This window comes from Aulonocara sp. 'chitande type north' Nkhata Bay, linkage group LG19 (genome assembly GCF_057382095.1).
Source record: "Aulonocara sp. 'chitande type north' Nkhata Bay isolate Kocher_YH1m ecotype deep benthic linkage group LG19, A_spYH_male_GT1.1, whole genome shotgun sequence".
Lineage (NCBI taxonomy): Eukaryota > Metazoa > Chordata > Actinopteri > Cichliformes > Cichlidae > Aulonocara > Aulonocara sp. 'chitande type north' Nkhata Bay.
In genome coordinates this window covers 31,398,256-31,538,497 of record NC_141362.1, presented here as the reverse complement: position 1 = coordinate 31,538,497, position 140,242 = coordinate 31,398,256, and the positions used below count along the sequence as shown (strand labels likewise).

Here is a 140,242-nt window from a genome sequence, read left to right as displayed (position 1 = left end):
TTATCACTATAACTATTTCGTACTTAAGTATATTCGATGTATGTTCATTTATCATGTTACTTTTTGTGTTCATGGTATCAATGCATATAGTCAGATGGCAAAAACAACTGTTCATCAAAACCAAGAACCTGAATAATAAAAACTCCTCTTAGATGCATTTTTCAATCTGGGTGAAATTACTGTATAAACTGCCTGGGGTATGTCATAGCAGATCCTGGGTCTGCTGGAGGATCTTCCTGTTAAAAGGGAGTTTTTCTTTCCCACTGTCGCCAAGTGCTTACGCAGAGGGAGTCTTATGATTGTTGTGGGTTCGTTCTGATATTGTAGTGTCCTTACCATAAAACATAAAGTGCCTTGAGGTAACTGTTGTTGTACTGAAGATGATTTTAGATTTTATTTTTGTGTCCCCTGTCCACGTTTGCTATTTAAGTGTGGGGTGAGCATATTCTTTGCCTTGATTTATCAGAAAACCTGCATCTAATCAAGTTTCTACTTGATCAGCTTGATCTCTTTCTACAGAAAGGCCCAGTCTGTTTCGATTAGTCAGCTGGTTGCACGCTGTGAGTCAGAGAATTTACTTGTTGTCTTCTAATGAAATCTTACACATTTGAACCAGAACCAGGCCCAGAAAAAACAGACTGCAGAAGTTGTTAAATTACACAAGAAATAATGGCTGCCATCACGTTGCTATTTCAGGAAATACTTGCATCGTGATCATTTGTTCCTTAACCAAAGGTTTAAGCTTCAGCTATTTCAGCTATTTTTACAGTTCCGTTTGTAAGTCTGTTGGAAAGAATACACAAACCCAAATTCCACGAAACTTGGTGGAGGTGTGGGAGATGTGGCAAAAGTAGAATACAATACATTGTGGTATAGATCCGAATCACTTAATTTAAAACGGTGGAAGAGGTGAAGTGTCCCATCCTTATTTTGTCGTGTCTGACATCAAAGAATGCTAACAAAAAAGCCAAAGTTGAGTCAAGACACGAATAACAGTAACCCATACTCCGAGCCTGTTTACTGAATTTGTGGACATGCAGTTAAAGTGAAAGGCCACATTAGCCACATTAGCTGCACGTCATCCTAACACTGAAAATCCACTGTTCCTAAAATGATTTTAGTGCATGGTGACTTCTATCCTCTCTTGCACCCAGTGGTTGTAACAGTGTGTCAGATCTGTCTGCATTTGCTTCTGGCAGGACGCTAAAAGAGGTCCTCTAAGAATTTGTTACACAGTGCTTTGGATAAAGGTAAAAACCATGCAATTTTTTGCACCTTTGTCAATTAATTGTGGTTTGTCGCCCATTTACTGTGCACAGTGCGCGCCAAAAGATAAAACTAAGTGACATTTTTGCATCTTCCCTCCCTAGCTGGCTGTCTGCATTCATGAATTGCATGTTTGAGTCTGTCTTATCTGATCTCGACTTGCTGTCAAACAAATATTTCCTCCCTTCATGAACCCAAAATAGCCTTTTGCCATCAACTCAAGTTGATAGAGTGGCCTTGCTGATGAGACCCTGGTTCTCATCTGAACTTCAGAACCGTGTCAAGCTGCCCTGCAGGCAGCGGGCCGGGCTGGAAAGACCCTTTTCCTGGACTGCTGCAGAGGGACTTCAGCCAGTTGTACTTTTGCTGTTTATTTGTCTTTCATGAAGCATTTGTTGATGCTTTTCTTGATTTTTTTTTACAAGTTTGTTGCTTTTGATTGTTAAAGATAAGATTAATTGTTGCATGGTTGTGCATATTGTGACCACATATCTTGTGGTCAAACTAAATAACAGAAGTGAATCCAGAGCCCTGATTTACAGCAAGTCTTTATCTGCTCCCAGGCTGCCAAAATGTTAAACTGTTTCACAGATGAAGAGCACAATGCTTGTTTCTCTGCAAATACGTGTGCCTGCAGGAGCAGCACAGGTAATTTTAAAATGACAGTTCACAGGTCAAGTTCTCACGGACAAGACATTGTCCTCACTGAGCCTTAAGGCCAAAAACAACCAGCTTCCACTGGTTGCTGGAGATGGTCAGGAATCACCCAGTGTTACTATCACTCAAGTAGCTTAACCTGTCGCACATATAGTTTAGTATTAACCAGTTAATCAAATCATTTAAACTTGGGTACCACACAGCTCTAAATGCATTTTAAACTTTCGTTCTGAACTTTAAAAAATGAGGATAGGCAATAGATGTAAACGGATTCTGAGAGACAAATAGAAGAACTATAAAGCAGCTGCTGTGTCAGCAGTTTGCAATTTGAATTCCAGCTAGAGTCCTCCCATAAGGGAGGGAATTTCCAGCTTGGAAACTGCTTGTTTTTGGCCCATTAAAGGGCTTGTAAATGTAGAAAGATGCACAGCAACAGTTTCCTCGCTCCTTATAGGGTCTATCTGCAGCACCCAAATAAAAATTTCTCTCATCAAAGTTTACCAACCACCATGGCCTTTAAACCAACACAGGCTCCGTTGCATAGTTCTTCAAGATATTTTGCATTCTCTTATTTCAAACATCACAGAAAGCTTTCCAAAGTTCTTCTGTGGATTTTTGTCCATTCATGTAATCAAAGAATGACTCTGTTATATTAAGACCGCAGCCAAACCAGTCTCTTGCAGGACTCTATGTTCTTCTTGTCACTGAAAATTGTTTGTTATGACTGAAATAGCACTCTTTTTTGCTGTCATGGACTGCGAGGAACTGCACGTCAATGGAACAATGGAAAAAGACAAGCAAAAGAAGAGAAGCGAGTTACGTTTTTCAAAAAATCAACGACTTATGGCAACTTATGACACACATCAAGAGCCTGGATAGCAGATTGGGGACATGAACTGAAACCGTATATGAAAGTAAATGTTTTGGTTGTGGGTAATGGAAGAGTGGATCAAACTTAGTCACTTCCTATTGTTATTGCCAAGCAATATCATTTATAAACCTGCTAAAAAAATGACAGTGTCAAATGGAAGCAAAGACAGAGTTTAGTGATCATTAGAAACCTAGAAACCAGATCTAAAAATGCTAGGATACTGCTAGGATACTTATCAGTTACTGTGTGTAACTGATAAGTATGTACCATTTAAAAAAAATAAATGTTTCATGTGGTGAATTTTAATTTTTTTGGCGCCAACATGTCTCAAAAAAATTGGGGCAGAGGTGAAGTTAGAGACGCAGGCTTCGAGAAGGTGGCAACATTTTTGATCACGTCCACTTGTGGCTTTAACTTTGTGGTTGGCACGGTGAACTGAGTTGACAGCAGTCACTTGAAAATAGTAATTACTGATTACTGATTACTTCTCCAAGAAAGCAATCCCATTACTTTACTGTTTACTTATTTTCAAAAGTAATTAGTTACTTTATTACTTTGTTACTTTTTAAAAACATGATACACAATCTGAATACGTAATAAAGCAACAGACCTTTAAGCCCAATTCTAATTTTTCTGTGTAATTCATCATATAGAATCAATAGAATCAATCAATGTAATCAAATGAAAAAGTCTCTTTTAAAAACTTGTTTTATTAGTTTTAAATCTTTTAACTTTATACACATTGCATCAAGCAAAAATTTAATTGTATGCAACAGTTTCTGACTGGAAGACATTTGTTTAACATTTAAACCTATTTTCTACATATAAAATAACATAATTTTTGTGTTTACACTCACTCTTTCAAATAAATTCAAGTAAAACACAGCAAAAACCTGTATAGCAGGAGTTGGGTGGGTCGAGGTTTGCCGCAGCGGTCATGGGGATCCGGGGGTTTCTCTGTGAATTTTATATTCCCGTGGCAGCGTGCGAGGTGCTTGCTCAGATTTGAGGTATACATTTTTGCTGTAGAAAGACGTTTTCTTCCCACAGAGAGTGGACAGCGCTAATTTTTTTTGTCACTTTTTAAAGAATCAAACTCAAAGTAATGTCAGTACTTCCATGCTTTAACACTGCATGGTCGTTCTGTCTCCCGCTCTCTATATTATCCAGTGTTGAGCTACACATGTCTGTTGCTACTGGCGACGTTGCACGCTTGTACGTCATTGTCATGAGACACACTCACAAACAAAATCACGGTTTAGTAGTGCAGTAACCCAGCGTGCTTACGGGAAAGTAACAGTAATCGAATTACTTTTTTTGCAATCGTAATCCCTTACTTTACTCATTACTTGAAAAAAGTAATCAGATTACAGTTACTGCCCATCTCTGATTGAGAGACGATGATTTCAGGAAGTTGAAGAACATTATTATTTGCACTATTTTTGTTCCACAATAAGATTTCGGGTTTGAGAACATCTCCTTGCTTAAAGGAGGTTTTTGACAATAAGCAGAAAAGGTTGCCAAACATTCCCAATCACATCCTTCCAGCAAAGACGCACTTTCATGTTGATGTTACAGTCTGCCCATTTTTTCTGTCAGCACATTCATTCATTCATTTATTTATTCATTTTCAGGCACAACAAATACCTATATTGAACATAAAATACACAAAACAAAAAACAAAACTTGCCTGAAAAAGGAGTGGGACGAAGAAAACTTATTAAATCCCACCCCTATACTCACTCATCAACAAAAAAAAACAATAAACTTCCCGCAGCTACGCCCATCATTGCATACAGACCCATCAACAGCCCCGGGCAGATACAAGCATCTAAGCGGCAGCTCGCAACCAACAATTAGAGCCTTCATAACTGAATACAGAATATATAAATTATAAATTGCATTACCACAGGTAACTACAAGTAACAGACACACATACATATACATACATATATATCTACACACACAAGTGTACATACATACGCACACTTTATTTATTTATTTTTTTTATTTTGGAATCCATACCAGCAATGGTAAGAGGACAGACATTACAGAGCACACTAAAACCCATCATTGAGTATACTGTGACCAGACCAACTGTTTGTAGAGAAATTTAAATCTATGAATATTTTTGCATTGTTTCAATTGTAAACTCAGACTGTTCCAGATTTTCACACCACATACAGACACACAAAAGCCTTTACGGGTTGTTCGAGTTCTGGGTAATTTGAATTCTCCAAAGCCTCTCACATTATAAACCTTTTCTCGAATTTCAAATCTAGTTTGTAAATTTGCCGGTAAAAGTTTAGTAAAAGCTTTATACAAAATTATGGATGTATTGTAATTAACCAGATCCTGGAATTTAAGTAACTTTGCCTGAAGAAAGAATTTGTGAGTATGATCTAGATAACCAGCCTTGTGAATAATACGCAGTGCTCGTTTCTGTACTGTGACTAATGGATTAGTTGTATTTTTATTTCCCCACACTTCCACACAATATGTAAGCTATGGAAGAACCAGGGTACAGTACAGAGTACGAAGTGCATCTTTATCAAGGAATTGTTTCACTTTGTTCAAAACTGCGAGGCTTCTGGAAATTTTGGTTTTTATGTGTCTGACGTGGGGTTTCCATGAAATTTTGTTATCAATTATAACTCCCAAAAATTTGTTTTCACTCACATTATCAATTGGTACACCTTCAATGATAATTGGTAATTCTATATTATATTTTAAATTACCAAAAAACATTGCTTTAGTTTTATTTATATTTAATGATAATTTATTTATGTCCATCCATTTTTTTATTAATTTTAGCTCCCTGTTTACGGTCATTACAAGATCAGTATAATCATCGCTACTGAAAAATATGTTGGTGTCATCTGCGAACAGTATGAGTTTAAGTACTTGAGAAACATCAAAAATATCATTTATGTATACATTGAAAAGTTTTGGTCCCAACACTGACCCTTGGGGAACACCACATGTAATACCAAGTTTCTCTGAATGGTAATGCCCTATGCTAACATATTGTTCCCGACCTGTTAGGTAACTTTTTAACCAGTTACCAGCTTTCCCTCGAATACCATATCTTTCCAATTTATCCAGTAAAATTGAGTGATTGATTGTGTCGAAGGCCTTTTTGAGGTCAACAAAAATACCAACTGCATATTTATTTTTATCCAGTGTATCAGTAATTTCTTCTACTGCCTCAATTATCGCCATTGAAGTGGTTCTTTGCGTTCTGAAACCATACTGACCAACATTTATTATTTGATGTTTTTCAAGGAATTTTTCTAATCTTGAATTAAAAAGTTTTTCTAGAATTTTTGAGAATTGAGGCAGTAGAGAAATAGGCCTATGATTGGTAAAACTGTGTTTGTCATTACTTTTATATAGTGGTATTACTTTCGCAATTTTCATTTTTTTTGGAAAACAACCGGACTGAAATGATAAATTACAGATATATGTTAAGGGACTAGCAATATTCAGAATAACCTGTTTAACTACAGACATATTTATGTCATGATAATCCATTGAAGACTTACTTTTACATTCTAATGTGATATTTATTACTTCTTGCTCATTTGTAGCTGAGAGGAACAGTGAAAAGGGATTTGATTTTATATTACTGATATTTTCATTTTTATGACACGGGATGTCCGCTGCTAGTTCAGGGCCAACATTTATGAAGAATTTATTGAACCCATCGACAATATTACTCATGTTGTGATTTTCACCATTTGCATCAGTAAAATATTCAGGATATGATGTTCCAGAAGATCCTTGTTTAATTAAGTTGTTTAACACATCCCAAGTTCCTTTTATATTGTTTTTATTTTCATATAATCTTCTTCTATAATAAAATTGTTTGCTCGTTCTTATAATATCAGTCAATTTATTTCTATATGCTTTATATCTTTGTTCCACTTCTTTTGTTTTTACTTTGATAAACTGTTTATACAGATTGTTTTTCTTTTTGCAAGCATTAATAATTCCTTTTGTGAGCCAAGGACTTTTTATCTTTTTTTTCTTTGTCATGTGTTCGTTTACAGGACAATGTTTATTGTACCACATAGTAAAAATATCTAGAAAATTATCATAAGCCTTGTCCACATCTGACTCTTCATACACCGAACTCCAATCTTGTTGTGCTAAATCGAAATTGAAGGCATGAATTGCTTCTTCATTTATTGTTCGCTTTGCTATCATGATCTTGGTATCTATTTTTTTTAAATCACAGTCACACAAAGTAAAAACTGGTAAGTGGTCAGTTATATCACAGACAAGCAGACCACTATTAATTTGGAAATCCATGACATTAGTAAAAATGTTGTCAATAATAGTGGCGCTATGTGAAGTTATTCTGCTTGGCTTTGTTATTGTTGGATATAGTGATAAGCTGTACATTGTGTCAGTAAAGTCATCAATGGCTTTTAACCTTGTTGGATTTAGCAAATCAATGTTAAAATCACCACAGATAAATAGTAATTTTTGGTTCACCGAAGCACCAAACCATTCATTAAAAGTGTCAATACTTGAACTGGGTGTCCGATATATACAACTTATTATAACATTTCTCTTTTTTTCATTCATAATCTCAATAGTCAAACATTCCAAAATTCCATCAATAGCCATAGACATAGTTGTTACAACATTATATTTTATAGAGTTATGAACATATATAGCAACCCCGCCGCCCGCCTTATTTAATCTATTCATGTATTTTAAAACAAAAATCTATTCCTTTATCGACATTGAACCAAGTTTCAGTGATGGCTATAACACTAAAGGGGCGAGAAAATTGTTGCAAATAGTCCTTAATGAAATCAAAATTAGAGTACATACTTCTGCTGTTAAAGTGAATTAATGAGAGCTTCCCGTCTAGGTTAATTTCTTTTTCATATTGTTCCTGAGTGAAATAATTACAATTTTTAACAAAAGAAGAGAGAAAGTTACTTTCAGAATCTATTTCTGGATCTATTATATTATGCTCCTTATATTCACAATCTAGATCAATTACTTTCTGTTGAAGAACTAATTTCAACGTGTCCATGTCATTTCCTGGTGTAATTGATACATTGGTGTCAGTTATACTTGTCCAGATCCTCCATGTTCCTCACTATCAGTACTTTTGCCTCTTCTGGTGTCCCGTTTAGCTTAATGAAAATCTTACAGTTTGTTACCCATGTATGTTGTATTTTACCGTTCTTCTTCAGTTGCCTTGCCTTCCTCGCGATGTCTGCGTTTTTTCGTGTCAGATGCTCATTAATGAAAACGTCCGTGCCTTTCAGTTTGCGTCCTTGTTTCAGCAGTGCGACCTTGTTCTTCCGATTGACAAATCTCATAATGATGGCCGGCAGTCTGTCACTCCTCCTGGGCAGTGAGTGACATGCTTCTATGTGCTCCAGGTCCATCTCTATCCCCTTGCTTTGGAGGAAGGACGCCACCTGTTGCTCTACCGAGCGGGTCTCCTCGTCGCTGGGCTCCCCGACGTTCCCGGCCACCGCGCGCGCGTACGAGCGCGGCTTGATTTTAATACCGCTGATGACCACGTCGTTCGTACGGGTGTACTGCTCCAGCTCATCCACCCGCCGCTCGAGATCCATGATCCGTCTGTCCTTCTCGGCATTTTGGAGGCGTAGCTGTTTTACCTCCTCCAGAAGCCCCAGAAGCAGCTCCTGCTGTGCCCTGACTGCGGCCACGTCTCCGAGGGAGGTTTTAATGTCCTCAACCTCCTCTGGTGTTGGGCCTTTCTTGGGTGGCATACTGAAGCGAGAGCACGAGGCGGCCACCACGAGGGACCCGGAAGCGGAATTTCTGATGATGGCGCCTGGCTAGGCCTGCTGGCTGATGGTGGAGCCTGGCTGTGGCCTACTGGCTGATGGTGGAGCCTGGCTGTGGCCTGCTGGCTGATGGTGGAGCCTGGCTGTGGCCTTGGCAGCTCTGTGTGTTCCCGGCAGCAACAGAAAACAACACTCTCATCACATTATAAAATTTCCTGGACTGTTTGTACTTTTTGTGATTGCTATCCTAGTGGCGCTGAAGCCGGAGCTTGTCAAACCATCATCTAAACAGGAATGTCCAAAACTCCAGTAATTTCCACTTTGGAAAACTAAACAACTACAGCCACATAAAATCCCATCCCTGTATTTCTACAGTTGCATAAAAATATCACTCAGTCCGGACCACAATCTCTGAAACAATATTATGATGGAAAGTGAACAACGCAGCTGTCTAATCGTGAGACGTCGACCCGATGAGTTTTAAGGTGATATTTTCCATTTCTACTGGCTCCGAGTCGTTTCCTTCACAAACCTACAAAGCCATCCGTTTCAAAGAGTATTCTCAAAGTGCTTGTATTGATCCTGTTTTATCTAAGTTTTCCTGCCAAAGTAGGTGATGTCAAACTCCTATATACCTTTCACTTGAGCTCATTCAAACATCACACATCTGTTAGATGTGTTGCAGGGTGGATGAAAAAAGAGCAGTGATTGTCTGTAAAGTCATAATAAGAGATGTTAAAGTGATCCAGGTACTGATAAGGGATGCGAAAGTCATTTATGCATCTGCAGTGTGATAGCTGTATCAGGCATCTGTCCTGAAAAATAGGCAACGTTCCTTTTGGCTCTCCAAGAACAGGGAACATACATACAGCTGTGTTTTGCAGAAAGACCAAAATGGAGAAAAGAACCAAAAGCAGACCACAGTCGAGTGACATTTCCGTTGCTATACAATTTTGCGCGACGCTCAGTTGTTACTAAGTTGAACAATGCGTAAGCACTTGCAGATTCCAGGTAACCTTTCTACCTGCCAGCTTCCACACATCTCTCTGTTTGTCCGACAAAACTCTTCAAACCAGCAGTTTTCTTTAAATTCAAACCTCTGTGAAATGTAGTCTTAGCAGCTGATTGCTGTGCAGTAAAGAATCTTTCCAAGCTCTGCATTTCCATTTATGCAGATGATCCTTTATTACGTGGACATGGATCTCCTCCAAGACAAGTCTGGCATAGATTATGGCAAAGCCTTTACTTTTATTGTCGGGCATTGGCCTCAAACTCTTGCTTAACAGTAAGACAAAATTTCTCAAGTGCTATAAGATTTAAACTCAAGCAGTCAGGAGTGACTGACTCGAACTTTTATATAACTACAGATTAGATCGAGAAATGAATACGCACATTGGTATTGTAAAGTGGAAAATAGGCAGCCAAATTAGCCCGCGTGGCTTAATGATCCTGGAAAACAAAGACAAAAGTGAGTCAAGGACTGGGGTCGAGAGCAGGCCTCGCACAGTGTTGTGTAAAACAGAACTTATGGGTTATTCTATTTTTTAAGACGTATCTTTTGATTCTCAGTAAATGGACTGGTTCTTATAGAGCTCTACTCTATTATACATATTTAGACTTCATTAGCAACCAAGGAGACTTTAGCATGCAGGCTGGAGCAGCCAGGGATCAAACCATCAACCTTCTGATTAATAGAGGATGTGCACTAGCTCCATGCTCTTCTTTAGAAAAGTAACATTTCCAGCCTCTGTGGTAGACCACAACAACCCAACACATCTGTCAAACAACTGCTTTGACGGACACTACCTGAGACTAAATGCATATTGCATGAGCAATTAACAAGGAAGTGAGAAAGATGAGTGTTCCTGTGCACATACTCTCTCTTACAATTGAAACTTTACTCAGAACTGACTCAGTGAGGATTTTCTCAAGAAGGTATCCAAGTCTGGGAGGATATGTACTGTGTTACTCAGACACTAACTGTGGTGATTAATCAGTGGACAAGTATGTAATAAAAATACTACGCTTATTTCTGATAACTATCACAATATGAAATTGTATAACTGATGCTTATGATATGTTGCTGTTAATAAAACCACTTATCAAAATGAAAAGCTACATGCACTGACTTTCTGATTATCAATACTGTGTATTTGATAGTCTTTTCACTCAAAATGCCACGTCACACCTTACACTCGCTGAGCTTTGTTTTTCTAAGGTGTACAGTAGCAGGACTCCTGTACTGAGGCTGTGGCGCTGGCTGGGAAACATGAGAGCCCCTCAGGAGGAAAAGGGGATTCAAATAAATCCTTCAGCTGAGGGAGAGGGAGCTCTATAAAAACTGCCCTCCATTTAAAACACTCAGCTGTCACGGCTTGTCTTTGTGCTCGGCACTATGACTGATTGCACTCTCAGCCTCTATACTGTTGGTGCCATTCTGAGAGCAGAAACGAATGAGGGGATTTTAAATGTCTGTTTGTTTGGGCACTTTGCTTTGGCATAGAGGGCTGTTATATAATTCTGTGTGATAGAGTTTTGGAAATTGGGTTTACATTCTTCTCATATATAGTAAAACCTTTTTTACATGTTGGAATTTGCAGCCACAAAGAAGTTATATAAGCATTAATATTTGCATAGAAGCCCAGCAGAAAATAACCATTCTCAAACAGACGAGCAAAGTCTAATCATGCAAGAAGTCACACAGCAACAACTCGTTATGGAACGTACAAAAGCACAAATGCTCTGTCCAGCCCAGAAATCAGTAATCAGAAAAAGAATATCAATAAATTAAATGAAATAAACAAATATCATAAATAAATAAATAATATGAGAAGAAAACACAAAAATTAGGATAGATAAAATAAAGACATTAAAGATAATTGCTGACAGTTAGTAACTGAGACAATATCCAGGATAAATAAGGATGTTTATGCATGTTTTTGTGTATTAGAGCAGCGGTCTCCAACCTTTTTTGAGCCACGGACCGGTTTATATCCGACAATATTTTCACAGCCCGGCCTTTAAGGTGTCGTGGATAAATACACCCAGGGAAACCGAGTTAATGATAAAAACAATTTAAAAAATAACGATAAAACCCCTGAAAACCATCAATTTCACACCCAAACCTCAACTCTTGTGCCCCGGTATACCAAACGACTCACAGACCAGTACCACTGTATTAGAGCCCCGACTTCAGTTAAAGCTTTATGCAAGGAGGAAAAGGATGAAAATTTATTAAAATGTAGTTTTTTCCTTTATGTTTTCGCTTCTTTGGTAAAGGGAACCCCTTTTCTGATGATAAAACATAGCCACGAGTTTCTGAGGTGCAAATTTAAATGTCCCTCCATGACAAGCGAACGCCTATAACTATTATCTTCTCCTCGCCTTTGGTGTACTACGTATGTGGCTGGTCCCTAGCCATTAGTAGAAAGAGGGTCCTTCCTGAGCACTGTAGTCAAATATGGTGGGGGGGCATTAAGTGACCCAGACGACCCCTTGATTATTCAGCAGTAAGCTTTCTTCTGCTGGGGATCTGGAAGAAGGCTCTTCCTGTTAAAAGTAAGTTTTTCCTTCCCACTGTTGCCAGCTGCTTGCTCAGTTGTGTATTGTCTTTACCTTACAGTATGTGCAGCAGACAAATATGGGATGTGTATGTGCAACTATGTGATGCTTTCATGTCAATATGACCCAAAAATCGGAGGAACATTTCCAGAACTTTGTTGAATCTATGCCAAGACGAATTAAGCAGGATCTGAAAGCTCGAGGATCCAACCAAAGGTGTACTGAATAAAGTGGTCGCTGAGTGTGTTTCACTCAAATTGTCTGTTTATTTTGCTGAAACATCATCCAAGATAGCAAAATGAAGTAAAATATTCCGAGTAGGAATATCACGAGTGACTTTTGACTTGGCTGACTAATTAATTAACTTGCAGTTATTTTCAGCAGTTGCACGGCATCCTTTTGCCTGTTTCCACTTATTACATTTACATCATTTTCATCAGGACAGAATCTCAGTCCTGTTTTGTGTCAGTTGTGTGTGTGACACTCACTGAGGGATTTAACATTTTAAAACATAATTACAGTCTTTAAAAGACAAGATTTTTCATGCTTTTTACACCTGGATACAACAGATAGTTATTTCAAAAAAAATCATGGAACACAAATAACAGCTTTTTTTCCTACAGTGAATCTTAGGCGTGCTAGCAGCTTTTCTTGGCCCTGTTTCTGCCTCCTAGTGAAGTCTGGAAAACATATATCACTGCAGGAGGCTCCAGTAGATGCTGCTGCACACTGGTTTGGCCCAGCAGGCAGCACACCACTGTATTATGTCTCCCAATGGGAGCACCACCGGAAAGTGTCAGTCACAAGTATTTGGCACGTGCAACCCGAGGGAAGCAAAACTCTAAGCTTCTGTTTCTCCACTTTTCCTGACACAGCACATTACCAAAGGCTCTTGCACAACTTCGCAAGACCTCCAATGGAGTGTCACACAAAATGCTGTAGGGAAGAGATGGGGGGGGGAGCTAGACATGAATACCGGCAAGCTTGCGTCTGGCTCCTTTGGAGAAACTGCTCTGCTGTACGTCGTTTCATATTTAAAGTCTCATCCATCAGCGGCCTCGGTTGGCTTGTGCTAAATCTCTTTTCAGCAGATGACAAAATATCCTAAAAGGGCCAACGCTCATAGGCCCCACCATCTCCAAACACACATTGCATGATTGGATTGTCAGTTTAATCGACTTGTTGTGACACACGGAGCTTGGTACTGCATATCTCTTATCCTGGAGTCGCAATTTTGATGCTGGTGTGCACATTGGAAAGATCTTAGTGTAAATATCAAAATTAAACCAAAATGTTAGAGGAAACATCCTCAATAAATGACAGGAGGTGGAATGGAGGGGGTTAGATATTTCCTGGCGCGCTTGTCATCCAATCAGCAGTGTCTGAGGAAAGTTGTCAGGGAAAACAAAAGGACTTCAGTGCAGGGGTGCTTCTTGGTGCACTCTCTCTAATTGAACTGCCAGTTCGTCTTCATGAGCATTTCAAGTTTGTTGAAAGAGATTTTGACCTTTCTGTTGCTTTGGAACATTACTCATCCCTCGGCATGTCTTAAAGCTCTAGATGGAAGTTTTTCTTCCTCTCATATATCTGGAATAGTTAGTGAAAGAAATCCCGAGTTAGCTTTCAGAATTGGATTTGGTCAGTGAAGCTGCACTAATAACCTGTGCAACAGAGTAAAACTTGCTGACACAAAAAACACATTATTCATGATTTTTTTATCTAGCAAATTAAAACCTTATACCTTATGTAAGCTGGTGTATACTGCAGCTTAAGAAACACAAATAAATGAAAGAAACCTCTTTTTAGAACCAGCTGGAAGCAATGGAGCAGATGCAGGAATGCATCTGAACATGTGTTTTTGTTTAGTAGCTTTATCTGTTACCTCTCCCCAGAGAGGATCACACCGATTCCTAATGTGTTACACATCTATGTCCACTGTCATCTTGCTTCAAGATCTAATAGCGTAAATGCAACTCTTTAGATCTGTTCACCGACTTTCAAGCAGATTCCCGTTTATACTGTCCAACTTGCCAACGCTCCCAAAGTGGAAAATGTTGCCTGCAGCTGTGTGGCGACATGGTTGCGAGTGTTCCTCGTGTGCAGAACAAATCACAAGGCGAAATAAAGTCCCTGACATTTGTTTCTGGCAGCTGATCAGACATTATCTGATTGCCTATATGAACTGCAGAAGTGCAACATGATATTGTTGCTGATAGTGTCATAAGGAACATGTGCGTATTTCAATTTCACGCTTGAAATACTTGGTTGCACACCGTAAAGAAGCTCTAACATTCAATGATCTGTATTTTACTCGTGGTGTGGTATGCAAAGTAATTATTTGCAGCTGAAACAACACTACATTCCTCCTAACTCGGTGAATAAACCTCCTTTTTTTTCATTGGGGGAAACCGTTTTGTCCAACCTGACATCCACCCTCACCTCTCTTCAGAAGTGCCGGCCAAAAAATGCAGCCTCTCCATTTGGTCCCCTGAGACATAACTTGAGCATAGTTCAGCTTTTACCGTGAATGCTCAGACATGACAGCAAGAGTTACAACTCCACCAGTGGAGGGAACCACCGATGTGGGGCATGGAAAGAAAATGTACAAAAGGAAGGGGGCGGGATGGGGTTCCCGTTACTCTCCAAGGGTGACGTCCCGATATTTTATGCCCTTTTCAGAGAAATCACCTCTTTTTGTGAGTTGGGGAGGTGGGGAAGTCCTAAAAACGTGTGGAAAATGTTGGAATCTTTGTTTGGCGATCAGCATGTTCTAATAATTTCTTCTCTTTTATAGATGTTTGAAAAAAATGAAATAAAAACCCTCACCACGCAAATAAAATCGAATCTAAAAAACAAATATTTACTGACCGATATTTTGTGAAATAAACCTCACATGTGGCACACACATTGAGCAAGAATTGCTCACCTTTAAACCTGTACACACATAAAATTACTCTTGATGTTGTTGTTGTGTTTTTTTAATCAGCCAATACTCTTAATAAATAAATGTAGTTGTGATTATGGGAGAAAGTTTTGGCAACAATGAATCTGTGCTGACAGCGTTCCAGTCGGCCTGATGTGATGTACATGAGACACATAAATTTAAGCCCCGGGTCTTCGAGTGAACATCTGCGTGTTCTGGCGTGTCCCACATTGCGAGTGACTGGAAGTGATGCACGCTCCCTCTGAGACCTGCTAAAACTTTTTGGAATTAATCTTTTTTCACAACATGCGTGTTACCCAGAATTTAGCCAGTACACAAGTCATCGGTTTGGCTCGATAAAGCACAATAACATAGTAGTAATGCGCTTTTAAGGACATTGGCTCAGTGTTAGTCAGACAATAGCAATGTACCATGAAGTTTAATTGGGATATGTAACACAAAGTCCTGGTCAAAGGTAGCACCTGCTATTCCTGTTAGTGGTGTGAAATCCCCACTAACTTCCATTAATCCCAAAAAATGGAAAATAACAAACATTAGAAATAATTTTTTGCTAGTGCGAGTCGGGAATGGAAATGACTTCAAAGAAGGAAAATACATGTATTATATTCTCCACATGTCTGAAAGTGAAGCCAGGGCAGAAAACATGAAGAGGCTCATCATTCTATGTGTTATTTTCATCTTAACAGGACTGATTACCCAGCAGCCATGTTCAGCTCTGTACTTATCGCACGGCCGTATTTCAGACGCTGTTGTGGCGGTTCACTGATGTTGAACCGTGGGGAAAACAATCAGTCACGGTTTGTTTTAGCGCCCTCCAGAGCAACCAGGGCAACACAAAAGTAAGCTCAGACCCCAGGCTGCTGCTGCTGAATACAGCTCAAGTTTAGACAAGTTATTGTATGTGACCTCTTAAACCTGGCATTACAATAAATCACCTGTTATTGACTTCATAATAATGCTATATGTTTCATTGTAATGGAGGTGTATGAGGGCCTCCGTTTGAATCATATATTTAATCGTTTGCTTGCAAAGGATTCCTTTTTCATCACTGTTGTTCAGTAAAACAAGTTAAATCACATTGGGCTTACAATACCAGAACCCCTTGTTGTAAGTCACTGTTGCACATACTTGATGCCTACTGGTGGGAACTTCCAGTTCTCAGAGACCCTTTGCAAAAGTGGCTGAAGGAATAACACCAGTGAGGAATTGCATTGATGGCTTTTCAAGATGCAGGGACTCCAAACAGTAGTCCGCTATTCTTCCTTTAAGTGCTCTCCAAGCTGTAAAGAGGCGCTCGCAGGCCTCGTGGTAACAGATTCAGTTAGTGTTGAAAACAAAAAAATAAAAAAATCCAAGACGATAGCTGTATTTGGGTACATTCTTCGGCAGCATTCCCAGACACCGACAGTGGCTTCAGTGAAGTCAGAGACACTGGTGAGTTTGCCAAGTTTAGCTAAAATACAGGAACAACTGACAGATTGTCCACGTTGGTGAATGATGGAAAGATTGGAAAGTAAATGGAATGAGATGGTAAGCACGGTAACCGAATCAAGGGAAAAAAAAGATAGCACGGATCTGTATACAGTATATTGAATACTTTTGCAAATGTTTTTTTTTGGGTGTAAAGGTGTCTCAGTGGTACTTTGCCTGTTTGGCAGACGCAGTTTCTGCTGACTGGAAGAATCATCACAAGCAGTCATAAATTTAAAAGGGCCCTTGTCTCTATCAAGCACAAAGAACATAATAAACAGAAGCTGCTGTTATTAATTAGTTTCTTCACTGTGGACCTGACAGAAACCGTTCATCCGTTTCCAGGAGAAGAGCGGTGGAATGGCCTCAGATGGCATACGTCCCAGAACACGGTGGACACTTACCTTACTTAGCCAACCGTTTTGAATCAGCAGTAAATACTCCATGGTACATTTACAGACCCTAAAAGTGGCACCAAATGGAGAAAAAGAAAACTCTCAAAGTAAACTGGGCAGAATTGTAAGAGTGCGTGCCATCAGTCTTCACATGCAAATCTCTGCATAAGGACAGCATGCAAATATGGAAGGGTAATATTTTTCCAACGTATCCCCAAAAAACCCCAAACATACATGAGGTGTCAAAGATTTGCATATAGATGTTAAGTCATGTGAGAGATAAACTTATCATGTTGAGTCTGAGCCAGAGATTCCTGAACAAATGGAGCACGAACTGATGATCTATAGCTTAAGGAGAATCTGTGCAATGAAGCGTTTTGAAAATATGAAAACTGCACCTGGTTCTTCTCAGCGAAAACATGTGTAAGAATGTAAGGAATAGGATGACTTTTGCCTGACACCCCAGGCTTTTACATCATTAAAAAACAGCAACAAAAAAATTTAATTTAAATCAGCGTACTTGCTAGCATAGCATGCTAGCAACATGCTAACATACATGGACAATGCACCCTGGAAATTTGGGAGGAGCAGCATTACACTTTCAGTTTATTTATTTTGATCAGTATCAAGAAGGTTACAGCATCTAGAACACCGTGCTGTAGTGGATTTGTTGTTGTCTTCAAAGTAGGTCGGCCAGGTGCCATGACTTGCTAAAGGATAATGAATGTCCCTGTGCACTGGTGGGTAAAGGGATTGATGCCTAGCTTCTCCCTCTTGGCTCAATCCTCTCTGATAGTCTCACCTACATAATAAAGAATGTTTATCCCACACATGACCCATGCTTTCCAAGTGTGCATACAACTTGGTTTCCACACCCTCTTATCTCAAAGCACACACGTGATTAAGTCTCCACATGGGTCTGCAACAGGTCTGTGTAAAGCAATTCCACAAACAGACACGTGATCCAGGGATGCATGCATGTGTAACTTTGTTTTCTTGAACTTTCTGCTAGTATATTGAATTTGGAAGTGATATTTTAACCCTTATAAATGAGAACTGGTGTTTTTTACCCAATAATGCATTACTTTTACAAACATATTTACTTTATTGGCGTCATATTATTTTGGTTTTACAGCCCACAATTTTTGAGTTAAGTGCTGGAAAAAAATTTAAAAATGCAAAATTCTAAATCTTTCTTGCACTGACACAATCCAAGTATACAAAAGGACAAGCAATTATACTGCATGTATTTTCAGTCTGGGTGGGTCAATAATGCTACTGCTTATCAAGTGGACAGAAAGGAAATTCTTCATTGTCAAAGCAAAGTTGAGTGCTTATCAGTTAACCCATCCGCCCATGGTTCGTTTAATTTTCAGGGTCATCGCAGTCTGGGACAGTAACAACAAGGCAGATATAAGCAGACACAACATCCCACGATATAAATGTTAAAAGGAATGAACTGCATTTAAAAACACCCTTTTTCCCTTTTTAAGACTTAAAACATTCAAAGTCAAAAAACTAACCACCGCCAATCTGGCTGCACATGCAAGTGCAGTGTAAAGGCCAGCGAGTATTTTGTCTAAACTTGGTGAAAATATATGGTGGGTGATAATTTACTTTATCTGTACAGCATGATTTAATTAGTCTGTCAAGATTGTATTGACTTAATGCCATGAGAAACTATTCATTCAATCTCTATTTTGGAGTTTAATGCTGTTTAGTTGAGAATTTGGAAGCCTATTTGGACTGACTTGCTGTTTGGGTCTTCCGAGTTGACTTTTTTCCAGATGTTGCAACTGACTGGTGTAACAGGACCAGTCAGTTAAGACATTTACAACCAAATGTCTTAAAGGTCTAAAATTAGCTGGATAAAATCATGCAAAGAGCATTCTCTTTGTTTTGCTTTAAGCTGGACTTGTTATTAGGAAGTATAACTTCTGGTCAAACCATTTCGATACACTTTCCAAAAAGTCATTATCCATTTGTGTGGCCATCAGGAACTCCAGCCTGACGGGCCTCGGGGTCTCTCACAAACCAAACACTCTCTTGTTCTTCTTCCAAAACATCTTTAACATTCCTGGGTACAGTTCTTGCAGCTAAGGGGCTGATGATCTGTCAGCTCATCAGTCAAAGGTTTGCATTCAGCACCGCAGCAGAACAGTCATGGCACAGCAGCAAACATTCACCATCATCACTCACTGAAAGGGCCGCTTGGACAACTAGCGTGCCATGAGCAGCGTGACTGAGTCAATGTCCATCTGTAAACATTAAGAGGTTGTCAGAGCGCCTGTCCAACATAATCAGACTCTGACATCACTTGCCGGAATCATGCAGAGTCACTGAAACCAATTAATTATTTTCTTCCGTGCATACATCCAAGGACAATGTAGCTCAATGCCACAAAAAAGTGGCATCTAAATCTGCCAAAGGTTCTTTGCAGTTTTGGTGTTAAGCATATTAACAAAACTAGTGATCAGTGGTGTGTTGCAATTGATGCAGAAATGCTTAAACATGTAATATTTTCTACACAACAGACAGAACAGGTTCTTATAAATTTCTGTTTCACAGAATATCATTTTTGCCAAGCTCGAAAGCCACCGGTAATATCCACATTTCCTTCTTTCATCCCTCCAAGGCCAAGCATGGATTATGATCAATGATTTACAACAGCCAGCGCATCCAAGTCATTTTTGTCTCCTGTCTTGTTCCAAAGACAAAACAGCTGAAAGAATTAAAACAAATAGTTTAGTTTGGCAACATGCATTCTGTTCTTTTCATAAAGATACTATTGATTCCCAGATTTCCTTGGAAGAGCCTTTAACCACTGTTAGATAAGATTCCTTGTTAAAGCATGTGTCACGCAAAATTCAATATACACCTGACGAGGCAAGAGTTCAGGATGAGTGTTAGTACTGTGAAGATTAATTACACTTTTTATCACGAACTACATTTTCTGACTAGTTGGCACATTTCCTTCTTACTAACACTTTATATTTTATTTATCCAGATTGGACGGGGGGTGTTGAGCGATTTTCGTAAGCTTGCACCACCCTGGGCATGTCTTGTGACAGATAAGATGATGACTGATACATCATCCTGCTAATAAATGAGTCTTTCATAAACATCTTTTTTTTCTCATTTAAATAATAGATTTTATTCTGTGTTTAAAAAAATAGCTGCAGGGAACACAGACTATGCCCAGGCTAAAGCTGGTATTTGACACTTGATGAATTAGTCATACAGAGTTTCTAGTGAAAGCCTCAACCTGTCAATACAATACCAGCGATGTGCTACGTCATACATTGCTTAATATCGGTCCCGTAAGCTGCCCGTTGTCAGATGTTAAGCACGCTGTTGCCAATGCGGTTGTAAACACACAGTGGATGGAAAAACCCCAGAGCGGCTTGGAGTTAATAAACAATGGAGGAGAGTTTGTATCCAACTACAAAATAGTTCAGATTTAACATTCAAGGCTTACAAGCATTCAAATTAGAAGTGAACGTCTCAGCGCTTATTTGTTATTTTTTTGTAGTAACTAAAATGGGATTTGCGCCTGTCTCTATTGTAGTGGCACCTCTGTAACACACTATCATGGACCTAGCAGCCAGGAACACACAGGCACAAATTTAATCTTTTATTATACCCCAAAGTCACAAAATGATTACAAAAATTCAAAAACAAACTTTTTTAAGAACCAAGTGAGCCCATAAAAGAGGTTAACTTAACAAAACTCAACTCAACAAACTGACTATATGCCAAAGGTGAAAAGTACAGAGATAACCAATAACCATCATTCAAGAAGAACCCCATTCGCCCCGACATTATCACAACAGATGGTTCAGTCCATTTTATTGGCTTCTGCATTCAAACCAGCTTCACCCTCAGCCTGCTCTTTCACCCAAACTAGGAAGGACTGGAGCGGCAGCCAGGTAACTCAAAAAGAACAGAAATCTAATTAACATAACATATACCCTTATAAAATAACAAACAAGGCAAAAAAGAGTCTATGCCAGCATTTGGACTATAGCTTAGTCATGCATTACAGGTAAACTCAAAATATTAAATTGGCTAACTTGTGATCACAGAAGCTTTAGAGCACAATGAGAGAAAACGATAAAATGAATATTACCCAAGTATTTCAATTGTGGGGTTGCATGCAGCCATCACACACCCAAAGGTTCATTTAGCAATTCCATTCAATTCAATTCAGTTTTATTTATACAGCGCCAAATCACAACAACAGTTGCTTCAAGGTGCTTTATAATGTAAGACCCTACAATAATACATATAGAGAAAAACCCAACAATCATATGACCCCCTATGAACAAGCACTTTGGCGACAGTGGGAAGGAAAAACTCCCTTTTAACAGGAAGAAACCTCCAGCAGAACCAGGCTCAGGGAGGGGCGGGGCCATCTGCTGCGACCGGTTGGGGTGAGAGAAGGAAGACAGGATAAAGACATGCTGTGGAAGAGAGACAGAGGTTAATAACAAGTATTCATTCACTTTCTAAACCATGAATCAAACCTATTGCAGCTGGGTGACAGACACAACTGCACCGCCACAATCTAGTTTTAGAATCACTCGTTAACTTAACATGCATACCTTTTGGATGTGTAAACCAGAACAGTGCTGTGGTTTTTGTATTTTTATAATAATACTTGCAGTTTTCCCCCAAGCTCCAAAGCTCAGCCAGGTAAGCTAGCTGAGAAGGCCTTTTATACAAGACAATGGACTGGAAGCAGGGGACGTCACACTGGGATATGGGGACTATCTGGAATTTGTTGACTGTAGTCCTGGTAGGGAATCAGGGTTTATGTATTATTGTTTGTGTAACACTACTATCTTGTATCTGGCAGGCTGCCCTATGTCTAGATATGCCCTTTTGTGTTAATTGCCAGGGAAGGCCAGTTATGTTCATGTAACTATAGTGTTTTTTGCTAATCTTTTAGTTGACCTCATTTTGAGTTGAGCTACTATTGGATCCTTTATATCATTTTGGATGTGAATACTGTTATTTAACTTTCTGCTTGTGCTTTCCAACTAAAACCACCTTTTGCAATAAAGCATATCTTATCTTTGTTTTATAATTTCTGTTACTTTTTCTTTAATTTTGTTACTCTTCACAAGGTGTGTTACTGTGCAGCGCGTGTGTCATCACTTGGGGCGGTCGTGGCTCAAGAGTTGGGAGTTCGCCTTGTAATCGGAAGGTTGCCGGTTCGAGACCCTGCTTGGACAGTCTCGGTCGTTGTGTCCTTGGGCAAGACACTTCACCCGTTGCCTACTGGTGGTGGTCAGAGGGCCCGGTGGCGCCAGTGTCCGGCAGCCTCGCCTCTGTCAGTGCGCCCCAGGGTGGCTGTGGCTACAATGTAGCTGCCATCACCAGTGTGTGAATGTGTGCGTGAATGGGTGGATGACTGGATATGTAAAGCGCTTTGGGGTCCTTAGGGACTAGTAAAGCGCTATATAAATACAGACCATTTACCATCACTTCTCCTTTGTATATATAAAGCGCAGCTCTCGCTGTAGTTTCACAAGATTGACTGCGTTGCCATAGTGCTCTTCCTACCTTTGTATTCTGCTTTTCTGCGTCATTAGTTTTGATTTGTTTGACTGTTGGACTGACTGTTGCCAGTGCAAGGCCTACAGTAACTACAGAGTAAGAATTTTCTGTTACATGGGTCTCTCTGCCTCATGTCTTTTTGAAACTTTGATTCATGCACGTTATGGAAACAGTGCTTGATCATTGATCATGATGAATTGATCTGATCTGAACTGATCATCGGCCTCCATGATCAACATTTGACACTTATATTTGTGGCAATCTGAGCATGACATGATCAGAGCACTAGTGCTAAGGGAAATGATTTGTCCTTCCGTGGTATATCTATGAAATTCACACATGACAGGGTAACTGCTGCTGCTCATGCTAACTTTATTATAAACAAACCTGGAGTGTGTTAAGTGGTTTTCTCAGTGTTAAATATAAACTCATATCTGTAAAATAAAATAAAAACTTCCTAGTGTTTTAAACAATAAATGCAGAAGTTATTTGGAACTCAGCTTGATTTGGTGCACAAAAACAGATATATTTATCCAGTAAGGCAGAGATAAACTCAACAAAATGAGGTAGTTTTATCCATGTGGAAAAAGAGCAGATTAAACACAAACGAACACCCACTCACGGACACTGCTTCTTAGCACCCCCAGTTTATAGAAACTGGCTTGGGAATACACTCGGAGTAAACACTTGCTATCTATGGACCGTTTCCGTTTTGGCTCAGCTTACTGGGTATTCATCGGTACTTGCCCCGCGCTATGAGCTCACAGTGAAATGTGTCCAGTCACACCTACATACGATATCTCCCAAATTCTTTTCCATGAAACCAGAGTCTCTTGTCCCACCTTAATCCCATTTCACATCCCCGAAGCCTTTTTCCACTTCAATAACAGTTTGACCTTTTAAAATCCACTGCTGCCTCATCACCTCCTGCAGACTTATGTTTCACTAAGGTGAGTAGTACACGCTGTAAATCCTGTATGTCACAGAAATGCCAGGGGGTTATAAAACTGTTGCATTCCTGCGGTATGTGTCAGGTTTCAGTTAACGGACTCAGGCGCAGACCGGGACTCCTTACAGGATTTACAGATTTTATTTACACAACGACACCAGGTGATGCTATTTACAAAGTGCTGGAGGGAGGGGAGGGGGGTCCAGGGTTCCGGGGTATGTGAGGGAAAAGACGGGAATCTGACGTCCTCCAAAGGCTCTCTCTCTTCACTCCCCACACTGGGGAAACACCATCCACTCACTCGTCCACGGGATGACAGGCAGGCAGGGAAAGGTGCGGGATAGATCTGTACACAGAGATAATAGTTAGAGGCGAACAGACGGAACGAACTCACAGATCCTTATTTGCAATCTACTGAGCGACTGACGCTGATAACTCAACGATCCAGCGACGAGTGACACAGTGCTGCTGTCTTAAATCGGCCTTGTGATTATCCCGATCGGCAGCAGGTGCGTGGGCCAGGGGCGGGAGCCCATAATGAGCATCGCCCCGGCAGGAGAGAGAGAGAGAGAGAGAGAGAAAACATGTTGCCTAATACAGAATCAGCTGGTGAGGCACAGGGACCATGACAGTATGTACACACTGGCCACAGAACAGGTATCCAGATGCGTCTCATCTCAATTAGAACTCCATAACCTATTTCTAGTCATCTGCTCTATTTTAGAATCAAAGTCTTCGCAGCATGCAAGACGCCTCAGCTCCCTCGTTTTTCCAGAAGCCTTTAATCTCTGCCATACTCTCGCTCTCTCTCCTCAACTTTCCTGTCGGCAAGAGTCTGCAAGAGTTAGCAGACAGTCATTTTTAGTGAAAAACGCCAAATGCAGCAAACTTTGAACAAGTCTCTGTGAAGAGGACTGTCTTTACTTGGTGGTGGCGTGGGAAAGACAAGGGAGACACAGAACATGAGGCCACAGGCACAGAGCTTTAACCTTTAACATGGTGGACAGAGATGTTGTCTTAACAAACACTATTTTCATGATTTCACTTTATTTTTTTCTATTAGTATTAATCACATTGTTGACCCTACAATATTAGAAAGAAACCCTAACAATCACACATGCTCTATGAGCAAGCACTTGGTGACAGTAGGAAGGAAAAACTCCCTTTAAACAGGAAGAAACCTGCTGCAGAACCAGACTCAGGGACTGGCAGACATCTATGGTGACCGGCTGGAGGTGAGGAGAGGGAGGCAGGACAGAAGACACGATGTGGAAGAGAGCCAGAGATTAAATGCAAAATGGTGTACAAACGCATACATCATATTTTATATGAATGCACTGGTAAATGCACCTAAATAATGGACAAAGGCGTTCAGCCACTTCTATAGATTAAAATCTGTCCAAACAAACATAATACTAATGACACATGTCATAAAATACAGCATTTAAAACAAAATAAAATGTGTTTTAGGGATTTTCTTCATGTAATGTTAACAGATAGTTGCACATCCCTTTAAACCACAGTAAATATTTGCTTCTATTTTCTCCTAGAGAAAATATTCTGTCCTCGGTATCCTCAGCATTTACATTTTCCACTTTTTGTGCGTAGATCACAAATTTATTGTATATTTAGTAATAAACTCTTTCCAAAAGTAAAACCAAGCTTTTTCCTGGACACCCCTTTAAATATTTTGTTTTCCACACATCACTGGTACAAAGAAATTTAGACAAGATTCTTCCAACGTATCTCTCACTCCCCCAGACCAGTACACCGTGTTCGTTACTCAATGAGTCCCCTGGTGGCCACCAGAGTAATAACAAAAGAATAAGCAGGGAGACTTTTTTTTTTTTTTTTACCAGTAATGATGCCCTGCGCGTGAGGAATAAGTATAGGCTCGCATTAATAGGTGAGTGCAGGGTATGAAATATAATTTAATGTTTTATATGGCTTTTAAATCCATTCATAGCTGGTTTTGTATTACCAGTCTAGAAAGATTATTGCCCTTTGAATCATATTCAGTCAAATTAATATATACTTTTCCCGCCCGAAATGGTATTTAAATGAAATTAAGACTATTTGATAATTACTTTTATTCGACCGGAAGCGGCCAAGTCTTGGCTTGAGCGCGTGGATGAAATACTTGTCCGATGATGGAAATTCTGCTCAGGAATGCATTTTTCCCTCCTCCGTGTGTGTGTGTGTGTGTGTGTCGGATATTCCTCTGACTGGCTGTGAGGTAACAAAATAAGTCCGTCCCTCTCTCTTCCGATTGGTCCAGAGTGGATTCAGGAATGTGCTTAAACTGGTTAAATAGCGCTTATATCCACTGGATAGGTCAGTAGAATAAGTGGAAGCATCAAAATAAACGGGAGCTCAAAGAGATTTTACTATCTGCTGAGCTTCTGTTAGAGCTGAACGAGGAGAACAGGATAAATAATAGGAATTGCAAGGACTTTTTTTCTTCCTCTTTATCCAGCTTCCAGCGGTATTTTTTCTTTTTTAAGGTTTGTAAATCATTTTTAGACGATTATTTGATATTTTATTAATGCACAGGATCTTGTCCGGATGTGTTCAGTAACTGTTTGTTATTCTTTGGTTGCGATAGGGTTCACTTGAGGTTTCGAGATGATGCTGTGTGGCATCTCTTTGCTCTTGATGCTTTGGAGTTGTGAGGGCGCACGGCTGGCAGGTGAGAATGGAAAAACTGCCTGTTGTTAAGTTTTTAAACCTTTTGTTTCATATTAAAACTGCAGGGAAATTGAAAGTGGTTTTCAGCTAATTCATTAAAGATAAAATTGATGCATTTACGTGTTTTTTGGTTGTTGTTTTTACACGTAACGTTATCGTGTTATAGCCTGTTTCTTTTGTGGTTTTCTTTGTTTTCTGTGAGCTGTTATGAGACACAACGAGGAGAAAAAAAAAGTAAATGCTGCTTTTCTTTTCTTTGACCGCAGAGAGTCGGGATGATAACAGCGTGTATGACTTATTTGATTTGGCCCGGGTAAATAAGAGACACCATGGCGTGAGTACGGTCAAAGGCCAAGACCCAAACAGCCTAGCGTACAAGGTCCTGAACGCGAGCCTGATCCCCCCCGTCCCCGACAGCTCCTTCAGGGACCTCCTCGACTCCATCCAAACAGAGCGAGGCTTCCTTCTCCTGGTCAACCTGAAGCAGTTCAAAAAAACCAGAGGCAGCCTTTTAACTGTTGAAAAAACCGACGGATCCGGGCCCATCTTCGAGATTATTTCCAACGGGAAGGCGAACACGCTGGATTTGGTGTACTCCACCGTTGACCAGCAGCAGGTCGTATCTATCGATGAGGTCGATTTGGCCACCGGGCAATGGAAGAACATCACCCTGTTCGTTCAGGATGACCAGGCGCAACTTTTCGTCGGCTGTGAAGGGTTCAAACACTCAGAGTTGGAAGTGCCAATCCAGAAAGTGCTCTCCCAGGAGGTGGCAGACACAGCCAGACTCAGGATCGGGAAGGGAGCTCTAAAGGACAAATTTTACGTAAGATGTGCTTTATTTTGGAAGAACCCAGTAACAGTAATGATAAACCAAAATACCATTTAATGCACTATATTGTGTCTTTAAATATTTATGATTTCTTATTTCAGGGAGTACTCCAGAATGTGCGCTTTGTCTTTGGTACAACTCTGGATGCTATACTGAGAAATAAAGGATGCCAAACTGGAGGTAAGTCTTAAAACTGCATAAATAAAACATCAGTATAGTGTGCATACGATTAGACTTAGACTTCTCCCCTCTTCTCTCCTGAAGCTGCTATAACTGATGTCATGACCTTGGATATCCCAGTCAATGGCTCAAGCCCTGCCATTAGGACCGATTACACTGGTCACAAAGCCAAAGGTAACACCTGTCTTCTGTAATAAATCAAATCTTGTACATTTAAAAGTGGAGATAATTCAATGAACTCCTCCTTCCGACATCCAGATCTGCAGTCCGTCTGCGGCTTCTCCTGTGAAGACATTGCCAACATGTTTAGCGAGCTCAATGGACTCAATAAGGTTGTTAGACAGCTGTCAAATAACCTCCAAAGACTGGTAAGTGCAAAAGGCAATTAGGATCTTCTCTTTGTCATAATTCACTCCCTCTTTTCCCTCTCCGCTCCCTCTCCTCCTCTGCTTCCACTTAATGCATTCCCAGTGCGTAACCACTTGTCGCTGTAATGGCTTGTCCCCAGCCAAGTCCTTAATGAGACCCATGTGAATACACAAATATGTTTGGCTGTCAGCGGCATTTGCACTGCTTTGCTAAATTCAAGCGATGTCTTAATCACGGCATCGGTCAGTGATTCATTTGTACTGGAACCTTGGCAAAGTGAAAGTTTTCCATCCTTAGTAATTAACCCCCTTTCTGTACCTCCTTCCCTCCAGGAAAGCGAATCCAGAAGAATTTATATGGATTTGCACAAAGGAGTTTGCATCCACAACGGCATCAAGTACCAGGACAGAGATGAATGGACCGTCGATAGCTGCACCGAGTGCACATGCCAGGTAGGCATCATCACACCTGCTGGAATGCAGGATTGGTCGGGGGAAAGCCATAGCCGAGCTTCCTCTGTCCCCGCTGCAGTAAAGTCATAATCCGGTTTACATTATCACCTGCCTTTATAATCACCGTGCTCCTGCCTGAAGGCTATCAACACTTTGTCTGAAAGCATCAAGAGAGCAGCATGGGGCTTTTTGTGCTCGTGTTGTGTAATGAGTTGGGTGTTCAGTGAGGATTATGTCTTGTAGCAACACAGTAGTAGTGTCATGTCGCTGATAAGTTCACTCCGTCGTGAAATATATCAATTAGGCTTGGAATAGCACCAGCAAAGCCTCGTTTTTTTCTCCCCTTCCTGCTAACTCATTATACTTGTACTAATTAATGTTTTCCTTTGTCCAGAAATCTGTGACCGTGTGTCGCAAAATCACCTGCCCTCTGATCCCATGCGCTAATGCCACCGTGCCCGACGGAGAGTGCTGCCCTCGCTGTGGAACACGTAGGTTTTTAATTTTTTCTGACTTTAATCAGATTTTCTTCCTCGATGACTTTCCAGCAAAGAAACAAGCCCCCATGCCCAATCATTTATGCCTCCTCTCCCTTTACAGCAAGCGACTACGCAGAAGACGGCTGGTCCGCCTGGTCTGAGTGGACCCAGTGTTCTGTGACTTGCGGCCGTGGCATCCAGCAGCGCGGCCGCTCCTGCGACCGCATCAACAGCAAGTGTGAGGGCACCTCTGTGCAGACCCGTGACTGCTACCCACAAGAATGTGACAAACGCTGTAAGTCGCCAAACATTCTTAACGCTGACGTTGTTACAGTACGTTTTCCCAGAACATGATGAATTAATGGCGTACACGTCCATTCACAGTCAAGCAGGATGGAGCCTGGAGCCACTGGTCACCCTGGTCTTCCTGCTCTGTGACCTGCGGTGAGGGGGTCATGACTCAAATTCGCCTTTGTAACTCCCCCACGCCCCAGATGGGCGGCAAGGACTGCGAGGGAGAGGGACGTCACACCAAAGTCTGCAGGAAGTCGCCCTGTCCTAGTAAGTCAAATGCCACCATTGAATTCTAAAGTGCATAATTATACAGGGCACAAAAAAACTCATTTCTTTTGTACGCCTTAGTCAATGGAGGCTGGGGACCTTGGTCACCTTGGGACATCTGCTCTGTTACCTGCGGAGGAGGCGTTCAGACCCGTAAACGTCTCTGTTCCGACCCTGCCCCCAAATATGGCGGAAAGGACTGTATCGGCGATGCTTCTGAATCTCAAATTTGCAACAAACAGGAGTGTCCTATTGGTGAGCATCTGAGCCTATTAGCCTAACGTAAACTTGCAGCACAATTTATAGCCTCATTCTTAAGTTAGGAAATCTTTGTCTTTGCAGATGGCTGTCTCTCCAGCCCCTGCTTCCCAGGCACAAAGTGCACCAGCTTCCGAGACGGCTCATTCAAGTGTGGCAGGTGTCCATCCGGCTACACAGGGAACGGCATCACCTGCAAAGACATCGACGAATGCAAAGAGGTCCCCGATGCTTGCCATATTCATAACGGAGTCCACCGTTGCGAAAACACGGAGCCGGGTTACAACTGTCTTCCCTGTCCCCCGCGTTTCTCTGGTCCTCAGCCGTTTGGAAGAGGTGTGGCAGAGGCAACTGCTAAAAAACAGGTTTGGATTATTACTTAAATCTGTTTTGTTTCTGTTGTTGTTGTTGCCTGGTTCACTAGCAGCTTGCATGTTTTTTAATCATCTGTAATTTTCCTTAGGTTTGCGTTCCTCGCAACCCTTGCAAGGACGGAAGCCACAACTGCCATAAAAATGCAAACTGCATCTACTTGGGTGTCTTCTCCGAGTCTATGTTCCGCTGTGAGTGCAAGCCAGGATATGCCGGGAATGGACGCATTTGCGGAGAGGACAGCGACCTGGATGGATGGCCCAACACTGACCTGCCGTGTGTGGAAAATGCCACTTATCACTGCAAGAAGGTACGCCAGACCCCACATGGACAAAAATACACAAAGGCCGTTATTATCCATGTGCGCTCTATTATTGTGATGATTGCCTCCTGAACCTCTCCTTTTGTCTCTTTACAGGATAACTGCCCCAACCTTCCCAACTCCGGCCAAGAAGATCATGACAAAGACGGCCTGGGTGATGAATGTGACCACGATGATGACAATGATGGGATCCCCGATGATAGGGTGAGTAATCACGGCAGTTTCTTTTTTAGCCACGCTTTCCTCGGAGACCAGACATAGTAATCAGCTGTAGCCATCCTTCCTCTGGGCGGTAGAAATGCAAAGTGTTTATGTGCTTTCACCATAGAATCAAAGTGGAAAGTAAGTAAGCAGAGGAGTAGCGTAATATAATTTCTGCAAAAAAAAAAACAGAATTGAGGACAACGTGGCTTGTTGCCCGTAATTCTTAGTGTGGATTCGGAAAGTTGGGCAAGAAATATGCAGTGGTAAAAAAAAAAATCACCAGTGGAATATCACATTCCAGCTTAAGCAAGAAAAAAGTCTGGAAGAGCAAAGTTTTATTCCTATAAATATGACTTCTCTGAGTCGTGACCCATTTTAGTAATTAAGCTGTGATCTCTCCATTAATTTAGGACAACTGCCCAAGAGTGTACAACCCCTCCCAGGATGATGCAGACAGGGATGAAGTTGGTGATAACTGTGACAACTGTGTATATGTAGCCAACACTGACCAAACAGACACTGACAACAACGGAGAGGGTGATGCCTGCGCTGTTGACATTGATGGTGATGGTAAGTTATTTCTCCATATTCTTGCTTTAATCTTGAAACAAAAAAAGCATTCAGAAGGCTAAAAATTAAATCAAAATTGCTCAACAGGCATCCTGAATGAGAATGACAACTGCCCATATGTCTACAACGTGGACCAGAGAGATACCGACAGGGACGGCGTTGGAGATCACTGCGATAACTGCCCTCTGGAGCACAATCCTGATCAGGTAACATCATCTTTCACTTCTACTTCACTGCTGTGGGGACTTACAAGGTTAAATCACATCTGCTTTAATCAAGAGAGGAATGTGACAGCTCTAAAGAGAACGAGCACAGTGCTCCCTCTTCTCTTTTCTCTTCCTTTGTCTGGAGGGACATTGCTTGCATACCTGAAAACAAGGGTCTCCTTTTTAAAATTGCAACCAGGGCAGCACCTCTCATACTGAGGCCGATGAAAAACAGAGGAGGGAATTATGTGAAGCGAGTGCGAGGGTCTCATTAAAAGGAATTTTGCTCTTTTGCAGATCGACTCTGACTCGGATCGCGTGGGAGACAAGTGCGACAGCAACCAGGACATTGACGAGGACGGTCACCAGAACAACTTGGATAACTGCCCCTACATTCCGAATGCGAACCAGGCAGACCACGACAAGGATGGCAAGGGTGACGCCTGCGACCACGATGATGACAATGACGGCATTCCAGATGACAAAGACAACTGCAGACTGGCCTTTAACCCTGATCAGCTGGACTCTGATGGTAAGTCCATCTCTCGGTTAACAGTCCTGTAAAACGCTGGTGCCTTGATTTTCTAAATCTTTGTTGTAGAGCATTTTTTTTGATTTCCAATGTATTTACTTTCCTCTCAGGTGATGGACGTGGTGATGTGTGCAAAGATGATTTTGATCAAGATAATGTTTTGGACATCTATGATGTATGCCCGGAAAACTTTGCCATCAGTGAAACCGACTTCCGCAGATTCCAGATGGTTCCTCTGGACCCCAAAGGTACCTCCCAGATCGACCCCAACTGGGTTGTCCGGCATCAGGGCAAGGAGCTGGTCCAGACTGTCAACTGCGACCCTGGCATTGCTGTCGGTATGTAATATACGGACAGACGTTTTTTCTGCAATGAACACAAACTGGTAGCAAATTGATACTAATCCATCTTTTTTTAAAATTCAGGTTATGATGAGTTCAGCGCGGTGGACTTCAGTGGAACATTCTTCATCAACACGGACAGAGACGACGACTACGCTGGTTTCGTGTTTGGCTACCAATCCAGCTCGCGCTTCTACACAGTGATGTGGAAACAGATCACCCAGACGTACTGGTCCAACACACCCACAAGAGCTCAGGGCTACTCCGGCTTGTCAATCAAAGTGGTCAACTCCACCACAGGGCCCGGTGAGCACCTGAGGAACGCCCTGTGGCACACCGGAGACACCCCAGGACAGGTGAGCACAGCTGAACTGACTCAGAGTTTGAGGCGTAATTGAGGAAAACGTTTGAGACTTTTCTCATTGTAACTTTTGCTAATTATAACTTTTAGGTGCGCACTTTGTGGCACGACCGCAAGAATATTGGCTGGAAAGACTTCACTGCCTACAGATGGCATCTGACCCACAGACCCAAGACTGGACTTATCAGGTGAGACCAAAACCCCAGAAGAAGAAGAAAAAAAGCTCTTTCATTCAGTTGCATAGTTTAAAACTTCTCCACTGCTCCACTGACTGTATTTTATTTTGTAGAGTGGTCATGTATGAAGGCAAGAGAATCATGGCTGACTCCGGAAACATCTACGACAAAACCTACGCCGGTGGGCGGCTAGGCTTGTATGTCTTCTCTCAGGAGATGGTTTACTTCTCAGACCTCAAATACGAATGCAGAGGTAAGTACACATTTGAAGGTTAGATGCATTTGAAACCACTTACCTGAAACTTTATTCCTAACATCTTTCTATCTGCGACTCCTTTCAGATACATAATCGGAGCACAGAGGCTTTTAGAAGAATGTATCAGTGTGAAACGAGACCTGGATCGACTTATTTAACTCCCTTCCTTTGAGAAATACGCGTTGGAAGTATGAAGAGCAAGCGAGCTAACGTGAGGTGACCTCAGGAGTCTAAGCCAAATGAAAGTAAATTCTGCACCACAGCACCAAACTCAAATTTTGAGCACGGCTCTGCTCAGAAGACGATTGGCTCTCTCACTCTGTTTGCTCTGATCTGCGTTGAAAGAGGGCCACATTTTCTTGCTTTGCACACCTGAACTGTTGTCGGTATTCCTCTGTGGATGAGGGACCAAAGGGAAGAGTGTTTCTGTTCGTTTTTGTTTTTTTAAGAAAAGATATTTTTGTGTATTAATATGCATCTGCTGTGGACTCAGATATACTTGTTTCAGTATGAAGAAAACAGTAGGAGAACTTTGTTAAGTTTGGAGGGTGAGATTACCCTTTGAAGGAACTCTTGAGGGACAATGGACAGTATGGACTGACTGTTACTATCAAAGAGAGTGAATGCTATGTGTGTTTGTGCATTTGTTCCACCTGATGAGCGCAATTATTGAGATAACCGAGTCGAAATTTGATTTTAATTCCCTGTGACAGCCCCCTTTTTAAAGGCACGTGCGTGTATCCAAGGCGCAGGGCTGGCCCGAAATATTCGTTTTCTCAGGAAAAGAGCACTAGAAGAAACAAGGAGAGCACAATATTAAGGACAGCACAGGGCCCCAAGGCAGGCACGCTGCTTTGGAACAGTAATTATGAGCAAATATAACGTGGATAACTAATATGTGAGGGGCCAGTCTGTTTCCTAAGATTATTGTAAGTGTAACTGTTTATAGCTTTAATTGTTGCTCATTTTTCCACCTTTAAATGTCAGCAGCAACCCGTGAAATCGGGATCCTCTAAAGATTAAGAGTTATTAACCTCGGACCAAAACCACAAAACAAAAAACATCAACAACACCATCTCTAAATATTCCACTTCTGCAGTGTGCGTGGCTGGTGTGCCTGAGCTTGTGTGTACAATTTCTGACAATGGAAAACAAAAAGGAAACCCTTTATGTACAAATATTACCTCATTAGTTCTTTTTGTGCTGAGACCAGCAATACACGAGAATCCCTTGTCTTATCAACAGAGTATAAATTGGTTGGCTTCTATTTTTTCTCTTTTTTTCTTTAAAGCAAGACTTTTACTATCATTTATATGCTGTATATAAGATATTTTTGTAGCAAAAGAAGCCCAAACGGGAACGTAAAGGATTAAAGAAATGTTGCCTTGACTGTGTTTTGCGATATGTATTTGTGGCGTCTTGATAAATTATTCTGTTTGTTTTATGTTGAGGGTATTTCATTTTGTGTAGATGTATGCTATTTAAATAATTTATCTAGAAGCGTAGCCTCATATGGAAGCGTTTCTGTCTGTATAAACTTATTTGCACACTGACACGAGGATGTCTTTGTCATTTTGGTTTTTGTATGTCTTTTTTTTAATATTAGTGAAGCTTTTCTATAAACATTTGTCCCATAGTTTTTACCCAAAGTGCTGTTTTTTACTCCTACTTGTTATTTTACTATGTAAAGTGAACATTAAACTCTCTAGAAAAAAGTTCCAAAGGTTCTTGGTGTCTTTTTGGGAAAACAAACAGTTAAATACTTGATAACCCAAGCGTCTGTCGCTGTGATTTTTGACATTCATATCTAATTCAACTAAGGTCTTCTTAGAAAAGCAAAGAGAGCCAAGTCACGCTGTGTCAAACAACTGGAATCCATTAGTTGGGTCTTGTGAATCCTCTGAGAAAGGGAGTATCCTTGGGAGTCAACAGCAGCAAAACTCAACATGAAATATAACCTTGTTAAGCAGCACATCGACACAGATATGGCCACACATCGCATTGCTTCACTACCACTGGACAGGTAGACATAAGGAATTTAGCCCTGCAGAGTAATAAAGGTGCTAACTTTAAGGAATATGGAGCTAAGTTATGGCTGTGTGCCACTTTTGCCATTAAGAACTTGCTATGAAATTCCATACTTTTCATAAAAACATCTAAATATAACCTGTCAAAAGTCAAGATGACTTCCTATCCACAGACCAGCTCTATAGCTTGCTAGCTGCTGTGCTGTAAGACACCGCAGCAGTATATAACTGCAAACTGAAATATGACTGCTAATTTAAATCTTTCTTGGGGTCAGAAAGAGCTGGAATGTGCGCCAGTGAGGGTCCCGCCAGAAAACCCAGACTTTCTCAGTGTGCCGCAGGTCTCTTTACATTAGCACTGACCTCATTCTTGCCATAATGAGCTCAGTGTTTTTCCATTACCCTAAATGAGCAGTTTATCTTACTCTTCTGAAAATATACTGTTTCAGTTACGCACACATTATTTGTGTACAGGAGACAAATACGCTACATATGCTGTGATTAATGACATGAGTTGCACATGTATGACAAATAAAAGTTTAAAATAGACAGTTTTAATCTAGTCCCATCAGTTAGAAAAGAAAACAGTGACGCAGAGTTCACCGTGTTTGGAAAGTGTCCTTGGAGGTTCACCTGGCTGATTCCAGTGTAGAGGAATGTGAGATAATTCCTGCCGTTTAGACGAGGTCAGAATGCGGGGGTAAGGTGAAGAGTGAGATGAACAGGCCTATAGGTGTCCAGTGCAAGGGGAGTAAAAAGGCAGGGCCTCTGGGCTGAGGTTGAACCGGGTGTGGATTAGCTCCTAAGATTTTGCATGCACGGAGCAAAAAAGGAACAACGTCAAGGGCTTCCAGAGGTCTCTCAAACAAACCAAAACTCGTCATTCTTAAAGCTGCCAATCTTTTGTCAGGGTGAACCACTTATGTAAATGACAACTGAGCTCGAAAGAGGTCACACAGGGTCCCATTTCAGAGGATCTCGCTAACCCATCCGCTCTGGAGGAGATCACCTACAGAGCCAGGAATGAGCGGAATGCTTGGAGCTGAGCTACAGCCGACTATCACCACCGTAGAGCACACATCCTCCCTTCTCATTAGCAGCAACGCTGGATGTCTGACCACACATTACTAACACAGACGTTCTATATTTTGTCGGAAAAAGCTTTAATGCACGGCAGCGCTCAGAGTTCACCCCCACAGACACGCTGCTATAAGCTGATGTTTATGTGTGCATTAGAACATTCTGCGGCTACAGCACCCGGTTATTAGATTTAATGACAGCAATTTTCTGTTCTGATCTATGATACTTTGGTTAATAGAAAGCATGGCCCTGCTGCTCTGTTTCCTCATGCAGACATATAAACACAAATAGAAGCAGTGTTATAATCGAGCTACATGTTCAAAACATGCAGACCAATTAGGATTAAAAAAACCCAAACAAAAAAAACAAAACAGTTCCCATCCTAAAGTAACCAAATTTGATGACTATAATTTTTCCACTTTTAACACATTGAATATAAAATATCCATCAGTTTATGCTGCTATACACTGATCAGCTGCAATATTAAAACAATGGACAGGAGATGTGGATATCATTGAAGACTTCATTACAAGACAACATTTAAAATCTCTGGATTTTCCATGAAAGGTATCCCACTTTTCGTGGAAACTTGCACTGATGGTCGGCACCACCTTGCGCCAGCAGGACAGTGCACCCTGCAACAATGCAAAACAATGCTCGAGAACACATCAAGGAATATGACCAAGAGCCCAAGGCATTGACCCGATCTTCAAACTCCCTGCACTTAATCCCATCAAGCATCCATGTGTTCTGCTGCAACAAGCCCAAACCTTAGAAGTGTCATTTCAAGACACCCCAGAAGCCCAGCGTCCTCATCCTCACAGGCCAGGGATGTCTTAATATCACAAACAGGCGCACACGACTTCCCCTAGGTAGCTTTAATTTTGTAAGTCTATAAATGAAGAGACTGTTCTATCATCAGAGATCTAATGCCAAAGTCTAACCACATAAAATCATTAATAAGTCCCAGAAATGATCCCGTCTGGTAGCAGTCAAATCATTTTTTCAGGTCTTTATGTTGAGTCATTCATTTCAAGGTCCTGGCTCCAACTTTTTGCCAGCTCACATCCATCCATCAGGCAAAGTAACTGTTCGTCCGTCAGGTCCGGAGACTCATTCTGCAAAAAAAAAACAAAACCCACCAACTGATGTAAGATTTCAGTGATGCTTGTGTGAATTTAGAGTTTCAAAATCAATTAAACAGACACAACAATATGTGTGTATTTGCAGATTCGTTCCACATGCAGGCCTACGGTGCGGATGTGTAGATATGTAACTGTTTCCAGGTCACATCTGCCGAATATTATAAAAAGTGACCAACTGCTGACATCATTCCTGCATTTCTTCCAAACAAATTTTACTGGGTCTAAAGCTTAGTTTCTGACAAGTCCAGACAAAGTGCTGTATTAATACATGACCTCACACAACAGTGGCACTTCATAATAATGTACTGCACCGCTCTGCTTTGTTGGAAGGTGTGTGGGAAAAACACTTCCACTTGGATGCTAGTTTTGTTTTTCTACGCATAAGCCAGACTCCTCACAGGCAGCCTGGGACAGCGAGTGAGTTCAAGGATGAAAGAAAACTAGGTTATGAGGAAAAGGGCTTGAAAGTTAAATAAACATCAAAATCTATTCCTGGGAATGACGCGTCATTTGGCGCTATATGCAAAGTCTGAATTCCTGGCGACCGTAACTAATTTACCTACGCACGTGTGCTCATAGACAAGCGCAAGTTCACGGTGTAAGGACTCTGCACTTTGTTTAAACAGCTGCAACTCAACAGTCAATTTGTTCCAATATTATCGACTCATTACCTTCCGTGACACGAGCACCGTGCCAAGAAAGTGTCAAGAAGAGACAACGTTAAATCTCTGAGTTGAACAGAAATCGCTGTCATCATTCTCTCTGCGCTCGTGTTTTTAGCTGTCAGCCCTAAGTGAAATGAATGTCCCTGGCCTTGAAGTAAGGATGCGATCCAGATATTCTGTCCCTAATCTCAATCACAGTCTTTAGTTAGTATTAACTGATCTTTCCCCCTCCTACTTTTGATCAGCAAAACAATACAACACTGACATTTTAGGGAGTAAGTGAACATGTTGTCCTCAAAGTTAGTGTGCTAGAAGCAGAAAAATGGGCAAGTGTGAGGATTTGAATGACTTTAACATGGACTAAATTGTGATGGTTAGACGGCATCTCCAAAACTGCAGCTCTTTGTAGGGTGGTCCGAGGAAGGAACCGTAGTGTCATGGGTGGCCAAGGCTCACTGATGAAGGCATAAGGTGCTCACATTGCCAAAAATGTAATACAGGCTCTGATAGAAAGAGTCCCAGACACATTACGACTGCCAAAACCCCCAATGCTTTGGACAAAGTCCATCTAGATGTTACTTTAACACGGACTACCTACCTAAGCAGACCATGTACACACTTTCATGGAAACCCTGATAGCTGTGGCCTCTTTCAGCAGGATCATACACCCTGCCACAGGGTGCACAACAATGAGTCTATGGTGTTGATTTGGCCTCCAAATTCCCCAAATCTCAATCCAATTGAGCATCCGTGTGATGGGCTGGTATAAGAAGCGCAATCAATGGAGACCCCACCTTGCAACTTACAGGACTTAAAGTGCTAACATCTTGGTGCCAGATACCACAGCACACCTTCAGGGGTCTAGTGCAGTCCATGCCTCGACAGGTCAGGGCTGTTTTGGCAGCAAAAGGGGGACAAGCACAACATTATACAGGTGGTCATAATGCCTGACTGACGTCCAAAACAATAGATTTTAGAAACCAAAAGCAACAACAGTGACCTAAGAAGATATTAAGCAATGCAATTCTTTTCACCTCTTCCTCACACCGCACAGAGTAATTCCCGTGTCTCATCTACCCCCTTTAGCTAGTACCATTCACCGGTCATATGCTGACCTGACCACCCACTGAAACGCTCCACCCCATTGTCAGTGGGCTGACAAGACATTACCACACAATCCCGTCCATGTTCAAAGTCCTCCAGAATGTAATCATACCCTTTAGGTCATTGCAGGTTGGGTGGTGTTATTCATCTTTACACTCACAATTATCCAGACATGTCATCATTTACCAATAGACAGGAGCACACAGGCACCACAGACACAAACGCCCCACAGTGCCCCCCTGGAGCGGTTCATTATCTTGACCCTTCAACATTCATGTAGCTGTGGACTTGACCTCTGCTTCTACATGGCGCAAATGAAACAATAAAAGAGCAAGTTCGAAAAAAACAAACAAACAAAAAACGTAAATAAATATAGAGTATGCACAAAAATATAGAGTTTAAATAAATGTCTATCCATTCTACAGCCGCTTAGCTATTCTTTATATATATTCTTATGTAACAACTGACACCTCGGCCACAGAAAAAGTTTGTTAAGGAAAGGAGACGTACATTTTTCTGAACGTAAGTGAGTAATTCCTGCAACTTGAGACAAATGGCAGAAGAAAAAAAATTACAAGTCAATTAGAGGCTTGTCATTCTTTTCTGTGTACATGAATGGGGCAATAAAAAGTGCCCCACTGGCTGGAGTCTTAATGGTCTGAAATGCCTCTAACTGATACCAGCCGTCTTGGAGATGGGAACAGGTTAGACTTTCCAACAGAGAGGAGAGGAAAGGAAAGAAGGAAGAAAGAAGGTTCTTTCTACTGCTTTGACAAAATGCTACAACTCTTTAAAAGTGGTTGACCTCCGATGACCTCGGTACTTGAGGAGGCCAGGGGTGTCTGTGGGTGACTGATATGTGCTTTCGTGCTGTTACACAGCCATTTAAGGTCCTTCACACGGGTGTTCACTGTTCGTAGACTTAAATTACACCTTTCTTGGCTGCTAATTCAAAGCACATTGTGCGCTGTCGGTCCTGCGTGCTGCACAACATTGAATATTTAGTATTTACTGCTGTTTACACTTAGCTCGATTAATGTGATGGTGTTGTGTTTAATATGTTGCTTTGGTTTTTTTTGCTTGTTTCTCTTCTTTTTCTCTCAACAGCTGATCCAGGAGATTCTCCCCCCCCCCCCCCCCCCCTTCTCACTGTCCCTCTCCCCTTCTGTTTTTCTTTTCCTTCATCTTTCTCTCTCCCTTTCCTATCCCTCACTCATGTCTGTCCCGTCTGTAACATCTGAAAATAAAATAAAATAAATAATAAAAACAAAGGTCGATCAAATGGACCAATACGGCAATGCCACAATGATCCATTTGGCAAAATAAATCCATTGGGTATCCTTGTTGGTCTTCAGACAACAATTCTGACGACTAAAGAACCAAATGGGACAGGCAAAAAAAAAAAAAAGGTCCTTCATTTCTTCTTGGTGGAAGGTTTCGGTTTCCTAGCAGCAGGGAACACATGAATTTTGGTAAACAGCACAGAAAACTGCTGGGATTACAGGAAAGCTTTCCAAAGAAAATGTTTGATAAAATTGATTAAGGTGCTTCCAGGGAGCATCTCCTTGTTCCACTGGGTTATCAGTGAGACAGGAACAACAATGCTGGGCTTACATGACAGCTCATGAACGCAGAATTCACTATCAGAGCGATTCTGAAGGGAAGTGAATGAGTAAGCAGGAATAGATAAAAACTTTATTTCTGGGTGGCTTTGGGTCGCGTACATACAAGCATCTCACATACGCAATCTACAGTGAAGAGAAGAGCTGTGTATGCTGCAAAGCCTTAAGCTGGCAATCCCAACCATGATTCTCTGTAATAAACATGTGAAATCCAAGGTGGAAGTGGAAAATCTTGAGTTTGTCAAGTTACAGGCCTTTGACAGTTTCTGTTTTATTGTCACCGGGGTCATTAAATAGTTTTTATTTTAAAGTGAATCCAGTTCTTCCACCAGCAAACAATGGCAAGGCGAGTGAACTTCTTGACCTGAAAGATCAGAACTCTCCGCCACTCTCAGAGCATGATCAGCTTTCCACAGGGAGATAAACCTGGCAAAGACAGAGATGTGGAGCCCTCCAGCTACATTCTGCAGAGGACTACCACCTCTACCACAGCTCATCCTGCGCTTCGTACACACAGGATGCAAGACCAGGTTTGAGCACTCAGCTTTCAGGGTCACCGACTTCAGTTGCATACCTGAGCTCTATAGTCCACAGACCCAGACGTTACTCCTCCGGGAGAAAGAAGAACTTAGAATGAATGGGAGTGCAATAACTTAATTATTGCACTCCCATTCTGCTATACAGTAGCATAGCACCAACATTATATGTCATGTCAAATAGCAGATAATATATATTTTAACATTTTTTTTAAATGCATAGTAACTCTCCTAAATACCCAAAGAGCCTCTGCTTCAACTCTAACAGCTATATCAACATAAAATAGTCTTTGGTTTTAACTCTAAGAGCCATGTGTCAATTGTTTTGTTCATCCTAGTCTCCTTTGCAGAGCCTGAACAGAAGCAGAAGAGGTTGCAGCAGCAAAAGGTTCAAATCTGACAGATTTAAAGTTGAGAGCTTTGGATTGCATACTTAACAATGACACTGTGTAATTGGGAAAAAAAGACTCTGGCTTTTCTTTACTGTATACTTCCATAGTTTGAATCACAGGTTAAAGTGCAGCGGTCAGGAGTGCTGACTGCCTGAGACGGCTAACGCTAGCTAGACAATGTTCCTATGTTTAATGTGGGACAAACATCTCTGTGCACATGAGAGCTGCTGCTAAAAGTATCTTTCAGTTTCTGAGCTTGCTAACATATTACATATCCTCCCAAATGACACGTTGTAAAAGTTCAAAATTACTTAATCACCAATCATAACTTCAATATTTAGGAGGCTAGGCAGGCTCAGACGTGCCCCGTGTCATTAAACCTATATTGCATCCATATTTCAAACAGCGTCTGCCATGGTCTGTCCCGAGGCTTGAAGCTTAGGAGCTGTTTCCGCAAATATATCCAAAAGCGGTGTCACCTCCTAAATTTGAATTTGTATATTTGAAGTTGAGTTATAGAGCATGTACAGGAGATAGGAGAGATCATAGTGACACTGAAAAACCTGAGACCAGTGGGGAAGAGACTTTTCTCAAATTGAGCCCTTTCCAAAGATCATACGGTGACAAAGCAGAGCCGATGAGGGAGATAAGCTAGCAGCTAACAGCCATCAGCTGTGGATGCAGTGAAGCGAGGAAAGTGGTGAAGCATGCATAGAGACAGATAATTGATTTTGAGATTCAGATCCAGATAAGTCAATTTATAATTTTTTTTTTAACCTAGACTGCTGTTCCGATAAATGCTAGAAATAATGAGGTAATAACAAACTGCTGTAAGTGAGGAAGTATGACTGATAGTGTTGGCCTGATTAAAACAAGACCGTTGGGCTGGAACTATCCTGTTTTACAGTAAATGCTGAGATTGTCCTTCCTTTTGCTGTAGATTTAGGAAGGCAGCCAAAACAGGCTGCAGGAAAACGAGCACCAGATCAACTGTCGAGCATCACACAGTTTCTTCAGAAAAATAGGCTTGTTAACCTCGTCAAATCTGCTATTTTAAGATATCTTTGTTTTACCGTATTTCAAGCATGTTTAAATAAATAGCTACGAAAAACCTAATACTTCACCTTCCTAACTTCTCCTTTAATCACACACTTGAATTTGGTCAAACTCAATAACAGGAATGTCACGGTCTGCGGAGGCAGACCGTGCGGAAATGTGTGTGGTGGACCCAGGAGCGAACACAAGCGAGGATGCAGGAGTGGAGTTAAACAAAAGCGAGCCTTTTATTCTGGCTGATGAAAGGAACAAAACAGAGTGAGGGCAGCATAAGAGTAATAGTTCAAACAGAAACCTAAACTGGACATAAACTAAGGAAAAGCTATGGCTGGAGATACGGAAACACAGACGACGCGACACAGACTACATGAAACACAGAGACTAAATACACAAGAGGGATGATCAGGGGAAGTGGCCACACATGGGAACACAGCTGACACATATAAACATAACAAGACAAGGCAGGAGTAAACAACACTGACGGGAGACTGTCAAAGTAAAACAGGAAGTACACAGAGGTGCAAACAGGAGGAGAGAGAGAGCACTGGCATAGTGGGCTGGGGAAACATGGAATGAAACACAAGGAGGGGAGATGAGGGCTCACAGATACATAGAGGGGCACACAGGGGATAAAAGTCACAAGGAGAAGTCAAATAAGGAACAACATAACAGGACAACTCAGGAAACATGACCTAAATAAGGAACGAAATACAAAAATACAAGAAACTAAGAATACTGGGCCCACATGGCCCAGGACCATGACAAGGAATTTTTTTTTAAAAGTGCTCTTAAGCAGTGGTTCACCAGACTCTCTGAAGTTTTTCTTTTCTTCTCTCATTTTCAGTCCAGTCCTTGTACCATTTTACTTTTTTTACATACATGTTTTTTAAGCCACTTAACACTGACATATGAATCACTCAAGCATAAAAAAGGCACTCGACCCAAGGGATGAACCACTGTTGTGTTTACACATAACAGAGAAACCCATTTGTATCTTTAGGCACTTTGTTACTAGCAACCTGTTGCAAAAGCATATTATTTGTTCTCCTTTCCTTAGTCGAGTCTATGAAAAATGCCAAAGATAACACAGTTCGACAGGCATAAAATAATATTTTTGCACCAACAAGGTAAGAAGCGTAGTGGTTGCCTCACAGCAAGAAGGTCAAAGCCTTTCTGTTTGGATTGCATGCTCTCCCCGTGTCTGTGTGGGCTCTCCCCAGGTTAGAGGAAGAGGTTAGTTGAGGTTAGAGGGTTTAGGTTAACTGGTGATTCCTTTGCTATAAATGTAAATGGTTGTCTGTTTCTGTGCTGGCCCTGTGAGAAATTGGCCACCTGTCCAGGATGTATGGCTGCTGGTTTAGACTCCAGTCTCACCCACAACCCTGAATTGGATAAGCAGAAGAAAACAGATGGATGTATGGATGGATAAATTTCTTCTTATCACACTTTTAATCCAATAGAAAACTACACAGAAACACTGCATAGCTAGCAGACAGTCAGTGTAACTGGAAATACAGCCTTTGGTTCTATGGCTTCAGAATCAGAATCAGAATCAGAATGGGTTTATTGCCAGATGTTGAGGTTTACAACATTAGGAAATTGCTGCGGTGCTTCAGTGCAGACAATAAGAATTAAAGTGCTATGTAGAAAGAAAGATATGTGCATGAGATATACATGAGATATATACATGAGAATAAGAATTATGAGTGCTACGTAGAAAGATATATACATGAGTATACACACAGATCTATTGAAATCATTACAGTGCTCAAGTGAATATTTGTCCCGAAGGCATTCACGGCATTCTGTCTTCACAAGAATGGGATCTTGGGATATATGCATAACATTATCCCTCTGGGGACGGCTGTCACCCAACGTGGAGGCCCAAAAGTCTTGTGAGAGTCTCTGAGTTATGTATGTTATACAAATCAACTTTATGAGTATACTGCAGCTGTGTGAGACTGGTTAAGTATGCCCTCCCAGACAAAATCTGTACAAATAAATCTTTTTCTAGCCACAAAACAAGGCCCGTGGCACTAAAAATATATACACCGTGAGGCTGCTGTTTACATTGAAGTCACTCGCTGGGTTCACTCATTTAGTCACACTATATAAAAATGCAGTGACACATGGTCAAACGCAAAGAGTGTGTTGCAGCACCAGTAGTTAAGGGACTGGTGGGTTTGATGTTTTGGAATCACGATGAAAGAACGGTTTTCCTCGAATGGAGCTCGGCTTAATTAGCAACAAAATTCCACTTGTCTCTCCTTAATTAGGCCAGGAATAGGCCTCAGTTGCATGGCGTGATGCCGTGTGATGTAAGGGTGTGGCTGCCGCTCGGTGGTTTTATTACCTCACTATTTGTCAGAGAAATGCCCATCTTTTATGTTTGAATTAGGCATACTGAATATACATCACGCTGTGATTCATCAGTGTGAGAACTGATGAAAAGAATTCCATAAACAGCAGCAGGAGCTTCCCTTTTAACACCAACAAAGTCTAACAAATAAATGTATTAACCCTGATGTTTTCCTTTTATCTAACAGAAAATTTAAAGTCATAAGAGCCAGAGAGAGCAGAAATCAGGCCCGTCCACCTTTGTTCTTGGAACATTCTTGCATTGTGCCTTTAGTGACAGTCCTCTGGTTGTAACTCTGCAGACTCCTAAGATCAGACGGTGCTCAATGGTTTCTAGGGAACACTGTGGAGCGAAGACACTGAATCTTGGCAAAGATCGCGAGAAAGCAATTAAACGTGGAGGAGGACAAAAAGGCTATCAGTGGAGAAAATGACCATCCTGGCCTTCTGATCAAAACCATGCATCAAGAGAAGCAGAGGGCGAACTTTAGCTCATCGGTATAAACCAGACATGAGACTGTAAACTGAAAAGAGAGAGAAGTGAAATGAGGGAAAAAGAGGAAAAATTATGGGTCTGCAGAGACACGAATGTTGCATGTGATTTCATCTTCTCACTCTAAGAATGACAGAGAATGAGCTGTATGCTTGTAATAATTTGTTACACACGTGTCTACAGATGAACGCTGTGGAGCATTATAATGCACACAACACAGTCATATTGTGTGTATGCAAGTATTTGGGTGCGCATGAGCATGTGTTTTCTCGTGAGTGTGTAGCTGCTTTGAACTCACAGTCATCTCTTGGCTTTGACCCAGGAGCTCCAGCTGCCGTTGGATCTCTTGGAGCCGCCTCTCCTGCCCTCTCCTCTCCTTTATATCCTGCAGGACCTTCTCTCCTGGCTGCGGGTCCCCATCGCACTTCCAACTAACCTCCGAGCCAAGGCCCTGATACACAACAGACACGAGAGGTTCTCACGGGGGGAAGAAACACCTCATCTCCCGTGGGTGCTCTCCTAGAGTTGTGCTCGTGGCTTCTGGCTGTCACTTGGAAGCATTTAAATGGTGATAAAAGCACATAGCAGTTCACCACAATTAATTCCTGTGAAAGCTTTCCATACTCCTACAGACGAGGAGTAAAACCCGGAACTCATTACAAAGACCTGAAAAAGTCCAAACAGGGGTCAAACATAAATCACCCGTTTGTGGCATCCACGTGCACTGACACATGAACCCCACTCTCATCCAAAACAAACCCTGAAAATGGGTCAGGAGGAAATAGGAGTCACGCTTGGAGGATTATCAACAGATAGCTGATAAGTGGGAGGTCTGTCTTTCCCGACCAAAGCGTGCGCCATTCTCTTTGTATCGTGCACAGAGACCGAAAGAGAGCCTCTTTAAAGCCACTGAATATATGTCAGATTCTTTGTAAATCATAAGTCTGTCATCCTACATCAGCATCAGTATTTGAAAAACAGTTGGCACTTAAAAAAAGAAAAAGAAAAGAGACCCTGCCCGCTGGAGAAACTGATCAGGAAGGCTAGCTCTGTGGTCGGCATGAAGCCGGACACTCTGGTGACAGTGGCAGAGAAAAGGACATTAAAGAAACTGATGGACATTATGAACAATGCTGGGCATCCTCTGCACACGGCCATAAACAACCAGAAGAGTCTGTTCAGTGACAGGTTGCTTCTCCCAAAGACAAGAACTAACAGACTTAAAAACTCCTTTGTCCCACACGCCATCAGACTGTTTAACTCCTCCCTGGAGGGGAGAGGGAGGGGAAACAGGAGGACAAAGGAGGGGGGAACAACTAAGCTGTAGTGCCTCTGCACCTCACTGTACAATACCTTGTGCAATACTTTTGTAAATAGTCAACAGTGCAATAGACCTCAATACTTGAAATGTGCAATTCACTTGTATTTTTATTTTTTATTCCTATTTATTCTATTTATCCCCTTTGTATATTTTATTTATATTTGTCTCTGTATTTATATATGTGTGTGTGTGTGTGTGTGTGTGTGTGTGTGTGTGTGTGTGTGTGTGTGTGTGTGTATATATATAACAATTCTGTAACTGTAACTTCGGTCGTTGCTGTGCTTTTTTTGGAAGTCGAATTTCCCAGAGGAACCCACCCGAGGGATTAATAAAGTTCTATCTTATCTTATCTTATCTTACGCCTTCATAAGTAATAATGCAAACATGAAAAATGCTGTAGACACTGTCCGGTACGTGACCTCCGCTAGAGTCGCGTTTTAACCTCTAAAAATAAACAGCTTCTCCATAAAAGCATGCAGCTAGGTTTAAAACAAAAATTGTTGGGTCTGTGTGGACGTTGCCAACCGCACGACTGTTTTGCAGTGTTCGTCCAGCGCCGTGTGGTTAAAATCTCTCGGTTAGTCCGGATGGCAGGCGGGCGTGTGTATGATCTAATAACGTTGAAATTGATGGACATTTCATAAAATTGTTGACATCTCAATAGGGACTCGCATACACCGAAATAGTAGGTTGGTGAAGACAGGGAGGCCCAGAAGAAATTATGAACTTAAACACTGAGCTACTAAATCTGTTATGACACATTTATGGTGGGATGTAATCTTAGTTTAAGCCGGGGTAGGAGGGGGTGCTCGCTAAAGCTGAATTAATGCCTCTTCCCTTGTCAATAAGCCAAACAGACATGCCTATTCAGCTAATATTGTGCATTGCATTTACACAGATTTTTTGGAAATTAGTGATATGACTGCACTTTAATACTCAAGACTTGGCAAAAGCGAATATCTCCTGAATGTTCCAAAGTGTGTGTGGCCTCACCTAGCCGTGCCCTCTGTGTCCTTATAAGGAAATAATGACAGCTTCTATCTGAAGTCTCTTTTAAGTGGTTGTCACTAGAGCCCTTCGGTTCAGACTCAGTCATCCTAGACTACAAAAGCGAGGACCACGATGGGATCAGACTCCTGTCACGCACCAGAGTGAGAGATACAGCATTCCAACCAGGAAAAATAAAAATTAAAGTCTAGCTTTACCCTCATCATCACACCACTAAATGCATGTTGCTAAAAAAGCCCAAATCTTTGGGAGAAACAGTTTATTTAATTTGGAAACGACAGCTGTCCTACTTTTTACTATAGGACTGCAAACATGCAGGGCACAGCTGCCATACAGGCTGCAAACTTCAAAACTGTCTGCGAAAGTTTAACAATAAAATAAGCCATTACTGGCCAGTTCAAGTGACTTGCTACAGATTTTCAAACTTAACCAACACCCTCTGACTAAATTAACACCCTATAAAATACTTACTTTGTATTCAAGGCACAGCACGAAGGTTCTGTTTTGTGGAACCTCCTGATCTGCTGTGTCCTTTATGAGAGAAGCTTGCTTGTTCTCCCGCAGTCCAAAGACATGTTTAAGGCAGCTGGTAATCTAAAATGGCTATAGGTGTGAATGTGACGTGAATGACGAGTGTCTCATTGTCTTGTGTTGTCCCTGTGATGAGCTGGTTACCTGTCTAGGGTGTACTTTACCTCTCACCTTCTGACAGATAGGATGGGCATCTCCACACAAAAGATTATCTTTTAAACTCTTCTAATCTGTCCATTGGTCAAGGATCTTCTCTCATGGTAACAGCTAACAGAAAACAGATGATAGAAGATAATTTAGGATGTTTACGTAGTTTGTTTCACACTGTGAGTATTAATAATACTAAGTGTTAATAAAAACTCCAGTTCCTTGATATCAAAACAGCTCTAGGACCTGTAGCTTATTTCCCCCTCGTGTTAACTGTATGTTCTGTTCATAATACATATGCTGAAATTACAGTAAGGGTTCATTATATTGATTAATATGAGCGTGAGTTGGTCGCGCATGGTCCATCTGGACATACAGCATCAGTTGTAATTCTAAAAAATGAAGTGCCAAGTAAAATAGTTTTTATATTGCTGGAAACTTTAAAGTTCCAGTGTGTAAAATCTCACCACTAGATGTCAGTAGGTTGCAGATTGCAGTCAACTGAATTCTGTTTTCTTTCCCATCCTGTTTCCCCCTAAGTGCATGAACCTAACTATAGTGACCACTATAGGACAAACAACTCTGTCCACCATTTATTTGTAGTGAGTACAACCCATCACTGAGCCGTGTACCTCAGCTGTCAATATGCTGGGTGTCCACCTGTATTTCCTCTGGAAGAGACTGTAAATATTCAAGCTCACTTCTGTCCAATGGCAGCAATAATGAGATGAGTTGTTGAAGATATCCTAAACTTTTTTGCAACTGTTACCTGCTGTTAGTTGGCGTTAGGTAACTTCTTTAAACTTTCATATGATGTGCGAAGTGGGAAGTGGGATTTTTAGGATACTTGAGCCTAACATTAGTTGGCACGATATTAGCTTATAACCAGCTGCTGTTGTTTAGCTGTCTGGAGGCGAACAGCTGACAATAATTAACTGCAACAATATCAGGAATAAATAAGCATGTTTATCCCCGACTCTGTGTGTCACAGCCCTGATTTCAGTTCAGAAGATGACGCTGAATGTGAGGAGGACGAGGATGAGATGGAAACGAGGGAGTAGAGCACTGGTGGAGGAGAAAGACATAATGAGAAAGAGATGACAATATCTTACGTGTACAAATGTTAAATGGACAGATATATTTTAAAAGAGCCATTTGTGATTTTGATTACAAAGCGTACAATATATGTAACCACATACATAAAACACGATTAGGCGCAGAGGCAATGACCATCTCGTCCGCTCTTAGTTGGAAAATGTAATCACACACTAATGAATGGATATTTCTGAGTATTTGATACCTTTTTTCTATTAAACAACCTCAAAAAATTCCTTACAGTACCTTTACTGACCTCTGTATATTGTTGCTTTGATGAGGAACATGTGAAAAATGTGTGCAATAAGCTGACATGTGGTTCATGTGTGTTCCATCAAAGAGTCAGTGGATTACAGTCTATTAATTGCCTTACTTTTCCAGCAATGTTTCTAAAAATATAATAGATTAGGCACTTATGATAAATGAGCACAACAAGTTTAGTTCATTTTGCAGGACATTGGCAAGCATTAACAGTAAATTACCATTTGCTCTTGTGCCAGTTAAACGGTAGTAATCACCTCTTGGAAGAGAATGAAGGATTTGTGCATTGACCTTAGCATACTCCAGCTATTGCTCTACTGTTTTGTGCCGCATTTGTGCGTCTTCTTCTTAAATGCTTGATAGCTTTAACTCAGTATGTGACTGAGAGTGACTTCCAAAAAGAACAGGGAAGAGCGAGTGAGGTAGTGTTTATCTGAACAACACAAAGAAATGTGGTAATTGTCCTTTTTGGAGTAACTACTTGACAGGATGTACTAGATCTCCAATAATCACATCACCTATCTGGGTCACAGAATTGCTGGGAGGCCTCAAAAACCTGGATATGTCTCGTTTGAGCATGAAAAACATGTCAAACATAATTAGCTTTATACAGAAAAGTAGGTCTGCCAATCGCTGAAATGTGAATTTACTGCTTCGAACTTTGCTCTGGTGTCACAAACTGAAACATCTTGAATTCAAAATAAATGTTATTAAAAAGAAAAGAAAAACAGTCATTCATGCATGATATCGTGTCGACTGAGAAGCTGCCCTTGTTTTACCTAACAGTTCACATACTTTTTTTCTTGCCAGAGTATAAAATAAGAAGCGTAACCACGGTTATTACGGTTATGCTGCTTGTATGACTTTCAGATAACTCAAACCAGGCGTGCTTTTCACGTTCACTAATTGATTTTTAATATCCCGTGATCAGCTTTATGATCTCTATTAGAAGCATTACATTCCATCCAGACATTGTCACGGTGTTTGAGTGTGAACCAGCTGCAGCGTTTGATGGATGATCCGCTGTTGTCCAAAGTGACAAAACAAGAAAAATAGCGGGGGGCTTTTTGTGCCAAAAGCTTTGCTTCAAATTAATTCAAAAAAAATCTTGGATGCCCAACACTCAGAAATACTGAATGTGCTACATACTGATGTTCCCATTAAAGCAGCATTTTATTAAATAACGTCAATCATATTAGCTTTAATAGCAAAGGGAGCCAGTAAGATTGGCAGACCGGTCTCATTCTCAGATGCATCTCATGAAAACAAAACAAATATTTCGGTCGTCATCACGCATCAGTGCTCTGCTGCAGCCTACAGTGACGAGCATATGTTATTACGTAGTAATAGCACATACCAGCCCAGCGGTTACTTCAGCTTCCTTCGTAGTACGTTATAGATATTAAGGAGGAGAGTCTTAAGCCTGACCAAAACCAATGCGACAGCTTGATGACCTTGTTCACACTTTCAAGACAAGCTAAACAGTGACACATGCTCCGAGGCAGGAAATCCAAGGAAGTGTCAAAAGTAAAATCATAAAAGCTACCACACATGCCAAATAAAGTAATTGGTACGATGTGTGGTCTCTCGAGCAAAGTTCACAGGAAAATGACGACTTCTGGATATTTTTCTACATATACTGCAAAGAGTTACGCAAACAGAAGAAAAATACGTTTTTTCTTTGGAAAACAATTATGTGATGTGAACACAGGCCAGCGTTTCTAACAGCAGTTTGTTCAAGCATGCAGTGGTTCACTGGGCTTGATTCTCTGGGTCTTTGTTATATTAAAAGTGCCTGTTGGTCACATTAAGTCACTCGGTCATTAAAGAAAACAGGCTGCATATATAATGGAAACAGCCTGCTTTTGTTATACTTTGAGCTACTAAACAATCGATTGCAGTTAATTGCAATAGCCCTGCAATAATCGGTGTCCTTTCCAGCCTTAAAACTTGAGTTATTTGTTTCAAATCTACAATATGCTGCGGGGCTTTTTTCAGACTGTGCTTAGTGGTTGACTTCAGTACTCTGAAAGAATGTTATTCGCATCCAAATCCAAGAAACACTTTTCATTATAATAAAACACAGTTTGACAGAAGCCCCATACAAAACTCCAATATATTTTCCACTATGACTTGGGATTCTGTTGGAAGGTTGATTACTGACCGCTCAGTTTGACTCCTGGTAACGCTGTAGAAACTGATTCCTGTTGATTGGAAAATATTCTCCCCCTTGTGTTTGACTTGTTAATGCCCTGTGGCTATGCACTGCACAGGGGCCGTGCTGTGATGATAAAAGAAGGCCAGCCGTGCTGACTCACGCAAAGATGTCTGGTGTTGTTCAGGACAGCACACTTCTCTTTCCTCTGCGTTTCTCTGTTTTCACTCACACTGAATCTTTTTTTTTTTTAAATCTGAAGCATAGAAGGAGCTCAAGCTGTGCCACGTGGACCCAGGCTACCTGCCAAGGCCTGTCCGCATGCCTTGCCACGAGCACTCCCTGTGAGAGCTCAGGAGCAAGCTGTTCAGTAGCTATAGAAGAGCGTTTTCACTTTTCCCTGTTTCTTTCTCGTTCTTACCCAGCTATGACCTGCAGTCATGTGTCAATTTCTCAATCAGAGATTCTGCAACACAGCTGTATGGTATACACAGCCTGTATATAATACCCATTAGGAGCTGACACTCAGGGAAGCAAGGTAATGCAAACAAATGTGCATGTTTTTGCACCACTCGCCACGCACAGAGGCGTATTTTTACCTCTTGAAACCACTCCTCCCTCCTCTGTAAAGTTATGCCACAAATCTGCACCCTAAGAAACAGTGTCAGGGTTTGTATATCACAATCTTAAAAATGTCCCAGATACAAAATTTGTTTGTATCCAAGCTGTCATTTTTCCCCTCCTGAGGTCATGTTTTCCCATCAGTACTTTGGATCCCTGTAGATAACTCGGTGATTGGTGAGCATTCCTAAAGTATTAGAAGATTCACTTGTGGGTCATCTGGATTTTATAGTTGCTTTCTCTTTTAGTATTGAGGGTGGTCCGTAGCAATCACTGCTGCATAGATCATAACCTCCTGGCAGTCCAAAAAGGATGTTAAATGTGAAACGGGTTTAAAGAAAACACACACACACGCCACCTGTGTGTTCACAACAACTCAGCATTATCCAGAGAATAATCAGAGAACAATAACCTGTGTGAAAATTTCACTGCCTCAGGTCACTAAAGAAACATTTGCATTCACAATCCCTTTAAACCATTGAAAATGCTTCACAGTCTGATTCTACTATTAAGAGACACTGCTCATAAAAGTGTCTCCACTCAGCCCCACTTTGCTAACAAAAGGTAGTTTAACTCTCTTCCAAATAATGACACAGTTGAGATCGATGTGAACACAGAGCTTAAGAAGCAGGCCACTTTCAATATTTATCAGAAGCATCTGGAGAAGAAACGCATCCAAGCATCTTTTTGCACTTCTTGTCCATCAATGCTGTGCACTGTCAGGCAATATCTGGCCTATAGTTCAGCTGCTAACATTACACATTGAGTGGACTTTTTTTATATCAATAATAAAAATGAAAGACTGTGAGAATTGACAAGGCAATACAACCCTGTGAAGTTTATGATATCAATTTAAGTATATTTTTTCCAAAATGTGGAATTATTCCGTAAAATACGGTTAGCTCTACCCCGCGTATTAAAATGCAAAGGATAGCAGGTTGTGATTTGGATCATAAAGACAGGAGATCAGCAGATATTTAAAGCTTTGCTAATTGTTAACAGATGTCTGTGCGACTAAGTTACCCACCATCGAGGGCCATAATGAGTGGAACAGTCAGATCTGAACCATGACAAGGAAAAACCTCTCTACACCACTTAACACAACTGCTGGTGTGGAGAACACCAGCGGGAGAGGCGTTTATAAGAAGACAATAAACTGGGTCTCGCGGGAATTATAGGGTGGGGAAGGGTGTGGAGTCTGTGCTTTTTAGCCAAGTTAACCTTGTGAACAACACCCGGCGTGCCACATGACAACACTGACACCTCAGCTCTGACCAGCTGTCCAGCCAAAACTCGTATTAGATGTTTCATAAACCTATTCAAAAAAAAGGAAAGAAAGGTTACCAGTGTGATGAATACCAAAGTTCAACTGCTGTTAATGATTAAAAAGGAAACACTGTCACATTGTTTTCTGTTGCGAGTTAGCATATCTTCCATATTTCAGCGGGGACATGACATCGTATTCCAGGGAGGACCGTTTCTTCCTGACTTCTGAGGATACATCGTCCTTTTTGTTTTCCAACTGTCATCACTATTAACAAGAAACATATTTTTTATTATTATTTTACACAATATTTTTCACCTAATAGTTATGTTTTTGTTTTAAAAGTGTACTACATGATGCTTAAATCTCTGTGAAGATTCAAACTATGAGTCGACAGATAGGCGGAAATGTGCATATGTCTTCTTTTTTTGGATTTAAAAAGCAGTGTGAAAGTATGTTTATTTTTATTATTGATTTCCACTCTATTTAGCTATGAAAAGACGCTCCCCATTTTCATTATTTACATATGAAATTGCTAGGGTAGGGAGCAGGTAGGAAGAGAGCCTGGGGAGGTGAAGGTATGCTCTGGAGAGAAGAGGAATGATATGCGTGTGAATGAGGGGTGCACCAGCGAAGATTCAAGCAGTAAAGGTAGTGAAGGTGGATGAGATTAAATATCTGGGATCAACCATTCAAAGCAACAGAGGGTGCAAAAGAGAGGTGAAGAAGAGAGTGCGTGCAGGTGGAGTCTCAGGGGTGATTGTGGCTCAAGAGTTGGGAGTTTGCCTTGTAATCGGAAGGTTGCCGGTTTGAGACCCTGCTTGGACAGTCTCGGTCGTTGTGTCCTTGGGCGAGACACTTCACCCGTTGCCTACTGGTGGTGGGCAGCCTCGCCTCTGTCAGTGCGCCCCAGGGTGGCTGTGGCTACAATGTAGCTGCCATCACCAGTGTATGAATGTGTGTGTGAATGGGTGGATGACTGGATATGTAAAGCGCTTTGGGGTCCTTAGGGACTAGTAAAGCGCTATATAAATACAGGCCATTTACCAGGCCATTTGTGACAGAAGAATAGCAGCAGGAGCAAAAGGAAAGGTTTCCAACATGGCACTGAGACCTGCTATGGTATATAATTTATAGACACTAACAAAAAGACAGGTGGGAGTGCTGGAGATGGCAGTTAAAGGATTTCATCCTGTTTTAATGGCAGTCTGGCATTAAAACAGGGGGAAAAATCCACACACATCCTCAGCACCCTGTGGGGTGAGCGAAGAGCTGAAAAAAAAACATTAAAAAGAATAATTCCGGGTGCCGTTGCCTAGCCTGTAGAGATCTGTGCATCCCTGCATGGATATCCCAGACGATCACTAACTCACCACCAAATCGGCCGTACTAAACGATGTTACAGGCAGCGTAACGTTCTCCATGACTTTTCCAGACTCTTTCACATCTGTCACATGTGGTCAGGGTGAACCTGCTCTCATCTATAAAAATCCCAAACGTGGTATTCTACTTCATATTCCAATCAGGCTTTACAGTACTGATCAGCGAGCACGGGCCCCATTAGAAGCAGTACTCAGTACTGGCAGTACTCATCCTTTTCCTCCTTGCACAAAGGATCAGATACCGGTCCTCCTGATGGATTAAAGACCTTCTACAGCCCTGTCCAGCTCTCCTAAAGTGACTGTCTTTAATCTCGTCCATGCTCTTGAGACGGTGCTGGAAGACACAGCAAACCTTCTGCCAATGGCACATACTGATGTGACATTCTGCAGGAGCTAAGCTACCTGTGTAACCTCTGTAGGATCCAGACATCACCTCATGCTACCAGTAGTGACACTGACCCTAGCCCAAAACACAACTAGTGAAAAAACAATCAGAAAAGATGAGGAAGTAAAAAAATTCAGTGGTCTGTAAAACAATCCCTGTTTTGGGGGGTTTCATTAACACAAAAGCAGCTTAAACTAATTAACAACAATGCCTTGTTTATTAACTGACCACATCAATATCTCAGAAGTTGAACAAACGTGAGTCTATACTCTGAAAAGTGTTTCTCTATCTATTTTTGAGCAGTATATATATTTATATATATATATAAACGAATCTTTACCACAGCTTTAATTATATGAATGAACTGAATAAGATACGTTTGCAAACTGTTAGTCAAAAGGGCGTTTTCTGCCCAGCACTCTGGTCTCCCACTTAACATTTGTTGCAGTTAGAATTATGGGCACTCATCAGCAACCACACAGTGTGACTAAGTGACCTCATGCTCTTACATCAAAATATAGCTGACCGGTGCACAACAAAAACACAGCTGGACTTGCACTTCAAATACAGAAGAAGCTTTTGGGGCTTTCAGAGCACATAAACTGTGACACTGATTGAAAACCAAGACTGAAAACCATGACAGCATAAAATGTTAATTTTTATTGCAACCAGACATTCAAAAAAAGCCAGATTTGAAAGGATGACATATGTAATTCTGATGTAAAGAACTCATACACACCCATGTCACCGAACACCCAATAGCAGCTACTTCTCATGACAGAATCGTCTCTGCTGGCTTCGAGCTGTGGGTGGTGCAGGCATTACCACACAGTGATACAGTAGGAGGGTGTATTGTACATTAATTCTGCAACCCAACAGATGTTTTTAATGACAGCGAGGCTATTTCATCTGAAGCCTGAGAAAAGGGGAGCAGAGTGAAGAATGCAAAGGGATCGGTGCTGTCATAAGCCCAAAACTGACAGTGTCCAAGGGAAACAGTGATTAAAGTTGTGTTTTATTTCCTTTCACTCCAGGTCTTCAGTGGTTTGTAGCTACCTGAACTTTTTCCTATCATCATAAATGACCAGAGGCAAAGAAAACACTGCTTTTTCCACTAAAGCCTCACCATGACTCACCATGTAGCAATGCAATGATGAATGCAGTGCATTGAAAAAACAATCTTCCTATGCTTTATGGACCGATGTGCTTGGATATCTTAATAGCGTACCATTCAGTCATTACAGTCTAATGACTGACACAGAAAAGGTTCGGTGATATCAAATCTCAAAGCATTGATATTAAAATCTCGTGTGCAAATATTGTACAAGTAGATAATTTGCGATATATGAGGTAGTTTACTCTCGCAGTAGGCTTTATACGGTATGCAGTAAAGATTGCTGGATGTGTTAATATGAAAAGGAAATGCCTAATGAAAGAGGAAAGCAACGTTGGCACTCCTCTACCTCCACCAGGTCTGAAATTACATTCTAATGGGGAGCAACTCTCCTCTGTGGCAGCATCCCAGCTGGTGTCGGGCCTCCCAGACTCCATCAGCCCTCATAGCCTCAACAGAGAGGCTGTGTCGCCAGGGAGAATTTACTATTAAGGTGGCTAGGAATGAAAGAGGGATTATCAATCGCAACTCACTGGGAAAGAACACCGCAGAGTTCGGAACACGCAGATTTAAGACTTCGGATTCTTTATTAGGGAGTGCACGCTCGAGAGAGAATGACTCCCTCTTCTATGTAAAACGTGACAATCTGACACAGCCAGAAAAGAAGAGACAGTGGAAAACATGGAAATCTAGGTCATGACTTAATACGAATGGGGAAAAAACACTTTCGGTGTTGTTGAAACTAATATATCAACGTCGTGTGCATTACAGTCGGCTCTGGAATGAGTCGGCAAACAAGCAGGTCCACGCTACATGAATGGTTTCGGTTAGAAGCTCAGGAGCTGCTGCCTAAGAAGAAAGGTAAGTTGAAAACAAAGGCGTATTTCCTTTTATGAGCACCTTAAGGATTTACAGCCACTGGTGCGATTTATTGTTGCGGATGGCTGTTTTTTAATCTGCGCCACAACAGCAAGACGGGAGCGAGCTGAGGTTAGAAAACACTTGATTTTTCACACCTGTGGGCTGCATTTTGAAGTTTATCATTTGCTCAACTGGTTATTTGCTTTTCATAATCTGAGTGTCATTGTTCAATTCACATTTTACATCAATTGAAAAGAAATGCCTGAATTAGCCATTTCAACACTAATGGAGAGCAGATGATGGATGGAATAAGGGGGGGGGGGTTACTTTTCCAGGATCTCTTTTGAGCAGGCGAGATGATTAAAGGGGTGGGAAGGGAGGGAAAGTAGGCTGCACAAAGTGACACATCCAGCTGTCTACTATTATCACGATTTCATACTACTGGCCAGAAGTCCAGTTCACATCATGTGGGGAGAATCTTGCTCAAGAGAGGATCGTCTTATTTTGAATGGTATTACTTATAGTACCAGATTACTGAGTAGTGACAGTAATGAGTAATGATAATATGGTTCAACCTAAGTATCAGTTTAGCCATTTAAAACAGTGGTGTTTGAAGAGGCAGTGTGTCACCTTTGCCAAAGACTTCACCTTTTTTGATGGTATGCATCTGGCACTCTACTCAGCCAGGTTATAGATCCGTTTATCATCCGGACAGATGCTGTGCATAGATGAACCGACGTGGAATAATTACTGCATCCAACTCAACTTTAAATGCTACACTTGGTTAAACTGCCATTTCCACATATGATTGACTACACTTACAGTGTGAGAGTGAAATAATTAGATCGACGCCATAAACATTCTGGACATCATATCATACGTACTTCGCATGTTGTTCCAGCACCGAGATTCAAGGTTTGCAGTTTTTCCTAGACTAGATCCAGTAGTGATAGTAGAAAATGGCACCCTGGGTTCTCAACATTGACTTCAAAAAAACATCATTTTCCACCGACAGGTTACACACATGCCATCTGGCTTTGAAAACACAGTGATATAAAGTCCTGAGATAACTCACTGAGCTCACGTCTAGGATTGGGCCAGGATAGAGGACTGAGGCCTGGAAAATTCTTTTTACAGTTATAAATATCGGTAAAAATGGAATATTTGATGTTGTAGTGATGTACAGGTCAGAGTCAAAACTTAGAAAATGTACAGCATTTAAGAGGTAAAGGTTAGCAGGTAGCATTTGATTCTAACTGTATAAATACCATATTTAGCACATACAAGTCCCCCTTACTCACATGGGAAGAACATACACTACCAGTCAAAAGTCTGGACACACCTTCTCATTTAATTGTTTTTCTTTATTTTTACTACTCTCTACATTGTAGATACTCACTGAAGACATCAAATATATGAAGCAAGAGTGTGCAAAGCAGTAATCAAAGCAAAGGGTGGCTATTAAGAAGAATCTAAAATATAAAACATGCTTTGAGTTAGTTCATAGTTCATAGTTTTTGCATTCATAGTTTTGATCCCTTCATTGAGAATCTACAATGTAAATAGTCATAAAAATAAAGAAAAACCTTTAAATGAGAAGCTGTGTCCAAACTTTTGACTGGTAGTGTTTGTAAGAAAACTTTTTGCATTAAAATCTGCCAGCAGCTAATACTGCATGAAAAGCATTGTAATATGCTCCTTACATGGAAATGTGGAAAATTGGATGGAAACATGAGACAAAGCCTCTGCACTTGCACAATAATATCTCCCACCACTGGTGAACGGGGGTGAGATCTCCGAGGTCTAGTATAGAGTATAAACCCAATTGCCCTTACAACTCTACTACACTGGCTTACCTGTGACATGGTTACGTTGGTGTATGAGCTGTGCACAGAGTGAAATTCTTCCACAGGAAGGAGAAGGCCAATTTTGGAGTCAATGTCAATCAGCTGCTCCAGGTCAGAGGGCTCCGGGGTGTAACCCTGGACTGTGGGGACAGACACGGCCCACATGGTCTCCTGAAAGAAACACAAGGTCCAATGCGTGTTAGCCTGCTTTATTATGTGGCAACCTAAATGAGAGACTGATGAACATTATCTGCCAACTTAGTTATTTAGCAACTTTGTAATATTAAAGTACAAAAAAAAAGGAAAAACATGAGAGCGATACAACTTTAGGTCCTGGTATTTTTGTCTGGATGGCTCGATTGCCAAACTCTGACAAATGCATCTTCCTCAGAGTAACTGTCTATCCCAGTGGGGCTCACGTGGGAAACAATGTGTGGATGATGAGCTCATCACAGTGCGGCGGTGAGATAAGATCTCGCAATAAGACTATCATGCCAAAGAGGATCGTAACTCTCCAAAGAACGCAGCTGTAACCTCTGAACACTAGGTTCGGAGGAAAACTGGCAAAAGAAAACAGCAAACATTGGGGTCTATTAAGTAGGTGGAACACATCACAACGCAAAAATGTAAAAGCTGAGACCCGTAATTTTTTTATGACACAAATTAGTGCTTCATATGTCGATCCATTCTATTGTTGCAGTCGCTGCAATTATTTCCTTGGATATGGCAGAATATCTCGCTGCCAGACTTCAGACAGGGTCCGTATGTCCTTTTGGTTCACATGCATGCATTTTGTTCCATTGCATGACAGAATGCGAGGTTTTGACAGACATCGCATAAAAACATCAAGCATAGAGTGATTTAATCCTGCTGCTGCTCACCATGGAAGAGAGGAATTCACAGATAAAGAAGAAAAACAAGCTCTTGGACCAGAATTTTACTTTTACCCTAAACTGAGCAGCACTGATATACAGATATAACACTGACAGATATATAACTCACATTAATAACTTGATAGAGAGGTCAGATTTAAAGGTCTGAACCCAGACCAGTGGGCACAGCTCTGTCTGATCATGAAGCCTCTAATTGATATTAAATAAATCTTCATCTGTGGTCACAAAAAAAAAGAGATAATGCTGGAGGAGGGAATCTACAAAGCCTTTAAAGGGAGCAGTATGGAAAAGCCCAAATCCATCCAAGCAACTCAAAGCTCACCAGTTTCAACAATTAAAGCACTCAAAAACTCAAAAATTTCCTGTGTTGGATGTGTGCAAGAATACGGGACATTATTACCCCATGTATTCTTCGTTAATGATTTCCTCATTGACCCGCCACGTGCATAAATGCGCATGTGAAAGTAGTTACCATTTCAGCTGCATTGTGATACTGTAGGTATTTATCAAAGTCAAGGAAAAATTCGTACAAACAGCACTGATGTTTCCAACAAAATAAAAAATACCAGAGTAAAACTCACATCATGACAGATATTTTAATGTGTTCTGTCAAATTTGCGATACAAGATGGAAGGAGCCTAAAAGAGGCACAATGGAGAGCTTTTCGTCTTTTTCCTCTGCCAAGTAAAGGTGGGCAAACTGAACTCTCTGAAGCTTCCAGTTTGGACCAGTTTCTGTGTAGGAATGTGAACAGAGACCTGAAAATGGATAAATAAAGACCGAGTTAATCTGCGTGTTGACAGAGCTTTGGTGCTTCCTATAGCCAGATATAGAATTTCCCAGAGGAACCCACCCGAGGGATTAATAAAGTTCTATCTTATCTTATATAGTGAAAGGATCTCGCACAAGGCCTTTCCTAAGGGATAAACGCGTTCTGCGATTACTGACTGCTCCTGATTTATCGGGTTACACAAAACTGTAGAGCTTGTGAGAACAGGAGTCAGTAACATCCAAATCAATGTGTGAGGCAAACAGTAAGCAGCAGATTTGGGTTGATGTGTCCCAAAGGACTCTACCAAGAACTTGGTGAAGTCCTCAGAACTAAGAACACTTCGCTGCCAGAGTCATGGTGACATAAATAATATGCTTGCTACGTTATTGCTATTCATAATAGCATGTCTTGCAATAACAGGAAGTCTTCTTGCGGCCAATGAAAAGACTCAGAGCATCTGTGCTTCCCCCAGTTTGGTATCTGCCACCAAAATGATTTCAGTACTGTTTTAAAAGTCAAGAGAAGCATCACGAATAGAGCACCGAGACATTACAAAACCTTGGCAAGCTGTGCCACGGATGCAGAGCTGTCAGTGTTGAACTAAATGGAACCGCATGTTAAAGGTAAGCAGGGTGTTTTTTCTTGCATTCCAGAGGGTTTCATCTCATCGGACTTCAAACTGGTCGCACAGCTGCCAAAAGAGTTATTAAGGCAAATTAAAAGTGAAAACAAAATCATTTGAAGTTAGAATGGAGTGGGTGGGTTCACAGAGAAATCCAGGTGGCAGGGTCTCAGATAAATCCTCAAAGGAAAACAAAAGGTCCATTCTCTTAGCTTTAAGCTCTATCAGCACAGTGTGTGCAGCTGTAGGGATCCTGGCTTCTGAATTGTGCTGAAACACGGCAGAGGGAATAGTTTTGAAAACATAATTATAAAACTAATGGATAACATGGAGCATTCCGTGTGAACCACATGTGGCACTTGACATCTGGCTCATAATGTGAAGCGCTTTCAGAAGTCAGAATCTTCTGACCGTCGGCTGCCAAGCAGTCTTTAAAACATGGATATCTGACCCATATGCTCTTCTGAGAGGCAAAGTGTGGCTGAGTTATTTAACAATTTTAACAACGATAATATATTTCCACCTACAGTTATGTGAAAAAGAATGTTTCAAACTCAGTACACCACTACTGCTTTCATAGGAATTAAGGGCTAAGTAACAGCCAGGTGCTGCTAATCAAATTCACTTAACTGATCATCACCAAATCTGAGTACCTCTATAAAAAATGAGGTTCTTACTGTTTGCTGGTCGGTAGTATTCATGTGTGTGTTATCATAGTGCCACAATCTTTATAGTGGACATTACAGCAAACCCACCCCACCCCCAAAGCTACATCTCAGACTCTACAGGACTCAGTTAGCATGTGAAACATTAAAGGTTGCGCCAGTACTCTGAGAAAAAGCATGAGTTGTTTGCCAGGGTTGCGAGGAAAGCCTCTGTTCGCTAAAAAAAAACCCACGACAGCACGGCTTAGGTTTGCAAAACTGCATCTGAACAGTCCCCAGTAGTTCTGGAGCAATGTCTGTCCTCAATGCACGGTGCCACAAACCAAAAACAGCATAACAGCGCAAACCTCCTCATACCCACTGTCAAGCATGGTGGTGGAGGAGTGCTGATTTCGGCTTGTTTTGTGGACATGGGCACCTTGGTGTTATTGAGTCAACCACAGAGTCAAATATGAGGCCATCTGTCCGACAGATTAAACTAGGCCCAAACTGGATCATGCAACAGGACAATGACCCCAAACACAGCAGCAAATCTACAACAGCATGGCTGAAAAAGAAAAAGATTCAAGGTGTTGCAAAGGCCCGGTCAAAGTCAGAACCTCAAGCCAACTAAAATGCTGTAAAAGAGCTGAGAATAAACAACTGCATGGAAACTTTAATGAACTGAAGCAACAGTTTAAAGAAAAGTGGAACAAAATTCCTCCACAATGATGTGACAGACTGATAGTGTCACACAGAAAAAAATACTTCAAATTCTTGCTGCTACCCGTATGGAAAAGATATATATAAATCTTATAAAAGTTTGTATCTGTCTTGTGTGAAACTTGTATGAAAAGCATACAAGAGTGAAAACAGATATAAGATCCCTTGGAAAATTATATAATGAAACTTGTATGTTTTGGATACTTACTAAAACAATATATAAAAGTAATGAGAAAGTGGCCACTTTCATGAGTAAATCATATAAGTTTTTACTATTTCTTTTCCATATGGGTAAAGACGATTCTCCAAACTCATGGATTATAGTACTGTATGTACAGGGCTGCATACAGTCCTGTGAAAGCTCCTTTTTACAGGACTGTATAATATCACAAAAGAAACTATTTATTGAAAAAATGAAGGGATTGTATTAAAAGGTCATTATAAGAATTATAAGTTTTATTATATGTAGAAAGCAGAAAGGATCAACGTGTTGGTAGAGGAGGCAGCTGATGAGATCATCTCCTCCGACTGTGCTATTGCACAAGGCCTCTGAGACACAAAGGGTAAGTACAAAGAAACTTGAAAAAGAGAGACTCATTCTACAGCATATGTTGCCTGTTAGGGCTTCTTGTCAGCCTACCTTGCTGTCTGCGCCTCTGGCAGGGTCGTCTTCCTCTTCATCTATTTCTCGGAGGAGCTCAGCCAGACGCCTTTTCTCTGCCTGGGTCAAAAGCACTTCACCTCCTCCGCCATTTACAAGCTATTGCATAACACAACATTTGTGATAGAAACTAAAAATCATTATTTGCCCGGCATTTCTTTTCTTTTTAGTGGTGTCCTATTATGTATAAATTATTGGGGGGGGTGGGGTTGTTGTTTTTTTTAACAAGAGACCAAATATTTTCCTCAGTGGAAAAACCAACAGTGGAGAGACTCACTTTAAGTCATGCGATATATCCAAGTACTCCATTTGGCCCAGTCTGAACTTTGACATACCTCAATGTTTTTCTTGACAAAGTCCTTCTGTTTATTCATGCCTTTGGAATCTCCAGAGTGGCTGCGTTCAAATTGGTCTTCCCTAGTGTCTTCATAATCTTCTTCAAATGATCTGATCAAGCTGTCTGGCCTCTGGTTACCTGTCAAGGAAAGTATGCAATGCATTTATGAAGATAAATATTGAAATAGTAAGTCAAGACTCTAATAACCAGTTAAATCTGATAATGTTATTTTACAAATGTGGTTCTGTGATCCTATTGACATGATGAGTTTGCAGCTGCTCAAATCAGAGTGATCAGAGTAAAATATACAAATATAAGTAGTTTGTAAAGAAGTAGACTAAAAATATTCTTACAAGGTGGCATAGCAGGCAGGAGGACAATCTACTAACTACATCTTAGGCCTCTATGATAACAAGCAGCTAATCTGCCTAAGAATCTTTGAATGGAGCAATTAGCATTGAATTGACTGCTGTTTTGGGAAGAGATTTATTTCTTAGGGAATCAATATCATAAAAAAGGCACATGATCCTGAAGAGAAAAACGTTTATGAGTCACACAGGGCCAGTTGCTATACATTCATTTCTTGGAAATATTTCCTTTAGCACATTAATGCCTGCAGCAGGCTGAAGTGATGCAAGAATCAAATGCTAAAGTTCCCTGACCCTGTGGCGCCATCGTGTGCACAATTTTGGAAGCACAAACAAGAACGTATTTTCTGTTGCAGTCTTTCCACAAGCTCACTTGGCTCCGAGTGCTGGTTGTTTCCATTCTGCTCATGTTCAGGAATCTGAGTGTCAAACACAGGTATAACGTTGTTGTCCTCATCTGTTCCTAGAGGGCGATAAGAAAGTCTTCATCAGTGACTCAGTGATGATATGAACTGCATGTTCCCCACACACTTGTTGCTGTTCTGAATATTACCTTCTGGTACTTCCAAAGCCAAAAACAACCTTGTGTTCAAAGCTTCCTGAGCACATCCAGAGTGACCTCCAGGTTTATTCTGCTGCAGATCAACACACAGTATAACATCACATATAGGTGATTTTTTTTATCTTTTAGATTGTTTTAATTTAACACTCAGGGCCGTGGGAGTATTGCAATTTCAAATTCCTGCGTATGAGCTGTACATATGGTTTTTAAAAATCAAGCTGTCTTCGACTTCTGACTTTGAGGTGATAAGAATGAAAATATTTTAGTTTTAAAACAGTCTAATAAACTGATCAAGGAAGGAGATTGGATACAAAGGTGTGTCTACCTTGAACTCTTGCCAGAGTTTTGCTTGAAACTCCTTTCTTTGTCGCCGGACTTCTTTTAGTTTGAAGATTTTTGCAGACAGTATCTCATCGAGTCTTTTAATTTCTTCAATAGCTCTCTGCAGTTTAAAATGTTCATTCTGTCCCTCGGAAGCATCAGCGTGAGACTGATCTGCAGTCCAATATTTTTGTAAGTGAGTGACCGTCAATAAAAGTCAACGACACAGCACACTGTGTGGAATTATTACCTTTGCCAGGACATGTGACTGATGAGTGGCCTGTAGACTCTTCAGAGCTGTTCGGAATCTACAGGAAATTGTAGTCTAAAGTTACGAGATGCACACCAATGACATATACAATGCTAATATGTCGTGTTTAGTTAATTACCTGAGCATCAGGAGCATCGCTGGGCAAAACAACAAGGGAAAATGGAGCTGTAGGACAAATTCTGTCACTTTGAGGTAATGATACGCTGGACACGCGGCTAGCTTTTTGCTCGCTCGACGCAGGTCGGGAAATGTCATCTAAAGTGCCTCTGGTGATTTCCATAATGTGTGTTTTTAGCAGCGCTTCAATGCTAAAGTTACAAGGATGTATTTGTAACCATTAAATAACTAACTACAGTCAAAGACTTTTCCGCTAAATGTTTGGTAACTAAGGACGCAATCACCTCTGATGGGGTAGCTATGGACATTTGTTACTATGGCTACTGAACGAAATCTAGGCGGCTCAGCTGACGCTTCAATCAATGCGGCTAGCTAGCGTAGCGGGTCAAGCTTGGAGCTAGCTGGCGCTTAGCTGGGGCGGTAACGCTCGGCGCGTTAAATCATATATTTTGTTGTTTCTGTTGTAGAATTAAATTCTTTCGGCGTAGCTGGAATATTGCTTATTCATGTCTGCTCTGTGAGGGTGCGACGTTGGAGGTTTCGAGGCCGTGTTTTAGTGGTGAGTAACGTTTAAAAGTGAGCAGTTTCTGTCTATTTAGCATTAGCAAGCTAAAACGGTAAATGTTGAACTACAGTAACAATGAAATCAGATGATATACTTTGTCGGATAATACTTTTTCATTGGCTATAGCACAAGCGGTACCCACTTATCAACATTTTATACTATTTGTGTAAAAATGACATCTTTTGTCCGGGCCTTGTGTCCTGTAACGTTATTAAAGGGAGCTGCGAATGCTAAAAACGAAACAGTGAAAATGGGTGTGTAATCGCTGAGACGGAACCACCGTAGTTATATTTTATCTGTCGTATGTATTTAGATAAAGCAATTGCTTCTTAAATAGTGTATATTTAACGCATGAAAGCGAGTGTTTGGTTTTGCTCTCTGTTTAATGCTCTTCTGCCAGATGCTAATACCAATATCTTTACAGTGCTGTCATTGTAGCACTTCCCCATAATCACACCCATTTCGCTGGCAGCTGCCCAAGCTCTGCAGTGTACCTGCACCAAGCAGGTGTCAGTATATAGAGGCTGTGGAGGATAACCTTTAAAGCATTGTGTATCGACAGTTTTGTAATAATGTTATTTTCTGATTCTGCCAGGTTGAATTGACTCTGAAGGGGAAGATGTGCAATGGAATGATAGAGTCAATATCAAAAGCCTTTTGGGCCCACACCTCAGCCACTAAACGGTCCTTCCTGTTGCTGCTGTTTCTGATTGTAGTGTCCACTGGGCAGGGGTCAGGTATGGGACAGAATTTGCTATGTTGACATCTTTTTCTCACAATAGACTTATTAAATTAGGTTTATCAAGACACAGATTGAATGGGTGAATATTAGAAGTCAGTAGCCCTACTCCATCTACTACACAGTAGATGTCATCAGATGTATTATGTTGTAACCCTAATAAAGCAGCTCTGTGTAGCATACCTATTAACTTTATAGCTCAACTACATAATTATTATACTTAAATTTCTAGTTCAACTCTTGAGTTGTTAGGCAATTTGAAGAATTTGCATTGGAAACATTAAAAAGGCTCTGTATACGCTTCTTAAATCAAAGAGGCTATGGCTACCGTTCAGCCATGTCTGAGACCGGGAGGGAAAAGATACAAAGCTGTGTTTTTGTTGTTGTTGTTTTTTGTTGTCTTTTTAAAAAAAGAGGAGAAAATCAATTATACCTCAGATGAAAGTGTTATCAAGCCATGATGGCAATAAATAAAATAATAATTTGGTTTCATATGTATCAACACTGAAGAGGATCACCACAAGTTTCACCTGGATAACACCAGGGATGCAATCAATTAATTACCTCTAACGTCTGCCCGTACATGGCTAATTAAAAGGCAGCCATGACGTCTCTATACCTTTCAGTTTCATGGTGAGGTTTATAAATAAAAATGGATCGTATAGACTGATGTTATCATATATCATATATTGATACTTGTTAATTAATAAATATGTTAATTAAATTGTGAATGTCTTGAAAAGCTTAAACAGATTTTGGTGATCCACTGACCTTTCCTAATTTGCCTCTGTTGTTGTGGTATCTTCCATAGTAGAGTGATTGTAATGACACGTTGATTTTCTGGAAAGCTGAGATTAGTCAGTCTCTTGGAACAAAAGCCTTTCTGCTCTACATTTATAAGGTCCTTTATATTTGTTAAAAAGTCTTTATCATTATGAGGTACTTTTTAATAGTGTTCAGGATTACCAGTGAGTCATGCAGGAATAATTCAGTTTGTTTTGTAACATTTGGCTCCCTCTTTTGTAATATGTCCAGCTGTTTCTTTTGTTAATCCAGAGAAAATAGTTTTCATGTGATCATCTTGAATTAGATTTGTAAGATTGCAAAAAGGTGTGAAAAAGTGTGTCTGGAAGCGGCCTTACCTCATACAGTAGTTTACTTTTAGATTTGAGATTATTATAATAATAATAATAATAATAATGGATTGCATTTATATAGCACTTTTCGACACCCTCAAAGCGCTTTACAATGCCACTATTCAGTCACTCTCACATTCATACACTGGTGGAGGCAGCTACAGTTGTAGCCACAGCTGCCCTGGGGCAGACTGACAGAAGCGAGGCTGCCATATCGCGCCATCGGCCCCTCTGACCACCACCAGTAGGTGGTAGGTGAAGTATCTTGCCCAAGGACACAACGACCGAGACAGTCCGAGCCGGGGCTCAAACCGGCAACCTTCCGATTACAAGACAAACTGCCAACACTTGAGTCACGATCGCCTCAGATTAGCTGAAATAACAATCTGAACTCTTTGTTGCCTTGAAAAAGCAGTTTTAAAGAAATTCTTCTGAGTTCTTCCTCTCTTCCCAGGATGTGTGAGGCCGTACATGGTTCAGAACAGCTGGGTAAATCTCACAGAAACCAACAGGGGCTCATTCCCTGTGGGCACAGTATTGCAGTACAGCTGTGACCCCGGGTACCTCCCAGATGGACCCAACATCCTCACCTGCACCGCAGTGGGACGATGGTCCTCTGAACCTCCACGCTGTATACGCAGTGGTGGTAAGATATTCTCTCCACTGTTGTCTTTCTTTATGATCTGTAAAATAGTGAGTGGCTAATGTGTTTTGAGCAGTTTACCTAACATCTTTATCTCATGATTTAAACCCTTTTTTTTAAAAACCATCAGTTCTTTTCAAGTTTTATGTATGTTGCACTTTGCTGTCTAATATTTTTTTCAGCCAGATTTTTTTACACAAGTACTTTTCTGCATAAGTACTTTTAAAGATAAGTTGTTTTGTTCTTCTTTTTTTTCTCCTCTCTTTAGCATGCCTCCCCCTCTCTAAACCGGATAACGGGGGCTACACCTGCCACCCATCCCCTTGTCGACTGTTCGCCCATGGCACTGTGATTGAGTTCTTCTGTAATGAGGGCTTCATGCTCAGCGGAGACTATAACTACCTGACATGTCAAGATGGAGAATGGGACGGCCCCATGGAAATCAGCTGTGTAAGCCAAGGTTGGTCAGTCCTTAGATTGATCCCATCTCTTCAAAGTTTAACACATCGGCTAAACATGAGCGTGCAGCAAATTAATGCCAGGGAGATTTGGATTTGTGGAGATGTTCTGGTTATCATATGCACATTTTGCCCTGCAATTAAAAAAAGTCTTCGAAAGACATAATTTCAAATTAATTGTGTTTATTCAAATATATTTATTTTCTCTTTATCTGTTACAATTTCTTGTAAAGCATTTTGTGTTTGTATTTAATAATAAAAATGTAATGAATAACATAAATTACCCCTGCCGCCACCACCTTCTTTAGGGTGTATAAGACCTTCCATGGTGCAGCATGGCTCAGCTAATCTGACAGACAGCAACAGGAGCTTGTTCCCTGTGGGCACAGTACTACATTATGGCTGTGATCCTGGTTACCTGCCAGCTGGACCCACCAGCCTCACCTGCACCAAACTGGGAGACTGGTCCTCTGAACCTCCTCGCTGCATACGCAGTGATGGTAAAGACAAACCTCCTAGCAATTCTTAATTTGCCTAATTCTTAGGTGCATTGTATCCTTAAAAGAAAATGATTTTTTTTTTTTTTTATTATTCCAGATAAAATAAGATAAGACATAACACATCTTACTGTTTCTATACATTTATCGTATTTCTTTCTTTTTCATGGACAGTATGCCAGCCTCCATATCAGCCAAAAAATGGTAGCTACACGTGCCACCCCTCTCCATGCAAAAGATTTTCTCATGGCACTGTGATTCAGTATTTCTGTGATGATGGCTATATTCTGAAGGGAGACTATAAATTCATCACTTGTCAGTATGGGAAATGGGACACTGTAATGCCAGTCAGCTGCGTCATTGAGCAAGGTAAAATGGGATTCGCTGATACATCAGTTCATACTGTATCAAAAGGCTTTTCTTATCTGTTATAACTATTTTATTCTTTCATCTATTTTTATAGCTTAGAAAATGTTTTATGAACAAAGCCTGTAGTTATTGCTGGAGTTGAGCTGTTTACAGCTATCAACTATATTTTCCTTATCATCTCCTTTTTAAGGTTGTAGAAGACCCTCGATGGTGCAGCATGGCTCAGCCAATCTGACAGACACCAGTAGGAGCTTCTTCCCAGTTGGCACAGCACTACAGTATACCTGCAATCCCGGTTACCTCCTGGATGGACCCAGAACTGTCACCTGCACCACACTGGGACACTGGTCCTCTGAGTCTCCTCGCTGCATACACAGTGATGGTAATTTTCTTGTTACATACAACACCAGTGACATGTTAATGCTAGGTGTAAGGTAAGAATTGTTGTCAAGATCATTTGTTCACCACCTTCAACAACAAGGCATTTATGAATAATGGGAATAAAGTTTCTCTGTCCTGCTAGGTCTTAACTCTTTTCAGTGTTTATAGTGATGGTTTGCCCATTTTATCTCAGTATAACAGTTATTTCAGAATTCCGTTTGATTTTGCTGTTCTGTCATCCTATCACTCATTTATTATTTCTACCCTTAACAGTATGCCAGCGTCCATATCAGCCAGAGAACGGAGGCTTCACCTGCCACCCCTTCCCATGCCAAAGACTTTCTCATGGCACTGTGATTGAGTATTTCTGCAATGAAGGATACATTCTCAAGGGAGACTATAAATATCTTACCTGTCAGTATGGGGAGTGGGACAGCCAAATGAAGCTAAGCTGCATTATGAAGCAAGGTGACGATAAGAAAATGGATTTCAGCTAATAATTAAAAAAATCTGCACAGATAACCATATAACTGCTTGTCTGTCCCACAGACCACAGTCCGACTTTGCCACTGGGGATGCCAACTTTATCCATAGTGGCATCCACAGCTTGTTCGGTGGCTTTTATCCTGCTTCTGGTTGTGCTGTTTGTGCTTCTTCAGCCAAAACTTAAGTCTCTCCATCGGTAAGTCTGCCCAAAGATTCCCCTGAATTTGACCACGAACAAAGGGTGCAGAGTATGGAAACTAGATAAAAATGTGACTGTGTTCTTGTCCTCTACACCTAGACGCGATCAGGGTGTGTCAGGACAGCCTGTGTCAATCATGGTGGAGGGAGTACAGGTGACTCTACCTTCATATGAGGAAGCCGTGAGCAGCAGTGGAGCTTCTGCTCTCAGTTCAGAATCTCGAGTTCAGATAGTGCTGTCGGAGGGTCAGCATGCTACAGCGCCAGAGGCTGGCCCCTCTAGGCCTTCTTCCCTCAAGCAGCAGCAGCAGCAGTCTGAGATGGCTGTGGTCCATCCCGTCCCACCGTCTTCATCCTCTTCATCTCCTTCTTCCTCTACCTGGGCTTTGGAGCACGCAGGTGCTGCAGCAGGCACCTCTTCATCACAAAGAAGGCCGTCTAGAGGAAGCGACCACCATAGCCTGTCTCTGGACTCTGAGATGGATTACTCTGATGGTGAAGCTAAATTTATTTAGATGTCTTTGTATTTATTTAAAACACTTCTTAAATTTTGTAATAATCAAACTTTTGTCTTTCCTTCACAGATATTCCATTGCTGAAGGAGGCTTGAAACATGCTGCAGCCTTTGGACTTACCCAAAACAACCAGCTTTGCGACTAACCTGTAATGATGAGCAGGAGTTTCTCACCACAGCTGTCAACATAGATAAACTCAACTACAGAGGCCCCGAGGGAAGCTGTGGGTCAGTCAGAAGAGTTCATCTGGCCATTGCAAAGGAGAAGACAGAAAGGATTCACATGTACATACATGCTTACAGTTTCATGACATTTCACACACTATGTATGTATGTCTAATATCTAAAACTCAGTTTGAAAATGTTGAACAAAGCAGAAAGGAGCAGGCACTTCTGAGGGAGTTTATATTCAGTTCTGTTGGGGTAAATTGTCTATTGTGTTTCAGTTGACTGGGCAAAGCCACAAACTCATCTTAGGAGCTATAAAGTAATTTGTCTTATTTGCTTTTCTTTTCTTTAACCACTCGTCACACCAGTCATGAAACATGGTCGCAATGATACACAAAGGCTAGTCAAATAAATTTCTGTCCATGTTATGTAAGCTCACAGCATCATCTTGAAAGATTTTCTGATTAATCATAACTTACATTTTTCGAGTCTCACTGTATATTATAAAATTCTTTGTCCCCCCTCTATCCCCAAGAGTTCACACTGCTGAATTCAGGGTGTACATTCAACATACTTCATTCCTCCAAATATATTCTCCTCTTAATACTCATACCCCTCCCCCCAATGCCTTAGCTTTCCACTTCTATGCACAGGTATCTATAATTTGTGAAATTTTAAAAATGAATGTCAGTAAAATGCCTCCACTGCTTAGTGACATTATATGTGGCTTTGCCAGACACATTACTTGTACACAGGTAAATATTTTGTTATTAATTTATTCAGGCTGCTTGGGAATTCCTGTTTTCGTTCTAAATGGGAAGTTAAAAGGTGTATTTAATTTATTTGTGCCCAAAATGCTGTTGATCAGCCATGGCTTCTTTTGCTTTTTTGTTGTTTTTTTTTCCTCTGCGGCTCATGGAAACCTTAAAAAGTAGGTATTTTCACTTTGCAGCTTCACTTTGAAATCTACTGCAGGCACGTTATATGTGACACTGTAAATGTGGTTGGGAAGATCAACACAAAAAAATAAGTGTACAGATTGTGTAATGTTAAGTGTTCACTTTGTTTGATGGTCCATTGAGTTTACCTTGGGATTGATGAATGGATTTTATTTTTTTTGTGAAAATGGTATTTTAATATATGTAAAAACCAAAAGATTTAAGTTTCCTCTGTATATATCCCACAGTCATTTTAATTAAATATAATTTAAGGTGTTACAGTTGGCTGTTGGACAGTTTTTTCATTGTCGCATCTGAGAGAGAGAGAGAGAGAGATAGATATAATAATGAAGAGACCCCCCCACCACCACCCCACCCCCCCACACACACACACACACACACACACACACACACAGAGTCCTTCAGTGTCGCAGCCCTGATCTTTGAACGGGCAGATGACATTTATAAAGTAAGGGCATTGGGTGGCTTTATTCTCTGATGTACGAATCTGTTCCTTGTACCCTTCGCCAGCGCTGGAATATCATCAGTGATGCTCTCATGGTCGCTTCGCCTCTTTGTCTTGAGGATCAACAACCTGGTCTTCCTCTTTTTCTGTATCTGTGTATTAAAGGGGTAACACAATATTTAGTTTGACCTCATTTTCAACAGATCAGAACATCACAGTGTGGAGTGAGTGCATCTGGAGCTTTGCTGCAGAAAAACATGCAGGCAGCTGTCACACTTACCGTCAGCTGGTGGCTTGACTCTTTGATAACATCTGAAGCCCAGAGCGAAGAGAAAGACCTCAGCGCACTGGAATGTGATGTATAACAGAGGGAAGAGAAACATGGCCCCAATAACCTCAAGAGGAAAGGCCACCTTTAGGATTGTAACGCACAGCTGGATGTTTTGACATCCAGTCTCCATGGAGATGGTCCTGCTGCATCTAAAAATAGGTGAAGCAGTTTTCTTTATTAACTTTTGAGACTACATATTTTAAATTTGAGAGCTGAATCCTCCTCTGCTGTAAAATATATGTTCTACTGAACATCTCATTCATATGTAAATTGTTTATATGTTAATTATTTATGTGAGTGAACACAAATCTGGGCAGAAATTGGTTAGTAATTAGAACAAGTAGTTTTGGCAAAGTGTAAAAAATGTGGTTATGATTGTTTTTTGCAGTTGTGTGAAGTAGTTTTTTATTGATATGTTTAGATGAGGTGAAGCTAATGTTAATTTATCTATGTGCTGTTGGTTAGTTAAAGATTTCTAAAAATATAATTAAATATTCCCTAAACAGTCATTTTTTGCATCTATACACATTTTTCTTTTGAATAGACTCAAGAAGACTCAAGTTTATTGTCATTTCGTATGGTGTTACCCAGCCTGAAACGAAATACTGTTTCTCACCAGCCTCTACAGTGCAATAAGCAACATGGTTTAAAAAGAATCTGTTTAAATAGAGCAGTAAAAAGGCAGCAATGAATTGCAACAATAGTTATGGATAAATAAATAGCATAAAATCTAAGTTCTAAAACAAACTCAAGACACATAGCAGCACTATTTTCACAGAAGGGGATGGTTAAATTAGGTAGTGTATCTGGGAAATGTATTGTAATGTGTGTGTGTGTGTGTGTGCGTGTGTAGAATAGAAACATAACATACTTTTATTAATACATGGAGGCCATATTATTAGGTACGCATGTTCACTGCAAATGACATTGAATGTCGACATGGTCATAAGAACCTGCTGAAGATCAAGCTGAGCATTAAATGTGGTGTGGTTGCTGGTGCCAGTTAGGCTGGTCTGAGTATTTCTAAAACTGCTGATCTACTGGTTTCAATACACCCATCTGCAGGGTTTACAGAGAATGGTCTAACAGAGAAAATATCCAGGCAGTAAAATGCCTTCGTTGATGCTCCAAGCCGATAGGAAGACAACAGTGACCCTCCGGCCCCACAACACATTGAAGCTTGAAGCAGATGGGCTACAGCAACAAAAAACTACAGCGGATGCTTCTCCAGCCTGCTACGAACAGGACACTGAGACTACATTTTGCACAGGTGCATGAACTGAACAATATAAGATTGGTAAAGCGACACCTGGTCTGATAAGTCTTGACTTCTGCTGTGGCAGTGGGATGGCAGTATCACAATTCCATCCTGCCTTGTATCAATGTTTCAGACTGCTCGTGATGGTGTAATGGTGTGAGTGACATTTTCTTGGCACTCTTTGGGCCTCATGGTGTCAACTGAGCATCATTTAAATGCCACAGCCTTCCTAAGCATTGGTGCTGGCCATGTCCATCCATTTATGGCCACTGTGTATCCATCTTTTGCTGGCTGCTATCAAGCAGGACGAAACATCATGAGAACCTTTCAGTTTAGTAGCAGGCGTACACTTGTGGTGCCATTTCCCCACCAAAAATATTATTTTAAATTGCAAAAATAAAACCTGCTTACAGTAGCAATTCATGAAAGACAATATTTAAAAAAACGTTCTGCTTTCTCTTTGAAACTGCATCGCAGCAGTAGTTCCAGTAAGAGTTTACACATCAACTGCCTTATTTCCTCTTGCATAAACAGTGCAAGAACACTGACTATTGTTCAAGAGCAGTGCAGTATGAGAAACAGAATATACTGCAGAGAGCCTCTGTTTAGATTTAACATGAAGCATAAAGTTTAGGCACAACCTGCTTGTTTTAGAGTCAAGGAGAACACTTAGTGTGTATTCACTTACTGTGGACTGAGTCTGCATAAGACAGACATGACATATCCCAGTGTAAAGCCAATCAGGGGCATCAGTGAAGCTGCAATAAGAGCATCGGGCATGAGGATCATCCATATTACATTTCTGACAATATAGAAGGACAGGATGCAAATAATGATGCTGGAGATGATCAAAATACTGAGACCAACCTGTTGAAAAAGAGAAAACAGATTACAGTAGTCAAGAACTGGTTTTGATTAGGAGTGAAACACTAAAGCCTTCTTGTTTTACAAACTCTGCCGGTAACGTAAGCCGCAAATTACCCAAACTGCGTGCAATAAATCAGTTCTGGTAAACACAACTTGAAGATATTTCATGCCACAGTGTAAAAACCACAGGTGAAAATAATAAACTGACTTTTTTTTTTTTTTGGCTGGGTCATTTTCAAAGTCCTGAAACCAGAAACGATTTTTTAGCAATTTATAAGAACAACTGCTCTTATAAATCTGAACATCTGCTGTGAAACCTGCTTAAATCTAGTCATGCGATGGCATGTGTCTGAGTGTGGGAGTCTCACTTTTTTGACCGTCACTGCGGTGTTTGGTTTGAAGTGATTAATAGCGATGCCAAAAGCACAAGGCACCAGGGTGAAAGCAAGAGCGGTGAGGATGCCGGCGTACGGCACGGCATTTTCCAATCCAGTGAAGCCTTGAGAGAAGATATACAGCAGCAAAGGCATCAGACCCAGGGCTGCAATGTTGGAGCAAGTGGTCATCACAATGCTGGGAGGGCAATAAAGTGAAGAAGGAAAATCATCGCACTGTAAGTATCTCACTGCATTATTTACTTTAAAAGCAGTGCAATTACTGCAAACAGGAGCATCAGCTTACCTGAGGTTCATGTCGCCTTTCACAACAAGAGAAAAAATGTTTGATAAGGTTCCCCCGGGACAGCACCCACAGATAAGCACGGTCACTGCCTTTATGGGCTCCATCTGCAGGATTTTGGCAAGACTGAAAGCGGTAATGGGCATGATGCAGAACTGGGACAGCAGGGCAATGGCTACTCCTTTTGGCTTGAAGAGATAGGCCTTAATTTTGAAAATCTCCATCGTGCAGCCCAGGGATATCATGGTGATAAAAAGGTTGAGGACAGTCAGTATATTGACGGTCTTGTTTATTGGTCCCTGTATGTTCAGGGTGGCCAGGGTGACATTGTCAGATGCATTTGCTTCATTAAAAAGGCTCCCGCCATGAACTTCTGTCAGGTTCATCATAGCACTTGCACCAGTGTTGCGATTTTACTGAGATTTGGCTTTCACCTGTCACATGAAAGAAGAGGAAATGCAAACAAGTTAAAGACATTAACATTTCAGAATTAAAGGTCAACAATATGTCTGTAAGCACAATAGCTCAAGAAGTTTTAAATGAATTCTGATAAAACTTTGTAGGGGTGCAGAGTGGGGTCATGTTAGGGACGCATTAAAATTTGGCTTACATCCACCAAGGTCTTCAAGGTCAACTGAACGATTTACTGGTTAAAAATTGACAGCAGGTCTTATAACTTAAAAATTTTGATTCTTACAAGTGAACTGTGTATCGTCAGCATATGGAAAGTACCATATAAAGATTTAAAGTATCATGTCACATTTGATCTCTGACCTCTCCTTCAAGGTCAATAGATTGATCTGAAGGTCAAAGTGCTACATAAAACTGTTTGAAACTTTGTTTCTTCTTCTTCTTTTTTATTTTTTGGAAAACTAACTTTTATCACTTGATACTGATTAGTAACCATTTGATGAATTGTAGTAAACAATGCTATGCGTGTATATCTACACCCACATAGATTTTGAAAAAGTATTATACTCAGAATTAGGTGATGTATATCAAAAATTGGTTTTATTAGGGCAAATAACAAAAGCCTGCTCTCTGCACCAATCTGTCGAAATGTGCTAATCCGTTTGAAGTGCATGGTTGCAAGTTCCAAGTTCCAGCTAGATTACGAACATTAACAACTTTAGTGGTTAAAGCACTGTCAAAGATAAATCCTTGAGACTAGAGCTTCTCTCCAAAGGTTTGCTTGGTGTGCACAAAGAGGATCTTTTGGGGGAAATTAAACCTCTTTGTTGTCATCTGCCATGTGAAGTATCTTATGTTGTCTAGTATCTAGTAGTAACTGATACTTAATATTCATGGCATGCTCTCTGCAGGGAGAAAAACAAGCCATTTTTTTTTTAAATGTGGACAGTGTGTGGTGTTAAACTAGAAGTTTTCAGTTCTGTGAAAAAAGAAAGCACATGTTGCAGTGGTAGCTTTACTCTAGATCCTGTTTTTATTTGTTTGCATTGTGTTTTTAGTGCACTCCTTAAATTTTTTAACTGGAGTTGCCAGAATGTGCATAACACGATAAGAAAGCCTCTTTATCCCTTTTTATTTATTGAAGGTTCTGCAAAATTCAAGATTTTTAGCAGTGTACGTTGCTCTCATTCGAAACAAACTCCAGTTCCAAGCAGAGTTGTCACGGGGTGAAACGGGACAAGTTATTTAGAGTTTTTATTGTGCATGTTTTCCAATGTTTTATCTGTTTTAATATTTTAATATTGTATATTGGGTTTGTTTGTATGAGCTTTATTGCATGTTTTTATCTTATTTAAATTGAACACCTGTCCTGGAAAGACTCCGCCCCTACCTGATAATAAACTGTTCACACCTGCGAGAGATCCCAGAGAGGCCAATAAGAGGGCCTGGCAGACCAAAGGAAGCGTTTTTCGACCGAGAGGCAAGAGAGGACTGAAGCATGAAGGCACCCATGAGTGTCACGGGAACGGACGAGAGCCTGGAGTGACACGGAGGCTTAAGAGATGGGGCCTGAGAGGCCTGACGTGAGGCTTTAAGATAATTTACAGAGTGACATATAAGGCGGCTAGAGTTGGCTAATGGAGGACCAGCGCGCAGAGGCACCAGTGCGCACAGGACGGACAGCACCAGCGCACAGAGGACCAGCGCAGAGAGTGACAGTACCAGCGGGGAGAGCGGAGACAGCACCAGCGGAAGGCACGGGACGGCTGTGTGGCTTTGCAGTTTTAAAGAAGCGGCGGGCGGAGTTGAGAGCTCTGCCCACCCGGGGTAAGTCTTCGACTTATCCCCTTTTATTGAATAAAAACTGCCGGAAGAATAGTGACTGCCGCTCCTCTCTTTCTCTAGCATATCAAGACGCTAATGCGGAAAGGAAGGAGAGGACTCCGCTGGGTTCCCCTTTTACTTCGCTGGATTTCTTAACTCCCTGGGACTTTTATGCTGTGGTGGATCCCACTGGACTTTTAATGTTGTGTTTTATTGATTTTTATTGTGTTATCCCTTGGCCAAGGTTGTTTTAATTTCTTACATTTTTAACTATTTAAATATAATAAATTATATTTTAATTCTACAGTTTTTTTAATCGTGTGCTTTCCCTTGGCGGCTCCACTGCTCTGTCCGTTTGGAGGAAGGTTTCCTTCCTTTAAAAAACGACACTGTGGAAATAAAATCAGCCTTTCCGCTCCGTTACAGAGTAAACTTTTACAAGTCTTATACACAACACAACACAGTCCAACACTAAAACACTGGAATCGGTGCCAGTCTTTCCCTTTTCAAATAAATGACAGGTGAATAAAAACAACACCTTCTTACCTTAATTTCAGGCCACTGGCAGCAGCGTTTACTCACTCACACACTTGTGTCCAGCTAGCCTTGTGTGGTCCAAGTGCTTTTCTCAGTGCTTACCCCCCCCAACCTTGTCCTCCCTTATTTATCACATGATCTCAGGAAAAACATGATGGTAGGTGGCTGACATTGCAATCCAGAAATCTGTGATTCATGCAAAGATTTCCCCTCAGTCAGGCTTTTATGTGAAGTTATCCTCTTTTGTGGGGCACAATGATGTGAAAGGAATGCAACGATCTGTTTATAAAGGCAAAGGGGCACTTTTATTCATTCATCCTTGCTTTCATTTAAACAGACGTGCAATTAATATTGTGCAACGAGGCAGAACACTGAGGTTACTTGGCAAAGTTAACGGTCTTTGTGTCAGCACATGTTATCAGTGTGCTTTTTAGACAGAACACAAATGTTGTCAAGATAAGATAAGATAAGATAAGATAAGATACCTTTAAATCTGTAGAATATGACCCAGACTGTCCATGGTAGCCCACCTGCAGCTATTTCACTGCATTCCTTACCAGGACCTGTCTGTGTAGGTTCTCAGTCATGCGGGACACAGTAACCTAAGGAACTTGGAAAGAAAAAGCGACTAAGTTTCTTGAAAATGTTTCACCTCTCATGTGAGATGCTTCTTCAGTTCTAACACTAAATGGTGAAGAGTCCAGTATTACTGGTTGTAATCCGGATACTGCTCTTAATTAATAAAGAGTAAAAAAATAAAGAATACTTCAAGTGACTGATACATTAATGAAGCGCTAGGATTTTATAGAGATTTGAATGAAAGCAGATTATAAAATGATGAAATAAACTAAGGATTACATAAATAAAAATAAAATAAATAGATAAATAAAAAAATAAAAGTCCTTAACAAATAGTACTTTGTTAAGGAGCTTTGTTATGAAGTTGTGCGCATCACACAGCTTCATAACTCATAAGCGAGCAAGAGAAACTTAAAGGCAACACGTCGGTTTGTTCACAGCTTTGTTCGTAGCTGTCAAACATTCGGCATCGACCACAAAAGACTTTGGAAACATCTGGATCTTGTACAGTGTCACTGTATCGAGGTACCAAGATGTCTCAGAGACAACATCACTCAAGCCAAAGGGATCACCCCAGCACTGCTCACTTAAGTGAATTTAAAGCCCTCAGAAGAGCATTTAAAAATTGTTGCAAGGAAAAACAAGACCTGGAGAACAGGATGAAACAAATGCAAGAGGAGAAAAGTGCAGAAATGATAAAAATGCAAGAAATTACAGTGATGAGAAAAAAAAATGAAGGCTTGCAAGTGATGTTTAATGAAGCTCTGGGAAGAAATACACAACTTTTAAACAAGAAGCAAGCTGGAGGTTTTACCCCAAGAGCTGCTATGCAAGATCCAAGACAAATCCTCCCAGACTTTGAAAAGAAAAATACAGAATTATGACTATTTTACAATGAAACACTGAACTGGAGGAAGAGGAACAGCAACTGGAGAAAAATTGCAGAGATATGCAGTGGAAAGTCCAAGAAATGGTGACCAAAAACACCCATTTACAAGAACTGTACAACAAAGTCCAGTGCGCAAATACTGAAATGCAGGAGAAGCAACGACAGGAGCGATCTCAGAAAAACGAGCAGTCTTTACTTGAAGAATTGCTGATGATGACAAGCCATCCATGAAAATGAACAACAAAGGAACAAGGACATGCATGAAGAAAGCAAAGAGCTGCAAGACAAGAATGATGAGAAACATTAGAAGAACTGGAGAAAAGGTTTAAGAAACTGGAGGTGCAGCATGAAGATCTGTTTAGTGACGTGACCAACCTCACAGCACAGAGCAAAGACCTGCAGGAGCTGTGCCTATAACAGAAGAAAATGCAGATTGGGTTTTTGTGGAAGAACTACTCAGCTGCTTCTTAAGTTAAGCCTGGACAAGAGTAGCCTCATCTTCTTCATTCAGGGGCAAATAAACAATAAAATATTCTAATAAATTAACTTTGCTTCAACGTCTTATTCAAATTCATGCTGTTAAGAATCATTACTGATGGAAATCACCATTTAGCAGTACTTAAGAAAGCTGAATAACTTTAACTGAGCTTGCTTTAACATGACTCCCTGAATTTAGAGTCAGGTTTGAGTTGGATAACAGACAGCAGTTTGAGAAAAACTTGTGTTCATTGGAAAATAAAATGTATGAATCGTTTCACTTCAATCATTTGCCTTCATTTCATGAATAGTTTTATGTGTTAGTGTTGACTGATCGTCGTAAGTCTTGTTGTTGCTTTCCCAAAGAGAACAAACATTAAAAAAACCCACATGAATGAAACTGGAAGACAAGTTGAAAATAGAAGGAACAAAATGATTTTCACATTTCTTTCTCTGTAAAACAAAATCAAGGAATGAACAAACACAGATGTACTTTTAGGAGGCAAAGAGGACAAATAGGCAAGAGTTTATTTTTCATGTGCGTTTATAAAGAGTGCATTTAATGTATATCACAATCTAATAACTTCAACTAGAAAAATTTGCATTTCCTGCGAAAATGCTGTGTGGATGCCTTAACGCTGAAGATGTCAGCTGAAAAAAGCTGAAAAAGTTTGAAAAAAAAATTGCCTTGAGCAGGATTCAAACCTGGCCCTTCTGTTCTAAAGGCAGTTACTCATTTCACTGAGCCAAACTGATTCCCACAAAGATGAGGTGGAGAGACTGACAATTGTGATGAGATGAGCAGAAGCGGCTGAGAATTGTGCTGATAAGAGGTGAAAAGGCTGAAAACTTTGCAGAAAAGAGGTGAATCAGCAGAATTCTGCTGAAAAGAGTTTTTTTCTGAAAACAGCTGAGATTTGTGCTAATAAGAGGTGAAAAGGCTGAAGATTTTGCAGAAGAGGTGAATAAGCAAAATTTGGGCAGAAAAGAGGTTAAAATCCTGAATATTTTGCTGAAAAGAGTTCAATCAGCAGAATTTCTGGAAAAGCTTAAAATTCTAATGAAAACAGCAGAAGAGGCTGAGATTTGTAGTGATAAGAGGTGTAAATGCTGAACCAATCAGAGGTAGGGCTTCTGTCTGCTTCATCAGGCTGTGTACTTGTATGTATTTCTGCCATGGACTGTTGACAAGAATCTGAGGTCCATATTAGAAAAGCTGCTAAAATCATAAAACTTTGCAGAATTGTAATAAATTAGCAATATAAATTACAGGTCTGTGATAGTGTATAAATTTGTAGTGAAAAAAAAATGTTGAACAAGGTGGGATTGAACCCACGACCTTTGGTCTGAAGATCCGTTTCATTACCAATCACGCCACCTGGAAAGGGGCCAGGCGCCTGGAAAAAAGGGTGATGAGCAGTCAGAATTAGATCGCGGTGAGAGGCGAGTTACGCTGTAAAATTTCAGGCGGAAAAAGGAAAATAATAATAATAAGAAGAAGAATAAATCCGAGAAATAGTAATAAGTGTGCCTTTTGGCATAGGCACACTTAATAAAGAGAAACAGGAACTCAAAGGGCATCCACACAATTAGAAAACTGAGAAATATAGTGATGGACTGACTTCTTTATAGGTGTGGTGGTATGGTTTGTGACTCGGCTGGAGAGGAGGGGTGGAGTAGCGGGTTTACAGTGTGGTGTCAGGGGGAGGCTTCTTGTCACAGCTGGCGAACATCATCTAATCATGCCTTCCCTATTTTAGTAGCTGCCAGGGCCGGAGACGAGAAAGAGCAGAGACTCGGAGCTGACGGAGCAAAAGCATGAGCAGCGTTAACGAGCCGTTAAGCACTGAGTGCGAGGGTGTTTGAGGATTTGCTGTAAAGCAATTAGGACTGTAGAAGTGTCATGTGGGGAAGTGGGAGAAATTGTCAAACACGAACATAAACAACATCTAGGTCATTTCACAATATGCCATAATAGCTTATTGTGATACTCATCTCTTAACACTCTACTGTTAATACAACATGTTAACATTAGACAGCCTTCACCTTTGATATATTGGGGTATTTTTGGTATTTTGCAGTATGAATAATTGATTCTTGATATCCTCCTGTTGACATCTGAATCTCAATGAGATTAACTGAGCACAAAGATTCAGTTGATATTTTTTATTGAACTTTCATCTCCTTTTAGAAACACGTATTGCAGACATTTCTATTAATGTGAACATTAATCAGGATTAGTTTTCTTAAACATTCCTGATTATTAAGGAGTATATTTGCAGTGCTGCAGCTATTTGAAGTTCGTATACTCTGACAATGAACAGCTATGGGTAGAAGGTGGGGGAGGGCAGCTGAAATGAGCTAGGCCACCATCTGGCCTTATAATTATATGCTGGGAATAGAAAAGAGCAGATATTGTCGCACACAACACTGCTAATAATCTCCACTTGAACAGTAGACTGTTGAATCTAAGCTAATATGTCATGTCTGATATCATAATGTAAATATACAGTCAAGATTCTGCAAAATGACTGATGGATGTGTATTTGACTCAATGATATGTAAAGCAGTTTATAATGTTTGTGTAATGTGTTTAATCAATCAGTCAATCAATTACTGATATTACTGATCTCAGCCCATTATGTGTATAGAGCACGCTTCTCCACAGAATCAATTTCTTCTATTCCAGCGTCTCCACCACCACGAATGAGACCAAAGAGCTGTCAAAGGACGTCAGGGATGAGAGTGTAGAGTTGCACACGGCTGGAATGGACTATAAGAACATCAGCAGGAAGCGTGGTGACATGGTGACCATTGCTAGTGTGATTATTCGGAAACAGAAAATATAAAATGACCATCAATCACCTTCTGTCTTAAGGTGGGTCATTCCAAAACTACAAGGGAGATGCTTGTTTATTATATGAAGGGAAGTTAGACCACAGTCACCAAGACGACCACATAATGGAGTGAAATCATGGTGCACCCATAGGGTCCAATCACTCAAGAAGGTGCATCTTTAGTTTGCCAGTGAACATCTAAATGATTTAGAAAAGGCGTGGGAGAAAGTGTTTGGAGGAAGAGGGATGATGTTCTTTGGATCGCACTCATCATTTCTCTTCCTCCAAACACAGTAAAGTACAGACATGTAGATTAAAGACATGTAGATGAGAACCTCCTTCAGAAATGTTATAATGAGCTGTGAATGGGTCAGCATGGCAGTGATCCAACACATACAAAGGCAGTAAAGGAGTGTCTAAACAAGAAACATGTTAAGCTCATGGAGTGGTCAAGCCAGTCTCCACACAGCCCTGTAGAAAATCTGTGGAGGGAGCTTAAGTTTCAAACAGCAGCCAAGATACCTAAAGGATTTCTGTAAAGGGGAGTTGGCCAGAATTCCTCCTCAGATGTGTTCAAACCTCAAGACCAACTACAGGAAACGTCTTACCGCTATGCATACCAACAAGGATTTCTCCACCAAGAACTAAGTCATGTTTTGCTTGGATATTAAATACTTATTCCACTCAGTGACATCCAAATAATAGTATAACTTTTATGTAACGTGTTTTTTTGTTTCTGCATTTTTGGTTGATATTCTGCCTCTCTCCGTTACAAAGAAACTACCATAAAAATCAGAGGCTGTTCATTTCTTTTTACTGGAGCAAACTTACAAATTCAGCAGGTGATTAAATCATTTTTCTGCCATTGTAATATACCACAGTACAACAAAGAACATCATGTTCTATTTGAGAAACCACACTGAGATTTCTCATATCCAAGCTGCTGTGATTGTAGGGGATAAAATGTATTTTGAAGGCGACCCAACTCCGCGGACTTGTGGGAAATATAGTTTCCGCTCCAAAAACATGACATATGCAAATCAGCTTTGTGTTGGACCAAGTTACTTCAATTACCATAGGCCTTTGCTTTACTGCGCCTGCGCTGTAGATGTTTTCCCCGTGCATGTGTGTAGGCGAATCACGTGTGGAGAAGCGGTTGGTTGTCATGTCTCTGCCGTAGCAGAGTTCCGTGCTTGGTTTAATTATCTGCTTCCAGCTTTTGCTATACTTTCTATTTCTTTTCCCCCCTCATACCTTTTTTTAAATCGAAGAATGAGCGAAAACGATGACATCGAAGTCGACAGCGATGTATGTCTTTTTGTTTCTTCTAGAAGTAGCTAGCCAGTTTGTTAGCTACACAGTAACTCACATTCCTCTCAAAATATGCTATTTGATTGTGCTAGCTAGTTAGCGGGGGTTTCTCTGGGCTAGCACTAGGTTTTGAAGCCTGTATGGAGATAGCTGTTAGGGGGGGCGTTTGAGCTCTTAATTGCTGGCTTTCAAATGAAAGTCGCACACGGAACTGGTGAATAAGTTGGGTAGCCTCGCTACGACATTTGTCGTTTATTTGGGGCAGCTCAGCAAAATAAAGAGGGCTGTTTTATGCTCTTATAACTTAAATCACTCTTTCTGGTGGACCGTATTCCTGCTGTCACGTGATCAATAAAACTTGAAATAAAACGCTGTGTTAAAACTGCAAATATGGAAAAAAAAAAAACATAAATAAAACCAATCATAAACAGCAGTTAAGCTCTTCCAGGACACAAGGTCAGCTCTTCTGAGAGGTGAACTGACGGCTTGCTTGGACATAATGTTCCTTTCAGAAATATAACACGGTTCTGTCGGCTATACCACGCATGCTTTTACTATTTATTTAGTTTAGATGCTAAATGCAGCCCTTGTTTATTCGTTGCATAAAAGGGTAATCCCTTCACGTCTACCTAGATATAGTTAGCATACTTGACAGCTAGCTGGTTGAAATGTCGTGGTTGGTTGTATCTTTAGCTCTGACGTGTGATTTAAGTCAGGCTATGATGCACACACATTTAATACAGCAAACCGAGGCTCAATGAGAATACAGTACTCGATGTTCTCCTATCGTACAACTGAATTCATGTCATGTTATTGTGTTTTCTTGATTATAAGCCCGGCGATTTATTCAGTATTTCTCTGCAAGCCCTTGTTACCTGTTAAATTGTGGTTTCTTGCTAAAAATCCAGCGCTGTAGTTGCATTACAACTAACCACTCTGCCAATGTATCAGTACGCCCACTGTGCGTGCAGGTTTGAATTCCTCGTGTTGCAATAAGCAGTTGCATTTTCCCACCCCAAAGTGCGATGTGGTGTTTTAATTGAGCATGAATCTGAGAACATGACCTAAATATGGCCACATATTTCTCAGAACTATGGATTCCAACTCTAGTGTAGATCCTATTAGAGCCACCTATACATTTACTGTAAGGCTTCATAAGCTCTCATTGTGCCGTGCATCTAACGCTACTGAGCCATTAAGTTTAGAAATGCTTCCTAAAAACAGTTTTCAGCAAAGGCTCAAATTTCACATCCATATTTCAAGTGATGAGCTTTAACTTTGTGAGGCAGATTGTTTGTATTTGTCTTTTGTTTATGTTTGTTTTGATGTATATGTTTGTCTTTTGCATTTTGTGTAGTTTTACATGATGTGTTCACGAGATATTAGCAGTTTTAGTCAAATCTGCCATGTTTGAATCTACATTTTTACGTTGATATCCATTGACATGTAGTGTTGCTCTTACATAAACAAAGAAAATGAAAGTAAAATGTTCCTTCTAATCTCTGCCAGTACCTAAATTAAAAATGATCCGTTTTATACTAACTTTAATATCTGGCCTAGCAACATGTTGTAATGAGTGAGATATAGATAGATAATAATAGATTGGATTTATATAGCGCTTTTCGAGACCCTCAAAGCGCTTTACAATGCCACTATTCATTCACTCTCACATCCACACACTGGTGGAGGCAGCTACAGTTGTAGCCACAGCTGCCCTGGGGCAGACTGACAGAAGCGAGGCTGCCATATCGCGCCATCGGCCCCTCTGGCCAACACCAGTAGGTGGTAGGTGAAGTGTCTTGCCCAAGGACACAACGATCAGAACAGAGTGAGCTGGGGATCAAATCGGTAACTTTGCGGTTACAAGATGAGCTTCCCAACCCCTGAACCACGGCCGCCCAGATAGATAGATCGATACACACTCTATTGATCTCACAAGACAAAGTCCAGCGACAGGATACAGAATAGAAATAGTACAGTTAGTGAGTTAATAGTTAAAGTAAAACCCTCACTTAGTGAGAGACATCTTTTATCAAATATATACAACAGTGAGAAAAAAACCCCTAAAAAATAAGAATGAGGTTAATTTAAAGAAGAGCAAAAAGCTACAATAATACCATACCAATATTTGGATTTACCTGATCTACATCCCGTCTGTCCAGTTCTGGGTTGTGGATGGGGGAGCTGGAGCCTATTCTAGCTGCCATAGGGCAAGAGGTGGGGTACAGACTGGCAGTCTTTTGCAGCGCCAACACAGACAGCCAGACAACCATTCGCGCTCACATTCACAGAGAAATGGGGAGAACACGCACAGGTCCTGGGTGCAAATCTAGCCGCAGCCTTTCCATATAGAGTTTGCATGTTCTCCCCATCTCTTCATTTGGAAAATTTTCACACATATTTGTAATCACTACATTTAAAAGCTAGTTATTAACCACAAACGGATCTTACATGACTCTTAGTGACTCACGAAACAAGGAACACCTTGTTTTAAGACAAAAAATTGGATTTTTTATCTATCATCCAGTCCGTGTTAAGAAAAAAAGGCAAAGGAAGAGTTGAGACTGAGTTAATGTTGAATTTTAGTTACGACTAAGATTTGCTGGTGCAACCCTGAAAGCAAACATATCGTGTCCTTGTAAATACTTCCAGCACAGGTTCCTGCTTGTGTGCATATATTGATATTAACCCAGATACACGCAATAACCGTCTAAAGATGAGGCCTTCTCTTACTGCAGTTTAAATCACTTCTGTATGGCCTGGTAAATGGCCTGTATTTATATAGCGCTTTACTAGTCCCTAAGGACCCCAAAGCGCTTTACATATCCAGTCATCCACCCATTCACACACACATTCACACACTGGTGATGGCAGCTACATTGTAGCCACAGCCACCCTGGGGCGCACTGACAGAGGCGAGGCTGCCGGACACTGGCGCCACCGGGCCCTCTGACCACCACCAGTAGGCAACGGGTGAAGTGTCTGTATGTTAAAGAAGCGGACGTATGTAGTTTTTTTGTAAATGACCTAAACTTTCTCTCTCCCCTTTGCAGGCAGACAAGCGAGCACATCACAATGCGCTGGAGCGTAAACGCAGGGACCACATTAAAGACAGCTTTCACAGTTTACGAGACTCTGTGCCTGCACTACAAGGGGAGAAGGTGAGGAAACTATCTATATATTGCCATAGACCATTCATATTGTGCCCCAGAATCCAGATCTATGCTCGTCATCTCTCCGTCATGCCTAGAGGAAGGAGGAAATTGTTATTTGTAGAAACAGATGCCTCGCCAAATATTAACGACGTGTCTGATAATGATTCACAAGATCATTCATCTCGTTGGTGGATTTTAACAAGCTTGTAGACACTGCTGTCAAAGCAAGCAGCTCTGTAAACTCTGGCAGCTTTGCCAAATAAATGCTGGATGAAGAGTGATGTTTCTGCTTATGCTGTCCATTTCATATTTAATACTATTCAAGTTCAAAAGGCAGTTAACGTACAGTTGTTGTGTCAACATGGAGATGAGATCATTTTCTCCTCTGTTAAGCCTGATTTGTAGTACTGTGTTGAATCCCAGCTGCTTTATCTTCGTTTGCTTTTAACTTGTACCTGCGCTGGTCTGCCATCACAAGTGAAACTGAAGCTGATAATGCTCAACCTGGAGTTAATAGATATGCAGTGCTATGCAAATCTAAAAGCCACCCCTCATTTCTTTATATTTTGCTAGGAAAATGGGAAATTCTGTCGAAACACGTGCAAACATACATGAAAGTACAGTATGTAAGTTAAAAACAGAGTCTGTACAGTTTTAATGAGCTTGAAAATCACTATGTGGTATGACGGCTTTTATTCTTCAGCACAGCCTGAACTCTCTTAGGCAGCTTTCTTATAGTAGTCTTCAGGAATAGTTCATTGAAAGCTCTTCTCTGGATGTTGGCTTTCTTTTGTTACATTTGCTGTCACGATGATCCAACACTGCTTCAATAATGTTGAGGTCCAGCCTGTGGGGAGGCCAATCCACGACCGAGAGTTGTAATTGCGTTGTTTTCTATCCTGACTGAAATGCAGGTCCAAATAATGACAGAGCCTTTACGGATTGCTGCAGCCACTCACTCTTTTACCTCAGATTAATACTGAAGATGATTTAGACCAGAAATTTCTAATTTGAATTGATCACTGCCCACTGCCACTGATTTTCAGTCTGGTTAGTAATCTGTATACTGTGTTAACACTGCATATTTCTAACAAACACAGTCGCTGTTGCTCAAGTTTGCATTGCTGCAAAGTTGTGGCATCAACATTTGTGGTCAGCCTGCGCTGTTGGTTTAATACAGTACTACAAAACAAGCGTTGACCCATCTGCCCGAGGTCGCTGACTCCTGGAATAGTTCTTGTTAACTTCTTATTTGAATCCAGATTAAATTGCAACACACTCTGAACTGTGTATAACAGATTCATGCACTTTATTGGCTGCTTTTTCACACGGGCCTCACAGAATTCTGTTAAACAGGCTTCCCGAGCACAGATTCTAGACAAAGCCACGGAGTACATCCAGTACATGAGACGAAAAAACCACACCCACCAGCAAGATATTGACGATCTAAAGAAGCAGAATGCACTGCTGGAGCAGCAGGGTAAGCGGTGCTCTTGTTAAATAAGTATCGCACATTTTTGTCACGTGGATTCAATCTCAGATGCCGTAAACAACGTTTGTTTCTATCTTTGTGTACGACTTGCAGTTCGTGCACTTGAGAAGGCCAAGGGGAACACTCAGCTCCAGACCAACTACTCTTCCGATAGCAGCTTGTACACAAACCGCAAAGGGAGCGCCGTGTCCGCTTTTGATGGTGGGTCCGACTCCAGCTCTGAATCAGAATCAGACGAGACACCAAACAGGAAGAAGCTGCGCCTGGAGCTAAGCTAGATTTGGGTGGACCCCGGCTCCTTAGACAGACTCTTTTTACCCACCAGCCCCAGCTCCTCTTGCCTGTCCGCACTGAGCCCTGCCTTCTTGCGCTAGCCCAGGAGACGAGGTGGAGATCGTGTGTGAGAGAGGTGCTATTATGTATAAAACGCTTCTACCTTCTTTTATCCTTCTGGCAAGCATCCTGTCACTCCTTTCGTGGCCCAGCAACAAAGTTAAAAATCCCCAAATTGAGGCAGCTCTGCAGATTTGAAGGACTTTATGCCTTTCAGACCTCATAATAACCATTCATATATGTGGAGATGACAAGACTTGAGTAAAGCTACAAAAATAACCTTTCCCTATTGGTTGTTTTGGTCAACCTCTCCAATCCGGTGGAGGTGTGAGACTTTTGACAAACGGTAAGGGTAGGAATACCTTACCTTTTAATAATAATACTATTAATATTTTTCCAGAAAAGAATGTGAAGTTGCTTTTGGAAAAACAAACCCTGTCTGTTATGCAAAATGCAGCCCTCCTTATTCTGTGTAGTTGGCTAAAAGTTTTGTCTTTTGAAATGTTGTGTAATCAAAGAAATCCCTCTATTTATAGTCATGCACCAAGAAGAATTTCTTACCCTTATATCTATATACCTATATAATCTGATGTCTGAACTCCCATTATGTTTGGCTTGATATTTCAAAGTTTCAGCTATTTATTTTCCTCTATTTTTAATATTTTTAAATAAATTGTGGTTAAAAAATCCCCTCATTGATATTGAATGTTGCACAATGCAGTTAAAGGCATTGTCCTTTATTTTTGTCGATGGAAGTTCCTTTTCAGTGTGTGGTATATAACACTGTATACTCTTAAATGGTGTCGTTTCTGCAAAGAAAAGCCTTCCCTTTGATTTGCCTGTGCTGGGAATGTTTCTCTTTTTTTTTGCAGAGATAAATTAGTGTGTACCTTATAAGATTTGTTTGTTCCATTCCATGGAAATTACAGGTATGTTGTACATACTGCCAACGGTTGTCTTGCAAGATAAGGCATACCTTTATTATGAAACTATAAATAAACTATTTTATCCATTTTGGATGAATTTGTGACTCCTGTGTTTTTAATGTAAAAAAAATAGCCTGATTTTTGCACATTAGGCATCCCCAACAGCATCCTTTTTTTGGTGTTAAATGCAGGTTTAGTTAAAGAGCCAGTTAATTCAATAATCTGGCAGGTTTAATAGGATTTGAGAATCAGAATTTGCTGATGGAATTAAGGTAAATGATAAGAAGGATTTGTTGAAACTTTGGTAGAAATAAACCCTTAAATGTTCCTAGATCACAAGGACTGGATTGGCTACACACGGAGATATATGTGTTTGTCTTTTCACTCATATTTAGAGATAAAGTAGAAAATATGAGCATCGAGGAACATATAAACTTTTATTTGCGACATAAAATGACATCAATCATTGTTTAAATATTGAATTTAGACTTGGGCCAGTGTGATGTGTCCTGACGCTCCCTCTACAGGAAACAACGTTCAAAGACGCAGGTTGTGTGCTGCTTTCCAGTGCCGTAGGAAATTGCAGGCGTAACCAAGAACGACATGTAGGATGGTGAAGTACTACTGAAATATTTGAAGGTGATAGTAAAGCACACGACGAACCACAAAAATGTTAGAAAAACGTTCCAAGACATCTGACTTTGTAAAGTGCATCAAGTGGCGCTCTTTGAGTTCAGCGTGAAAGTTTCCGAGGGGCCTTGAACGCATCACCCAAGCAGAGGACAAGCAGCCAGTTTCAAGCGCCGCATCAGACAGGCATGTTTTTTCATCATCGCTTAGTTTTGGGTCATGGCTAAACAGTACGACTTCTTGTTCCGGCTGCTCATGCTCGGAGACTCGGGGGTTGGGAAGACTTGCATGTTGCGCCGGTTCACGGAAAGTGACTTTGACACTGCACACATTTCCACCATCGGTAAGCCATCCAACAGGTTTTCAGTGAAGCTTTCTCCAAAACTCATATCAGTTTTTTCCCCCACAGGTTGAACCAGTTAAACACCGGGAAATTCTTTTCCCTGGATGAATGTAGATGCAGGGTTTTAACATTCAGAGCATTTTATTTTAGCTTTCCCATTTGTTCAGAATATAAAAGTGGGCCTACTTATAGGATTAAAGGGCCTCAAGTTCAAACAGCCTCACATGGGAAAGTTTGCCTAGAAGGCTTTCTGTTGCCCACGCTAAAGCACAATGAAAGTATAAGATGGAATGTTTTTGCTTAATTAAAGGTTAGACACGTAGAAGAGGTCTGATAAATTACGTCTCTGTCACGAGCGTACTGGAAATGGGAAGGGAGACGACTATTTCTTCTGCTCTCAAATTATTTGATATGCTATCTTATATCTTTCCCCCCTTGATTGGAACTTGCGGATTGATGAGGCCATTAGTGCTTCATATCAGTACTGCCACTTTTCCTGATTGTGTCACATACTAATGAGTTGGAACAAAATGTGGTAGGCCCTGTTTACCTGTTAGACTGTGGAGCATAATCAGGGTCAAGTCACACCAGAAAATGCAGAGTGGAAAGGCTTTACATGGGATTTGGATATTTGGAATAGTGTCTGATGATGAAATCATTGCTAAAAGAAAATCACCAGCCGTGCCTTTAGATCTGCATCAGGCAGTGAAAGAAGCGCTGGAACAAAAGGATACCGATATGCAGGATGAATGGACAGCTTTGCATATATTACATAAACGCAGATTCTTACATGATAAAAGTGAACAATTGCAAAAAGAGGAAAGCCATCCTTAGGGCGAGACAGAAACGGGCTACAGGAGGAGCTCATTCACAGACACTGAAAACAGTGAGATTGGGATTTGATTGTTATGTAAAGTAGGTGCATTTTCAGATTCAGTAGCACCTCTTCGTTTCACTCAAACTGGGCTAGGAAGCTGCATCGCCAACAAAAATGTATTTATGGTCAATGATCATATGAAATGCCTGACAGAAAACTTTTTTATGAGCACAATGTTGGGATTGGATTACACAGAGTTTATTGATTCCACAAAGTGTGGTGGCAGCGTAACGGAAAGAAAAAAACAAAAACTGTTCAGGGTTTAATGTTAAATGTAACAGAGCCAAATATGGAAGGAAACAGAGAACAGATTCCAAGTTGTCCAATTGATCAGAATCACACGTTTCCTTTTTTTCCTGCTCTACTTCTTTCCTATTCTAACTTCAATCATGCCACTAGTGTTAAAAAATCTTATAAATATCCATCACAGGAGCCAAATGAAAGGATCTCTTCAGTCTTTTCATTAATCTTTTCTTGCAAGATATATCGACAGTAGTATAGTCGTCATAGTTGTAGTGTCATGGCTTATTGGCACATTGGACTATAACAGAAACTATTGAATTTGCCAAATGTAGTGCTGTGCATCATGGCCAAACATCTCCACCTTGGTCTGGTTTGTCCAAAAGACATTGGAGGTGTGATGGTTAGTACGATCTGGGTTCTTGCTGCCTCTTACAGCAAGAATGTCCTGTGTTCAAAGCTACTGGCTGGTTGGTCTCTCTGTTCCTGCAGGGGTTCCTTCCAGGTTCTTTGCCTCCCCCCCACAGTCCAAAAGTTTGGTGATTCCAAACTGGCCCTAGGACGGATGCTAATTTAGGCATGTAGGCGATCGTGGCTCAAGAGTTGGGAGTTCACCTTGTAATCGGAAGGTTGCCGGTTCGAGCCCCGGCTTGGACAGTCTCGGTCGTTGTGTCCTTGGGCGAGACACTTCACCCGTTGCCTACTGGTGGTGGTCAGAGGGCCCGGTGGCGCCAGTGTCCGGCAGCCTCGCCTCTGTCAGTGCGCCCCAGGGTGGCTGTGGCTACAATGTAGCTGCCATCACCAGTGTGTGGATGTGTGGATGACTGGATATGTAAAGTGCTTTGGGGTCCTTAGGGACTAGTAAAGCGCTATATAAATACAGGCCATTTACCATTTAGGGTCTGAGATGTAGCTCCAGGGTTGTTGTTTTTTTTTTGTTTTTTTTTTTGCCATTTTCTGCCACTGAACTTGGGTTAAACTTACTGTGATGTCTACTTCTGGGATATGCGACAGATCAGCAAACCTTTCATAACTTCTGGCTTTATAGATGTGATGACACTTGTTGATGATCAGTTAAGTACATCTGAGTACACTTCCTCACAGGACTGCAGAGAGTCTTTAACATGACTGTACATAGTGTAGGATCAGAAATGTTTGTCTTTGAGTGGATTTTGGCTTTGCTAGCATGATGAAAACTAAATAAGAAGTAGATTAAAAGAACTAGTTGAATAGAAACCAGCAAAGTTACGTTGCAAACCTTTATTCTGTCTCCTAGCACAGAAATCCCTCAGTGTCGTTTACACCTGTTTAGATAACTGTATCTCCGAGGAATCCTCAATGAACCTCAGGGACATTTGTTGGCAGTTTGTGATTGTATTTTTGGAGGTTGCATCCCAGCTTACATCTGTATTTGCATTTTCTTTGTTTTGGTCAGGAATTGATTTTAAGATGAAAACACTGGAGGTAGATGGAACCAAGGTGCGAGTACAGATATGGTAAGTGACATTTTTCTTTCATTGCATTCACACTTGCTGCCATGGGTGATTCCCTTTTGCTGATATGTGTTTGGTCCTCCATGCAGGGACACAGCTGGTCAGGAGCGCTATCAGACCATCACCAAACAGTACTACAGGAGGGCGCAAGTATGAGCAGCCAAGAGTAAACTTAGATTTCTGTAACGCAGCTTTGATTCCTTAGTCCTCTTTCCACTTTTTATGCAGGGTGTCATCTTTGTCTACGACGTCACAGACAAGCTGTCCTTTAAGCACATAGCCAAGTGGGTCAGTGATGTGGATGAAGTAAGGCAATAAGCACTCTGTTCGCTGCCCTTCGCAGCTGTCCAGTATTTGTGTTCTGGCTGACTGAACTTTAGCTGCTTGCTAAACAATCAGTGGCTTAGAGTGACTGACAGGATGATGAAGTCCACTATCCCTGTGCTTGACTTCAGTTTTTGTTGTTTTCTTCTAGTATACTACCCAAAAAATGGAGACCATATTGGTAGGAAACAAATGTGATGATTCACTCAGGAGGGAAGTGTCAAAGAACCAAGGAACCAAGGTTTGATTGAGCCTTATTTTCCGCTGTGCTTTAATTAGTATATTATTGATTTTAATTTGGAGATTGTGTTTTAAGTACTCAACATCATAATATACAGACTCCCATATTGTAAGTCAGTCTCCTGGTGGCCTCCAGTTTCTTCCATTAAACTTCCTTAAACTTGATGGTGATTACTGTAATACCTGCGCTGGAAAGCTTTGTGTGTTTCATAAATGTCACTTAAGCTGCCAGATCAGCTCGAAACACAGTCTACACAAACAATCCACACACTGCATACAAATTCAACCTGTCTGTCGGGCAACTTGGCAGCTCGATTCGAGAAGTGTGCGCACAACTATCTCTGTGCTGGCAGGCTCTTAGTTGTTTCTATTGCTCAGACAGCCTCAGGCCTTTTTACCACAAAGACACGGTGAAGACTTGAAAACACTCCCAAATAAAATCCGGACGGTTGTACAGATCATGTGTGTGATGAGTAGTTGTTCATGTTGTAGAAACACCAATATGAACTCTTTCTGACCCTGTTAAATTAGACGATGAATTACAGCCAAATGTCATTCATCAGAATGAACGTTCCTCCGAGCTCTTCACACAGACCAGGACCATCTAGATACTAAATACTACAAAATATTCAGTTATACTAGACTCAGTCGCTGCTCTCATGTTGGGAATAATGTTGACTTTATTTTTGAGGTTTTAAAAAAACACTTTTGCATATTTGAGAAGAACTTTTATTGAGAAAATATGCAATATGGTTCTGGCATAACTTATTTCAGGGAGAAAAGGCTTTTAGAGGCACTACTATCAAAGTCCCAGCTTCCAAAAACTAATGGCTGATACCAGCATGTCTCTTAAAATAGAATACTGTTCAACTGGTTAGGCTGAGACAGACAAACGCTTCCTCCCACGTTTAAAACATTTAGTGAAATCTTTTTAAAAATCATATCGCTAAATAAGATAAACTTTTTATAAACCTCTTACTGCATGTTATAATATTAACACAGCACACAGCAAAGCCTGAAGGATACACCTACATCCATGCAAGTGCATAATATGTATAAATCTTCACACTGTTGACACCCTGTGCTGTTTAATCAGTATTATTGTGCCAGAGTATCGCCTTTGCATTTAATTGATTTTTTAAAATTATATTTATATAGTTTTGGAGAAAAAAGGTATAAAATAGTTTTATTATTTCTAAAAATATGCGCTTCAATTGTCTGTAGTTAGCAGGATCCTATGGGATGGAGTTCTTTGAAACCAGTGCCTCCAAGAATATCAACATCAGTGAGGTAGTGGATTTTCTTGGCAACATTTTTTTCTGGGTAATTCCCCGCCGCATTCTTTTGTTTTCTTTCTTCCTTCTTCCTCCAGTCATTCGAACGTCTGACAGAACTCGTGCTACAGGCTCACAAGAGGGACGTGGACAACCTGTTGGGATCTCTGGACAGCTATCTGGATAAGGCAGGTCTGGAGGAAGACAAAGAGAGCACAGTCCCTCACCTTCCTCAGAGGAGCTGCACCTGTTAGAAACAAGATGGCCATCATGGTGCCACAGCTTATAGTTGAAGGCGCTCTGACTTGATTCGGTCCCCCTCTGCCCTCTTTGTGGATGCTGTGACTTGTTGGCCCAGGGGTTTAATGAATGGGTTTCACTTTTTGCAAGTTTTTTTTTTTTTTATCACACTGTGTTAAATGCATTTAGAAGCAGCTACCAGCAGAGGGCCAATTTTGTTCCATGATCGCTGAATCTTAAAGCTGCTGAGGTTCCCGGAGAACACGGTTTTGTGTAATAAAACTATCCATACCCACAATTTCCTCCTTTAAAATACAGGTTTGCACCGAGCAGCTGCTTCGTCACTTGTTCTTCATATTTTGTTCATATATATTTTTTAAAAATTGAATAATTTGGTTGGTGCTGTAGATGAATTGTGGATTCAAATCAACAATCGTTTATTTGAGGAGGGCGGAGGAAGAGGATGGAGGCAATGACGAAGAAGCCGGAGGACAGAGCTGAATTATTTACACCTTGAAATTCAAACCCAGCAGGGGTGGAGTTATTTACATAATTTACTATCCTCCTTTGACGGAGACTCTGTCGTGCCATGTTTGAAGACCTTGAATGCTTGCTCATGCATTATCATCACGAATGTGTGCATTTGCGTTACAAATGTGATTGGCATTGTGTGCTAAAGGAGTGTTACCGCTCTTTGAAGTAATGTACTCAGGCTCTGCCAAGTTGCCACTTGTATGTAATTTTTTTTAAATGATATGTGCAGGTTGTTACAAAAAAAATAACAAAACCACTGTACGGGTTAATAAATTAAAGTTTTCATATTAAAGCTAATGAGATGTGTCGGGACCTTGCTGAGTCATTACATTAGAATGCAAGGAGTGAAGTCCTGAAAGAGTTCAGACAGATTCATTCATTTTTAATCACCCTCCGTGAAAGACGGGGGATCATGTTAAATTTTTGATGACAGAGAAAACTGATACATGTTACAGAGATGCCGTAAAGTAGGAAGTACGTGCAAGTTTTATCCCTAAAACACTCTTTGAGAATATAATTACATTCACTTCAAGAAAGTCAGTTTACTTGATAAAACTTTAAAAATCCTGATAAGAAGACAATTAGTTACGTTAATCTATTTCGGACTTCTTCAGAGTATAGGATGGCAGATGGAGATCACTTTCCCGCAGGGCCATTTGATCCTTGTCAAAGGCAACTTTCTGCCCTAAATGAATCAGGTGACCAAGCGCTTGGATACAGGCAGCTCGAGATCCCCTCTGCCTCCACTGTGGCAGAACCAGAGGACGAGATGACGTTCATCGCGAAGACTTTCTACGACCTGAGGGCCACCACGCTGGAGGGAGACTCTGTGGACTTCAACGTCTTCAGAGGACGGGTGGTCCTCATAGAGAATGTGGCCTCGCTCTGAGGAACCACCACCCGGGACTTCAGCGAGCTCAACCAGCTGCAGAGCAAGTACCCCCATCGGCTGGTGGTCCTGGGTTTTCCTTGCAATCAGTTTGGCTATCAGGTGAGTTCAGCAGCAGAGTTTGAAGTCACTTAAAAACCTCTCAAATGTATTACTTAATGTACCAGTTCTGTGTTATTGTTGTTGTCACAGACATTTTCCTTTTCCCAATCCTACCTGGGTCTGGTTTGAGTTAAAGTCTGACTTGTATTATTGGCATTAGTGTATTTCCTCTTTCCTAAAGCAAGTTACAGGAATTGCATCATTTAATAGTGTGCAAACTGTATCTGGTACTGATGGTTTGATACTGAAGTAGGATTTTAATCATCTTCGCTATCATAGTGAAACCAATGAATGCTTGTGCTCTGCAGGAGAACTGCACCAATGGTGAAATCCTGAATTCACTGCAGCACGTGCGTCCAGGTGGAGGCTTCAAGCCCATCTTTACCATCTTCGAGAAGTGTGACGTCAATGGAACAAATACCCACCCAGTTTTTGCCTATCTGAAAGACAAACTCCCCTATCCCGATGACGACCCAAATTCTCTCATTCAGGACCCCAAATTTCTGGTTTGGAGCCCCATCAGCAGGACGGATATCTCCTGGAACTTTGAGAAATTCCTCATTGGGCCAGAGGGAGAACCCTTTAAGCGATACAGCAAAAAATTCCCCACCATTGACATAGAGCCTGACATTCAAAGACTGCTAAGATTAACTAAGACCTAAGAATAGCCTCCATCTCTTAATGACTTCTCATCCATAACTCTCAAAGCTGTCATGCTGTCCTCCACACCGTTGAGTCTTATTAAATGAGGGTGATGTTCTAAAACAGAATAAGGGAATATCATCGGAAGCCTTATAAGTGCTTAACAGTTGTGGATGAATGAACAGTGTAGTTAAAAGTTTACACATATGTACATTATGCATGAGGCAAATGATCACTTTGATGTTTTGTTTTTTTGTTTTTTTTATCACATCCTTTTGTTTCTTGTTCTTTTCCTGTTCGTCCAGCAGATGGTGCTGCTGATTTAATCCTAAACTTCTCTCGTGAATTAACATTCATCACACACACATAATGTTTGCACTGGAATAAAACCTTCAAACCAAATTCGTCTCCCACTGAGGTGTGATTTTTAATTGGACCATATATAAACATAAAGATGCGCTCCACTGATGTAAGCACGACCAAAATAGAGCTGGAGTAGGCATAATAATGAAGCTTTAAATACAGTGGGGAGGATGTGGAATTATTTGAAACAGCCTTTCAAAAAATTCACAGCGCAATCTTCTAATTATGCTTCCTCTTGCCCGATGAATCCCTTTTTAAAATTATCTCAGAGCCTCCCACACTAATTTTCCAGACCTACATTTTTAAAGTAAAAACATGCTGAAACCATGCAGCTACATGAATGCTTTATCACTACAGTGACACCTTAAGACAAACCCAAAGTCATCCATGTAGGGTAAACAGTGACCTCGTTACCTGTGTTATGACCTGCCATGCAGCTTTAGCTTTTTATGCAAAGTCTGCACTGTTTGCAAGGCCTGCTTTGCAGGTTCGCGCAGGGCTTTGTGCACATATGCTGACATCTACGTCAGCACAACAGGCCACACGGCGACCTCATGGCAGGTGGGTACATTTAGAAACACTAAAGCAGGGCCGGCCCGTGGCATAGGCCGTATAGGCAAATGCTAAGGGCGCCGTCCATCAGGGGGCGCCACGCCAGTGCCACAAATGTTGAAAAAAAAAAGAAAAGTTGGTACTATTATTTCTAAATACAAAAAATAATCCCACGTTAATTAAAATGCAAAGTAAAGCTTATTTAATAGAAATATTATTTGTTACAACATTACACTACACTGCTGATGTAGGGGGGCGCCACCTAAAATCTTGCCTAGGGCGCCAGATTGGTTAGGGCCGTTTCTGCACTAAAGTGATACTTTTCACGGGTTTTACTTCCACTTATAGTGGCTGTGGTTATTGTAGTAATACTTAGTCTCGTTGCATATTATATTTACATATCCATGCTGTCGTGATGCGCCAGGGCATTTGATTTCCCTCAGTGTGACTGCAAGGAAAAGCTTCACGCCCGTTGGGGAGAAGCAAGAGGAGCAGCGCAAGGGGCCTCTCCTTAAACCCTCTACACTGCTCCCATCTACTCACAGCTTGCAGAAAAATATCACCAAAGATCAGTTATTTTCAACAGGTGACTCACTCTCCCTCCATCCATCCATCAATTCGCTTCCGACTCTAAAAGTTCGTTTAAAGACAGCTTTAGTAAAAGCTCTGAACACACTAAGAAAAATATGGACTCCTATAGCTTTCCAATTCAATGAAATGCTTTTAAAATTGCACACTGACCCTGCAACAGTGGGCTGTAGGTCGCAATACACCGTTTGCAACGTGGATACGTCATAAACTCAAAAGGGCTTTTTGTTTAACCAATCAGATTTGACTGATGATTTGAAACAATTGAAACTGAAGTCGATTTAGATAATGGTTCAAAGGTCAAACCTAATGGCCTTAACTGTCTGTTTCACATTAAACTCCGCAGCAGTAAACATGCACGAGCGGTGTGACTGGAGCGAGCTTAAAGAGCTTTGGGCTAAAACATGACAAGTTTCATCTGCTATTGAATAAACTGCGTACTTTTTAACCTGGGGTCACTTGAAGCAGAGTGAGACTTCTTCGTTTCCCCTCTGACCATCCACTCACTACAGGTGAGCACTGTTGCCACGGCAACGTTTGCTTTTCCCCCCGCTAAGCCTTCTCGCGAGACTCCGGGGCAGAAAAGAGAGGGAGAGGGAGAGAGAGGGAGAGGGGAGGCTGCCTGAATGATCTCATCCCTCCAGCAGCTGCATACCGCAGCGAGGCAAAGCCGTAACTTTCTATCAAACTTCCAAGTTGCCGTTCAGAGGAAGACGTCGGGCCGTCCTCGGTCTGAACCGGAGCCAGCACGTTTTTTTTGTGTGTGTCCCCCCCCCCCCCCCGCGAGGGCAGCCAACAGAGCTGCTGCGTAGTTTGTGTCTCGGACTTGGAGCACCTTGTTACGAGTTGAAACAAAAGGGGGAGAGGAAAGAAAAGCAAGACTGCTTCGTGTTGTGTGACAACCACTATGAGAAAAGGTGAGTGGCGTTACGAAGTCATGCGCGGGGGTGCCTGCACCCAACATCTGTGTGAGGAGGACAAAGCACATCCTCGTGCCGTGTGAAGGTGCAGGGGGAAAGCCAGTGCGCAGTGTTATTATTGTTATCAGAACTAATGGGGCTGGCGTGGTGAGGCTATCAGGGTGGCTGTCAAAACATATCTGCTGCGTCGCCGTGTATGTCAAGGGCATTGTTCTCTGCGATTCACAGGTGGCATCGTTCAAGCCACATACTGGAGGATATACGTCTGTCACCACCCGGAAAAAAAATTCCGAGGTGGCGTATCCCGCGTTGTTGCCACACGAGAAGGCTTGTCAGGCACCAGGTGATTGCCACATCTGTCTTGAGAGATTTGTTTACAGCCTGCCCTGGCTCAGCATCTGCTTGTATAGATTAGGCCACCAGGGCTCTCTGCAAGTCATGCCCCCCTCCCTCCACGCTGAGTATCCAGTGCCATTCTTGATGAGATTATCAGTTTATTTCTGCCTGATGTGGATGTGTGGAGTGCACTCCAGCCTCTGTGTCCAACTGTGCTCACATAGGCTGTTTTGGAATACAGAGGGCATGCACACCAGTGCAGTGGTGGCAGCAGCGCGTGTGAATAGGAAAGATCTGGTAATGAAGGGCTGGGAGTTTTGTTTTGACAGAAACAAACAGACCTTAACCTTTCAGAGTTTACTTTCACAGGGCAGCGTTGTGTCCAGAGGGGGCCATGTTTTACAAAATATCAACTACAGTGAAACGGTTACAAGTAAGCAGGTAGGGAATTAAATACAATAGAGGGGTGGCTGCTCATAACTGAATCATGGTGTGTGAGTGTGTGTTACAGAAGCACTGTTTATTGCAGTTGGACAACTTGAGTCAGGTGAAAAAGGGGAAACTTTGTAGTTTGGTTTTGGGCAAGGATCTGGGATTTTTAGCATTCTTGATAAGCTTAGCTGACCCACTGTTGCTGGCATGACTGATCATACAGCTTCACTTCCACTTTTACTGCTTAGTTACTCTCAGTTTTGTCCCTTTTTTGCCTTCTGCAAATACATTGGATTGCTTCTTGCTTTTTTTCTATTGTTATTTTTATTATAGATGATGAAAATGATCTTGTTGGATGGGAAAAAATACTTGCTCTGTTTTATTTCTTTCACTGTGTGGGCCTGTAACGGTTCATTTGGGGATGAGAGGCTAGTTCAGTTGATAAGATCTGCCCAAAGATTTGGATGAGACTACTTTCAGAATAGATAACTCTGCTTGTTTAGCAGAGTCTCTGCTTCTCACGTTCCTTATCAGCATACGTAGTCCTCCCCTTGTTTTATTACTGGAGGACAGTGTTGCTATTTTCACTTTGTGTTGCATCTCTCGCACAACAATTGTTGGTGTTCTTCATTCGTAGTAGGGTCTTTTATAGAAAGCACAAGGATGCTTCCTGTTGCTAAATTGAGCTTATGTTATCATTGTCTCCTGTGCATTGGCTCGGAGGGAATAGTTTGAGCAAAGATAAAAGGGAACAACAAGAGAAGCATTGTGCTGATTTATAATTTGTTACTCTGGAATGTATGCGCTGCAGATATGCTAAGTGGTCTTCATAACATGCTTAAATTAACTGTTTATATTATACAAAGAAAGATGAGGTTAGTATTATTATTATTTTTTCATTAATGCTCAGGTTCAAAGTGCATCAGCGCTCTTAAAGTCGATACTGACTGAACTCTATTCATTGTGGTGTGGTGACTCTTACCGTCACAAAGTCATTTCTGAGACTGTGACGCCTGCGCACACACCTCTCACTGGACAGCAAAATAAACAGACCTTGAGATGCATCCCTGGATAAAAAGTGGTGTACCAATGTGGTCAATGTCAGTTACAAGGCAGATTTTTCCCCCTCCTACATGAGTCACTTTTTCCTGGATTTGACAGAAGCTTTTGTAACAGATTTGACAAAAGAAAAAAGAAAAGAAAGGGGAAGCTTCCTCAGTTTTTACGAGTGAAGTGTCTGACTGGTATTAGTCAGCTCATAGTCAGAAGTCAAATGACCTGATGGTAACATGGCCTCTGATGATTCTTCAGAGTGAGTGTCTTTTTTTTCTTTTTTTTTTGCTGGTGACTGAGAGGTTGATGAGTTTGACTTTAATGAGGTGTGACTGTGGGTCTGAATTTCCTGCTTGCTAAACTGTTGGAATGCTCTGTCTTTGTCTGGATGGGACGGTCCACTTTATACCACCCGGCGGAGGAAAGCAGAGGGCTCGGAAGCCACAATAGTGATGATGTAATCCCCTTTCAGAGCTCTGTCACAGAGTAAATGGGTCCAGACAAAGAGGAAATCACTCCCTTCTCCATCCCACCTGACGCAAAGTTTCTGACCTCGCAAAAATGTGCAGCGGTTTGGACGCACTGTAATTATTGGTGTGGGAGATTGCTGACCCTGGGAGGCTGAGCGGTGGGACAGGTGGAAGGTGTTGCAAGCTGGCTGGGCTCTGACCTTGACTGAAGGGTTTGGTCTCCGTTTGGTGGTCTGTCACAATATACACTGCATTCATAAACTAAAGAGACCTCTCTGGTTTCTGTCATCCTGCTTCCAACTCTCAAACCCAAACCAAAACCCACAGTCATGCCGAGATCAGACGCTGTGTAATTCCCCTTTTCTGCTCCCATCGAACCTCACACACAAGCTGAAAATAGTCTGACGTGGGACAGAGATGAGAACGTTTTTAAAAAATAAGAAGAAGGATTGGTAAACAACCACTTAAAAAAAGTGAAATGTTCCATAATGAAAACTAGGGATTCTGATGATGATGTGTTGCTGCAGGCTATCCCCGCTGCCACACAGCAGCGACGTGCTTGGTATTGTCTCGACATGTCTGCCAGTTGCTACACTGTCTCTTTTTGGCCTGCACACTCTCTCTGGAATGGATTACAGAACTCCGACTCAGTGAAGAATCCAAACATCAAGCAGAGCTGCAGGCCCGAGCCTCATACAGAGACCATGCGGGCAGCTTTGGAAAATAATTCCACGTACAAAAACCGCAGAGGTTCTGCCGTTGTCCCCCCTCCTGTGGACCGAAATCTGAGAAGCAGGCAGGAATGCGCAAGGGCTCTGCCACGGCTGATCTCAGAACAGATCTCAATACGTAGACAGGTCTGATCAGCTTATCCTCATTCTTGTTCATGTTTACGATTGTATTATTATGTTCAGGAGCCTTTTACCATGTGACGTGTAGTAAAACTGGAATGCTGGCACAACAAAACGCTGCGTAAGGTTTGCCCCAGAACTCTATTTAACAACACCAGCTGTAGTCCGTGTTGTGCTTTGTTTCCTGTACCGAAATTCCCCTCTTCTCATATGGTTCCAAAATTCCACATCCTTTGCCTTTGGAACCAGGGAATCTCTTTCCACTCTGTGAGTCCCTGTTTTGCTCTTGTTTGAGAGGGAAGAATGAGACCACTGTGGACCAAAGGCTCAGTCTGTAAGGTTCAGATGACTTTTTAGATAAATAGCCTCAAGTGGACTGACTGAAGTGTGCAGGAGAATGTCCTACTCACTTGTCTTGTAATAGTTTTTTTTTTTTTTTTAGTACCTCACTCAATTTTATAAAGAGCAAATACTGTAAGTTTCTCTCTGTCTCTCTCTATAAATATAAATATATGTTGTAAATAGTCTAACCGGGGTGCAATAGTATGCTCTCTGATAAAATAGGCCATAGTTTTTTTCCATGTTGCTCCAGGTGCAAAGGCCAGATAGAGCTGGTTAATAACAAACATGGCTGCTTTCCCAGCCTTTCCTCTCTCACTGCCTGTTTCCTGTGTATTTCATTGATGTATTCCTGGATACCCGGCCAGGCTAGCTTTGCAACTCAAAGAATTCAGCTGAAACTGAAAGCTGGGCATGTGCTATGTTTGATAGACATTCTTGAAGTTGAATATGTCACCTTACGCTGGCCACTTCTTTCAGTCCCTCAATGGCTCTGGTGCTTAGTTCAGCAGTTGTCTTTATCGGCACTGGGAGGAGGTAAGGTGAAGTCGTTGCTTTGCTTGTGTTTACACGGTACGTACACTCGAGTAGAATACTGATAAGGAAGAAGTCAGAAGTGGCTTGTTTGCTATTGACAAAGCGAACACATACAACTGGACAAATTTTTAGTTTGGTGTGTCCTAAATGTCCAACTTCTGCCTCACTTTCAAAAGATCCTAGAAGGCTAAATGTGTTCAAATGCCCAGCAGGAGCTAGAAAAACATAGTGAAAGGTGCAAATGAGGGGCTCACACAAAGCTTCAGTCTTCATCAGTACACCAAAATCAAAACAGAACAATTACTGGGACAAGTGCCTGACACTGTGTGATTAGCAAAGCAGATGTTAATTTACTTGTATTTATTTTTTTTTGGGGGGGGGGGGGTTGTACATTTCAGCACCAGGGGGAACAAAAGCATTAGAAACCCTCCTCCCTGAGCTGTTGTTTGTAGTTAAATGCAGTTTGCATAAGACTGGCTCAATAATAGGTTAAAACTCCAGTTGCAGGGCTGGCTGGAGTGTGCCATTAATGTGGTGCAGTACAGCAGGAGCAGCATGCTGTGCAGGTTTGCACTGTGATTTTTTTTTTTCTTTTGGCAGAGTGTGATTTAGCAGGGCACCACTGTTATGCAACACTAGCTGACTTATCGTAGTCCAAATGACTGTATGAATTGATTAACCTTGTGGCCTGACTGTAATTGGACTGGAAGTGCACTGGGCCGTGCACTGGACATGTGCCCAAATCAATGACTGGAAACGGTTTACATGTATAAGTTTGCCACGCTGCTGCTGTTGCTGTTGTTGAAATTTGAGTCCTCATCGAGCCTCACAGCTGCTCAACTGTGCATCAAGAAGCTACCTGCCATTTCTGACCTCCTGATTACTGAAGCATACCTGCCTTCAGTTCGGAAATTAGACTGCCCTGCAAGCTGTGAGGGCGTTGAGGGGACAGCACAGTCAGCAAGGCTTCTTGAGAGACATCCCAGAGAATCCCCTGAGCTTTCCCGTGAGAGTAACAACAAGAAGGTCTTCCTTTGTTGCCGTCTCTGTGTTGTACTGAAGTACCCATGTCCTTTGTACTGACTGCATCACATTGCCGTTACCTTAGTAAAATGCTTATCTGGCAAGAACTAATCCTTATTTTTCAACTTAAAAGGGCTAATTATAAAACTGTGGACATCTTGTGCACTAGCGGTGGCCTCAGAGGAGATACCAGTGTAAGGGGCTATTAATCAAGCCTTCACCTTGACTTTGGCACTCCAGGATGACTGGCTGTATTTTCCTTTTTACCCACTGCTCTCTCAGCTAAAGGTCCCATTGTGTCCGTCATATGTTTGTCTGTGGTAAAATCCGTACTGCTGCAATACATCCCAGTCATCAATTTGTGTAATTGAATGAGTTTATGTGCATTTCCTTATTGCTGCAGAGGCATGCTTAGGGGCTAAACAGCTGTTGATCGATTGAAAGATCAGTTTGACTGAGGGAAATTAACTGAAGAGGATGCACAGAGCAACTTATGGTAGATTAGATTACATTCTCTGTGGGCTTTTTAAATAGGCCGTGGTCAGTTCTGCTGTTGCTGTGGAGGTCATGTTTCTCAAGTTGGCTCAGCAAGGTCCCAGCCTCCCCCAACCTGCTTAATCACACTGTAAGAACTGCGCCGCTTCTTTTAACAGCACTTTGCTACAACATGCCCAGACAAACCATTTAAAATGAATCTACATAATTCTATAAATGCGAGTTCAGCCCCTCGGAGTATCTGCTGTGACTGTGTCACACTGCTTTCATTCTTTTTTCCTAACTGATTCAGTGCATCTGAATGTTGAGTTAGTGTCTGTTCCAGCAATAGATACAAGGTTGCTGTTACATTATCCATGCTATGATTGTTTTCTGCCTTTGTGATAAATAAATGCGCTTTTCTTTACTGTGGTAAGGGCGATCTTATCAGGATTCCTTTTTCACATCTCTCTGTGATTCAGCTTGTTTGCTACCTGTGCAATCAGGCAGAGGACAGGGCAGTGGATGACTTCCAAACATTGCAGGCATCTGTCATATCAACACCTCAGCTGTAAAAATGTGACAGGTTGCCGTTAGCTGACCTTGCTGCTAATCCACGGTTGTATGCAAAGATGTAAATGCTTTCTCTTGACCCTTCCTGCATTCCAAACCACTGGTCTTGCTCATGAATACAGTTGAACTTTTTTGCATTTTATGCAGCAGTAAATATAGAACTTATACAGACTTATACACTTTCTCCGGGACATTTGCATGGTGTCCTTGGACTCTGTGGACTTTCCCCGGATGCTCTGGTTTCCTCCCACAGTCCAAAGGTTAATTAGTGATTCTAAATTGGCTTTAAGCGTGGATGTGGGTGGTTGTAAGTCTGTGTCAGTCTGGTGGCGGTCTGGCAAACTCTGTTTGGTTGACGCTGCCTCTCTCTCATTGTCAGCTGGGATGGGCTCCAGATCCTGTGGCTGTAGCTGGATAAGTGGTTAAGAAAGTGAATGGATGGACTTACAAGGAAGTACAACAGGGTCCAAGCACATTGATGCAATTTGATCTGGAAGCTCACAGACACAAGACAATAGAGAAGCCAAGGATTATGCAGGTCCACTGGAGGTGCTTTGTAGGTTATGCTGCTCCTTTTACCCCATATGACAGAGCAATGTGATCCAACTGATTGGCCAACATCCTGAGAGCCCTAAGCTCGAACTCATAGGGCTAAAATTTTAACATTGATTGGTTTGTTTCCAATTGGAACAATGTGGCCATAAACGGGATTTCTAACAACAACTGTGTGTAGCTCACGTGTTTTCTGTTTCCAAGTGTGTTGATTTTCAGGAATATTATTGATTACTCTATTGGTGTTTGGACAGCTAGGACATGAGTTTCCTGGCATGCAGTGTGTATATGACCACTGGGTGCCCGCAGCCTGGGGCGTCCAGTGATGTTCAATCAGAAAACCATGATCTACTTAACATTTTGATTGACATCTCATGACCCCCGGTATTTATCCCAGTTCAAACTTTCATACAGCTCCACTGTTGTGCTGCAAATGACGATGAAGAGACGCTGCTCCAGTGGAACAGTCAAAATTAATCTGTGCACGTTACTGTGAGAAGCACTAAGGGCTTACTCTGATTTGCTTTGCTCACAAGTGCCTGTGATCCAAGAATGAAGTAATAGCAGGCTTGGAAGTGTTTGCTGGGACCCCTGGCTGAGTCCCATCCCCCGTCTTTTAGCATGTGAAGGGGCTCAATTATAGACAGCAAGCCCACAGATTCTTCTCTCAACCCTCCTCCTTGCATCAACACTGTTAATTATACCGCAGCTTCGCCCTCCCATCCTTCTATTTTAATCCTCAATTGATGAAACTGCTTCATCCCAGCACATATACTTGAGCACATAGAGTGGAGTGTGCCAGACCCATGCTGAGCTGGGAGTATTTGTTTGGTAACAAATAGGTTCACTGCTCTTCAGATATTAAGAGAGGGAATTTACCTTTTGTAGGGTGAATAAAGTAAACAGACTAGCCCTAGAAACACCTCCCAGTCGTCACAGCCGTGTTTAACAAGGCCCGCTGCTGGGAAATGCTCTCTTTGCATTGTTGGCCCCGTTGCTCAGGTCAGTTTCTTTTTTCAGTTCAGTGTGGAAAGTTGAGGTTTTCTTTTATAATAGAAGTAAAACTGTGGTTAAATTCAAATGCATTAGAACAACAACAGGAACTGCCTTTCATTTTCTTTTGGTCGTTGTCTGTAAAAGCAGAAGCTGAAAGATGAGTTGGTCGAGAATACTGAAGCTTTCTCTCTCAGGACGTTGCAGGGAAACTTTCCCATATAGATTGCAGATATTGTTCACCTGCAGGAAATGACAGAATAGTTGATGAGAGGTAGACTGTTTTAGAAATGGTTCTAAATAGATTTCCTGTGTGGTGCAGGGCAGACAAATTACATTTCTCAAGCTGTTTTTTCTTTTCCTTCCTTTTTTAAAAGGTCTTACATTAGAGTTGGTATGACTTTCAGCAGGCTGACTTTTCTGATGTTTAGACTGTGTCCAAAGTACTCATTATGTACAGATAGATGCTAGCTCTATATAGACATCTATGTCTGCCTTATATAGATATAGCTATAAATAAAAGTTTGGGTTCAATAATATGAAAATATGTATTTATATTGCACCTCATCACAACAACAGTTGCCTCAAGGTGCTTTTTATCCTAAGGTAAAGACCCTACAGTGATATACAGTAAAGAAGACAGAGAAAACCCCCAACAATCATATGAGCACGCTCTTTGGAGGCAGTGGGAAGAAAAAACTCCTTTTTAACAGGAAGAAATCTCCAGCAGAACCAGGTTCAGGGATAGGTGGCCATCTGTCGCAACCGGTTGGGGGTAAGTGGATGAAGACAGGACAAAAGACATGCTGTGGAAGAGAACCAGAGATTAATAATAACAAGCAAGTAAATGCAGAGAAGTGTATAAACACATGGTGAGTGAAAACGGTGGCTGAAGAAGAAACACTGCATCGTGGGAATCCCCCAGCAGCCTGGACGTATTGCAGCAGAACTAAGAGAGGATTCAGGGTCACCTGATCCAGCCATAACTATATGCTTTATCAAAAAGGGAAGTTTTAAGCCTAATCTTAAGAGTAGAGTGATTCCACAGAAGAGGGGCCTGGAAGTTGAAGGCTCTGCCTCCCATTCTACTTTTAAATATTCAGGGAACCACAAGTAAGCCTGCAGTCTGAGAGTGAAGACCTCTAATGGGGTAATAAGGTACTATAAGATAAGATGGGGCCTGATTATTCAAGACCTTGTATGTGAGGAGCAGGATTTAAAATTCAATTCTGCATTTACCAGGAAGCCAATGTAGAGAAGCCAATATAGGAGAAATCTGCTCTCTCTGTCTAGTCCCTGTCAGGACTCTTGCTGCATCATGTTTTGATCAACTGAAGGCTTTACAGGGAGTTTTTAGGACATCCAGATAATAATGAATTACAGTCGTCCAGCCTGGAAGTAATAAATACATGAACTAGTTTTTCAGCGTCACTCTGAGACAGGATATTTCTAATTTTGGAGATATTGCACAAATGGAAAAAAGCAGTCCTACATATTTGTTCAAAATGCGTATTGAATGACATCAAAAATGACTCCAAGATTCCTAAAAGTGTTATTCAGAGTAAGCATCTGGCTCGAAACCACATTTCTAGGATTTTTAGAGTACAGTAACCTCAATTTTATCTCCAGGCTCTGGGGAGGCCTGTCCATGACTGAGGGTGGTCTGTTGTATGTTTTTCTATCCAGGGATGACAGCGTGTTTGGAATCATTGCCGTGCTGAAAAAGGAAGCAATTACCAATCCATCCTATTGCATGGAGGATCAACTTCTGATTATACTTTTTTTGTGTTCATAACTCTATCAATTTTGGAAAAATCACCAACAGCACTGGTTGAAGTACGGCCCCAAACCATGACAGAACCTCTGTCAAGAGAGGTTTAACCGCTCTTGATCTCTTTACTTCTTGACACCAGTTTGAACTAAACATGTCGTGGATTTATCACTTCATAAGACCTGTTATCATTGATTTTCAGTCCAGTTCTTTTGTAATTTGGTATACCTCAGTCTTTTTTCTCCCTTTTTCATTTATTAAGAATGGCCTATTGACCTGCATGAGCCAACCCTCATGGAGACTCAAAAGGGCAAAACTGCTATGGGCCCCATGTGGGCAACCCTACATGTACCTCGTATGGGTTTTCTGTGGGCAAAGTCACTGTGGGATGCTCACAGATTTCCCTCTAAGGTGCCCCAAAAAGCAAAATTCCTATGGGACATGGCAACCAACCTATAAGGGTACCATATGGGTTTTCTGTGGGCTTACCCGTAGAAAAGCCATATAAGGGCCCCAAAGGGCAGAACTGCTGTGGACACGCTTACTGTGGGCCAACTTGTGTTTGGTGGCTACTCAGGAAAAACAGCTCAAATGATAGTGCCAGTTTGACTGTGCTTAATGAGTACCACCAGGTGAGAGTCAGGTGACAGTGCTCTTTGGTCTTCATCATCAGCTGCTGGCAACATGCCACCAGTTGTACCAAGGTTTCCTGCAGTTATCTTCATGGCACTATATCCACATAGTGCCGGTGCCACACACAGAGAATCTCTTTGTTTTAGAGCCAAGGTTTTTCCAAAGCGTTCATGTTTCCGATGGCGAAACTGAGAAAGTGAATGCACGTAAACTGTGCCCAGAAATGGAGACTCCAAAGATGCCTCTTGGTACCGAGGTAGAAAAATTGTTAACCCTTGATGCTGTGTTGAAAAAGAAGAAGAAATTGTTCACAGAAATGGATGTACAAAGTTGTTCACTACTTTGCTGAATTAATTATTTGACCATGATTTTCGGTGCTTATCCAAGACTGCGGTGCTGGCCAGTCTTAAACGCTTATACTTGGATAAAATAATTTTATTAATTCAGCATACACCTCCGTAAAAGTCCACAAGCAACACAGATCTGTAGTGAGAGAACAGGTTATTCACCAGGAAATGAACAGCAGGCTAGTTAGAGCATCCGTGTAAATTACATGCTCATTGCAACATCCTCACATCGCTAGGCAACAAGAATAAAATCCCTCACCAGCTTCCACCTGGGAACAGTGTCTGCAGTGTACAGTTTGAGAAGAAATGGCAATAAAGATTTCCAGTGACAACAGAAGCATTTAAAAAAGATTCTATTTGGCCAGCCTCTTTATTTTCACAGACATTTTACATTTTATTGTTTATTTTTGTTAAGAGGTATCTTTGGAAAGTTGAATTGTGCATAGGGCAATCTTTTTATTCTGGGCAGTCTGAGTAGTTTCTGCACGGAGATCATAAAGAGACCATAATTTGCATGTCAAACATGAAATTTCAAAGAAAAGATATTTTTGGTTTGAGACAGGTTTTCCAGAAATAACATCTCAGCGGACCGGTGCGAGACACAAAAGTGCTGTTTATGATTAAACAACAAGTGGTTTAGCTTCAGAAACGGGTATCCATCAGTCATCAGTTCCCAGGGATTGTGCTTATGAGAACAATCTCTGTTGTTGTGTAGATGTTGCTGTCTTATTTTCTAGGTTTTGCTGTGCATGAATGTGTGTGCACGTGTGTGTGTGCTCGGGTCTTTGTCTCTGCATGTACCTGTCTATGTGCATCAGTAGCTCCCTGTCTCTAATGGAGTCCTAGGGTTGTAGGCAGGCAGGGAGGAAGGGCAAGGAGAGGGAAAGTACAGCCTTGAGCAGACTTCCACTTTTAAAACCCAGCTCCAAACTGCTGCAGTTCAGCAGCTAGGCGGCCACCTCATTAGAATTTTTTACATTCCTCTTCAGGCAGCAGCACACTGCTTCTTCTCCACTGCTCTTTCTAAGCCACAATCTGTAAAAGATGATGGGATTATATCTAAACTGTCTCAGCCAAATATGAGGCTCTAAACCATTGTCTTCATAAATTAAATGACTGTACATAATGTTATAGCATAGCATAATTCAAATCAACTATAAACCTATTTAAGACAATTTTCTTTGACAGATTATCATCAGGTGTTAAACAGAAGCTTCTTTAGTCTAGATAAGTAGACCACCTAAGCACTTAGCTGTGCAATTAGCTTTGGGTTTTTTGTTTTTTTAAAAAGTGTCACTGTAGGAGTTGGACAAAGGCTTTCATTGTCAGAACTTGGGGCCCACCCAGATAATTGGATATAGGAATGGGTTTACTGTTGCTAACTATAAACTATGTAAAGTGTTTCAAGTGTCTGTTTATTCTGCTGTGTCTCCCACGTGAAACCCTGCTGAAGTGCTTTCTGTATAAGAGGAGAGGAAGGAACGAGGACGCCCTGCTGGAGATAATGGCAATGAATGTGTTCTGGCTCTCCTCCAGAACTGTCGTCTCGTGTACGGCCGTGAGTGAAATTCACTTTGCCAGCGGTTAGCGCTGCCCATTACTCACTGAACTGTGCTGCAGTGATAGCGAGGGGGGCCCAGCGTTAAGGCAGAGGAGCGTTAGCACAACGGCGCACTACAGGACAATGGATGTGATGAATGTCGATACACTGCCACTGGGTTTTCAAGTCCTCCAACTACACATCGGCCCAGTTCTCAGTGTGGCACTCCACTTCACCCAGAGCGGTACAACCTAGACCAAAGCTTTCAGTCTAAGGTAACTGCAAGAATAGAAGACAAGCTTTTTTTCTTTCTTTTTTTTAAAAAGGTGTTTTATAACTCTTGGGCAGACAGCATTGCCTAAACATGCCCGACTTCTTCCCCTCCATGCACACAGATGTTCATCACTTCCTCCACTGAAATTGGTGGAATTCCAGGATCTTTGCTCGCAGTTGGATGATGCTGGTGTTGTTTGTCTGCCAGCATGCCTGCCTTGTTTTCCCCTGAAGGTGTCAGGTTCTCAGGTTTGCTCAATCTGATGGACGGGCAGGTTCGTGCCTGGTTCTCAGCCAGATCTGTGAACAGGAGGAGGCAGCAGGGAGAGGTGGGGAAGGGCAGAGAGAAAGACAGGGAGAGTCAAACAGAGAGAAGGAACTAGTGAAGTTGCTCTGCTACGTCCTGTGCATCTGGAAGTTCAGCGGCTACCTCAGTTCACCCCTCACTCACTTACACGCCCTACACGAAAAGAAATGCTGTGTAGGAGTCTGGCTTGACTATTATTACATCAGTCTCTTTCTGACTGGTGCATGACATAGTGGCCAGTTGTAGATGAGTTTTTGCTTCCCCATGTATTCTGTCTTTTTTTCTTTTTGGCTCCTTTTATAGTGTATTCATCTTTCCCAGACATGATAGCTTTCCCTTTTTCTCCCTAACCCTCAGTTATCTGCTAGTTAATATGTGTTGCAGCTGTGAGTGAGTGGATTACAGAACAGCTAATCGGTCCTGTTATGAATCTCATACAGATAGTTTTTCCCCCTTTTTTTGACATTATTCTTTTGCCTTTTACTTTTTCTTTTTTTTTTTTTTTTAGAAAAATAAGTCTGTTTCCCTTCTTTCCAAATCCTGGTTTGATATTTGCTCCATCTCTATCTCTCCAGTTCCGCTTTGCATTTAATTCATCTGGTTTTTCCTGGCGGCCGCATACACACAGCTATAGTGAGGTTCCCGTGCCAGGCAATTTTCAAAGACTTCACTGTGCTGGAATGAGGCCCCAGTTTTTGACCAAGCTTGGACAGAGGGACCTTTGTGTCTGTTGCCCAACAGCCCTGTCAACCCTTAGAGCGGGGAAAGATTAGTACACAGAGAGAGCCGATGGACTAAATGGTAGGGTGCCTGTTTGAAAGCCAATGGTGTCAGGCAAACAGCCCCTTAGCCTCATTCAAGCACGCAGTAATTACAAGCTTGTAGGGCAATCCTTCGGCTCTTTTGTCTCGGCTTTGGATACACTTGCCTGTTGTACTGGGAAACTTCATTCCCTCTCTGTTGGGAGACCCGAGGGGGAAGACTCTTTCAACTGCAGCATGTTGTCCTTTCTCTCATCAACATCAGCAAATGGGACTCCCCTTCAGGAGACAGAGTCTTTTTTTAAATATAAGTCCAGTAAGCCAAGCTGTGCCTTAATGATGATGACTCAGGACATTCTCATACCCTTGCTTGTGATTCACTGCACGATTCACCGTTCCTGCTGACTGACTGCTGTCTGTCTTCCACCTTTGATTTCATGGGTGTCTGGAAGGCCCCACTGTATGAGCTGAATTACACACACTGAGGCTTCCAAGAAACTCATTACTCTGTCTCATCCCCAGAAGCACACAATCAACAAATTGTAGATCATGAGAGGTATGTCATAAAATCATCACCTCTTTATTGCTCTTTTTCTCATCTCTAGGTAGGGTCACATGGTCTACAATTACAGGAAGTTAACCAAATTTGGTCAGCATGCAGAAGCTGTCTAGACACGTCCCACTGAGATGTGGAAAAATCTTCTTTCTTTTTTTTTTAAATAGAAAAAGACTGATAGGATGGTTTAGAACAAGACGGCATTATCCTGTGAATCGTTAGGTTTTATCTTTGTTTCTTATAAAGTTTTCCCCGCTCTCAGCCAACACAAGACTCTAAGTCTCAGTGCTATAGCTATTCTTTTAATCTGACAGGACCATGAAGTCAGCCGTCTGTCTGCGTAACTGTCAGCGAGGAGATTAGAGGCCTGTTTTCTGGGACATGTGTGTGCGCACGTGTGTCGTGTGTTAGTTCAATTCATCTCTCTGTCCCTGTGGACGCTCGGCGGCATAAGGGAATGAGGCCCAACGCTCTGGGACTAGACGCATGGTTTAACTTGCATTCCCTGACTATTTTCACTCCTATAAACGTGAGAGAAAGAGAGATTTAGTAGGACATGAATTAGTTTTTTTAAATAAATAATGAGTGTTTATTAATTTGCTTCAGGCACATAATCTACTGCCATGCCCCAAACAATTGATGTCCATTCAGCTAAGCAGGAAACCCTCCTTGTGTGACAGACTGAAGATCATATTGGAGATACTGCCTGTCATCCTACTTGATTATGCTCTCGCTGAAGATTTCAAAAGATACATGAAGGTCGAATGATGTGATCCGAGGCCATTTTTGCTTGTAAGCTCTACCCATTAAAATGATATACTGGGTTTGATTTGAAAGTCTTCATGTTTGTTTCAGCTCACAGTTTGTTTGTGCAAAAACAGTGCAAAAGCCTGTAAGCACATTAGCCTCCGCATGCTACATTTTGCAAGCAGGATTTATGACTTTAATTGCTACTGCATGATTTAATGCTGCATGTTTTTTGCACAATATTGGGCCTAGAGCTGGGCGATAGAACGATAACGATATGTATCGCGATATAACTTTTACTCGATAGAGAAATTAAGCTATCGCGATAGACTTCGCCGCTCTTGTCCTCTTTAAAAAAAAAAAAAAAAAAGGTCAGCCAATCCAAATTAAGTAGCGCAGAGCCGAACCAATCACAGCCGCAGCGTCACGTCGCGTGACTTGTTACGTACAGCACAAGTGCCAAGCCGCACGTGTGTTTGTTTGGGAAGCAGCCAGCGGGTAATGGAGGAAATGAGTGTGCCGACTAGAAAAATCAACCGAGCGTGACCGAAGAGAAAACAGATGATGGTTCCAACGCCGGAGAGATTGTCGAACGGAAGAGCCATAGAAGTTCCGTAGTGTGAAGGTATTTCGGCTATTTCAAGTCTGACAAAAAACAGAGTAGCGTGCACTGTAAATTGTGCCGAAAGCAAGTCTGGAAATACAATAAACTGGTGCATGCGTCACACTGTGCGCCACGTTATTGTTTCGGTGAAATGAATTTCTACAATACTGTTACTGTTAATTCTACTCTCTGCAGTGTTTAAATGCTTACATATACACACAGTTACTGTCCGTCCACACATACGACTCGGTTCTGCTTCTATGCCCCAGCTTTGTTTACTTTTTCCCACCGAGGCTTCTAGACTTCTGATTGGCCAACATTTCTGCACGGTTAGGAATCTAGCGCCACCTGCTGCTTTGGCATGTTCATAGCAGCGTTTTCCTTCATTTCTGCCTTTATGTGTGGACGGGATTATTTTTAAAACGAAAACGGAAAATCTCAGTTTTCAAAAATACCCGTGTACGTGTGGACGTAGCCTCAGTCTCTGACTGGAAGCGCTAATTCGTCATTCGGCTTTTGTCAGACTAAAGTAACTGTTAAAACTGTTTGAAAAGCTCAGCTATACAACAAGGAGAGATTGAGAATTTCCTTTTAGTTCTCACTTTATTTGATATTGACAAAAGTTAGTCAGTTTTGTCTGTTCTTCTGTAAAACAAACTAAGATTTATTTTTAGAATTAATATTTTGTTTCTAAGTGGAATTGACAGTTTAGTCTGTTTCGTTTGTTCTATTTTGAAACTTAAACGCTTTAGCGGCTGCCTTTTGTGTAGTTTGCAATATTTGCCTTTATTTATCTGAAAAAGTCTCATGTTCCTTAAGTACATCTACCCTGTTGAACTTATTATGGGAAATAAATATTTAAATAAAAACAAGCTGCTGATTATTTCACATTTTACTTGTGAGCAACAGCACATTTAAATCTTACAAATATAGTTATTTGGCTTATATCGTGATAGATATCGTTATCGCCTGAAATGAAAAAAACATATCGTGATATGAAAAAATCTCATATCGCCCAGCTCTAATTGGGCCTGCAGAATCCCACTCTGCTGCATAATATGCACAGGCTTAAAGATTTGTTGTCAGAAAGCACTCTTCTGTGTACTGAAGCTAGGCTGACTCTGGCTGATTTGCCCAAGGCTTTCTGAAAACTGAATCATCTGCAGAGCTTTGAGATTTTGTGCTTACACTCTTTGCATGACTTATAAATCGATGTTGATATATCAAACATATGAGGAAAGCATCTAGGGAATATTTGGCCCATCTCTCACTTAACTGTGCCACTGTGGCAACGTTGCCGGTCACGTGATACTGTGCACCACTTTCACATACATTGTAGTTTGTTGCCTTTGATGAAATGCTTCCATTTCCTTAATTCTGTATGGTTTAGACAAAGGTGAGGGCCTTCTTTCTGCTAAGGACTGCATGATTTTGAGCTGCTCCTGATGTTTTGATGCAGTGTGAAGGTGGCTGTGCTATAGGACCGTCACAGTGCTCTCGTTGCTGGTGGCTAATGTGATCACAGCCACAGCCAGTCAGGGCCAAGTGAAAGTAAAGCCTTAATCTCCCTCAGTGTCTCACTGCCAAATTGGCCTGATTTGTCAGGCAGAGGATCATCACCCACTTTTCAGATGACTTTCAAAGGGCCACTTTGCTTTTTGATGTGCAGCTTGGCATATTTGATCCTGACAAGTGCGACTAAGCAATACAAATCACTAATGTTTGGCTATTTAAAGGGGCATTCGAGGAGATGTCAGAGAAGGGGTGAGCTAGAAGTCTGCCAGCTGAAGATATTTAGATTGTTCTCTCACTCATGTTCCATCTACATAAATGATCTTATTAAGGAAATGGCTTCGACTTTCAAGGAAAAAAAAAAATGCACTCACTGTTAACCTCTTTTTATAATTTGGCAGACTTTCTGTGTTTCCCCACAATGGTTATGCTGAAATTGGTTTGAAAAGTAGGCTCCCTTATCTGAAATTGAACGTGCCGTTGAATTTTCACCGGTTTTTAAAAAGAGAAAAGAATTCACATTCTGTTCTCCAGGCAGGTCCGTGCATCCCACATATATACTGCTTTTTATAGAAAATAAGCATTTGCATATTTCTGTCCTTGTGTGTTTTGTTTTTGGTTTTTGGGGAAAGGTTGGAAGAAAAGATGCCCTCTATTCGTGAGAGTAGATATTTTACACTAATATAAAATGTACTGCAGAGGTGGTGTTAATTAATAAATATAAAGAATGCTCTAAATAATATCTGCTACACTGCTTGTTTTCCTTTATTTCCAGTCTTATTTATGACAGGAAAAAGCCTTGTGACTCATCATGCCTATTCATTTATGGCTCTTTAGAATATTACTCTATGCACTTACTGATTTCTCTTTTGTTTCCAGGAGCGGGTGTTTGGAGTGTGGAAAATGCTGTGTGGCAGTCTCGACACATGTAAGGAGGCATAAAGCCGTCTTGAGCGCTGATGAGGTGAATTTGCCTCTTAATCCAGACAATCAAATGGCTCATGAGGTCAGAGAGCAGTGTCCCATCCCAGAGGCAGCCATGCTCACCTGCTGAGTGCCTTTTCCCTTTGGCACTTATGTAATGACCAGCCTGAAGCACCCACCCATGGAGCGTACCGTTGGGGGTTCGGTCCCCGCCAGTGATGAGTTTTACACCCGCCACCTGCGTATGGCCAATGGGGTTCCTGTTTCAAGCCGCACTGACAACATCCACGCCACTGTGAGCACAGGAGTGCCTAAAATGGGTGTACGGGCTCGTGTGGCCGACTGGCCCCCAAGGAAAGACGTTATGATGCCTCTGTGGCATTCATCTACGGAGCCTGAGAACTCTGCTGTGCCCTCAGCTGGAAAAAGTCACATAAAGTTAGGCTCTATAATGAGCCCTCAGGACTCAACAATGCTGCGTAACATCCACAACACTTTAAAGAATCGAGCCCAGTCCCAGGCTAACAATTACAGCCCTGACACCCGTTACCTCGCTCCAGGAGACTATAGAGGTCCTGCACATAGAAACCCACGGCAGAGACGCATCCGCCAGCGCAGCAATAGTGACATGACTGTTGGTGAGATGGAAGGCAGTGGAGACAGTGGGGAGGAGTGGGGTCCATCATCGGGAGCCAAATTGTCCCCTCTTCACCGTGAATATGGCAGCACCTCCTCGATAGATCAACATGGAGTAGCTGGAGACAGCTTCTTTGAAATGCTTAAGGGCTATCAAGGCGACAAAGTTGATCAACGTAGCCCTGCTCCAGAGAAACTGGAGGACATGCTAAATATTGCATCCAAGCAAGGGATTCTTGATCTTCAGGAGGATGTCACAGACGGTCATCCTCCTAAGGCGAAGGACAGAGATAAGCCCCCAAAGAGACGCACAAAGTCTGAAACAGGAGGCGAGTCTATATTCCGTAAACTTAGGAACGTGCGAGGTGAGTCCGACTCCCCCAGAGCGGGGTCTGATGTGGAGGACAGCCGAACGGATGACACGGGCCCTCCTCTCAAGCCCTGGGTGTGTCAGAAAGGGTTCGCTCACTACGATGTTCAGAGCATGCTTTTTGACCTCAATGAAATTATTCAGTTGCGGCAGACTGCAGGCAAGAGGAAAAACACCACCACGGGAGCGTCTGCCGCTGCCGTGGCCTCTGCTACCTCTACTCTGTCATCCACCCACAGCCTGCCTTATAGCTCTCCTAGTGGAAGCCAGGAAGATCTCAATTCCAGGGACAGTCCTAGCCTGGATGCTGGAGATGAACAAAGCAACGAAATGTTGCTAAGCTGCCCTTGCTTCCGCAATGAGATCGGTGCCGATGGCATTGCGAGGCGCAAGCTGGGGGCTAACGGGCCAGGATATCATGGGCTTGTGGGTGGCGGAGCTGGAAACTGTGGCTCAGGGACCCTGAGTGGGGAAAATAACTTGTACGAAACATCTGTGAGCACACACTTAACCAATGCTGGAGTAGCAGTTCTTGAGGGACCAAAGGAGGGCCCGAGCACACTCGGCGACAAGGGCAAACAATACATTGTGGAGCACGTGGACCTGGGAGCTTACTACTATCGGAAGTTCTTCTACCTGAGGGGTGAGATGCATTCACCTGCTTTCATTACAGCTGTCATAGCATATAGATGGATTTATTGTTTAAAGAAGTAGTGCTGTTGAATATACATGATCAGTTTTTAATTGTACTACTACTTCTACCTCAGATCACTGGAACTACTTTGGGCTAGATGAGGCATTGGGTCCAGTAGCAGTGAGCATGCGCAGAGAGAAGCTGGAGGAGGACAAGGAGCATGGCCAGCAGTATAACTATCGTGTCATCTTCAGGACCAGCGAGGTCAGATATAGTGTCCGTCCTGCATGGAACCTCAGCGTAACTTCGTGCTATTCCTGTCTACTGTGGAAAAATATGCCCACAGCATTTCACCAGTTTGGGAAACAAATTACTTTGCTTGTCTGTGAAGCAAGCTTCTTTGGATTTAGGGTGTCATACATGCACCACAGACCTTATATAACCATATAGAAGGTGTGTTTATTGCAACAACTCTATGCATCCCATATTAGGAAGACCAGCTCAAGGTAAAATAAGTCTCAGTCCTTGGTTGGTTTTTTTTTTTTTTTTTGGTTATGCAACCAACCCCTGGGCTATTCAGCTGTCTCACAATATCAGCAATGTGTGAAGAAACTTCAGGAAGTGCGCTCATCCTCCAGCCTCCAAGGCCTGTCAGCAACCTAAAACCGCTGTGCGGAGAACTTTACGTCTTTGTTTCAGTAAAAATAGACTGTCATATTTAGTAGTTGTGTTAGCTCCCCTGTCTTCTGTGTTTGGCTTGGGATATTGGATTTTGAATTTTGCGTTATGGGATTATATGGACATGCATTCCCAGACAGTGGATAAAGGCATCTGCCTGGGGCTGTTTGTTGTGGACTGAGGCAGGACAGGTGCATGTGATTAAACCCCCACACTTTAGCCTGAATTACCTAAGCACACCCCCACCATACCTTCTAGACATGGGGAACACAGGTCTATTGTAAAAACAAGCCCAGCACAGCCTCAAGCTTGCAGGAGAGAGAAAGTCTCCATCCGTTCCAGCTGCTCATGATAGCCAAGTGATTGAGCTCAGTCCCAGAGCCCGGCACAATGCACACTTTGTGTACACAGAGCGCTTAGACAAGCCCTTCCACCTCCTCTTCTTCCTCGGTTGCACTTTGTGATTGTTCTGTGTTTTCACATAACTTCTTAATGGTTGAATAAGAGGCAGCTATGACTTTAAGAACCACAGCAGCCTGTGTTTCCTTCCATGTGTCAGGGCAGGCATGTTTTGTTATCACTGTGTTTCATCTCCAAGAGTTCAAAGCGCATTAAAAATTCCTGAGGTGCATTCCTTTGGTTCTCGCGCTCCTCACTGTAATCTCCTGTTCTTCATCTCTGCGTTTCCAGCTGATAACTCTTCGAGGTTCTATACTAGAAGATGCAGTGCCTTCCACCTCCAAGCATGGCACCAGCCGAGGTCTGCCCATTAAAGATGTACTGGAGTATCTTCTGCCTGAGCTGGATCTCTCCTGCCTCAGACTGGCTCTCAACACACCCAAAGTCACTGAGCAGCTGATGAAACTGGATGAACAAGGGGTAGGCGGAAAATAAACAATTTTCCAAAGGATCGAAAGTTTAAAGTGTTGCAACGTGTGTTTATAATAACTGAATAGGAATTCTTTTATTCAACCTGCTCACTGCTGAAGTAGATTAAAGAAATAAATTGACTGTCATGTTTGTGTCTTTGCTTGTTCCCAGCTGAGTTTTCAGGTAAAAGTGGGAGTGATGTACTGCCGAGCAGGGCAGAGCACAGAGGAGGAAATGTACAACAACGAAGTAGCCGGTCCCGCCCTGGAAGAGTTCCTCCAGCTGCTGGGGGAGAAGGTTCGCCTCAGGGGCTTCACCAAGTACAGAGCCCAGCTGGACACAAAAAGTAACAGTTCCCCCAGCATACTTATAGATGACACACACAGTAAATAGTACTAAGTTGTGACACACCTTTAAACCCGCTGATCACTGAAACTGATTGCATATAAGAGTGTAGATATCTTTCGTTTTGGTAGTGAAAGTAAGACATGATGTGAATGGTGACTTGGATTTCCCCTTCTTCATATTACACTTTATAGTTTTTGAACTTTGGCCCTTTATCTTGCCTTTATCTTCTCCGCTTTTATCTCACTTTCTGTTCCTTCTGACCAACATGCCCGCTACAACAGTCTATTAGTGCTGGCACTAGACAATAAAATGACACCTGATGTGTTGTGACTATATCAGGACTTTTATGTTGCCTGGCATGACTAAACAGATTCGTTAGGTGAATGAATGAGGCCCTAGATCATTTACCCTACATTTATTGTTGGTTTACAATAGTACGAAACTTTTGGCTTTCAAATAAAATTGTTTTAGGATTTGCTAAAGAGACGCCGTAAGATGTTTCTGACTGAAAGGCATGGGCAGAGTTATTTTAGCTGAGCTTATCACACACAATCCTCTTTCAGACCTCGTAATTTGGGGAGGAGTGTATTTAAATGAATCATACATGTGATTTCCTGCAAATTGCGCCATTATTTAATGCTGAAACAAAAGCATGTCTTATTTTGTGCCTGATATGGCTGTGATAGTTGTTCCTAGGAGAGTTGATTTATTTGGAATTTTATTGGGAGATGTTATCAGAATTAACATGTAATTGCCATGGGTGGATTGCTCAAAGCTGTGGGGGTTAGCATTGCTAAAGCTTGGCCTCTGCCCTCTTCACTGAGTTCTCAGCCTAAACACATACTGCTGGTTTCCTATACTGTTATTTTAATGTAACAGAGCAGAAGTGGAGTTAGAGCATATAGTAATCTTTTTTTTTACACATTTGATACAGACAGGTTCGAATCCTCTGTTTCCAGGTCTTTAACCAGCAGCACGTGTACGCAGAGCTGTGTTTAAACGCCACAAATCTACCTTCTCTTTATTATCAGATCAATTAAATAACATGTTATATGTCAAAATGAAACTACCATTGTGACTCAGACAGATGTGAGAAGTGTGCTGTAATAATGACGCTCAGGTTTCACTCAATATAATTTTGTATTTTGCCACAATTCAGATTTTGTCTGTTGCCCACAGGTGGCTGTGCTGTACGTGACTTTAATAAAGATCTGCAGCCTCACACAGCAAATTTAAAAAAAATGAGATAGATGCGCACATTTTCAATAAATACGTTAGCATTCGATTAATCAGAATGTGATAGTAAATAATTATTATTTACATTAATCTGACAGGTCAGCTGTAACACTGGAAATGAATTAAACTTCCATACATTTGCACATTGAACTCTCTGCTCCTATATTTGTTTATTATTTTTTTTGCGATTGTGGTCTCGGCCTATTTTTCCCTGCTTAGTAATTCTAGACCTTTGTTGTGCAATGGCAGGGAAAAATGTAACGAGCTTCCCTTACAGGATGCATGAGTAAAACAATTAATTGTTCTCTTTATTAACATTAGCTTTGACAGGCTGACATTGATCCACAGCTGACTATTGTGTAGCTGTTTGTGCTACAGTGAAATTGCATCCTGTCTTGCACAAAAAAGCACTGAAAAGAAAAATGAATGGCAGTAGCGATACAATGAGTCTGAACACTGTATTCCTATTTTTCCTGCAGCAGATTCCACGGGCACTCACTCCCTGTACACTTCATACAAGGATTATGAGATCATGTTCCATGTGTCTACTCTGCTGCCTTACACGCCCAACAACAAACAGCAGGTAAAGATGGGGAGTACATATTTCGTGGTATGTCCTGAGTTGTGTTTTCGGAAATGGAAAAACTTCTTTTTATTTGCGCCACAAAGACATCAGAGAGGAATGTTATGACTTATCATTCAGGAATCAGGTTTCATTTTAAAGAATGTGTTTTTTTTTTTAATGCCAGTAAATGGAACGTACCAAATCCTTTGTATGACTTTTACATTCAGTTGTCACGCCTCTCTAAAAATTCCTTGTTTTTCAATGACTAGTTGCTGAGAAAGCGGCACATTGGGAACGACATAGTGACCATAGTGTTCCAGGAGCCCGGAGCTCACCCTTTCACTCCCAAGACTATTCGCTCCCACTTTCAACATGTCTTCATCATCGTACGAGTACACAACCCCTGCTCCGACAGCACATGCTACAGGTGGGTCTTTAAGCGTGACCAGCAGAGATGAAACATGAGCAGCCTGTTTTGAATCTGTAAACTAACCAAGTACTTTTTAGTGCCTAAACTTGACCCGAAATTGAAAATGAAAAGAATTCACAAAAGACAATAAAGGGAAAACAAGTTTTAAAACAACTGTGGTCTCTTGGCTGACAAGCTCGTGACTCTGCTTTTAATTGTACCCTTTCTGGTTCTTTAAAAGAGGCCTAGTATACCTCAGCAAGCCTTTATGTATTATATCTCAAGCTGTCTTGTTGTGAGGGGGAAGATCATCAAAAGAGGAATAAAGCTGGCTGAACAAAGGACTGACTTTAGACTTTAGTTTCCTTAACTGAATTAAGGAAACTAAAGTCTAGCTTGGAACCAAATTAAGTGTTTATACAGATCAAGGACAAAGGGGTATTCTTCCCTGATAAATCTGATACTGAATCAGAGCACATGCTCATATTTAGTTTTAATATGGATTTCAGCACAGTGTGTTGGTTCACATACTTTCTAACAAACAGATCCCAGGGAGCCCCGTCCAGTACGACCTCATCTTCTACTTAAGCTTGTGTACTTTAACCATTTTTTTGTATACTCAGAGTATATATACTCTGAGTATACAATCATAGCTTATGGTATTTCTGGGGACTGGGCCAAGATGAATTTGTTAACTGGTGTGACCATGGCTTAGGTTAAAGAAATGGGCCCGTTTCCCTTATCACTCCTCTGTCTAGTGGCAGCTGTGCTGCAATATAAATACATGAGCAATGTTATAGATGAGGAGCTATATTTTCTGTTAATTATCAAAAGTCACTGGATGTTATTTTTAAGCAAATTATGGTGAAAATATTTAATTCTTCCTTTTCGCAGTCAGTGCTTTCCTGTTCTGTGATTTGCTGTTTCTTAAAAAGAGGAAGTAGCTTTGCTGCAAGATTATTGGTGTGATCCTTCATGATCTTTAGGCTCAAAGGCACAGAACATCGCTTTGGACCTGCAGAGTCCTCAACAAGGTTTAGCCTCCTCAAAGGTAGTGGTTATACATTAACATAAATTAATGTACATAAATTACATAAAGTAAACCTTGTGCATATCTTTGCAAAGCAGGTTGTGTCTGAGACCAGACAGCAGAATTTTATGCTGAATGACGATGCTTTGGCAGTGTATGAGCATGTGCAGTGAAAACGAGATGCATTGCAATTTTAAGTGGGTCAAACTGACAAACCTCAGCAGTGACGTTGAATGAAAATCTGATTTTGGCTTCGCATCTCTGTCTGGGACCGGATCCTTTTATGGGACTCTTAAAAGCTCCACACCACTTTTCAGAGCTTGTAGATGTGTTTTCATGCAGGTAGCTACAGTAGCATTAAGACAAAAGCACTGACTGGAAGGCATAAAAGCCTGTTGCCTGGCTGCTGTCCCGTCTTCGTGAGCTGCGTTTCCACTGCACATCTGTATGTGTGTGAATTAGTTTGATTATTGTCAGATAGAAGAAATTACTTGTGCAGTAGCTGTCACATTGATGGGGGTTCTCCCGTGGAGCTGTGTGGCGTTGACACTTATGCGTTTCTACCCCACTGCACATGCTCTTTCTGTGCTTTGAACACACAGATATTATACACATGTAGTTGCTCCCACTCGCTCCCCTACTCCCATTTCTCCTTTTACCTCTTTCTCATGCTCACTTGCACACACTGCCCCCCACCCGCCGTACACTAATTCACTCAAAGACTCACTCTTCACACACTCATATAAATACAAGTCTCAACCCTCCCTCCCCCTCCTTTCCTTGCTTGCCACTTTGCCTTTGGGCAGCATGAGTTGGAGTGGTCTGAAGGAGTTAGCGCCATGCACATGAAGTGCTCTCTTCAATGGACATGCATGTGAGTGGGGAGGACTGTTAAGAGCAGTGTTTCTCAGAGCTCACAGAGCCAACCTGAGGAGCAGACAGGTCGAGCCAACCTTCTGTCTGTTCAGCCACGGCGGCGTCATATTTGGGCTAATTTATTTCGAGCCCTTTTATTTTTCTTCTCCGTGCTGACTTTTCTTTTTTTCTGATGAGCTACTCCATCTCATTGACTCGTGGCTGCTTTCGTTTGTTTTTCTTTTTGCATAAAGGGTTCATCTTTTAGTTTATACTCTGAAAGAAAGAGAGAAATCTTTGTTGTTTACCTTATGGAAGAAATGGAGAGGCCCAAGACACCGAATCCTTGAAGACAATCCTGCTACCCTACGCAAGAATCATCCGCACAATCTCAGTCTTCGAATTCAACTCATATTCTGTGTGGACTGAGGCACCATGTGTTAAGACTTCACTCCTGACTGTTTGTCACAAGTCTTTCTCTGGATGCCTTCCCCTGATGGTTTAAGGGGGGAGAAAAAAGAGTCTGGACACGAGAACTCAGTTACAAGGATTTGCTACACAGTATTGCGTGGTTTATGTTGGGTGTTGTATTATAGGAACAAGGAAGAATTAAGTTAGCATCGGCACAGTTTGTTTACCGCCTTGATTGAATATAAATGTTTCGATGCAGTAATCTGAAGAGCTTGGTTACTTTTTGATGAAGACAGGAGGTAAGTTACACATGTTTGTGTTGAGTTCAGCATGCTATGGTGTGGTGGTCAAAACCATACAAGAGTACCTGATGCAGGGATTTACAGTTCAGCTGCTCAGTAGCCCTCCCTTTCACACTCCTTCCTTAAATTGTTGCACATCATATATGCTAGCTTGAAACTTTGTTTTACATGAAGAGATTCTTTCCTCCCCTGTTTCCCTTTACTATAATACAATGCATTTGCCTCTTTAATCTCTATTAATAAAGGGCATGTTTTTATTTGTTGAGTCATCTAGTTATTAATAGCCTGTCATTGCCTGCTGCTGAGATCTGGATAATTCTCAGGTCATATTGAGCCAAACCGGAGCATTAAAGGAGTAAGTGGCCTGGGGCCAGCGGGGTGCTAATCTGCTGCTTTCAACCGCTGCCTCAAAGTCACACGGGGCCAGCGAGGCAGGATTGCGTAACCAGATCTTTGTTTAGGAAATGATCTTTGTTTGTGCTTGCGAGCCAGAGCCACAGTGCTGCTCCTCCATATACCATGATGTAGCAGAGAGTGGCAGGGTGTCATCACTGGGAGCTGGCTTGTCATCTAGGATTGGATGTATAGCATTTATATGCTGAGTGCAGTCGGCCATGGTTTGCAGCATTTCTGCTACAGGCAGAGGCTGTGTTATCTGTTTAATGGGCTGGATGGAGTTTTGTCAGGACTGTCAAAGTAGCTTATCCGAGACCACGTCTTAGTTTTTTCGGTTTTTAGTGTACATGCACGTATGCACTTATAGCTATATATAGCCCCTATACTTATATAAAGGAAGAAGGCAGACAAGTTTTTTTCCTCATTGGTAGTTTAAAGTCTTTTGAAAGGTTTTTCTTGTAAAGTTTCCCAGATTTCTAATGAAGAACATGTAGAAGCCAACATCGCCACACAGTTACTAATTGATAGTAATTTAACTCAAACGGCCATTGTGTAGAAATGTAATATGAGCAGTGGACAAGACGCGAGCTTTGCCTGTAGGAATTAGAACACCCTCCTTTTTAGAGCAAAGGTCAGAGGTGAGGTAACCATACAGTAAACTGTATGTTGTGTTGTGTTAATTCAGTCTATTTATCTTTGCATATGCATATTCTATACTCCACTTTTTATGAATGTGTTTTTAAAAAAAAGTTATATGCAATTTTAAAATGCCTTTTAAAATAATTGAATATACATGCTTATGCAGTAAACTCATCCTTACCAGAGCCAATCCTGGGGTATCATTCTACTTTCTGTTAATCTGGCTACAAAGAAATTCAGCCTGGCCGCTTGGGAGATAGTGCGCAATGATAAGGAGTCAATGAAGCTAAAAGGCTGAAATAATTATTTATACCTGCTTCTGGACCTTAACCCCAACTCAAAGAAACAAAAACTAATTATCAGTGCATAATAACACTTCCTTCCTCCGTGTCCTTTGGTTTTCTTTTGGGATTTTTTCTTACAGGAAGAAAATTTTGCCATCAAAACACTTGCATTCTTGTAATGCATTCTGATTGGTCAGTTCGGAATTCATGACTAGACTAATGCCCTTCCTTTAAAGTAGGGGTGGGGGAAATCCAGGCCTTAAAGCCTGCAGGTTTTAGATGTGTTCTTGATCCAATGGAGCTGATTTAAATGGCTAAATTAGCTCCTCAACATGTTTTGCAGTTCTCCAGAGGCCTGCTAACGAACTAATCATTTGATTCAGGTATGTTGACCAGGGTGATATCTGAAACCTGCAGGACACCGACGCTTGAGGCCTGCAGTTCCCCACCCTTGCTTTAAAGCCATAACGTTGCTCATGGTGTCCCAGTGTTTACAGAAAAGTATATCGCTGTCATGGCAACCTTTAAAAATGAATGCATAATGAATCTATAACTGGAACAAAACATACAGCTGTCTTTCTTGACAATTTTGCTAATGGAAAGTCCAGAGAATATGAATTCTTGAGTATTTAAAACTTCTTTTTCTCTTTTTCTTCTGCAGTGTGGCCGTCACCCGTTCCCAGGACGTTCCCTCCTTTGGCCCACCAATCCCGAAAGGCGTGACCTTTCCCAAGTCCACTGTGTTCAGGGACTTCCTTTTGGCCAAAGTCATCAACGCTGAGAACGCAGCTCATAAGTCAAATAAATTTGGCGCCATGGCAACACGGACACGGCAGGAGTATCTGCGGGATTTGGCAGAGCGACATGTGACCAGTACATCAGTGGAACCCTCTGGGAAGTTCCCCTTCATCTCTCTGGCACACAAACGGCGGGAGAAGGTGCGTCCGTACAGCGGGGCGGAGCTACGGAGCCTCGGGGCTATAACCTGGCAGGTTCATGCCGAAGATCAAGTAGCCGGGGCTGAACGCGAGTGCCTGTTGGCCATTTCAAACGACTTCATCATCCTGCTGGATCAAGAGGCCAAAGCGGTCGTGTTTAACTGTGCCACACGCGATGTGATTGGCTGGTCAACCGGGAGCCCCGCCTCTATGAAGATCTACTATGAGCGCGGTGAGAGCGTATCGCTGCGCTCCATTAATAACAACACGGAGGACTTTGGAGAGGTTGTCAAAAGACTGGAGGTCAGTGGGGCACCGTTACCTTCTGTAGCCACACATGTGTATAGCATACACCATCTGCTGCAGATATCAGAGGCTGCAGGCCTTAAAAAGTGCACCTCTGACAAGCATCTTGTAATAAACACACACAGAGATGCTTTGAGCTGTGACTATCGTGAAAGCATTCTTACTTTTATATCAGCATATTTACTCTTTAGCTGGTTATCTTCTAGTATCATCTAGTAAAAATCCAAATCACCCAGCTAACCAGTCCCAGTCTGTGAGTCACTGTGTATGTGAACAATAATGCAGCCAAAAAGTGCTTGGTGAAGTCTTTTTAAGTGTTAGGACACACTCTCCCTTTGTCCACTTCCCTGACAACAGTAGCTTGAAAAAAAAAACTATTGTTGATGATTACAGCAACATAAGGGCGTAGCCTGAAATTATGGACTCACCAGAAAGCCACAGATGCTGCACTGACCCTGTGATTAAAAGTCATGCCAAGCATAATGCATAGTAGTTTAATTCATATCATTACTGAGGGTTTCCTTGTGGTCTAGATAAAGCGGCACTTTTGATGGGATATTTCAATCATTCATCAGACACTGCAGTTCTGCTTAATGATAAAGTAAAAAAGGATTTCCTGCTGACAGTACAGGAAAGAGCTCTTTCTTCTTCTTTTTTTAACATCCAAAACTCAGACCACTGTTTTCTACTTGGTGAACTCAATAAAGAAAGGCATATACAGGATCTGTAAAAGCCTATGGTGCTTTTTATCCAGATTCATCTGGATTGTTTTGACATTGCTCGTCCAGTTTTATAGAGATCACCTGCAGAATTTGCTCTCTTCTTTTGGAAATACTGAACAAATTAGCATTTTCCATGTGGTGCTCAAAGGGCCGAAAAATTGAAAAATTTGACAGACACCAATTTTAAGAAATTTTAACCGGATTGCTCAAAAAATTTTCTTCAACCCTTGGAGCCATGGATCAGGCTAACTGTGCAGAAAAATGCATTATGATATGCGTGTTATGTTATTGACGTATGTGCGTCAGCTTGTGACTAACAATACATTTCATCCACCCTTTTTTTTTCACCACCTTTCTGACTCAACCTTGATCTTTCACACCGTCTTTTCTCTAGTTGTTGACCAAGGGAAGCCAAACCACAGAGATGACCTTACGTCGTAACGCCCTGGGCCAGCTGGGCTTTCATGTCAACTTCGAGGGGATCGTAGCAGAGGTGGAGCCCTACGGCTATGCCTGGCAGGCTGGGCTCAGGCAGGGCAGCCGCTTAGTGGAGATTTGCAAGGTGTCCGTGGCCTCGCTGTCCCACGAGCAAATGATTGATCTTCTTAGAACCTCTGTCACTGTAAAGGTGGTCATCATTCCTCCACATGAAGACTCAACGCCACGCAGGTACTGTGGATATAAGTCACAAATGGATACAAGAGAGACTGTAGTTGATGTGTTGGTTTGTGGCTTTTGAAGCTATCCTTAAAGTATTCTGACTGCGATTGCTTCATGTGCCAACAGAGGCTGCTCAGAAATCTACCACATGCCACTTGTGGACTACAAGAACCACAAAGAAGGCATGCCCTATGAGTTAAAGTTTCCCTTTCGCTCCACAAACAACAACACCAAGTGGCCACGCACCTCATCCAGCCCTCAAACGCGTGCTGCTGGCATTGGAGGAACCCTCATCAAGGCCCCGCCCACAGACTTAAGTAATCCTGCTGCTATTCCCCGCAGTGTGTCTAGCGATGGTCGACCGCTCAACCCCAAAAGGTCACATAATAACGATAATGCTGTTATGAAACTTGCAGACATGCAGAGCTAACTTCTGTCTGGTTGTAACATATGTCTTTAATCGCATCCATATGTGTCCACAGATATTCCCCAGGGAATGACAACTATGCCCTTGCCTGCTCCATTGTGATGGGACGCACACTGCACAACACAAACTCCCCTTCCAGTCTCTCCTACACAGACACCATGGCCTCCACCCACTGGAGGCAAAAGTCTATGCCTGACGGGTGAGTTCATCGCTACAAATTATGCAGACTAAATTTCATAAATATATATTTTCTTAAAACTTGATGTGTGCTACACAGCAACATAGATAACATTTTTTATGTCTCTTCAGGTTTAATAACAACTGCCAGTCCCCCGTTTCATCTGTGCGCCATGTGGCAGGTGAGGGCGCCAATGGGATCAAAGTATCGTCGAGCTCAGGTGTTGGATGGTCACGACCTGGGGAGGGTGATCCCGCTAGCAGATCAGGGGACAAACCCAGCTCAGGTAGGCAGAACTCCTACCTCAGTGTTGGTAAATCAAAAAACATGTTTTGCATTATGGGCTCTAAATTTTCCGTACGTCTTAGACACCGTGGTTTCCAAGGTGGTGATTCCTCGACTTCAGCCGTCAGAGCAGAGCAGCCACGTGTCTCCTAACAAGAGCACCAAGGTGAGTGATAGCCAACACCACCACATGTAATTTCCTTCCTGAATTGATAAAGGAGGCCCTGTGCTAACAAGAGGTCTGCTGTTTAATCACAGTTAGCATCGTATGACTGTGAGCTAAAGTTTGTGTGCCATGAACCAATCTACGCTAAGCACACTAATTAAAATGTTTCCAACATTGGGGTAAATATGATCGCAGCATGAGGAGTTATGGGAGGTGACAAAAAACAAACAGTCTTTGGGGGAACGCTGCAGCAAAATGTCCTGTTTTTCTATCTAGAAACTGATCGCAGATTTCTCATCTGGTAACAGGCAGATGCTCCCTATTCATCCAGCCAGTCAAGCAGCAACACACTGTCAAGCAACGCCTCCAGCTCCACCCACAGCGACGAGAAGTGGTACGAAGTTGGCTCCCGTTCCGGAGTGCGGAGTGAACTGGATCTCAGTGGCTATCTTCAGGGTACCTCCAGCGACAGCGGCATTGACGCAACCTCCTTCACTGCCACGCAGAGCAGCACGGCTTCCTCCACTGGTGCCTTCATGGCAAAAGACAAAATCCCTTGGCAGGATGAGCCACCAGACGGCCAGATGGCCGCTGACACTTCACCTCCAACTCCAGACTGTCTTGTCATCTCTCAAGGCACCGAGATCCCAGGGAAGAGCCCCTTATCCTTGCCACTTGGTCCCGATAGCGGCTCCTATAGCCCAAGTGATGGCGCCGCCCACTCCAGGTGTGCTGCTGTTCTGTTAGAATTTAGCTACATAGGCAGTCTAGGAATCTGATCCTTTGCATCAGTGTTTCATTAAACAGACAGTGATTCATTGTAGTCCAGATATATCCTGCACTGTCCCGGCTGAAAAGAAGTCCAAAGCTCTGCGGTTTGGCACTAACAAAGGGGGAGCGGAAGAATGAAATATCTGTGTCTGTGGTTTTGCATTTGCATGTATCTCCGTCTCTGGGTATCCATGATAGAAAGGAAGTGCTTGAAGTTGCTAGAAATGCAGACTGTGAGCTCAGCACTGTTCCCCCCTCCTCTAAATCCCACTTCCTTTGAATCAACTAAAGCTTTCCTGCCTCTCTTCTTCACTCAGCCAGAAATAACTCGGCTCTACCAGACCTGTACATTGGCAGCTTTGTTTTATAGTTCGTGCACAGACACAAAACTCGATGTTGGAAAATTCAAGCATTAATGTCAAACTCTGTAGGAATGCTATTTTAAAGAGCTGAAAATGAAGTGCAAGGACACGGTGTTCTTATTTAATATTTATGAATTCATCGGTTTATCCAGTCTGCAGAGATATCTGGATACATATATTGAAGGAACACCTTTACTAATGGGTTTTAAGGATGCCTGGCTCTTTGTTGTTTGTTCAGCTTTATTAAAGGTAACTAAGGTAATTTGATAGTTAAACATTAAGAAAAATAAAATACATCAGTGCAATGAAAATGCATCACTAATGCATTTTCTTTTCAATCAGTCTGCTCTCTGTGTTTGATACTGATGAAATTGTAAGGCTGTGTCACACTTTTCTGCCCTTGCTTTTTGTTTTGTCCCCAGCTCAGCCTCTTCTGGTCCATCAGGCTGCAGGCCCATGTCCCCCCAGGATGAGGCTGCTCCTGTGCCCACATCACCCACATCCTCAAACTCCCAGTCCCCAGGTTCCAAGAGCTTCTACCCTCGTCAAGGAGCCACCTCAAAGTATCTCATTGGCTGGAGGAAGCCTGGGGGAACTGTTAACTCGGTGGATTTTGGCAGCACTCGCAAGTAAGATGGAAATAATTATTTTACTAAACATCTGTTCAAAATTGTTTCTAAAGCACCATTGCATGCAGATAAAATATTATAACTTAGTGCAGAGTGGATCCTGCTGTCAATCATGTCGACATATTTTATCTTTGTCTCACTGAGTGGTCAGCTAATTTTAAAGGTGTTGTTTAAAAAGTTGGTCAGCAGCGCCACCGTGTGGTGAGTTTTTATTTTTTCCCACATCAATTCAACTCTATTCAGTTTTATTTATAGTTTTCTGAAGGTGCTTTGTATTGTACCCTGTAATATTCTAGATCAATATTCTTTGGTTTGTAGGAAGACAAAAAAAATTTGCACTCTTATTCTCACATATTGAATTTGGTCAGAAAGCCGATTCCTATCTTTTGTGTTGGTGGTAAATGTTTTCACACAAACCGGTTTTTCCTGGCGCAATAAATCAGTAATTTATTCGACTACAGATCGCCAACAGCTTGGTTTGGGAACAGTTACAGCTGCCATTGCCATTCTGAGCATTTGAACTGGTTGCTGCTAATCACAGACATGCTTTGTCGTTTCTAGAGATTTCTGCCTGAATTCGTTTTTGTTTTTTGTTTTTTTTATGTTAATCTTCAGACGGCACCAGAGTGATGGTTTGCTGGGTGGTCAACCCCAGCTCAGGGCCAATCTCCGGGGCTCCCAGTCTCCCCAGCGGCACACTGCGAAGTCCAGCCTGGAGGAAGACTTAAAGAAGCTCATCACACTTGACAGCCCTCCACCCACTACAAATGAAGAGAAGGTACAGGGAGATGTTTTCGATAAGCTATTATATTACTTAGCAATTTGACGATCTGTCGGTATTAGCATTTATAGTGGTCAATACTGAAGAAACACCCTTTAACTGTGCTATCATACTTTGTCCACCAGATGGCACTCCGCAACTGTTAGGAACACCACAAACAAAACAACATGCTGATCCAAGCAAAGTCGGGCAGCTCTTAAACGAGTAAATAAATAACTACACATAAGAAATGTTAAAGAAATATGTTTACATTTCCTGTGTCAAAGAAAAAAAATCAGGTGATATAAGAGAATATCAGCGTTTTGAATCAACCAAATATTGGTACAGTATCGCTATCAGTCAGGCTCTACTCTTTTCCCGCTACTGTAACTGTATGATTATGGATAATGCTCCTGGTACCACTCTAATAAACCACTACATTTGCTTTGATAACAAATTAAGGCTTGTTTTCTGTCTCTGTGTATACATTATGTTCATCTTGTGCTGCTTAAAATATCAGTTTCACCTCATCATCAGTCCAAGTAAGGACATGTAGTGTTTGTCATTTCACCAAGGACTGTTTTAAAACGAGGTGCCAGCAGTATTATGGTTGCATAGTAGCGAAGCTTCACAAGTCAAATGTAAGCACAATAGCATGTTAGGTAACCTGGAAGTTGTAAGCAAAATATAAAATATCTGTTAAATACTTTATGTCTGTGAAGGTTCTCACAAACACAAAAAGTACTTTAGTTTAACAACAGCTAATGTAACCTGATATTGTAACTCTTCAGGGGCCGCACAAGACCACATGATGAAACTACCTGGGATATAACATATTGGGTTGAGGTTTTTAACCAGCTGTTTAAAGCTCTGCTAAAAAGTGTTTATTATTACTATCACGGACAATATGATATGACACAACCCCAATAGAATATTAATAAAAACCCTTCAGTGTTTTCATGCAGTTTTTCTTTTCCTCGCTTTTTACCTGAGTCTTCTCGTCTGCTTCCATCCCTTCGTGAAGCCGTTGTTTCCAGGCCCCCCACCCAGTCGACGTTCCCTTCAGAGAACCCTGTCTGATGAGAGCATTTACAGCGGGCAGAGGGAGCCGTCCTCTAGTGGACAGCGTGAAACGCCTACTGACCTTCTTTTCTCCTGTTCCACCATGCCACGTTCACCCATCGCCCGCCACGGACCGAGTCGGCGAGCATCGCACAAATCCCTCGGTAAACATCTAGTTTATGTGATTGAACTTGTAGTGGCTCCAAAGCGTAGTGGTTTACGCATCCGCATCAGGAATCGGGAAGAGTGTCCCACGTTAAAAAACCTTCTAACTCAAACATGGTTCGTTATGTGCTGCGGTGGTGACCTCTTGTTCATAATGGAGCAGATGGACTACTGTGCAATAGTCTTGAGCCAACCCTTTCTTTTTGTTCCAAGGAGCCTGACTTTGTTGTAATTTTTTAAAGATGTCTTCAGCAAACCTGGATTGAAAAAGAATGTCCTCCCCAGAGCTCAACTTTACACAAGCAGTGTAGGATCATCCTGAGAGAGAACAGAACAGAAATGTAGCCGACATCTAAGGAAGAGCTTTTAATGTCCACCAAGAAGCCCGGAGAACTATTCCCGAGGGATACTTAAAGAAATGAGAGGAAAGCTTGTCTAAAAGAGTTGTGTTGAAGAATAAAAGTGGTCATGCGAAGTATTATTGGAACTTTAAGCTTGTTAGAATTGTACAAACTCTTTTTTTGCCTTATATGTTGTATTACCATGTACGTTTGCATACCTCTTCGCATCCATTTCCAGTTTTCCCAACAAAATCTAAAGATATGAGGGTGGCTAAAGATTTTTACACAATACTGTATATACAGTATGCGTAAATCTGCAGATAATGGAATAAAAGCTTAAACACACTAAGCACACTGCTACGGAAAAAGTCTTTTGGCCATGCCGTGCTAAAAGCATTGACTATAAAGTTTCCCATCTTCAGCCCCCTAAAAACAGATACGAATCTCATTCATTGTGTTTGACTGTGTTCTTTTCCTTCCCAGGAGACCTGTCAGCCCCAGACAGTTCAGAGCTGGACCAAGAGGGGAAGAAACAACAGCTGCAAGAGCCTGTCCTCATGCCCCTGCCTGACACGGGGGCAGGTGGCCCGCTTGACTGGGCCCACCTGGTAGATGCTGCCAAGGCCTTTGAGGGTAACCAGGCGTCATGTTTTCATTTCATCCTTAAAAACAAACCACCAACAAAAAGACATTTGAAGTGAAGGTTAAGTTAGTTTTGTAATAGAGAAATCCACCTGCTATCTTAATTTTTTATCAGAAGAGGGCACTGTTACACTGTATTTGTTCTCTGTTTAGGTCAGATAACATAACATTTGACTTTTTTTTTTAATACATCAGAGCAGAGGCTGGTTTTCCTAGCAGCCCAGGAGGAGAACTCCATGGCTGAGAGTGCAGCAGCAGCAGCAGCAGCAGCAGCAGCAGCCACCAGTCCCCAGCAGGCCGAGCCTCAGGCGGCTCCACTGAGACAGCCTTCGCCAGGGTGAGAGGCCTCAGGTCATGGCCTAGATCCAATGTTTGCTTTCATCCACTGGTTTTTCCAGAAGTGTGCCACCAAAAACACTGATTTTCCGCAAATCGCACACCACTGCATCACCGATGAATCCTGCCAGTAGTACAATAGTGTTTGTTGGGGATTGCTAAGCTACATGTACCATCACTGAGAAAGACTGGACTAAGAAACATTTACCCATCATTTAAAGTGAGATGTTGGTCCCAGCTAATGTCAAGCTTTTTCCTCTCACAGAGAGACTCCAGCTTGTTTGATGGGGAAAGTGAGCCAGCTAGAATCCATGGTGAAGGCACTACAGGAGGACCTAAAGAAGGTGATTTGTGATGCTAGATTGATCCTGTTCCTCTTCGGCACAGCCTCAAACATAGATGCAAAATCTAAGTATGAACCTGCCTTTTGTAACCATTAGGAGAAGGATGCCAAGGCATCACTACAAGCTCAAATTGAGGGCCTGCGAGAGGACAACCAGCGTCTCCTCGAGGAGTCCTACAGCGCCTCCGCCAAGCTGAAGAAGTTTACAGAGTGGGTCTTTAACACCATCGACATGAACTGATGCACGCTGCTGCTGACCTGCTCTCCACTGGGAGAATAACCACTACTCAAGCTGATTTCAAACTCTTCAGTAATGTTCGGTGCACAGCAGAATCACATAAAAAAACAAAACAGTGTCGCTCTTGTACTGTTACAAACTAGTGCCAACATGGATGTAAACATCATCCTTCCTCAGCCTCATGGATCTGTTTGAACAGTGACCACAAAAGACAAAGGAGAATCCAGGGTGATAGACAAAAAAGAGCAGCGGCGTATCTGTGTGTCAGTTTTCATCGGCATGCTCTCCCTTACTTAGGAGCTCATAAAATATAATGTTTTTGTTTCCCCCCCCCTTGAATGGACTGTTGGTATTCCTGCATGTCAGAGAAAGCGAGAGCACGATTTCAAAGCTAACCCAAACCTAAAGGGATTTAAAGTCACTGTTTAGCTCCCCAGCTGTAACCTAATTTTAAGTGAACGGATTTCCAATTAAACAAAAAACTCTAACACAAATTAAAATTTCTTCAAGAGTTGCTGAATATAGTCCCTGATCTTAATTGACAGGTGTGCTGTAAATGTGCTGCCGTTAAGACATTCTCCAGTTTTCCCAGTTCACAGATAACAACACTGATCTGATTATTTTTGTATTACTAACAAAGAGAAAAAAGGTGAAGTAAATACTATAAGAGAGGATGGGAGTTGCATTTTTGATGGTTAGTGTTGGTAGGTAGGCACAGATAGACAGACAGACCCTTTGCATAGCACATACTGTAAACACTGTAAGGTCGAGTGCCTGTCTGTATCGCTTATGTAAAAGACTGTGCAAGTGTAGCGAGGGTTATTGCAAGTAAAACTTGTATAGGACTACTGGTCACATGAAAAGATATAAAAATATATATATTACAAACACAATATGGGTGCCATAAAGATAGAAATCGACAATTCAGTGTCACTTATTCAGATTATTGTAAATATGTGATCTTCACATTTATTTTTCTCATGCCTTCCCTTGATATAATAATGTAAAGAGTATTTATGTCAAAGATGATGGCCAAGAAAAGCAAAACAGCCATATGCAGTTAGATATGTACAGTATATACAAGTAATGGTTTCCTACGTGACAAGATGTATCCTTTGACTCAAACGTTTCCAGCAGGAGCCGGGTAACTTTTGATCCAGAGTACAGTGCTAGAGAACATATTGATATTTCTAATCCTAAAAACGTTTGCCTGCTGCAGTGGATTGATTTGAGAGCGCCACTTAGTGTTGACAAGATGTAAAATACTACTACAGTGAGCTCACATCCTTTTCCTCCCATAGCACGCTAAAATGCCTCAATCTGATCCCTAAAACTTTGGATGGAGTCAGTTGGTACTGTTATATTATTGCAGATATGATGCTGTGTAAATCCTGAAATCCCAGCTACAGTTTTCTGTACTTCTGTAAATCTGCGCGAAAGCCCACACAGAATCTGATCTGCAGATGACCGAGCTCAGTCCTCATTTAAGCCTCATACTTTAACTATTTCCTTTTGTACCCTGATGCTGTGCAACTGTATATAAGGAGAGTTTAATATTCATCAAAATCGCACCTTCGTTCTTATTTTTTACAGTTATTTTTGATGTCTTTCTGCTTTACTTGCTAGTGCAGAGTGGAACCACAAGCCGGACTCAGACAAAATGAGTCGTAGGCCCGTACGGTAGCAGATTGCCCCTATGCCTTCATTCTTAACATGTGTGTCAGCATGTGATTCTGTTTCCATTGAGCTGTGATGTGTAAAAACAAACACACAAAAAAAGTTTATATCTATTAAAGATATTTTGTTCAATTACACTTTGTCTTGCTGAGTGGTCTGTACTAATGTACTGCGATTTAGACATGCCATTCATCAACAAGAGCAAAATAGGAAACTAGCACAACTGCTGGGGGTTATATGAGGTGGCTTTGAGTAAATGGATACCTGTTGGCGGCCTTGTGGCTGCCCGCTGTTGCATTGTGATTAACAGAGAGGTGCTGTTTTTCCACTCAAGCTTGATTACACAAGGCGGTTGTCCAGACACATTCAGGGCTGCGTGGGACAGATTGATTGATCAGGATATCCTGAGAGAAGGCAGGGCGGAGACGTGGACCGTTATGCATCCAGCAGGTGATTGGTGTGATTTAGGCCTGTTTGGATGTTTAGTCATTCAAATAGCAGTTATTCTGTATCAAACCTGCTATTATTAAAATGACCTTCTGAGTTCATGCCATAACTGAAGATGTAATCTATTTCTGCCTGTTTTTAATCAGCGACTGCAGAAATAGAATAGATATTAATGCTTATTTTTGTATTGTAAAATTAAAATAAGGGATGGTGGTGTCTTTTTTTAATGTTTGGTAGCACTCTATTATTTTTAACCAATAAGACATCTTTACAAGTGATGTGCTGCTTTGAATGGCTTAAACCTGCCAGAGAGCTGGTAACCAAGTGCAAATACTTTGTTACTGTACTTGAGTAGAATTTTCAATTATCTATACTTGAGGTTTTTTTTTTCTGATAGCTTTTTACTTTTACGCCCTACATTTTAA

At 41.6% G+C, this 140,242-nt stretch overlaps 8 protein-coding genes across 18 annotated transcripts; 6 read left to right on the top strand and 2 right to left on the bottom strand.

The window, feature by feature from the left end:
* Window positions 1-25,783: 25,783 nt before the first annotated feature.
* thbs1a (thrombospondin 1a) lies at window positions 25,784-34,340 on the top strand. Its single transcript, XM_086274253.1, has 22 exons — window positions 25,784-25,962; window positions 26,064-26,147; window positions 26,413-26,972; window positions 27,080-27,158; window positions 27,243-27,332; window positions 27,417-27,526; window positions 27,860-27,979; window positions 28,374-28,470; window positions 28,580-28,753; window positions 28,843-29,019; window positions 29,101-29,274; window positions 29,362-29,642; window positions 29,741-29,959; window positions 30,068-30,175; window positions 30,586-30,745; window positions 30,833-30,951; window positions 31,249-31,483; window positions 31,594-31,821; window positions 31,909-32,180; window positions 32,276-32,373; window positions 32,475-32,614; window positions 32,703-34,340. Exons 2-22 carry the CDS (start codon window positions 26,084-26,086, stop codon window positions 32,708-32,710), a joined length of 3,513 nt encoding a protein of 1,170 aa, XP_086130379.1. The 5' UTR covers window positions 25,784-25,962; window positions 26,064-26,083; the 3' UTR covers window positions 32,711-34,340.
* A 2,247-nt stretch (window positions 34,341-36,587) lies between these two features.
* fsip1 (fibrous sheath interacting protein 1) lies at window positions 36,588-65,921 on the bottom strand. 5 transcript variants are annotated; one of them, XM_086274709.1, is made up of 10 exons: window positions 65,380-65,920; window positions 65,241-65,298; window positions 64,995-65,164; window positions 64,661-64,739; window positions 64,481-64,570; window positions 63,738-63,877; window positions 63,382-63,501; window positions 59,097-59,258; window positions 45,394-45,546; window positions 36,588-36,842 (listed from the first exon to the last, which is right to left on the bottom strand). In XM_086274709.1, exons 1-10 carry the CDS (start codon window positions 65,539-65,541, stop codon window positions 36,738-36,740), a joined length of 1,239 nt encoding a protein of 412 aa, XP_086130835.1. In that variant the 5' UTR covers window positions 65,542-65,920; the 3' UTR covers window positions 36,588-36,737. The 5 variants fall into 5 exon arrangements, with proteins under 5 accessions (XP_086130835.1, XP_086130834.1, XP_086130838.1 ...); XM_086274708.1 differs by having other exon boundaries at window positions 64,661-64,742; window positions 65,380-65,917; XM_086274710.1 differs by lacking the exon at window positions 36,588-36,842 and adding an exon at window positions 42,912-43,626 and having other exon boundaries at window positions 64,661-64,742; window positions 65,380-65,919.
* LOC147307424 (sushi domain-containing protein 4-like) lies at window positions 65,277-72,751 on the top strand. Of its 3 annotated transcripts, XM_086274706.1 has the most exons (12): window positions 65,277-65,453; window positions 65,846-65,937; window positions 66,539-66,680; window positions 68,273-68,464; window positions 68,730-68,921; window positions 69,228-69,419; window positions 69,591-69,785; window positions 69,976-70,167; window positions 70,440-70,634; window positions 70,716-70,848; window positions 70,951-71,345; window positions 71,435-72,751. In XM_086274706.1, the coding sequence occupies exons 3-12, from the start codon at window positions 66,563-66,565 to the stop codon at window positions 71,458-71,460; spliced, it is 1,830 nt and encodes a 609-aa protein (XP_086130832.1). In that variant the 5' UTR covers window positions 65,277-65,453; window positions 65,846-65,937; window positions 66,539-66,562; the 3' UTR covers window positions 71,461-72,751. The 3 variants fall into 3 exon arrangements, with proteins under 3 accessions (XP_086130832.1, XP_086130833.1, XP_086130831.1); XM_086274705.1 differs by lacking the exon at window positions 65,277-65,453 and having other exon boundaries at window positions 65,617-65,937; XM_086274707.1 differs by lacking the exons at window positions 65,277-65,453; window positions 66,539-66,680 and having other exon boundaries at window positions 65,614-65,937.
* Window positions 72,752-72,864: 113 nt separating this feature from the next.
* Window positions 72,865-78,965, bottom strand: LOC147307423 (hepatic sodium/bile acid cotransporter-like). Its single transcript, XM_086274616.1, has 6 exons — window positions 78,852-78,965; window positions 76,074-76,504; window positions 75,761-75,965; window positions 75,214-75,392; window positions 73,217-73,416; window positions 72,865-73,088 (listed from the first exon to the last, which is right to left on the bottom strand). The coding sequence occupies exons 2-6, from the start codon at window positions 76,457-76,459 to the stop codon at window positions 73,027-73,029; spliced, it is 1,032 nt and encodes a 343-aa protein (XP_086130742.1). The 5' UTR covers window positions 76,460-76,504; window positions 78,852-78,965; the 3' UTR covers window positions 72,865-73,026.
* Window positions 78,966-84,758: 5,793 nt separating this feature from the next.
* LOC147307422 (protein max-like) lies at window positions 84,759-90,937 on the top strand. 2 transcript variants are annotated; one of them, XM_086275234.1, is made up of 4 exons: window positions 84,759-84,931; window positions 87,988-88,095; window positions 89,446-89,569; window positions 89,675-90,937. In XM_086275234.1, exons 1-4 carry the CDS (start codon window positions 84,896-84,898, stop codon window positions 89,857-89,859), a joined length of 453 nt encoding a protein of 150 aa, XP_086131360.1. In that variant the 5' UTR covers window positions 84,759-84,895; the 3' UTR covers window positions 89,860-90,937. The 2 variants fall into 2 exon arrangements, with proteins under 2 accessions (XP_086131360.1, XP_086131359.1); XM_086275233.1 differs by having other exon boundaries at window positions 89,431-89,569.
* Window positions 90,938-91,419: 482 nt separating this feature from the next.
* LOC147307421 (ras-related protein Rab-15-like) lies at window positions 91,420-97,347 on the top strand. Of its 2 annotated transcripts, XM_086274446.1 has the most exons (7): window positions 91,420-91,813; window positions 94,366-94,426; window positions 94,513-94,573; window positions 94,652-94,729; window positions 94,899-94,988; window positions 96,212-96,277; window positions 96,360-97,347. In XM_086274446.1, exons 1-7 carry the CDS (start codon window positions 91,690-91,692, stop codon window positions 96,513-96,515), a joined length of 636 nt encoding a protein of 211 aa, XP_086130572.1. In that variant the 5' UTR covers window positions 91,420-91,689; the 3' UTR covers window positions 96,516-97,347. The 2 variants fall into 2 exon arrangements, with proteins under 2 accessions (XP_086130572.1, XP_086130573.1); XM_086274447.1 differs by lacking the exon at window positions 96,212-96,277.
* Window positions 97,348-97,661: 314 nt separating this feature from the next.
* On the top strand, window positions 97,662-99,045 carry gpx2 (glutathione peroxidase 2). The gene is made up of 2 exons (XM_086274448.1): window positions 97,662-98,026; window positions 98,335-99,045. Exons 1-2 carry the CDS (start codon window positions 97,805-97,807, stop codon window positions 98,686-98,688), a joined length of 576 nt encoding a protein of 191 aa, XP_086130574.1. The 5' UTR covers window positions 97,662-97,804; the 3' UTR covers window positions 98,689-99,045.
* A 1,699-nt stretch (window positions 99,046-100,744) lies between these two features.
* On the top strand, window positions 100,745-139,507 carry LOC147307419 (signal-induced proliferation-associated 1-like protein 1). 3 transcript variants are annotated; one of them, XM_086274464.1, is made up of 21 exons: window positions 100,745-101,088; window positions 118,655-120,348; window positions 120,473-120,603; window positions 121,708-121,896; window positions 122,059-122,233; window positions 123,954-124,054; window positions 124,306-124,463; window positions 129,024-129,603; window positions 130,723-130,997; window positions 131,115-131,366; window positions 131,471-131,614; window positions 131,725-131,879; window positions 131,962-132,044; window positions 132,353-132,771; window positions 133,600-133,806; window positions 134,422-134,584; window positions 135,591-135,792; window positions 136,618-136,767; window positions 136,972-137,113; window positions 137,378-137,456; window positions 137,553-139,507. In XM_086274464.1, the coding sequence occupies exons 2-21, from the start codon at window positions 118,857-118,859 to the stop codon at window positions 137,694-137,696; spliced, it is 5,241 nt and encodes a 1,746-aa protein (XP_086130590.1). In that variant the 5' UTR covers window positions 100,745-101,088; window positions 118,655-118,856; the 3' UTR covers window positions 137,697-139,507. The 3 variants fall into 3 exon arrangements, with proteins under 3 accessions (XP_086130590.1, XP_086130588.1, XP_086130589.1); XM_086274462.1 differs by having other exon boundaries at window positions 100,746-101,088; window positions 123,951-124,054; XM_086274463.1 differs by lacking the exon at window positions 100,745-101,088 and adding an exon at window positions 113,147-113,290 and having other exon boundaries at window positions 123,951-124,054.
* Window positions 139,508-140,242: the final 735 nt, after the last annotated feature.

Coding starts and splice junctions, on each gene's coding strand:
- thbs1a (XM_086274253.1), top strand. CDS start 26,084: ATGATGCTGTGTGGCATCTCTTTGCTCTTGATGCTTTGGAGTTGTGAG. Junction 27,333..27,416: donor CACTGGTCACAAAGCCAAAG/GTAACACCTGTC, acceptor TCCGACATCCAG/ATCTGCAGTCCGTCTGCGGC. Junction 31,484..31,593: donor TGATCAGCTGGACTCTGATG/GTAAGTCCATCT, acceptor CTTTCCTCTCAG/GTGATGGACGTGGTGATGTG.
- fsip1 (XM_086274708.1), bottom strand. CDS start 65,541: ATGGAAATCACCAGAGGCACTTTAGATGACATTTCCCGACCTGCGTCG. Junction 64,743..64,994: donor AACTCTGGCAAGAGTTCAAG/GTAGACACACCT, acceptor GTTGATCTGCAG/CAGAATAAACCTGGAGGTCA. Junction 45,547..59,096: donor CCAACGTAACCATGTCACAG/GTAAGCCAGTGT, acceptor GTTGTGTATCAG/GGCCTTGGCTCGGAGGTTAG.
- LOC147307424 (XM_086274706.1), top strand. CDS start 66,563: ATGTGCAATGGAATGATAGAGTCAATATCAAAAGCCTTTTGGGCCCAC. Junction 68,465..68,729: donor ACGCTGTATACGCAGTGGTG/GTAAGATATTCT, acceptor TCCTCTCTTTAG/CATGCCTCCCCCTCTCTAAA. Junction 69,786..69,975: donor CAGCTGCGTCATTGAGCAAG/GTAAAATGGGAT, acceptor CTCCTTTTTAAG/GTTGTAGAAGACCCTCGATG.
- LOC147307423 (XM_086274616.1), bottom strand. CDS start 76,459: ATGATGAACCTGACAGAAGTTCATGGCGGGAGCCTTTTTAATGAAGCA. Junction 73,417..75,213: donor TTATGCAGACTCAGTCCACA/GTAAGTGAATAC, acceptor ACCTATTTTTAG/ATGCAGCAGGACCATCTCCA. Junction 73,089..73,216: donor AGTCAAGCCACCAGCTGACG/GTAAGTGTGACA, acceptor TTTAATACACAG/ATACAGAAAAAGAGGAAGAC.
- LOC147307422 (XM_086275233.1), top strand. CDS start 84,896: ATGAGCGAAAACGATGACATCGAAGTCGACAGCGAT. Junction 84,932..87,987: donor ACATCGAAGTCGACAGCGAT/GTATGTCTTTTT, acceptor TCCCCTTTGCAG/GCAGACAAGCGAGCACATCA. Junction 88,096..89,430: donor CTGCACTACAAGGGGAGAAG/GTGAGGAAACTA, acceptor CGGGCCTCACAG/AATTCTGTTAAACAGGCTTC.
- LOC147307421 (XM_086274446.1), top strand. CDS start 91,690: ATGGCTAAACAGTACGACTTCTTGTTCCGGCTGCTCATGCTCGGAGAC. Junction 94,427..94,512: donor AAGGTGCGAGTACAGATATG/GTAAGTGACATT, acceptor TCCTCCATGCAG/GGACACAGCTGGTCAGGAGC. Junction 94,989..96,211: donor CAAAGAACCAAGGAACCAAG/GTTTGATTGAGC, acceptor AATTGTCTGTAG/TTAGCAGGATCCTATGGGAT.
- LOC147307419 (XM_086274462.1), top strand. CDS start 118,857: ATGACCAGCCTGAAGCACCCACCCATGGAGCGTACCGTTGGGGGTTCG. Junction 130,998..131,114: donor GAAGACTCAACGCCACGCAG/GTACTGTGGATA, acceptor ATGTGCCAACAG/AGGCTGCTCAGAAATCTACC. Junction 134,585..135,590: donor CCACTACAAATGAAGAGAAG/GTACAGGGAGAT, acceptor CCCTTCGTGAAG/CCGTTGTTTCCAGGCCCCCC.